The sequence below is a fragment of the Magnolia sinica genome, chromosome 16, assembly GCF_029962835.1.
Source record: "Magnolia sinica isolate HGM2019 chromosome 16, MsV1, whole genome shotgun sequence".
Taxonomy (NCBI): domain Eukaryota; kingdom Viridiplantae; phylum Streptophyta; class Magnoliopsida; order Magnoliales; family Magnoliaceae; genus Magnolia; species Magnolia sinica.
In genome coordinates, this window is record NC_080588.1 from 16,719,944 (window position 1) to 16,864,122 (window position 144,179).

Genomic DNA, 144,179 nt, shown 5'->3' on the forward strand with positions numbered 1-144,179 from the left:
TGAAGGCTCGTGCCCATGGGGGCAATGATTTTCTGTCATGGGAACGAGCTGGTGAGTTCTCGTTTGTTGATGCTTGTGGCTGACATCACCTTCCCTATGTCATACAATTGGAACATGGCTCTCCTTGCTCATTTGTACGAGGGGTTGGACAAAGTCAGTCGCTGCCTTAGCAGGTCTTTGACTAGTTTCTATCCGGTCATAAAGGTATGATCAAGTCCTTTTGCCTCTTTGCTCCCCTTGAGATGTTTGCCTGTAGTTTCTGATTGAGGACCCGTGCAGGTCTGCTTTTTTGACCATTTTCCGCATCTAGCGCCCACTTTGATCTACCGTTCCCCTCCCTTTCCACGTATGATGCTGTGGTATAAAGATAACCACAATAGCATGCGTAGCTTCCCTGACCTTGCATGGAGGTTGAGCATTGACGCCCTCATTCCTGATGATGTAAGCTATTGTTCCATCCCCTTGTTAGTTGCTCTTACTTGTTTTGCTTTTTATTTCTGACTTTTCAGTTTTCTGCAATTTCATACCAGGTCATATCTTCGATTGAATGGGGCACTAACTCCCGCAGCTCAGGAGGCTTTTCAGGCCTCACAACGGCGTCGCATCCTGTAAGATCCTAGCGTGACAAAATGGTATCTGGGGGAGAGGCTCTTTTAGCAGTTGACAGGCAGTCTCTTAGTTCTGCTTAGCCCTCCGATGGGTCCGTCGGATTAGAGAGCGGTGCCTAAGCGGGAGTTGACTGCTGCTTTAGAAGGGTTTGATGCCAGTGCCTTTGTTGATCCGGCAAGGGAGTACAGCTTATGGTGTGAGCAATACGGCATTAGCCCGATCTTACAGCCTGCCTATGCTCCGGGCAATGGTGCGCCTTTTCCTGGAGGGGGACTTTTGGGGCCGCATGTTCGTCGGAAGGATACAGACAACTATGTACCTGACGATGATTAGTTCCATTGTATCATGTGATCATGTATCACTAGCTGTATAGTCTTTCGTATATATGAAATTTTAGTTGCTTGATGTTGCTTCTCGGATTGTCCTTAATCATTTTGTAATCCCTTTTTGTCTTTCGGGCAGACATTTCACGGTCTAGGGCCCCTGAAGTGGACCTCACCTTGATTTCACCGAAAAGTGGGCCCGGGCAGTAGTCTGACTACTACTGCTGATTTTTTTACTCTTCGTTCAGTCTATCAGCGATGCAGAGATGTCGGCGTCTGACGGCAGTACTCGGATTACCACTGGTAGTAATTAGATTACCGCCTCCGTCCATCTTTTCTTCCAGCAAACTCCCTTCTTCTCTGTCTGCTTCCAGCCCTTTTCCTGTTTATTCTCTCCCTGTTCAGACCATCCAATCATTCTCCCTTTTGTCTCCTTCCCTTCCATTTGTCTCCTTTCTTTGTCCTCTTCTTCTTTATCATTTTTTTCTTTTATCCTCATTATGGCTGGATTTGGTGGATCCCACATCAATGGTGATGGTGTGGTAGGTGGGGACTCATTTATGGGTGTCGAAGGTGGTTGGATAGAGGTTAATGGTGGAATAGTGGACCCTCTTGAGGATTTATGGCATTGCTCCTCCCACCATTAATGGTGAAGATGGGATATGGTTAGGAGGATTTGATGGGTTGGATGGGCTTGGTGGATCTACGCCAAGTGGGCCACCAGGGTTTGTGGATGTTGGTGGGATGAAGATGGATGGGTTTGTTGGGCTTGGTGGATCTACGCCAAGTGGGACACCAGGGTTTGTGGATGTTAGTGGGAAGAGGATGGACAGGTTTGATGGTATGGATGATGCGATGATGGTGATGGATGGTTCAATTGGTGGGCCCACGGGAGTGATGGGTATAGATGGTATGGTGATGGTGGATGGTATGGATGTGATGGATTGGGCTCAGATGGTTGGTGGGTCACATTTGGATGGTTTAGATTTGGCGAGTGATGGACCTCCTGCAGCTAGCTTAGGGCAGATATTGGGCGTGGATTTTGAGGCAATGATGGGACATACTGTTGTTGTCAGGGATCAGGGTACCAGTCCAGTCAGCTACTGGGGTACTTTGGGTGTTGCAGCTCCTGGGGCGTGTACTTTTCAGACTGCTCCTGATGTGGCGGTCATTGGAGGCTCGGGCCCACTTATTGCAGCTTTTCAAGATACGCTTCAGGACGCATTGGGCGAGTCAGGATTTTTTTATCACCATGAGATAGATTTGCTGGATGAGGGCATGCCCATTTTCGACGATTCACCTATGGATCCATGGTTCTAGATTGTAGAGTTGTACCCGTTCAGACTTGTCAGTTGCAGCCACACGGCACCTGTACTAAGCAGTTGCATATCTAGATTGAGAGTCTGACCGAGTCTGAGATCTTTGAGTTGGGCTCCATGGGCTTCTGAGAGGTTCTTCATTTCCACCGAGTTCGCCTAGACTGGCGACTGTTGAGTGCGGCTTCATATAATTGGGTCTCAGCATTGAACCTATTTTCGTTCAATGATTTAGAGTTGGGCCCATCTTTGGAGGAGTTTGCGCACCTATCTGGTCTTCCTCTTATCTGAGAGCCTTATGTTCCTTCATCTGAGTGTGTTCATCCTGCTGATCTGACCTCCTGGTTTGGATTTTCAGATGTTTTTCCTACTGCAGAGGTAGGGCCGATGAGCTATCGCTCGAGCTTCTGTATGATCGTTGTTCTATTGCTCGAGGGGGCCTTGGATCCGATCGCCAGCTTCAGTGCTTGAATGCACTGATATTTTGTGTCCTGGCAGAGCTACTCTTTTCGGGTTGGCGACAATCTACTTTGGCAGTTTTACTGGATGTATTCCGCCGCGTTCTGTTCCGTAGGGGTATCGTTTCTGTAGTGCTGGAGAAGCTCTTTTTTAGCCTGACCGAGTGCTCTCTTGGTTATACTCGTATCCTCCAGGGCTGCTGCTCATTCCTCTAGGTATTCTTTGCTCTTATCCTCTTTCCTTTCCTTTGCTTTGTTATTTGCTTAAACTCGAAGCTCGACTCGTACCTTTCTCCGGGTATGGCTATGGAAGCACCTTTATATGACACCTCCCCCCACTTGTGTGGCCTGTCTCCCACCGTGATGACATGCTATCTCTGTTGCTTGATGGCCTTCCTCTTGGTGCGGAGGCCACTGAGTCATTATACCATCGTATGCTCTCTCAGCTCTGAGGATGGGAGATTAGCTGGGAAGCTCCATGGCTCTGTCGTACAGTGCAGCTCACACTCCCTTACTGTTACTGGGTCTCTGAGGGTACTGATCCTATCATCCTACTCATTTTCTCCGGTAGTTTGCTTCTGGCAAGACGTTCCCCGACTTCACCTTTTCTGGATTTGGACATGCTCCTCTTCCTTCTGGCTCGTTCGCTTTATATTGACGGATCTAAATTTTCTAGCAGGGCTATTTTGATGTGGCGACTTTGGAGGTCGAGTCTTGGGCTCCACCTTGGCGACAGTGCCATACCAGCAATGGGTGGTAGAGCAGTCGCTTTATTATCAGGTCCCTGGTTGGCTCTTGACAGACGAAACTGATGATCGAGACATGGTTGGCGATACTGCTTCATCCTCCTCATGTGTCGATGATTCGTTGGAGGCGTTCAAGGAGCGGTCGTTCATTGATCCGTCATTTCTGCTCATGACACATGGCTATCTCATATCTGAGAATGTCGTTCATCGTCACTCGTGCTAGGATATAGTCAGTCGGCTGGCGGTGGGATGGAGGTACGATGTGTAAGGCCCGTATCCTACTCCGTACCATTCCATCGGTTCCCGCGATCCTCCCGATCGAATTCCAGCAACCTTCGACCCTTATCCAACGCTTGCACGCGATCCTAAGTCGAGTCCTGCAAACCAAAGTCGGCTCAACCTGAGACTTATACCCTAGTGACCGTGCCGTCGCCGCGATTCTAATGTCGTGTCTCGCACGTCAAGATGATACCCAGGCCAGGAGATGTGGGCCCGCGTTCAGTTCGAGAAAACACCGCGCATTTACAAACCCAAGAAAGATTTCAAATCATGTCCCATCAATCCCATCAATCACACCTCATGTCAAGTACACATCACCCCATCCCCAAGCAACCCCTAAAGTCAACACTCTCTTACACAAAGTACACCCATCACTCACCTTTTCACCCATCACACCCATCTCTCTCTCTCTTACACCTCTCTCTCTCATCTCTCTCTCTCTCTCATTTTTCCTCCCAAGCAACCCACGTCTATGGCTCTCTATGGGAGAAGCTTTGTGTGGCCCACTTCTATCTCCCATCTCTACCATCCAAGTTTGATCCCAACCGTTGAAATTGTTCATTGGAGCTCTAGCATGCATTGGCGGAAGAAGGAAGAAGAGATCTAAGGTGGGCAATCTTGGATTTACATTGTTATCATTTTTATTTTATTTATTTTATTTTTTATTTTTTATTTTTTTATGATAGAATGTGGCCCACCTGATCTTAAGCATCTATGTGATGGGCCCCACCTCACTGCTCGTCCAAAAGGGCCTGGATGAAAGAAAAATGCAAATATCAGCTGATCCAAGGCTTTGGTGGGCCACCATGTGGACCCACCTTGATGTATGTGTGAGAGCCACACTGTCCAGATGACTGGACGTGTGGGGCCTGCTTGATGAGGTGTGGTGTCCTCACCGTCCGACAAAGACGGTGGGACCCACCAGATGCATGCATCCGCTGTCCATGCTGGACAAGGACCCACCTCAATCTATTCACACCGTCCATCCAGCAGCAGGTAGCTGCTGGACTGACATTAGCAACCCTGTAGAGCCCACATGATGCATGTGCTATTTCCAACTGTCCATTGTATGGACGTCAGCACTTGGGTCTGACCATGAGGTATTTGTTATATCCTAACCATCCTTTCACAGATACGTGGCCCCACCATGACAGCGTGTGGGGCCCACCTTGATTTAATGTAATCCATCGTCACCATCCAAATCTTGGATGGTGGGAGTGGATTGACTAGTGTACCTCACGCCAGCAGTTTTACTGTTGTACTTGCAGCAGTAGCAAGCCCCCTAGGCCATGCCTTGATGTATATGTGTGGATCCACGTCGTCCACTTGTTTTTGGACCACCTGATGAAAGTGGTTTATCCACCATCCTTCTGATAGGGTGTGGAGCCCCCCCCCCCCCCCCCCCCCCACACGTGTGGTCCCACTAATGAAATCCACACCGTCCAGACCATGGACGGTGGGTCTCATGCTACCCTCTCATTTGCTGAGTTGACGTCAGGAAGTTATGTGGGCACATGATACGTGCAGGTGTTGCAACCATACCGACCATCCATTTCAGATTGTGGGACCCACCCCACACATGTTGATGTATGCATTATGTAGCCACACCGTCCGTCTGTGTTGAAATGGGACGTGGACCCATAAGAACTGATCAGATGGTGGGCCACCGTGGGGTGCGATCTTTCCCCAGCCGTCCATCTGGACGATCTAGGTGGAGTACCCTGTGATATATATTTATAAATATATATATAATATTATATTATCCTGAGATGGTGGGCCCCACGTGGGACCCACCTATAAGGAGCGGATTAGCTAATGTACGTGTATCGCAGCTATAGAGCTGCTGTACTGACATTGCCCAACCACAAGGGACCCACCTTAATATGTGTTGTATATTTCCACCGTTCATGGCCTGGGACAGTGGGTCTAATCATGGGGTGTGTGTTATATACACATCGTCCATTGATTTAGATCCAAGTCGTCCATCTGCCAAGTGGTGGGACCCACCTGCTGATTAATGTCAGCAAGTTCTGTGGGCCCCACGTGATTTATATACACATCCAAGCCGTTCAGATGGTGGGATCCACTGCCTATTAACCACAGCAAGTTCTGTGGGTCCCACATGTGGCGGTGTTCTATCCAAACTGTCCAACCATTGGCAAGCCCATTTGAAGGCATGAGGCTAGCTGAGGCAGACTCAAATCTCTAGTGGGCCACCACGTGGACACCACTATGATGTATTACTTCATCCACACCATCTAAGTTATGCTGGACGGTGCTAGACAACGTTTGGACGATGCTGTCCAATGTTTGGATGGTACGGATTTGCATAGGCAATGTTTGGATGGTGTTGATCATCATTAATGGGCCATGTACCCCATGGTATGATAGTGTACAGTGATACACATTTTTCACCTACAACTATTGATATAATTTTTGGTGTAGTCCAAGCCCACTTGAGGACCATTGGTGCGGCCCATCCATGAGGCCCATCAGGATGCATTTTGGCCCATGGGCGGGGACTACCTGTTTGTATTGTTAGGCCCAGATGCATGGCCTACATGTTATACATGAGGCCCACGTATGGGGCCCATGGTGATGCATTTACGGCCCATTGCTGCGGCCCACTTAATATATATGATAGCCCATTAGTGCGGCCCATTTACATAGCCCTTTTGATGCATTTGAGGCTCATGGGTCGTGGCCCTTGGTAATGTATATTTGGCCCATGTATGCGGTCTGCCGTGATGTGTGTATTGTATATCTATGACGTCCATTCAGGCGGCCCGCCGTGTTATATGCATTGTACATCCATGCTGTCCATTTGTGTGGCCCGTAATGATGTATTTGCAGCCCATATGATGGGGCCCAATGTGGTATATTTATGACGCATCCATGAGGCCCATCATGATGTATCTTTGGCCTATGAGCGGGGCCCACCTATTGTGTATTTATGGCTCATTGATATGGCTCATTTGATGTATTCGAGGCCCAGATATGTCGCCCATTTGATGCATATGAGACCCATGTGCAGGGCCTGCCTGTTGATGTAATTGAGGCCCATGATGATGTATATTAGGCCCTTGTGCTAGGCCATGGGCCCCTATCCGATTGGCCCTATGAGCGTCATTCCTTAGGAGCAATGCTGGTTAAATGACCACATTGATGGGCAATGATAGTTGAATGTCCTCATTGTGACCTTTTCTTAGGCCAATTTCAGATTGACGTGACTGATTTACTGATTTCGGTTATCGATTCCAATTATCGATCGATCCCGATTGCCGTGACCGATTTGCCGATTTCGATTATCGATCGAGGCCGTTTATCATGACTGATTGCCGATTCCGATTGACGTGACCGATTTACTGATCCTGATTATTGACCGGTTCCGATTATTGTGGCCGATTCTGATTTGTCAAGGTCGATTGTTGAGGCCGACCTCGATTGTCGAGGCCGATTTCGATTAACGAGGCCGATTGTCGTTACCTATATGATGTACATGCGACCCGTAGTTGAGGCTCATTGTGATATGTATTAGGCCCATGAGCAAGGTCCACCTGTTGTGTATATGTGGCCCTTGAGTAAGACCCATCGTGTTGTATATTAGGCCGTTGTATGAGGCCATGGGCCCATTATATGTTTGGCTCTATGTGGTCATTCCATGGGGGCAATGTTAGTTAAATGTCCACATTGTCGAGGCCGATTGTTGATGTTGGTTATTGATACCGATTATGAGTACGTGACAGCATAGCATCATAATACAGGCCCATACGTATCATCTATATGTTTGTTATGAGATGTGATTAACCATTGCATATATCATATGGCAGGTTGTTTATAGGGCTCCCTGATAGGCGGAGTTGCCCCACATGAGAGAATAACAAACACACGGTTGATGCATGATTGACTGTGTGACTCATGCATCTTGCATTTATGTGACATGACCACTATACGCCCTAGCGACATCAGCGCCATAGCCTCCACAAGTATTTCGTGGATGGCCATATGGGACACCAAAAATCTGTTCTACATGGGGTGCTATAGATATCCTTGGGTGAAAGTTCCAGAACCCTCTTGGTTCCAGAGGTTGCTCCAACATCTAAACCGAGTAGATGCATGAGCCTATGAGGGCCGTATACCGTTAGGCCGCGTCTCCCACTGTGTCGTGGTCGGTTGGAAGGGGGTACGGCCTTACCTGCCTGAGAGGAGGGGACAATGCTAGGCTGAGTCTGACCAGCTCGAGGAATAGGTCTGCTATCGGCGAGCCGGGCTCGATATTGCAGGTAAATAGTGAGGTCTCTTCCACTCACCTTATTGCGCGCGATGGGGCGGCAATCTGGTTTGGAGTGTAATAGACCCCAGTGATTTTTCAGAGAGGAACTGTACTAATATGTGGACTTATTGAGTAGGAGTTACACACTCATGCATTCATTTCATTCACTATCCACTCAGGGCAGGGGTGCGCAACTAATTGTTGTGTACCTTCGCATGGTCAGGATTTCGGTTGGGCGTGCGACTAACCTGAGACCAGGAGTTTACCACATTGAGTCTATCTATCCAAATTTAGGTATGGGACTAGTTTGGATAAAAGTCCCTTGTGATGGACCCCGTAGCCTGCGATACTACGTACTATCATCCCGACTTCACTCCAGCTTGGTCATTTCATTCGCACCGCATATTGCATTATATCCGCAACATTTAGCATTTTGAGTTACTATATTTCTAAATTTATATGACCTAGATAAGGCTGATGGTATTAGTAACTCTTCTGAATTGCATAGTGTATTGCATCCTCGATATCTGATATTTGGTTCATTATGTTTTCGCATTATATAGCCGATTTACATTACTTTCTCGGTATATAACATTGGCTTGTTATGTCTTTTCATCGCATATTCTGGATGAGGTTGATGATATTTTTATGGACTTGCAGTATTTCCACTTACTCTGATATCGTATTATTCATGCCAGTAATTATGATATTATATGATTAAGGCATTGTGTTGAATACTTGGCGCTTATCTTGTGCACACACTTACACCACCCTCTAAGCTTTCTATAAGCTTATGCACGATAGATGCATGCAGGTGACGATAGGACGCAGTCGAGCTGGGGCAGGCACGTGTGGTAGAGTTTCTGAAGATTTTATTATATGCATGTATTTCCTTTTCAGTATTGTACTCAAATGCTTATATTAGTGGATATGTGGTGATGATGTTGTTCTTATGATTTAGGTATACTCGTGGTTATGTTTCTTATGAGACAAATTTATGTTGAAAATCCTCCTTATAGGATCCAAGGATCGGGACCTGGCATATGGGCGCTAGGAGCCGAGAATGGGATACTACGGAGGCTGTCGGCACCGAATTCAGCGATCAGGATTCCTGTGAATCCAATTTCCAGGTTTGGGGGGTGACAGAAGTTGGTATCATAGCATAACTTGGGAATACCTGAAGATAACATCACATATCTGCTGATAGCTACCCTGCACTCTATGGTTGTTGGAGAACTTAGAATGGTTAGATCCCCGCTCGAATAACTTAGAGAGTTTCTAATATAGCTCCCTACCGTTTAGATTATGAGGCTGCATAGTATTCCCGTTTCGATCGTTTCTGATCCGGGATCCGAGGATTAGTATGGTTCACCATTCTGTTAAGGAGGCGTCTTGGGAGCACAAAGCTAAGATTAAAGAGTGCTATCTTCATCCTTTTATAGATTGATTGAGCCTTCTCATATATACTTGATGATATTTCCTCTTCCCTTGTCTATTCTGTAAATTTTGAGGACGAAATTTTTATTAGGTGGGGAGAGCTGTAAGGCTCGTATCCTACTCCATACCATTTCGTAGGTTCCCGCGATCCTCCCCATCAAATTCCAGCAACCTTCGACCCTTATCCGACATTTGTGCGCGATCCTAAGCCAAGTCCTACAAACCAGAGTTGGCTCAACCTGAGACTTGTACCCTGGCGACTGCGCCGTCGCCACGGTTCCAATGCCGTGTCTCGAACGTCGAGGGGATACCCAGGCCAGGAGATGTGGGCCCACTTTCAATTCAAGAAAATACCGCGCATTTGCAAACCTAAGAAAGATTTCAAATCATGTCCCATCAATCACACCTCATTTCAAGTACACATCACCCCATCCCCAAGCAACCCCTAAAGTCAACACTCTCTTACACAAAGTACAACCATCAATCACCTTTTCACCCATCACACCCATCTCTCTCTCTCTCTCTTACACCTCTCTCTCTCTCATTTTTCCTCCCAAGCAACCCACGTCCATGGCTCTCCATGGGAGAAGCTTTGTGTGGCCCACTTGTATCTCCCATCTCCACCGTCCAAGTTTGATCCCAACCGTTGAAATTGTTCACTTGGAGCTCTAACATGTATTGGCAGAAGAAGGAAGAAGAGATCTAAGGTGGGTAATCTTGGATCTACATTGTTATCATTTTTATTTTATTTATTTTATTTTTTATTTTTTTATGGTAGAATGTGTCCCACCTGATCTTGGGCGTCCATGTGATGGGCCCCACTTCACTGCCCGTCTGAAAGGGCCTGGATGAAAGAAAAATGCAAATATCAGCCGATCTAAGGCTTCGATGGGCCACCACATGGACCCACCTTGATGTATGTATGAGAGCCACACTGTCCAGATGACTGGACGTGTGGGGCCTGCTTGATGAGGTGTGGTGTCCTCACCATCCAGCAAAGACGGTGGGACCCACCAGATACATGCATCCACTGTCCACGCTGGACAGGGACCCTCCACAATCTATTCACACCGTCCATCCAGCAGTAGGTAGCTGTTGGACTGACATTAGCAACCCTGTAGAGCCCACATGATGTATGTGCTATTTCGAACCGTCCATTATATGGACGTCAGCACTTGGGTCTGACCATGAGTTATTTGTTATATCCTAACCATCCTTTCACAGATACGTGGCCCCACCATGGCAGCACGTGGGGCCCACCTTGATTTAATGTAATCTATCCTCACCGTCCAGATCTTGGATGGTGAGAGTGGATTGACTAGTGTACAGCAAGCCCCCTGGGCCATGCCTTGATGTATATGTGTGCATCCACGCCATCCACTTGTTTTGGGACCACCCGATGAAAGTGGTTTATCCACTGTCCTTTTGATGGGGTGTGGACCCCCCCCCCCCCCCCCACGTGTGGTCCCACTGATGAAATCCACACTATCCAGACCATAGACGGTGGGTCTCAATCTACCCTCTCATTTGTTGAGTTAACGTCAGCAAGTTATGTGGGCACATGATGCGTGCAAGTGCTGCATCCATACTGACCATCCATTTCAGATTGTGGGACCCACCCCACACGTGTTGATGTATGCATTATGTAGCCACACCGTCCGTCCGTGTTGAAATGGGACGTGGACCCATAAGAGCTGATCAGATGGTGGGCCACCGTGGGGTGTGATCTTTCCCTAGCCGTTCATCTAGACGATCTGGGTGGAGTACCCTGTGATATATATTGATAAATATATATATATATATATATATAATATTATATTATACTGAGATGGTGGGCCCTACGTGGGATCCACCTATGAGGAGCAGATTAACTAATGTACGTGTAAAGCAGCTGTAGAGCTGCTGTATTGACGTTGCCCAACCACAAGGGACCCACCTTAATATATGTTGTATATTTCCACCGTCCATGGCCTGGGACGGTGGGTCTGATCATGGGGTGTGTGTTATATACACACCGTCCATTGATTTAGATCCAAGCCGTCCATCTGCCAAGTGGTGGGACCCACCTGCTGATTAATGTCAGCAAGTTTTGTGGGCCCCACGTGATGTATATACACATCCAAGCCGTTCAGATGGTGGGATCCACTGCCTATTAGCCATAGCAAGATCTGTGGGTCCCACGTGTGGCGGTGTTCTATCCAAATCGTCCAACCATTGGCGAGCTCATTTGAAGGCATGAGGCTAGTTGAGGCAGACTCAAATCTCTAGTGGGCCACCACGTGGACACCACCATGATGTATTACTTCATCCACACCATCCAGATTATGCTGGACGATGCTAGACAACGTTTGGACGGTGTTGTCCAATGTTTGGATGGTACGGATTTGTAGGCAATGTTTGGATGGTGTTGATCATCATTAATGGGCCATGTACCCCATGGTATGATAGTGTACAGCGATACACATTTTTCACCTATAATTATTGATATGATTTTTGGTGTAGTCCAAGCCCACTTGAGGCCCATTGGTGCAGCCCATCCATGAGGCCCATCAGGATGCATTTTGGCCCATGGGCGGGGACTACCTGTTTGTATTATTAGGCCTAGATGCGTGGCCCACATGTTGTACATGAGGCCCACATATGGGGCCCATGGTGATGCATTTACGACCCGTTGGTGCGGCCCGTTGGTGCGGCCCACTTGATATATATGATAACTCATTACTGCGACCCCTTGACGTAGCCCTTTTGATGCATTTGAGGCTCATGGGTCGTGGCCCTTGGTAATGTATATTGGGCCAGTGTATGCAATCCGCCGTGATGTGTGTATTGGATATCTATGACATCCATTCAGGTAGCCCGCCGTGTTGTATGCATTGTACATCCATGCCGTCCATTTGTGAGGCCCGTAATGATGTATTTGCAGCCCATATGATGGGGCCCAATGTGGTATATTTGTGACCCATCCATGAGGCCCATCGTGATGTATCTTTGGCCCATGAGCGGAGCCCACCTATTGCGTATTTATGGCTCATTGATACGGCTCATTGATGTATTTGAGGCCCAGATATGTAGCCCATTTGATGCATATGAGACCCATGTGCAGGGCCCGCCTGTTGATGTATATTAGGCCCTTGTGCTAGGCCGTGGGCCCCTATCTGATTGGCCCTGTGAGTGTTATTCCTTAGGAGTAATGTTGGTTAAATGACCACATTGATGGGCAATGATGGTTGAATGTCCTTATTGTGACCTTTCCTTAGGCCGATTTTCGATTGACGTGACTGATTTGCCAATTCCAGTTATCGATTCCGATTATCGATCAATCCCGATTGCCGTGGCCGATTGCCGATTTCGATTGCTGTGATCGATTTGTCGATTCTGATTATCGATCGAGGCTGTTTATCATGACCGATTACCGATTTCGATTGACATGACCAATTTGCTGATCCCGATTATTGACCGGTCCCGATTGTCATGGCCGATTCTGATTTGTCAAGGCTGATTGTCGAGGCCGACCTCGATTGTCGAGGCCGATTTCGATTGCCAAGGTTGATTGTCGTGACCTATATTATGTACATGCGATCCGTAGTTAAGGCCCATTGTGATATGTATTAAGCCCACGAGTAGGGTCCACCTGTTGTGTATATGTGGCCCTTAAGTAAGGCCCATTATGTTGTATATTAGGCCTTTGTGTGAGGCCATGGGCCCATTATATGTTTGGCTCTATGTAGCTATTCCTTGGGGGCAATGTTGGTTAAATGTGCACATTATCGAGGCCGATTGTTGATGCTAGTTATTAATACCGATTATAAGTATGTGACAGTATAGTATCATAATATATGCCCATACGCATCATCTGTATGTTTGTTATGAGATGTGATTGACTATTGCATATGTCATAGGGCAGGTTGTTCATAGGGCTCCCTGATAGGCGGAGTTGCCCTACATGAGAGCATAACATGCACACGGTTGATGCATGATTAACTGTGTGACTCATGCATCTCGCATTTATGTAACATGACCACCATATACCCTAGTGACATCAGGGTCGTAGCCTCTACAGGTATTTCGTGGATGACCAAATGGGATACTAGAAATCTGTCCTACGTGGGGTGCTATAGATATCCTTGGGTGAAAGTCCCAGAACCCTCTTGGTTCCAGAGGTTGCTCCAATGTCTAGACCGAGTGGATGCATGAGCGCATGAGGGTCGTATACCATTAGGCCGCATCTCTCAATGTGTCATGGTCGGTTGGAAGGGGGTACAACCTTACTTGCCCGAGAGGTGAGGGCAATGTTAGGCTGAGTCTGACCAGCTCGAGGAATCGGTTAGCTATCGGCAAGCCGGGCCCGATATTGGCAAGCGGATAGTGAGGTCTCTTCCACTCACCTTGTTGTGCGTGATAGGGCGATAATCTAGTTTGGAGTGTAATAGACCCAGGTGATTTTTCAGAGAGGAACTGTACTGATATGTGGACTTATTGAGTAGGAGTTGCACACTCATGCATTCATTTCATTCATTATCCACTCGAGGCGGTGGTGCGCAACTAATTATTGTGTACCTTCGCATGGCCAGGATTTCGGTTGGGCGCGCGACTAACTTGAGACCAGGAGTTTACCACATTGAGTCTATCTATCCAAATTTAGGTATGGGACTGGTTTGAATAAAAGTCCCTTATGATGGACCCCGTAGCCTGTGATACTACGTACTATCATCCCGACTTCACTCCAACTTGGTCATTTCATCGCACCGCATATTGCATTACATCCACAACATTTAGCATTTTGAGTTACTATATTTCTAAATTTATATGACCTAGATAAGGCTGATGGTATTAGTAACTCTTCTGAATTGGATAGTGTATTGCATCCTTGATATCTGATATCTGGTTCATTATGTTTCCGCATTACATAGCCGATTTACATTACTTTCTCGGTATATGACATTGGCTTGTTATGTCTTTTCATCGCATATTCTGGATGAGGTTGATGATATTTTTATGGACTTGTAGTATTTTCGCTTACTCTGATATCGTATTATTCATGCCAGTAATTCTGATATTATATGATTAAGGCATTGTGTTGAATACTTGGCACTTATCTTGTGCACACACTTACACCACCCTCTAAGCTTTCTATAAGCTTATGCACGATAGATGCGTGCAGGTGACGATAGGACGCAGTCGAGCTGGGGCAGGAGCGTGTGGCAGAGCTTCTGGAGATTTTATTATATGCATGTATTTCCTTTTCAGTATTGTACTCAAATGATTATATTAGTGGATATGTGGTGATGATGTTGTTCTTATGATTTGGGTATACTTATGGTTATGCTTCTTATGAGACAAATTCACATTGAAAATCCTCCTTATAGGATTCCAGGATCGAGACCTATCATATGGGCACTGGGAGCCGAGAATGGGGTACTACGGAGGCTGTCGGCACCGGATTTGGTGATTGGGATTCCTGTGAATCCAATTTCCGGGTTTAGGGCGTGACACGATGAGAGCATACTTGCTACGCATCGCCTGGAGAGGGACCAGGTCTTCTACCTGCGCATAGAGGTGAAGCGACTTGGGCAGAGATTGTCGATGTACGAGGGATAGGATGGAGGCTTACCTGGGATCCCTAACTTGATCGGCCGCTTGTCCTGCATTGATGGATATTATGTTTTTTTGGTTTTTTTTTTGTTTTTGTAAGTAAAAAGACAAGTGATGTTAAAGATTTTTTATAAGAAAGAATATTTTTATATGTGCCAAAACTTATGAATGCTAGTTCAGGTTTAGATTTACCCTTTGAATGATTGGGATCAGAATATTGGGCTCAGCCCACATTGAGTGCAATAATCATGATTGTGTACTAGAGATCTTGGTTCCTTGAGAGTGTGTCCAGGATCGTGTCCTTTGGTTTTGAGCAGAATCTGATAGAATACTGATCCGGAGTTGGTCCTTTCCTTGTATCTCTTTGTTGCGCTCATTGCGTTGGCTTCTTCTGTTCCCGCACTTTTATTTTTTATTTTTATTTGTTAGCCATTTTTACCCGTAGAGCCCTTTTGTGTTTTCACTATGACTGCTTTTCCATCATTTTTGTCCATAGCGTCCTTTCGAATTTTCATTACATCTCGGGTTTTTGGTCTTACCTGCCCCTTGGCAGCTGTGCTGTTTTTACCCTAGGTGCCCTTTCAGGTTTTCACCAAGTCCGCTCCATGCCCACTATTTTTACTCGAGCCGCCCTTTCGTATTTTCAAGTCGCCCTTTTACTTGGGCATGTTTTCTCTCTTTTTTTGTTCTTTTTTTTTTTTGCTTTTTTGAAGTACCGGAAGAGACGGTGAGGCTTCCTTCATGGCCGGCTGAATGGTTACCCTCCTATCCTTGTCTTTGATCATAATCATAAGCTATTTTATGTCGATCGGGGAATTTGGGGATGGGGATGACCTTATTTTCTTCTCCTTTTTGTCCTTTTTTTTGGGGGGGGGGGATTTTCTGTCTTTTCCTCTTTTTCTCTTTTTCTTCTCTCCTTCTTTTTCTTTGTTTCTTCTTCTTTTTGTGTTGCTTTTTTTATGGGAGAAATGGCAGATGTATATTTATTATCATTTTTTTTGGGAGAAGTGATGGATATTCTTTGGCTTTAGCGGAAGAAGGGTGCTTTTTCTGTTCTTGTTTTTTTGGAAGTGATGGGTACAGCTTTGCGATTGTAATCATTGACAAGGTTAGGTATGGTTACCCGTGATAGATCTTCACATTGTCGGCGTTGATTGGCTCGGGAAGATCTTCTCCTCTCAGACTGGTGAGCCGAAGAGCGCCTCCTGTAAGTACCTCTTGAATGATCGGTGGTCTGTCCCACAAGGGTTTGAATTTTCCTTTAGGATCTGGTAAGTGTGGCTATAAGATATGCTTTATGACTATGTCGCCGATTTTGAAACTTCTTTTTCGGACCCTCTTATTGTAGGCCCGGGCGATCCTTCTTTGGTAGCATTACGAGTGACTTAGCGCACACATGCGCTTTTCATCTGCCAGGTGCAGTTGATCATATCTTGCTTGTTGCCACTCACCTTCCTCGACTTCGCTCTCCAGTAATACTCGGAGTGATGGGATTTCAATTTTAACTAATAGCACTGCTTTCATTCCATATGCGAGTTCGTGTGGAGTTGCGCATGTAACAGACTGTACAGACATCCGCTAAGCCCAGAGTGCGTATGGGAACATTTTCGACCAGTCGCAATATGTTTTGACTATTTTCTCCAATATACGGATGATAGTCTTGTTTGTTGCTTCGACCCCACCATTCATTTAAGGGAGGTAGGAGCTGGATCGATGACGTTGAATTTTAAATTTGTCGAGGAAATCGCCCATCCTTTTATTGACAAATGGAGTCCCGTTGTCTGTAATAATGGCATGAGGGACCCCATACCGGCTGATGTTATTGTTCTTCATAAACTTGATTACATGAGACGCTGCGATGGTGGTGTAGGATGCTACCTCTATCCATTTGGTGAAGTAATCTACCACCACCAGGATGTACTCATGCCTGTTTAAAGCTTTGGGGTTGAACTTGCCGATGATGTCAAGTCCCCATATAGACAAGGGCCATGGTGTCGTAAAGTTGTAGAGTTTGAAAGCAGGCACATAGATCTGATTCGTGTGCTCCTGACATTTGAAGCATTTCCTGACGTGTTTGCAGGAATCTATCTCCATCATTAGCCAATAGTAATCGAGCCCTAGGATCTTCTTTGCCTTCATATGTTCATTCATGTGTGGGTCACATAGTCCTTCGTGGATTTCTATCATGTTCTGTGCCGCTTCTGTTTCATCCACGCAATGGAGAAGGACTTGATCAAATGATCTCTTATAGAGGATGCCCTCGTTGATCGTGAATTGGGCCGCTAGCCGTTGGATAATGCGACGATTGGTTGACGTTGCTCCTTTTAGGTATTTTTTATGCTCGAGATATTCCTTGATGTCTGTGTAGCACGGTTGATCGTTCGGAGAGGTTTCGGCTTCGTTGATCTGTAGGCAAAACGCGGGTTCTTCCTAGAGTTCGACGGTAAGTTCCCATTCAACTACTCCTTTTGGAATTTCCAGCATCGAGGCAAGGGTAGCCAGAGCGTCTGCAAATTGGTTCTTGGCTCGGGGCATATAAGAGAATGTGATCTCCTCAAACTCTTCAGTCAGATTCTCCAGATAGACGTGATACGGGATTAGCTTTTCATCCTTGGTCCTCCAGTCGCCATTCGTTTGATTGATGATGATTTATGAGTCTCCGAAGACTCGTAACTTCTTCACGTTAAGGATTATGGCTTCTCTTAGACCAGCGATACATGCTTCATATTCAGCCACGTTGTTGGTGCATTGGAACACCAATCGTCTGAAGATGGGAATTGGGACGTCATCGGGAGAGTAGAGTATTGCTCCTACCCCACTCCCTTTTGAATTTGTAGCTTCGTTAAAGAAGAGTGTCCACTCTCCTGCCTTTCTTCTTCTTCCTCGATTAGGAGGATATCCTCGTCAAGGAAGAAGGTCTTCAGTGGTTGGTAATCTGGCAAAGAGTGTGGTGCTAAATGGTCTGCCAGTGCTTTCCCCTTGATTGCTTTTTGAGTGACATAGGTGATGTCGAACTCAGAAAGCAGCAGTCACCATTTCATGATCTTGCCCGTTAGTGTCAGTTTCTCGAACAACTACTTTAACGGGTCTATGCTAGCGAGCAAAAGGATCGGGTGAGTGATCATGTATTGTTGTAACCATTGCATTGCCCAGACTAGGGCGATGCACGTTTTCTCTAAGCTGGAGTATTTGGCTTCTTAGCTCGTGAACCATCGGCTTAGATAGTAGATCGCTTGCTCCTTTCTTCCTGTGTCGTCGTGTTGGCCGAGGACGCATCCGATTGCTTCCATTGCGACAGAGATGTACATCAGTAGGGGCCTACTTGGGATAGGTGGCATGAGCACTGGAGGATTTAACAGGTAAATCTTGATCTTGTCGAAAGCCACTTGACAGTCATCATTCCATTCCTTTGGCGAATTCTTCCTTAAAAGCTTGAATATGGGCTCACAGATGGGCGTAAGCTGTGTGATGAATCAGCTGATGTACTGGATCCTTCTGAGGAAACCCCAAATCTCTTTTTCGGTACTAGGTGTCGGCATCTCAATGATTGCTTTGGTTTTGGTCTTGTCCACTTGGATGTCATCTTCACTAACGATGAAGCCTAACAGCTTGCCTCCGGTTGCGCTGAAGACACATTTTTGTGAGTTGAGGCGGAGCTTGAACTTTTCTAGTCTATCGAAGAGCTTTTTAAGGTCTTCAAAATGTCCTTTGATCGTGCGAGATTTGACGATCATGTCGTCTACATAGACTTCCATTTCCTTGTTTATCATGTCGTGGAACAAGGCAGTTATGGCTTGCTAATATGTAGCTCCTACATTCTTCAACCTGAATGGCATAACCCGATAGCAGAAAGTTCCCCATGGTGTGATGAAAGAGATTTTCTTACGATCTTTGACGGCCATCTTGATTTGATTGTAGCCAGAGAAACCGTCCATGAATGAGAAGATCTTATGTCTAGCGGTATTATCTACCAGTGTATCGATGTGAGGCAAAGGAAAATCGTCTTTAAGACTTACTTTGTTGAGGTCCCTAAAGTCAATGCACATCCTGACTTTGTCGTCCTTCTTTGGAACTGGTACAATATTTATGAGTCATTCCGAATAGTTGGAGACTACCAGGAATCCTGCATTGTATTGCTTGATGACTTCATCACAGACCTTCAGGGCCCATTCTGGCTTCATTCTCCGTAGCTTCTGTTTGATAGGCTTCATGTTTGGCATTGTTGGCAAATGGTGTACCACCAAATCTTCATCGAGCCTTGGCATATCTTCGTAAGAGAAGGTAAAGTTGAACAACCTCGGTTTTAAGAATTCCATCATCCCTTGCTTGTATTTCGAAGATAGTGATCGTCCGATGTGCACCTCTCTAGGGAGTTCCTGTGATCTCAAATATACAACTTCGAAATCGTCTACCACAACGTTGGCCTTTATTTCGAACCTTTCGAGGGAATCCTCGAGTTCGAGAGCTGTATCATCATTTCCCTCATCTTGGGCTTCATCCAAACCCATGAGCTCGAAATCCAACTCTAGATCGAAATCATATGAGTCGACTTCGAACTTTGGAGCTTCATGTGGAGTGTTTGGCATAATGATTTTTGAAAGCTTTTCCGATGTTTTTTTATTTTTGAAGATTTTCTAAAGTTTTGTGATTTTGAGAAATTTTTGATGTTTTTATGATTTTTGGAAAATCTGTTGTTTTTGTGTTTTGAATTTTTTCTAATTTTTTTATGTTGCCAAGAGATCCCAAACAGGAAGGTGTTGCAAACCATGATTGATCCTGTCCTGATTCGAGGTACCAACTACTATTTACATTGGCCTTTTTTTACGCCAACATTCGTGGGTGGCTCACCGGCTGATTCGATCATGAGGGGGATGGTTGTCCAGCTTGGTTCTTCCCCCTTTTCAATCCTGTTATTCTGCTACGTTTGTACCTGTGGGTCATCCGTCCTAATGACCATGATGTCTGCTAGGCTAGGCTCATAGTCGGAGTCCGATTCGATCTCTTTGCTTGGAAGTTGGAGCTCCTCGAGCTCGTCAGGTCCATCTTGCGGTGGGACCCTGATGTCGGTCTAATCAAGAGAGGGCAATTTCCCTTTCTTGATCCAACGAATGGGCCGTTTCTGCCCCTCATGTTGCTGAGTTGTTGGTGAGGGTGTTTCCCCTTAACTGTTGATGGGGATGGTGCATCCCCGCTTTTGCCTGGGTGACTTGTAACGGACACTTCTGGTCCTGGGTCCTCGGATGGCCCTGTTTCCATGCCCCTGGCTTCATGTGATGGATCTAGGGGTTCTGCCCCTAGCATTGGGTGTACTTTTGATGCTTTGAGGATCTTATCCCAACGTATTGGCGGCCAAATGGATTCCTGGCTAGAATATTCTGTTAGTTTGAGCCGCTGGAGGTGATCCTCAAGAGAGATCATCGTATCACTACAGATGGTTCCGGCCTTAACAAACTCGATGGGTGTGCACTTAAACAGTTGCCTCTTTTTTGACCTTGTGGTCTAATCTTCCGGTGTTGGTTGATATCTCAGTTTCTGCCTTTGCATGTTGGCATGAGCTGGCTTTACTACCATATCTTTCTCATGGAACTCAGTGCCGTAGTTCAAGATTAGCCGTTTAGCAAGAGGGATGACATATTCGACTGTGAGGGGGTATGGGTTGACAATGGAGTTCACAATTTCGAACTCGAAACTATGATATGATATGTCGCCCTCTGCATGCTGGACGTCAATCACTAGAATGTCAGTTTCTGGGGTATTGATTGCCATCGGTAGGATGGTTTCTAGTTTGGCCAGCACTAAGATGATCCGATTTCCCGAAGGAAATTTCACCCTTTGATGGAGGGTGGATGCGATGGATCCAATGACATGAAGCCATAGCCGTCCTAACAGAAGGTTAAATGAGGTAGGAATGTCAATGATCAGAAATGTGACAAGAGTCATGTCTGGTCCGATTTGTAACTCAATGTCTATTTCTGCCTCTACTTGCCTTTGGGAGTTATCAAAGGCTCTGACACTTATGGTACTAGACCTGAAAGAAGATGGTTCGATCTTCAAACGTTCGGCAGTCCTTAAAGGGTAAACATTTAGGCTTGATCTGTTAACAATGAGTATGAGTGGTACTTTGAAATTCTTGTTACGGACGGCTATATTAAGTGAGCGCCCATGTTTGCGACCTTCAGGTGGCAATTCATCATCAGAGAAAGTGATAGCTCGTGGTGAGAGGAGCTATTCGATCATGCTCGCCACCATTTCGAGAGGTACGTCAGGAGAGATATGTGCATCGTTCAGGGTTTTCGCAAAGATTTCTTGATGTGATCTGGACGTACACAAGAGTTCCCATATGAAAATTTGTGCATGAATGGATTTGAGCTAAGCTGCTATGCCGTAGGCAGCATCAGCCTTATGGGTTGTTCTTGACAAAGTTCCCCTAGTTTCTTTCAGATTCTGATTATCTCCCCTGAAATACCTACCATTGTTGCTCACTTTAGCGCACTCTGGATATTGTCATAGGACTGCCTTTGTGTTATAAGAGGGAACCATCCTCCCTTCCAGGTATATCATCGGCTTTGGAGATTGAGTGGTTGTTACCGAAACTATTTGTGGTGGACTTAATGATGTGACTAAATCCTAGTGGGTTTTGTCGATGGGATCTTCCTTCTCCTCTTGATGTGTACTTTGTGAAGGAGGGATCCTCTGAGCATGTGCTAGCTGGTGAGGCATTAGGAAACTTCGGGATTGGACCGGGGGTGCCCCTTGCAAGATTAGCGGGGCTAGATCAGGGAGGCCTATCGGAAGAATAAAGGGTTCAGAATTCGACCTATTTGGATATGCTGGGGATGGGGCTGGACATGCCCCTTGGAGAGAGAGAGAGAGAGAGCCTGATAATGTGACCTGATGGGCGCTGTTGATGCCCTTTGAAGGATGAGAGGTAGTGTTGTCAGTGCCGCTTCAAGGATGAGAGGTGGTGCTGTTGGTGCTACTTCAAGGATGAGAGGTGGTGCTATCGGTGCTGCCTCGAGGAATATCCGTGGCCCAGGCGGAGGCGCCTGTTGGTATCCCCATGTATGATTTGTTGTATCGAGCATGATTGCTTGTATGGAGTGATGTGGGGGAGAAGTACGTGGGACGCTCTTTCTCAATGCTGTTGACAGTAGAGGTATCAGATGTGTTAGGTCCTGCTGAATGCGATGGGAGGGGATTTTGGAGAATGTTGGCTTGAGTGGTACTGCCAGCCTGTGGGGTGATCGCAATCTTTTGGCTCTCGATTAAATCTTGGACCGCATGTTTCAAGGCAAAACAGTGGTCTGTTAGATGACTAGGAGTCTGGTAATATGCGCAATATTGGTTTTCATGGTAACCTACTGGCAGAGGATTTGGCGGAAGTCGAGGTTGGAGTGGTGCCAGGAGTTACTTTTGCATTAACATTGTCAAGACCTAACTCTACGTTTGTGCCAACGAGATGAACTTCCTGCCTAGCATTGCCTGTTTATACGGGTTTTGCATGTTTTCCCTAGGCTGTTGCTATTGTTGTTGAGGCAGTTGTGCCTGATATCCCTGTTGGGCTTGCTGTGGTTGGTATTGCCTATTCGGTTGCGGCTGGTACTACTTGTCTTGTTGTGGCTCTCGTGGTAGAGCGTGCTAGTTGCCTTGAGCATTGGTGACGATATTATTAACCTCTGTAGCACGCTGCGCGGGAGTAGTACTATTTCCATTCCCATATCCGACAGGTTCCCCTTGACTTTGTTTCTTTTGATTGAGGGGGCCTGATGTGGCCATGGGGAAATGGTCCCGGCTCTGATCCCGGCTTCCACCTGTTCTCCAGCTCGAATGAGCTGAGAGAAATTCACATATGGGTACGAGATCAGATATTCTAAAATGTTTGGGTTTGCTGAATGGACAATCATGGATATTTACTCTTCATCGTCGATGGGGTTTCTCATTCAAGTCGCCATGGCCCGCCATTGTCCCACGTATATTGATAATGATTTGTCACTTTTTGTCTCAAGGCAGTCAGATTTGCCCTTTTCAGGGCCATGTTCAGATTATATGAAAATCTGTCGATGAATGCCTAGGAGAGTCTCTCCCAAGTCCTGATCTGATGGCATCCAGCGATGTATACCAAGCCAAAGCATCGCCCTTAAGAGATTTCTGAAAGAGCCATATCAAAGCTCCATCGTTCCCTGCTATCCCATTGAGTTCTCCACAAAATGTTTTTAAATGTGCAGTGGAGCACCCACTACCGTAACATCTTTTAAATTTGGGTACCTCAAAGTTTGGAGGCACTCGAGCATCTGGAAGGGGACATAAGTACGTGAATTTGGTGGGTGGATGATCCACTCTTTGCTGCCTTTGCAGTTGATTTTGCACCATCTGCAGCTGCTTCTGTAACTCCCCGATTTCTAACTTGCTGTGTTGCAGATACCTTGTCCCTTGTTGTAGAGCTTGCGCTGCTTCTTCCTCATAAGGATCGACTTCTTCGACCCTTTGGTTTCCGAGAATGTGGGGTTGCTGAAAAGAGAATGGGCTCCTGGTGGCGGGAGGTAGCTAGAATTGAACGTCGTTCCCTTTTGGAGGAGGGTGTGATGTTCGGAAATGGCTCCCGCCTGAGGTATCTACCAATTCCGAAATGTTGCTCCTGTTAAGGAGAGTGAGCTGGACTCGAAACTGACCCCCTTCATGGGCATCCGCCAGTTCTTGTCTGTGATTCCCGTTAGGGGGAACCTGTGCTATGAGTTGATTGTTGTGATGTGCTGAGTATTGATGTGCGGGAGGGTTACTCACATTTGTCGGTTGTTGTTGATCTTGTGCTGACTAATCTGGAAGAGGGAGGACAAGATTTGCTGGACGTATGAGGGAGAAAGTGAAAGGAGTTTGAGGGAGTAAGCTGTTTTACACACTAGGCTATGTTGCTTTTGTGTTTGGTGCGGCATTTGGCACTAGGTGAAGCAATATCTCTTGCAATGCTCGGAAACTTTGGGCCATTTCAATCAAGGTTACATTATCTGAAGGGTTTATTGGAATTGTCGGAGGTGTAGGCACTGGTGCCAGTGCTAGTGCCAGCGTTGGTGTTTCAGGACCTGGCTTAACCGCTGGCTCTTCTTCATGGGTGGCTTAAGAAGTCATGGCTGCCCGGGATCGAATGGTGATGATTCGAATTTATACCTAAGTAAGTGTAAGCCAATGACTAGCGAATTTTATACACACACACACACACACACACACACACATATATATATATATATATATATATATATATCTGAATGTAGTGATGAATGTCCCTTGAGATTGGAATACCGCCCACTTTCGAGTCGGGTCTCATCTAGTGCGATCTAGCAACTCCCCAGTGGAGTCGCCATTCTGTAGACACTGGAAATTGGCGCCCACACTGATTTAAATGGTATTTGGATTATGAAAGGTGGAAGTAGTCTGATTTGTAAATGTTGGAGTCGTCACTAGCCAATTAATCTCAGAATCCAGCAGTAGGTTAGAACCCGCGAAATATGTAAGATTGGAGAAGTCTGAAGATTCTCTTACCTTAGATGGACTCCTGGTCTACGATCCGAGATTTCGGGTAAGGGACCTCAATTACAAAGAGGGAAGGTGTTAGTCACCCTCTTTGCCCGTACGAATGTACAGTCTCTACTTGGTGTAGCAAAATAATCTCAAGGGATGATGTATGCCCTGGTTGAGATGAGACTAGGCACACATGCGGATTTCTAATGTAGTAAGATCCAATATTTTGGCAAGCCACGGAGCATACGTCCAACGGTGTGTCTAGAAGGTGGATGTGAAGATGCTTATGCAAAGGGGTAAAGAAAATTGGACTAGATCGTTAGGAATTTCTGATGTAACAGGATCCGGTATACTGCAACTCACAGAGCATACGTTCACTAAAAATCTAGAGAAGCAGGGGGGTAGAAGGGAATAAATGTCATGATGAATGCTTGGGCATGAGATGAATGGATCTTTAGCTTGAACTAGAGTTAGCTAGAACATGAGTTGCACCATGATCAATCCGGGCTACACTTGGGCTTGAGAAGATTAGGAGGAGGCAAGAGATGGATAGAAAAATCTGATCTTGGAGGCTTGGGAGCTCCTTCTCACCCTCACTCTCACTCTCTTCTTCTCTTCCTCTCTCTCTCTCTCACTTGGAAAGTGGAAGCTATTGTTGTAAATGTGAAGAGGAGAGGGTTATTTATAGCCTTCTCCAATGGTCTTATGGTAAATGTGGGGTTTAGGAGGGGTAAAATCTGATGTGGCAAGTTATGAGTGGTTAGGGAGAGATAAACGTCACGTGGCGCACTCCCATTGGCTATTGGGTTTGGTAAAATAGTAAATAAGGTCGAATGGGGGGTTAAAGTTAATTTTCAAGCGCTAAGACAACTGTTGCTCGGAGGACACACGCGTCCCACGAGCAGTGGTAATCGGAATACCGTCGACGACAGTTAAACTCCACTCGGGCCTGGTTCGAGCGTGTGGGCCTCGTTTGGTGCACTGGTTCGTCCGATAATCTTCTTTCGGGCTTTTAGGTTCGAATATGTGGGTTTTCATGCTAATCTATCTCTGATGGGTTTTAGGTTTGGAATTTCTGGTTGGTTAGTAAGGTTTTAAGGGTTCGGATTTGGGCTTTGGGTTCGGGTTAGGGTTTGGATCATGGTTTGGGGTTTGGTTTATTGATCATGGTTCGGATTTGTCCTTGCCTTTTAGCCTGGGTGGGGTGTCTACAACATCACATTGGGCCTCACCAAATGGGCCTCTCATACATCATAATGGGCCTCACACAAGGGCCTCACATACATCTCAATGGGCCACAACCCATGGGCCTCAAATACATCACGATGGGCCACAACCCATGGGCCTCAAATACATCACGATGGGCCTCATATGTGGGCCTCAAATACATCACAATGGACCCTACATCACAAGGGCCACATGGATGGACGACCTGAATGAAACAGATACATCAGTGGGTGCCACGTCCGACCTTTGGACGACGTGGATATAACACATACATTATGTGCGTCCAACACCGTCCCAAACGGCTGGATGGTGTGGATGAAATATATAAATCATAGTGGGGTCTACGTCCAATGGACTGGACGATGGATAAAACACCACATTAAGGTGTGGTCCACATCCAATGGACTGGACGGTGGATAAAACACCACATCAAGGTGGGGTCCACGTCTAATGGACTGGACGATTTGGATAGAACACATACCTCATGATTAGACCCATATAGATTGCTGACGTCAATGCAGTAGCTATGTAACTGGGGTGGCCACAGATGGACGGTTTGGATATAACACATACCCATGATCGGACCCACATAGCTTGTTGACATCAATACAACAGCTATGTAACTGGGGTAGCCACAGATGGACGGTTTGGATATAACACATACCCATGATCAGGCCCACAGAACCTGCTGACGTCAAATACAACAGTTGAATTGTTGGTGGGGTCCACATAGATGGACGGTGTTTGATAGAACACATGCATTATGGTTGGCCCCATAACACCGTCCAGGAACGAACGGTGTGGATACAAAATACATACATTATGGTGGGCCCCACCCCACACGTGCAGCACGTGTAGGTGGGCCCCACGTCCAACCAGATGGACGGACAGCTGGGATAAAACCCATACATCATGAATAGGGTCCACACGTCCCAAAAATGGACGGACAGTATGGATATACAGATACATCACGGTGGAGTCCCACCGTCCCAATCATCTGGATGGTCGGGATGAGACCATACATTAAGGTGGGTCTACATGTGTAGGATCCACCAGTTTTGGGATAAAGCTGATATTTATGTTTTCTCTTTGTCAAGGTTTACCAGACGGTACCAGCAGTGCTTGACGTCGGCAAGGTGGACCCCACGGGAGGCCAGCATAGACAAAATACATACAACATGGTGGGGCGCAAACAGGGGAGAGAGAGAGAGAGAGACATGCGATGGAGGGACCCCGCCACTATGGGCCCTCCCTTCCATGCATTACAAAACATACATCAAAATGGGTCCCACCACAAGTGGGCTCTCAAATAGAAATCAATCGTGGAAAATCCTAATGTCACTCATCGATTTCACTCCTTTGTGGCTCCTTGGAATGTTAAGCTCTTTGGCTTCCTCTTTAAGGGTGGATGATGAAGATTAAAGGGCTAGGATGAGAGATAAGGGGGTAGGAAAGTTAGCCTTGATCTTGGGTTCTCTTTTCTCTCCTTAGTCTTTTTCTCTCTTGGTTGCTTGGAAATGGTAGAGAATGAGATGGGATGGAGTGATGGATGGGAGAGAGGGATGGTGGTGTAGGAGAGAGATGGGTGTATGTTTAAGAAAGGGATGGGTGAGTGTAAGAAAGGGATAGGTGGAGAGAGAGAGAGAGAGTTGACTTTGGGGATGGCTTGTGTAAAAGAGGGATGGGTTGTGTACTTGAGTTGTGATTGATTGATTGATGTTATAGATTTGGTAGAGATTCTCTTGGGATTTGCAACGCGCGGCGTTTTCTTCAAAATAAACACAGGCCCATAACTCCTGGCATGGGTATCGTATCGATGCACGAGTTGCAGCGTTGAAACTGCGGCGACGGCGTAGTCGCAATAGTATAAGTCTCAGTTCGAGTCGACTTAGATATACGAGATGCGACTTAGGGTCATGCACAAACGCCGATTACAGGTCGCGGGTTATCGAAATTCGATGGGGAGGATCGCAGGGGTCTAAGGAATGATAAGGACTAGGATACGGGCCTTACAGCTCTCCCCTCCTAATAAAAATTTCATCCTCGAAATTTACCATCATGCAGAACAAAGCAAGGGAAGAGAAAGCATTATCACACACACACATATATATATAATAATCAATGCAATACAAGCATAATCAATATACAAACAAATAGGGATAGTGCTCTCTAATCTCAGCCTTGCGCTCACAAGATGCCTCCTCAACAGAATGGTGACCCCACTACAACTTCACCAGAGGAATGACCTTAGTCTGAAGGACCTGCTCCTTCCGATCAAGGATGCAAATCGGCTGATCAATGTAAGAAGCATCGTCACGGACCTCAAGAGGCTGCTAATCAATCACAGGAACGGTGTCTGACCCATACTTCTACAGCATCGAAACATGAAAAACGTTGTGGATATCAGATAACTGAGAAGGTAAGGCAAACCTATAGGTCATGGCGCCAATGCGCCCAGTGATCTCGAAAAGTACAATAAATCTCTGGGCAAGCTTGCCCTTTACTCCAAATCGAACTACACCCTTCATGGGTGAGACCTTGAGATACACTGTCCCCAATAGCGAACTCCAAGGGACTACGCCGGCAATCACCAAAACTCTTCTGCCGGATCTGAGTTATGTGCATCCTCTGCCTGATGATGTCGATAACCTCTAATGTCTGTTGCACAAGCTCGGGGCCTAGGAGACGATGCTCTCCAGCCTCGGCCCAACAATTGGGGGATCTACACGGCCTGCCATACAAAGCTTCGAAGGGAGTCATACCAATAGTCGTCTGATAGCTGTTATTATATACAAACTCAGCCAGGTGCAAATGCTTATCCAAACTACTCGAGAAGTTGATCACCCAAGCTCTAAGCATATCCTCAAGAATCTGGTTGACCCTCTTGGTCTGCCCATTGGTATGTGGATGATACACAGTGCTGAACTGCAAGGCAGACCCCATAACCTTCTGAAAGCTCCTCTAAAATTGAGACTTGAACCTCAGGTCTCGGTAAAAAATGATCGAAATTGAAACACCGTGCAGTCTCACAATCTCATCAACAAACAAATTGGCAAGTCAGTCCAAAGGCCAAGTCGCACGGATCCCAAGAACATGTGCCGACTTCGTCAAGCTATCGATGTCAACCCAAATGGCGTCATGACTGCGGTGAGTCCTCGGCAAGCCCATAATGAAATCTGTGGATACGTGATCTCACTTCCACATCGGGACACTCAACGACTATAATGGACTCGGGGGTCTCTGATGATCAGCCTTGACACGCTAGCAAGTGTCACACTCGGCCACAAAACTGGCTATCTGGCGCTTCATCCCTGCCTAAAAATACTGCCTCTTCATATCACGATACATCTTCGTCGAGTTAGGGTGGATAGAAAATCGCGATCGATGTGCAACGGTCATAAGATCTCTGCCCAACTCTAAAACAGTCGGGACACATAACCGACCTCTGAAGCGAAGTCCACATTAAAACCAATCTGCCAATCTGACTGACTCTCAGATGCTGCCTCTGCCCGATAAATTTGTAATAATTCATCTACCTGTTGAGCCTTGATCCCCTTGCGACAAAGAGAGGGTTGAATCGATAACTGCACAATAGAAGACTGCAAGCCGATCTCGAAGTCAAACGCTGACACATCCTCAAGCATCTTTCACTCCTGAATCTTATGTGTGTCACCAGGCCTTGTGGCTTACGGCTAAGGGCATCCGCCGCCACGTTCGCTTTGTCTGAGTGGTATTAAAGATCAATGGAGGTATAATTGTATAAATTTCTTAGTATTGAACTATTTTACATGTTTTCAATGTTTGTGGGTAACATTTCTGGAAACTCTCACGAGACTATAACTCGTTCATTTGGAGAAACCTAGGGGTTTAAAGACTTGTTTCATACGCTAAATGCAATCGAGATTAGCTGCAGAAGTGGTGTAGTTAGAATTTTTTCATTTTAATTTTATTTCTAGAATTAGTTTTTATTCTTATTTTTATTTTTCTTCACTTATTTTGCTCAGAACTAGTAAAATGCTAGTTGGAGGGTATGTTGGTACTCAAATAATGCATTTTTCCATTTATATCTTGGTTTTATGAACATGAATCAGCTTAATGTTTTATTTTATTCATGTTTGTGTTGAAAGGTGAATTTAAGAGCTTGGATTGAAAAGGGTATTGAAAGGATGAATTTGATGCTCAAGAATCACCAAGGCAAGGGATGGATCTTAGGAGACAAAGATTGAAGAATTCACATGCCAAAGATCCAAGACAACCAAGTGAGGAATGAAAGAAAATTAAATGTTTGAAGTGAAGAATCTTGAAATCGTCCTAAAAAAGCGTATTCTAAACTCTGAAGTCTATTTTAGAAAACTGTGCAACGAGAAGTCTATTTTAGCAAACTGCGTAAATTTAAGGCGGTTTCTAGAGTTTTCCAACTTGGTGCGAAAGTTGGAGTTCCCCACTTATAAATAGGGCTTCCCAGGGCATTCCTAAGCATCATTTAAAGCATCCCAAAGCAAGATTTAAGGTTTTTAGAGAGTTTTATCTAGGGTTTTAAAAAAAATTTATAGTTTTAATTTATTTTTCTTTAAAAGCTTTTAAATATTTACTCTTTCTTATTGCTTTCTTTTTTCTAGTTATGTTTTTCTAATTTCCTTTAGCCCAAGCTAGAAGGGAAGCATGTTGGTTTAATGTTTTCATAGTTATGATGATTGATTATTTTAATGATGAGAAGAATGGTATATGCATGTTATCTATTGTTAATGTTTAGTTTTTTATCCTCATGTGAGACCTATATGTTTCCATCATATGAGATCCACGTCGATGGATAGGCTTACCCTGGATTAATTAGATTTCCTAGATATGAAAGGTTCTCAACCTGCTATATTTCTTTGATATTCATTATCTCATTGATATTGAATTCCTAAAATCATTGGCGCCTGAAAATATATATCAATAATGCAAATCCATGATTTTATAATCTTTTATATCATTTATAAAAATATTTAAACTATTTTATTTTCCTATTAAGTTGACCATAGTACTCAGATCCTAGTTGTGTTATCCAAGTCATCATAATTTTGGAACATTAACCTATGTGTGGAACTTTGAAGCTTAAGTGTTGTTTTAATTCAATTGAATTACATCCATTCAAAACTCCTAAAATCAAATCATCGGTTTAGTTTTTTTTATTACTTAGTTTGTTTTGCATTTGATTTTCTCATTCTCGCAATTAATCTCCCTGTGGGATCGACCCTGTATTCGCGAGATACTACTTACGAACCTCTACATTTAGAGGCAAGCAATCAGTCGGCAAGGGTAGTCGAGGGGTTCTTACCAACAGAGAAAATGAACTTTCCTTGTTTAAGGTCGACTACCATGGCAGTCAGAGCTACTTGCACAGAGTAATTGTTGACTTGCACTGCTTCTGCGTTGAATCGAATGATATAATTATTTAACAGCTCGTCCTCCCTTTGTGCGATTATGAGAAGATGAGTTGATGGTTTTCTTTTATCTTTCTCACCGATAAATTGTGTGATGAAGGTTTTGTTAAGTTGAGTGAATGTGCTAAAGAACTTCGGCTTTAATTGGCCATACCATTTTCGTGCATTCCTCGACAAAGTCAGGGAAAATGCTCTGCATATCATGAACTCAAAAAATGCCGTGAAGTTCCATCCAAGCTTTGAAGGATTCCAGGTGTTCGACCGGGTCCTCGAATCTAGAGTATGGGGTGATCTAGGGCATTCAGAACCTAGATAATAACTGATATCCCATGATTTCCTCAGTAAATGGGGGCTCGACTTCCTCGAGCAATTCTTCGACGGAGGCCAGAGCTTTTGTTCAGCCAGCCTGCTGGATGTCGCCAGGTTAATCTCGGATCTCTTATAGCTCTGCCTCCCGCGGGATTCTGCTCTCTGCTACGGTCTTAGGAGTCTTCCCACGCCTCCTATTCTCTAGAGTGTGGCGCAGGTTGGACTCGACGATCTCGCTTGTTCCCATTGTTTACGTGAGGACTCGCATGCATCGCTTTGGTCGATCTTTTACTGCAAAAGAACTGTGAGGTACCTGTGGAGGTGGAGATTGCTTGGTTGTTGCCTCCACTTTCATGTCTTAGTTGGGAAACGGTTGATGTCTTTCCAACATCCGCATTATTCGATCCACGTTGTTGGTCAGGGCTTCGACTTGATTCTCTAGGGAGATGAGTCGACCAACTCTGTTGCGGGCCTACTTGAGGCAACCACTAGAACGGGGTTGATATGATATTTCGAAGGCGATTCCTCAGGCTGCTCATCTAGTGCGGGGATTGGCGCAGTAATGGCAGCCAATGCCCGTTTTATTCCTTTAGCCATGATTGAGCAGATAAAAGGCTAATGATTCTTTTAATGCAAATGAAACTTTTAGGGTGGCTTTGCTGCCATTCCCATAGACGGCGTAAAACTGTTGATGTTGAAATCTGGTATCCTTGTTAGCTTGCCTTCCACCTACAATTTAATGGAAAACAATAGAAGTCTTACCTTACCTCTTGTGAGCCGCTAAGTATCTGCAAATTAATGGAGGTATCAGAAAATACAATGGGGGTGTTGGTTAAGGCTGGGGACCCTCTGGTGCTTAAATCAGGCATATAGACTCACAATAGGCATGGTAGAATCGGGATAATTGTCTGTACCTTTTACCCATGGCAAGAGATGTATTTATAGGCTTTCTAGGCAGTCTGCGTAACTGAGTTAATTTGCTGAAGGGGTTGTATTGGATTTAGACTCTAATTTCAAGAATATATCCGACTTTACCTCGATGGACATGATTTTCGGGGAGATCTTAGGAGATAATCCCACCCGTGTATAGAGAGGATTCTTCTCTCTATTTCGAGGTTGAAGTTGGTTTCCGATGCCGAAGTTAGTATCCGAGGCTAAACTCCGAGGTCGATGTCTATGGTCGAGGATGGTCCTCGAAGCTGACGGTCGAGGTTGTCCTTTGAGACTGAGATCAGTACCTAAGGTACCTGAGATTGATGTCATCTTTTGAGATCGGCAAACAAGGCCAACTTTCAAAGTCATTGGTTGACACTAAAGGTTAGAGTGATTTTCCATCCCTCAAGCAATGCATAGTCATCGAATCTCGTTGTTCGGCTCATTTGTCTTGTACATTTATTTAGCTCAATTTTACCAATAATACTTATTACCTGGTGTGGTTTACTTGATTGTTGGATTTGCATATTTTTGTGCTTGTACCTTAAAATGACCTAAGAGAAGGTATGGACGGCGTAGATAAGCAGATTCGTCACGGTGGGCCGGCCCCCATAACTTCCCGTTCGTGGCCAGAGACGGCCGGCAATAGGACGCAATCCGCGTCCGTGGGGTACACCAGCTAATCTGCTTCCCTTCGGTCCCACCCACATCGATGGTTCGGGGTCGCAGCCGAGTCGCGATCTTCTTTTCTCATATATCATGAATCCTATGCCACGTGGCACATGGTCAGCGGTAGGTATTTAGCGCGAGTTACCAAAACGCAGGTCGATAACATGGCTCTAGGTCGATGACATGGCTCTCTCTCGCTCTCTGTCTCTCTCTCTCTCTCTCTCATAAGATCATATCCCATCTATACCAAACCAAACAAGCATTAGAAATAGCCTAAGAAGAAGGCATGACAGAGGACAGAGATCCACAATCACAATCAATGGGCCCCACTCCATCAACACCTCCTGATTCAGCAGCAGGTGCTGCAAGGCAAAGGTACCTCTCTCTCTCTCTCTATCCCCACAGGAAGGAAACCCTAATTCCGTTTTGATGAGAGTTCTTACCTTCCTGATCTGAAATCTTTTATCTTTCCGTCTCTCTATCTGATCATCCGATGACAATCATGGTTTTCGTGTTTGATCATTACTTTGGATTGAGAACTATTGTTTTTCTCGATCGGAATCGGAGAAGCAGTGAACTGATAATTTCCTTATATATATATATATATTTGCTTTAGATTGAGAATTTGTGGGTTAGAATTGTGAACGGAGCTTCCTCTGTTTTTGTTTCAAGTGAAATGAAATCGAAAGATTTTCAGTGTTTTTTTTTGGCTTGGGATTATAAGGATATGAGTATCCCCAAAAGTTTTACGTTGTGCTAGTGACGCCCATGATTGAAAAAAACAGTTATGCCAGTTATCCAGTTATGCAGTCGGATTCAAAGTACGGAAACTAAACACTAAAATAGAGGTTTACGTACCAGATTGAATGATCAAACACTCATGAACAGCACATGCAAAGATTCAAGAGGCAACACATGCCACCATTGCAATTCATGCAATGAGTAAACCTCGCAAGTTTTCTTATTATTCAAGCTCCAAAAAGTGGCATGTCCCATAAGCTACTTTTTAAAACCTCGTAACAACTAAAACCCTGATAAAATGAAAAGACTAAAATACCCCTACCTAAGTATTAGTCCAATAAGCCCTTGAGTGAGTGTAGTTTAGACTTTTTGTGGTTAAGTCATAAATTTGAAACAAAATAAACACACACTTGTTCATGTGGAATCCATGTTGGGCTTGCAATTACATGTGACCATGTGGGACCCACACTTGTGATCCAGTGTGTACAAACGTGGGGCCTGAGGTGTACTTGCATGAGTTTCCCTGTTTTCAAAAGAATTCATCATTGAGTTGTAGGAACAAGAGGGAACTTCTAGCATGTTGCCTTGTCATCATGATTCTACTTCCTTGACTCTAGCCACTATTGATAGGCCCTTGGTTGGTGGTATGCTTTTAAAATTTGGAAATTCTCTCACTTCTTCTTTTTTGCATCATTGAATTTAAACCGGTTCTTGATGGTCAACCTTCTTCGCTGGAAGTTGCGCCTTCCTTTTTGCTCACATTTCTTGGGTCAAGCGATCGATCCTTGCCTTCTTGCTCGACACATCTTTTGCCAGCTTAGCTTGTGCCACCTTACCGGTGCTTAGAATCCCCTTGGTCATCACAAAGATGACGTCGTTCTTTTGAGGAATATCACTTTTCATTGGCTTGAGAGATTTCTTTCCCATCATGAATAAGACTATAGGCGTTAGTAAGCCCACAATACTGCAACAAATACCAGACGTCCACAGACGGCCAAGTAGGAGATGACAAGCTCTTATTAGGATGAAGTTACACCATACCAACTTGGTTTAATATTGCCCTAAAGAGTAAGCCACTATGGAGTGATGGGTTACTCGCATGATCTCACTGCTTGTTTTGGCAACTCGGTGGGGATTTGGGTACTCTTTTGCAAGTAGCTGCAAGTGATCAACCATTTTCCCTGAAATGAGGTTCAAATTATTGTTATTACCCGTCACGGTTTGGGCGAATGGCTTGGGCTGTGGGTTTGCTCCTCATAGACACGTGTTCGATTCCCCTCTCCGTGGATTACTCGATGCACATGGTTGGTGGGTGATTGCGTGAATCTGCAGGCAATAGCCTTGGCTCAAAAGGGGGGTGAGGACACCCCGTCGTCATTAAAAAAGTATTGTTGTTGTCAATGATGACCTTGATGGCTTTTCCTCACATATTCCCTATGTGTGGAAGACATTGGTATGCAACCGGTCTTCATTAGTGGTCATTTGGATGCCTGTAATTGAGAAGTGACTTACAGGTGGTGTTTGGGGGAGGAAATTCACTAGTTCAAATCTGAACAGTTTTGGTCCCCACTGGAAGCCTAAAAAGCTCAAATTTGAACGATTTTGGTCCTTAGTTCTCCTCATCTACTTCCAGGACAATTGGACAGTGGTCGGAGACTGTTCTCGGAGGACCCCTCTGCATAACCAACGGGAAGTGCTCCACCCAATTAGAAGAGACCAAAAAGCTGTCGAGCTTGGACATAGGAGCTCATTCCTGCCCATTTGTCTAGATGAATCTCTCATCTCCTATAGGAATGTTTGCCAGTTTGTTCTCATCCACAGAATTGGAGAAGCCCCACATGCTCTAAGTGAACTCCCCCCCCCCCCCGGAATTCAACTTCTTGAACAAAAATCTTAAGTACATTGAAATCTCTCCCTAAGCACCACGAACTTGCCACCTGCACCTAATGAAGTTTGGTTCCTCCCAGAAGTAAAGCATTGAATTGTGTGGTTAGGACCCTAGATTGCCCAAGAAGACCCACCACTGAAAACCCAATGTTGAATCCCTTGAGAGCACGAAGATAGAGTAATTTTTGCTCCACTAGTTCTTCCAAACCTTCGAGTCCCAAATGACCATCGTGCCCCAACACTACCGACTGCATTTGGCGACACCCACTCCTTATCCTTCCCCAAAGAGAGTTGGTCATTGCCAGATGCACCAATTGAAGCTTAGTCTCCTACAACACAATTAGTTGCGGTTTGGAGCGACAACATATATCTTTAATATGGATCCTTTTATCCCGACACCTTAAGCACCTCATGTTCAAGCATGGAAGCTTCATTGGACCACTAGAGTTGCTCCTTTCCCTTTCTTCGCACCTCTGGATGATGCACTTGAGTAATAGTTAATTGACAACTTGAGTCTTGCTAGTTCTCTTCTCCCCTTCACAATCTTTTGGGTCTTCCCTTAGTTCCCCTTTCAAGACTTTAGAGCTCTTCTTTCTTGTACAAATTGGAACAAAGCTATGTAGTCTTCATCGCAGTCACCAAACGATATGCTAACCATTCTGTTGAACTATCATATTCCTTCCTTTATCCATTTCTCCACCTTGCAAGCCAAGATATGGTCCATTTCCTCCTTAGCAAGCAACACTTATCGCTTTCAAGACATCTCTTGCTGGTGCTCGGGTCCGTTATGAGGCATCTCACTTCTTTAAGGGGAGAGATGTTCAACACATCCAGGAACATCCTTTCCTCAATCTGAATAACAATTCCCATTGCTCCCTCGCTGTTGGGGGCACACGGGGGACATCATTCACAAGCACCAAAGCCAACTCTCGCCCTACATGAGTCTCCTCCCCCAAAGAGATGTTGACCGAAGACCTGCTCTGAAGAGTGTTGATCCTTAGAAAGGATAAGAGAGGAACCCTTGTTGCCACTCGATAAGCTTCACGAGAGAGGGGGGGCCTTAAGCTTTGGCACACCTCTGGAATCACGAGCACACCCTTCCGCTGTTATGAGAGTTTGAGGATCAAAAGACACTTAAAATAAGATAATTCTCCTCGAATGTGAGAGCAGGCGCAACATGTGTTGTCTCGAGAGACCTTTGTAGGTCTCTAGTGCTGCTGGTGTAGCCCCTACCCTACATGTGCTCTCCAACACTTCCAACCTCCCTAAACTCCACTTGTCTCTTAAGCTACCGTCAACGCTTTATGCATGCTCTGAGCCATATCCCTCTCCACTGACACCGAGCCACCCCCTATCCACGACATGTCGAAGGCATGCTCCCTCTCCACCACTTGACATTGTCCCATCAGTTTGACAGCAATCTTCTAATGCCAACTCCCCCAAAATAATAATAATAATAATAATAAATAAATATATATATATATATATATATATATATATATATAAATAAAATAAAATAAATGTATCGCCATCTTTGCCTCCATGTATCCACCTACCACTACTACATTGCTCGATCAAGGGCACATAGTAGACCCCTCTTTCAGTAGTTTGCCGGAACACTCACTGCATGCTCCATCATCCCTCTTCACCTCTCCCAAGCTTGCTATTGACAGAGCGCATTTACCGACCCCCCATTTGTGCTCCATGGATTTGCCCACCTCGTCCCCTTTCTCCTCCTAAATTATACTGATTTAAGTGTTCACATCCCCGGCTTCGATATCAATTCTCTCTGGGTTTGTGATTGATTTCGTCTTCCAAACATGGATCTTGCCACCCTTAAAGCCTCCTAGGCTTCCATCGCCGGATTAATAGCCACCAGCTCTCCAATGCTAAGCCAACCACCATCAGAGCTTCCCGAACCAGGGCTCTAGAGTTAGCTCCCATAGTTGAATCCAAAGATTTTTTCGTGCCGAATGACGACCAATCCCTTCGCTAGCAAATAGACCCACCATGTTGTCGTTGATTAGCGCCCTTGTTATGATGACTCTATCCAAGTTCCTGTCCGGCCTCATGGTGATTGCACTTCCTTGTCGCTCAAAGGCCCGAGGATGCAGCCTTCCTTCTCGATGCTACTGCTTGATGCAAGCCATTCTCCCATCTTCGGTGTCAAGTGACCTCTCTTAAAGGTTGCAGCCAGGCTCCATTGGAGGGCCAATCAAGCATTCTCCACCACACAAGGATGGATACCTACCTATTGCCAATGTTCGAAAGATCGGTATTGCGCAATGTATCGCACCCTTGGGATACAAATACGTATCGGTTATCACACGGGATATATCATTGGTATTGCGTAATTTATCGCATTTTTTGGGAAACATTGGGAAAATGGTTGAATTTTTCAATGAAACTTCAGGAATTATTAAAAAAGACCTTAATACACATTTTTAAATCATAAAATCTCACAAAAGAAGTGCATATAATAGGTTTTCTTTGCATAGGGTCCAAAGCTATGTGTTGTTCGATTGAACTAGGACAACTATATTGAAATATGATGCATAATGGACAACTAATATGCCCTGAAAAAAATGGATGGACAGAGTGGATTTCTCACAAACATCATGGTGGGCCCCACCACGAGCCCCACAGGACCATGAGGGAGATTCAGATCTCATGTGGACCAAACCACAGGAAACAATGGTTCTTGAACGCCCACCACTAAAAACTTCTAGGGTCGCAACGAGGGTGGACCCTAACTATGGGCGCTGCCATGATGTATGGATTGTATCCATACCATCCATCCATTTTAAGAGATCATTTTAGAGCATGAGCCAGAGAACGATGTGCGTGGGACCCTGATTGTGGCCCCACGCATTATGTATGTGTTGTATCTACACCATCCATCCATTTGGAGAGACTATTTTAGGGCCCGAGCCAAAGAATGAGGCCGATCCAATACTCAAGTGGACCCTACCACAGAAAACAGTGGGGACAATGATGCCCACCGTTGAAACTTTAAACCACTTTTGTGGGGCCCACCATGATGTTTATTTGAGATCTAACCTATTCGAAGGGAACACACAAATATCAACTTGATCGAAAACTGCTGCAGCCCTCACAAAGTTTTTAATGGTAGGTGTTCAATCCCCATTGTTTTGTGTGGTGGGGTCCACTTGAGCTTGGGATTTGACACATTATTTGTCTCATGATCTAAAATAATCTCTCCCAATGGATGGACAATACATACATCAATGCGGGTCCCACCGTAAGGGCTGCACCATCTTAAGTGCAGCCAATCACATAGAATCCACACTCCTTATGGGCGCAGGTTAGGTGGTTACATGGGTAACAACTTAGTGGGTGTTACCCTTACTGTAGGGCCCACCATGATGATATGTTGTATATCCACTTCTTCCATTCATTTTTTCAACCCATTTTCGGACGTTGTTCCAAACATTAAGTACAGCCAAATTTTAGGTGGACCACAACACATGAAACAGTGATGATTGAACGTTCACTATTAAAGGCATATGAAGGCCCACTTTAAGTAGATTGCTAATGTTTATTTGTCATCCAACCCGTTGATAAGATCAACCAGAAGTGGATGAAGGGAATATACAAAGATGAGCTTAACCCAAAACTTTCGTGGCCTATAAAATGCTTTTAATGGTCATTCACCAATTTTTCTGGTGTGGTCCACCTGAGATTGGGATCTACTGAAGTTTTGGCATAATGTCCTTAAATGACATAAAAAACCGGATGGACGGCCTGGATAAAACATATAGATCAAGGTGGACCCCACAGAGCCCGTTTGTAAAGGAAGCGAATTAGCTGTTGTACCGCACACTAGCGACCTCGCTGGTGTATGTACGTACGAATGATAGAAAGAGGATCAAAGCTCTGTGGGCCCCACCATGATGTATTTATTATATCTACATCGACCATCCATTTGGCGAGATCATTTTAGGGCATGTAATAAAAAATGAGTCATATACAAAGCTCAAGTGGACCACATTACAAATAGCAGCAGGATAATGATTCCCACCGTTAAAACATTCGTAGGGCCCACTGTAATGTTTTCTCCATCCAATCTATTCATAAGGCCACACAAACATGGATGAAGAGAAAAAATAAATATCAGATTGATTGAAAACTTCTGCGACCCCAAGAACGTTTTAATGGTAAACGTTCAATCTTCCACTACTTTCTGCGGTGTGGTCCACTTGATCTTTGGATCTGTCTTATTTTTGGGCTCAAACCTTGGAACGATCTCGCAAAATGGACGAACGGTTTGGATATAACACGTACCTCATGGTGGGGCCCACAGAACTTGTCATCATTAAGAATCCATTTAAATCCAGCAAAACCCAGGGTGTAGATGAAGACAATGCACCTCGAATCCCAGAAAGGGTTCCGGTCCTTCCGGAACCCTAAATCCCAAATCCCCACGATTTTGGCAGATTTTTGGTCGAAATCTCCATTCTGCAAAAAATCTCTTCCCCATTCGATGAAAAAACAGAAAAATTGAGGTTTTTTCGCACTTACGGTGCACCACTACCTCTCAATCAAGTGGCCCACCAAATTCAGCTTCCAATCACACTCGCATCTTCTGCGGGTACCGAAATCCTCCCCTCTTACATGGATTGAAAGCTTTTCCCTCCTTTTTTTGGATTTTTTTTTTCAATTTTTCGGTAATATTGCAAACCTGACATTCCTGGTTTTTTATCGTCGAAATTCTCCTCAAATGGTTGTTAGCTTTGTAATGTGCGATAGTATCGCTAATATCGGGGATTTCACAAAAAATCGTGCGATATATCGCATGATACAAATTTATTTATTTATTTTTTTTCCTGGGACTTCTGATGAGTTTCGTCTCGCTGGCCAGCGATAACGATAATATCGGCCGATATTATTGATATTGCGAACACTGCCTGCTGCTCCCTTATTGATGTGCCCTTTTAGACAATGTTTCTCCTCTATAGAAGTTCCCCTTCCTCCAGGATTGACTCTGCTTATTTTGCCTTTGCCCTCTCAATCGATTTTTGCAACACCACAACCCGGTAAGAATGGGGTCCTCCCTCGCCTTGCGCCTTGCTGATGTTATCCCTCCCCCTTTTCTCACCCCTTCCTTGATCTTCACCACTCCTCGACTGGTCATGTTCGTCCTCCTTTGGGCTGTTCAATTCATAACACTAGTGCAATAATGAGCCCTTTGCTGAAATTCTCCTACCCTCGAAACTTTTGCCGTCTAGCGCAACCACGACACGGCTAACCTCACATGTCCTCTCCATGCACACAAATGTGAAACCCCTGATTGTCCACAACCCCTTAGATTGAGGGATGACTACCTTCTGGACCCCTTCATGTCTGAACACCCTAGCAAACTGAGTCGATGCCCTATCTTTTAAGTTCTCCACGAACATGGTTGGGGTCACTTTTAAGGAAGCCGACCCTTGAAACCCTCCCCCCCTCTACTTTGGCTTCTCCTTTTCCCTTGCAGTCTACTCTACCCCTTTCCTCCCTCTCACACACAACCTCTCTTGCCTTTCCTCTTCCCTTAGCTATAGCCACCCTCACTAGTGCTCCTCACTCCCCTATTGAATCTGCCGGACACCTTCCTCTCCCTACCCCCTCTCACCCTTACACCTACCTCTCACCAAACCTCCCCTCCCTTTCGCCTCTCGCTTCCTCTTCCCCTTGCCTATCTCGATGCACCTCTTGAGACCCGACCTACTTCACTCCCCCCACCGCCCTCATCTCATCTCCTGCCTCTTGACTCCCTAGCTCTTCCTCTTCTCGTGCTGCTTCTCCCCCTCCTGTGCACCTCTTGCGTCGCCTCTCGTATCACCTCTCACATCACGTTGCCTTGATCCATCATCTGTTTGGATTGAGATAAGAGAGAAGAAGACAATGCTGTGATCGACAACTCTTTTTCTCTCTCTGTTTTCATTCTTCGGATCACTTTGAAGAGGCCTTCTTTTGAGATTAATTAATTAGCAAAAAAAGAATGCTTTGGGGAAGGTGACTTTTGTTTTGGGCATCCTTTCTTTTTCAGGTAATGAACTGAATTTTTTGATGATTTGCAAAAAAAATTAACCCAACAAAAGAACCAAACAAAGCCTGCAAGGCTACTAGTTACAGACCCCAAAACATGCAACAACATTAACCTAGATTATGGGAAAATTACATCAGTTCCCAATCCAATTATCAGCAACTATTAAACAGTCCTTACTAACACGTTTCTTAGCTATGTTTTCTGCTCTAGAGTTGGTTGACTGGTAAACATGATGGGAGAAACCAAAAGGAACATGTTTAACTCAATGGCCTCTTCTAATGTATTGAATAATCTTCATGGATGCTCACTATCTCTAAGCCACTTATTAGAGCTGCTGGAGTCACCATCTATAACAATAGGACTGAAATTATGAGTTACTTCCAATTTCACACTTTGGAGAAGGGTCACAGCCTTTTCGCAACTCAAATACCTCACGTCAATGGCGCTTGAAAATTCCATCACAACCACCCCGACATTGTTATGAACCATGCCTCCTATGGTAGCTTGGCCTTGGTTGCTGATTGAACTTCCGTTGAAGTTAAAACTTAAAATTGCCAAGGGGTCTCTATTGTGCTATGGCTTTAGGAGGCCCCCTGCATCAGCAAATCAGCTCTTCTCATTTTTTTGGAAGCTGAATCTGAGTAACACTCGAACTCAGTCTTACGAGCCTACTCAGCCATAGGGTCAAATTTTTTCTATGAGATCACTTCCACACAGCTCACTTTTCCTGCTCTTTTCTCTCCAACTAGATGTGCTGCTGTGCTGCCTTGATTGTAATCTTCCCAAGCATATTTCTGAACAAGCTTCACAGAGTGCACCCCCAACTTGAAATGAAATTGCCTACTGCCTGAAGAATGACTCGAGAGATCCTGAATCTGGAGAAAATTCCCAACGATATCTTCCAGGGGAAATAACAATGGAGAAACACGTGGGTAACGGTCTCCTCTGCTTCGCAACACACGCTTCATCTGTTCAGTGTTTCCATTCCTCTTGCATACAAGTGATTAACTGTCAAAACTCTATCAAGACAACAATTCAACCAAAAGTGTTAACCTTTGCCAGAATAATGCAAGACCAGACCATTTGAATCCAATAGCAAGGGGTGCTTGGAGGCATTAGTGGCAGATATCTTGAATGGAGCGAATTGAAAAAACCCCCATTCAGCATCCAAAACCCAAATTCTATGATCATGACTTTTTAGAAAATGATATACCTCATTCAGTATTTACATCAGTTGAGATAATTGGTGGATTTCCTTGTCTTTAAGGCTATGCTCTGAATCTCGGAGCCCACACTACCCTCCCAGCCAGTTGAAAGAAGCATTCAACAGCTCTCCCTTTGTCTGGGTATAGTGTATGAAGATTCAAAATAAAGAAACAGAGGTTCCTCTGAGCACCAAAGGTCTTCCCAGAATCTCACCTTGGACCTGACCCCGATTCTGAATCTAGTGTGCTTTGAGAGCAGAAAACAGAAGAGATCCCTCTCCATTCACAGAGACTTCTCACCCTGTGACTGCATTAATATTCCAGCCTTTAGCTGAGACTCTGTATTTAACTACTTTCTAAATGCTTTCCAGGATAGGAATTTTGCCATTTCCAATGCACCACCACCCTTTTGCCGATATAGGTTCCTTAACCACCTGAATTGGTTTTAATGCCTAGAAGCTAGAACTCCTGCCTTAAAGGGCTTGCAGACAACATTCCGGGGCACTAGATGAAATTCGAAGTTGCCCTTTTCTTGTGATTCCTGAGAAATCTCTTCTGAATGGACTTCAGTGCACCCTCAGCTTGACACGAAATTGCCCACTGCCTTAGGAATGACTCAATAGATCCCAAATCTGGAGAAAATTCTCGACCATATCTTCCAGACGAGACAGCAATGAGAAACAAGTGGGTAACTGTCTCCTCCGCTATGCAGAACATTCTGCATCTCTTCAGCTTTGCCATTCCTCCTTGTGCTTACAGAGAAATCTCCACTGAATGGATTCTCACTTGGTGGCAACCTTTGCAGGACTTTTAAACAGAGAGTAGAAGTGTATTGGAATGTTTGCAAGAACCACATTTAGGTTTTTTTTTTGGGGGAATCCGATTGTAGAACTTCAACCAATCTACCATTCAAAAGAAAACCCCAAATCGCTCATGATGATGACAACGATGAGGATGAGAAGGGCTAAAACTATGGCGATGCCGACGATGATGTAAGAACTTATATTATTAGACACGCCTTCTAACTCTTAAAATTTAGAACTTTTTGTACTCTTAATTTGTATCTATTTTGAATAGCTCATAGCAAACTACTCGGTTTATTTCTTTCTATCCCATGCACGACCTTTTTCCCCTGGTGGGAAGAAGATACCTCTACTGTTTCTTTAACATTTATGGATATAGATAAATGTCTTCAAGTTCTACCGTTTCTTTCAAAGCCCCTCCCAGGTTACCATTTCCTTACATCTTTCAAAAGGAAAAAAAAAAACACTACCAGTACATAAATAGCTATTGTAACCTTGTATAACTTGTACTTGCTCCACATCAAATTGATTTTACTAGCTCTTTATATGCATGTATGAGTTCTAGCCATGTTGATCATTTTGAAGGACTAACTTCTGGCACCTGTCAACAGAAAAAAGAGAAAGTGGGATCAGCCTGCAGAATCCTTGATATCAGCTGGAATTGGATTTCCTGGAGTCCTTCCACTGGGTGTTGGAAATATTGTTGGAATTTCTCTTCCGGCTATTGCTCCTCTTTCTGGTGCAGTTGTGACAAATCCAGTTGCAGCTACTGGTGCATCTGTCCCTCAGATATTTCAAGTGCCCACAATCCAGCAGAATACAGCAACAATTGTCCAGAAGTTGAATCAAGTGAGCCGTCTATGAAGATTTTATGTACTCATTATTTCTTCACAATATTTATGCTGCCTTTTGCTCTTTGCATCACAAACTATAACGTACACATGGACAGGTTTGATGTGAGGGTATTTGGTGTCAGACACAGTAACACAAATACACAATTACTTGATTATGTTACGAAGCTGTATTATTGTATAGGAGAAATGATGTCGTGCTTATAGTGCTCGAGTCATACAGCTCCTAGTTGGAAAGGTACACCTTGGTAGCCTATTTCCTATCATTTGACCTTGATGGTCCGTTAGTTCCAATTTGCAACCCATACTTTTTTTTTTTGAAAGGTAACAGTAATTTTATTAAAAAGGAGTGCTGAGCTGGCGCAAAACACTACAAAGGAAAGGGAGACCACTCACTCTCATTACCACCCAACCTAGAGTGTGGTTCATATTTAGAAAGCACCTCCCATTCCTCTCTACCCAAACCCCCTTGTAGGCCCGCCAACAAGCACAATCGCCAAATTGCCCTAAGATCCTTCCCAACCTCCACGCCGTGCCAACCCACAAGGAATTGCCTAAAGGAGCTTGGCAAAGTCCGAGAAACATTAAACTGGATAAGAAGCCATTGCACATCATAGCGGTAAACGAGCAATGAAGGAAGAGGTGATCAATCAAGTCAAAGCTAGCCATGCACATCAAGCAAATGTTTGAAAAAACCATCCCCCGTTTTTGGAGATCACTCACTGTCAACATCCTTCCCCTACCAACAAGGCAAGCGAAAGTTGTGATCTTCTGGGGCACACTGTAGGATCAAACATGCTTAGTCTTTTTTTGGAGTCCCCGCTCGTCCCTTGCTTATGAAGCATCTTGTAAAGTGATTGCATGGAGGAGCACCCAAATTTATCCCTAGGCAATATCATCCTGCCCCTTAACCCACTAACCGGGCAACATAAGTGAATGTGATTTAGTAGTGATGCCAATTCTACCACCTCATCATCTGAAAGAAATAGACGACAAGGAGGGGACCACACTATAGAGTCACCGCATAATGAGAAACAACAGGCTGCCAAAATATTTCAGTCCACAGATATACGAGTCATTCTCGGGAATAGCGATTGCAAAGAGTCCTCCCCAATCCACACATCTTTCCAAAATCGAATCTTCTCCCCGTACCTAGGCACAAAACCAACCCCATTGCTAAAGCATGGTTTTACAGAAACAATCCTTTTCCAAATAGCCAAGGCCCCTATACAATGAGTCCTTAGTGCACAATTTACTTACATTACAAGTTTGCAGCCATATTTTGATGCGGACATCACGCGCACACGCACGCCCCCTACGCACGTACGCAAGGAGGAGGGCCCCACCATCGATATGGATCGATGACGACGTCCAGGAAGGGCCTCTTAGTTATAGGACTGCGTTTTGGTTCGTTGGAGTGACCCCGATAGTCATGTGAATCCCACCATGGGTTCTCATGATCGTGGCCCACTATTTTAATTAATCTAATACTTTGGGTTTTGCTTATTATTGTTATTAGGAGTATCATGGACGGTTTAGAATTAGATTGCTTTGATTAGTTGTTATTTATTATTATTTCGTCGCTAAGTAATAGGTTGCGCACATGCCGCGAGTTTTGAGGTATAGGGTTTTATCATAAATAGGCACCCTTTATAGTCTTTTTCATTTAATGAAGATTAATAAAATTGCTGCGTTTTTCTGCTCCTTTAAATTTCTGAGTTGTGGAGATTCAATTGGGTGTGAAACCCTCCCTTCCTCGAAGGGCTGACTACCGTGGTGCGAAGCCACACCTATCTAGATTTGCCCCCACCTTCTTCCATCCATATTTTTCCTCTTACAATCATCTACGCTTCAAATCCATCCTCTATTGTAGCCGTTTTTCTCTTTACAACAGATTTCCAGAATCTGGCCTTGCGGGAGGGCTGAAACTTCGGCGGAGCACCACGCACAAACCGTGCATCGGATCAAGCCGAGATTTGGGGGTTTTGGAGTCCATCCCTGGCCAACCAGGGCCAAGGTGGCCTTTTTCTGAATAGCGGGCCCCCACGCACGTGCGGCCGGGATCACACGCACATGCGTCTGGGCTATTGCTGCTGTGCACACGTGCAGTACTTCTCTGGTTCGTCTCTCCTCTTTCACCCAAAATCTATAAACCTAACCCTAAATTACTCAAATCCCCAATTTTATGCCATTTCTTCAACTTTAGGGTTCCTCGAATTGAAATTTTTGAATCCCTTGGATTGGGGGAATTATTTCTGTGCATGTGTGGATGAATTTACCCTCCTTTGATTCTTGTTTGGTTTATAATTTTGATTGATCTAGCCCTAGCATGTGTAGGCCTGGACCCGCATAAGATTCCCCTTGATTGAGTGTTTGAACTTTTGTGTGGGATGTGGAATTTTGTGTAATTGTTTCTGAACTAGTGTGATCTAAAGCCTAAAATCTTACACATCATACTTGAATTTCATGTCCTGCATCATATTTGCTAGCAACTGTATCCCTCCATAATGCGCCTTCCTCTATTCCAAATCTCCATAGCTACTTACCAAGCAACGCCCTATTCATCGCCCCCAAATTTCTAATTATAGCCCCTCCATCATAAGCTTTACACACCTCCCCCCACCTTAACAAATGAAACTTATTTGTTCCTTCTGCCCCTTGCGACAAAAAGTCATGCCTCAGCGTTTCAAGTATCACCGGAACTAACTTTGGGCATCAAAATAAAGACAGTAAATGGGCAAGTTTGATAGAGCTGTTGTAATGAGAGTTATGCAGCCCCCAAGAGATAGATACCTGCTCTTCCACCTAGATAATTGCCTTCCCACCCTTTCCACTACTACATCTCACAAGTGTTTTGCTGGTTTGCCAATACAAAGAGGCAAACCAAGATAAGTGGATGGAAAATCACCCGCCTCACAACCAAACAAGGGAACCAACACCAATAGCTCATCCCTTCGCATACAGACACCCAACATCATGCTCTTAGCAATATTTTCCCTCAATCCCAACACAACTACAAAACACTAGATAACCATCCTCAACTTTTCCACCATACCCTCATTAGTGTCACAGAATAGAAGTGTATCATCGGCGAATTGAAGGTGGGATATCGGAGAGCTCATCCTATTGACACAAAAGCCACGGAAAAGACTCAACTTCTTACTCGTGTTCTAGCAATTTGCCTAAAGCTTCCGCTATCACCACGAATAGAAGCGGAGAGAGAGGAACTCTTTGCCTAATCATTCTCGAATGTTAGAAGAACCCTTTTGGCGACCCATTTATCAATACCGAAAACCCGATGGAACTAATGTACTCCTTTACCTATCCCATCCACTTCACCCCACAGCCAATCCTCCCAAACATGTAGTCCAAAAAACCCCAATCCACGTGATCATAGGCTTTCTCAATATCTAACTTGCAAACCATGCCTCCCAAGCCTTTCCTTGATCCTAGAATGGATTTACTCATGAGCTATTAAAGCACTATTGAGAATTTGCCTACCCTCAATAAAAGCCCCTTAACTTGGAGATTACATTGTCATATAAAAATCACATAGATGGGGTGATTCTAACTATTTGATTCTGGTCAATGGCCCATAAAATAGATGGTGAGGATTGTAAATGAAACAATAGGTTCAATCAACAATTTGAACTATCTATTTGGTGGATCTCATCATGGATTCTTATGGCGTTAAAGAATCACATTGGTTAGTCGGATGAACATAATAATCCAACCATGGCTTGGAAAACGGATTGTTATAGGAAAAAAAAATCTAACCATTGGATGGATAGGATTATCCAATTAGTGTCTTCATTGTGTTCCTTGAAGTGTGGGCTGTACCTAGCAGACAGTCCATAAATAAATTTATTTTTTGAATGATGACTGGGGTTGTATTAAACAAAAAAGCCGAAAACATAAACAAAGAGCCCCCTTTGTAACTGTTCAGATCGATTCATTGAAGTATCCATGTATCCCTTCGCAACTAGGTGTATCCATGCTGATTACTGTTAAAAAAAAAAGAAAGAAAGAAAAAAAGGAAAAAATTATAGTGCTGATTATTTCTTAATGCAAAAACTTACTAGTATACAAGTTACATCAAATTTTTTTTTTTTTTTCATTAATAAAACACGACAAAAAAATATTGATGCTACCAATAAACAATAGGCACTTTAAACGATGTTCTGTTTTCCCTTCTAGCGATGTTGGCATGTTCAAACACTTCAAAACTTTTAGAGCATCATTGTAGAATAGCTCTCAAATGTCAACTTCTTGTGGAAACCTTATGCAGTTTTTTCTTCATTGTTTCTTATTCTTCTGAATATTTTCTTTTCGAAGATCTTTTTTTTCTGGATATGTTTGCATCTCATAATAAATATGTTCCTAAAGTTTCATGGGCCATTCCCTGCGTTTATATATTACCAAATAACAGTTGTTTGATGTGGTGTCTTTCTTCTTCTTCTTTTTCCAAGATCAGGATTTCTATTAAGTAAAAAGTCGATTTCAAGTTTACAACAGTGGAAAGGAGTCTTCAATCACAAGCTGCTGGATAATGGAGCATGGTATTCAAAAATGGTTATTTTATGACCGCAATGGTCTTTACATAACAGTAACGGTGGTGCCTATTATGCGATATGGGGGCATGCCCAATTTGAGAAAAAAAAGGGCTTGTAAAGGGCCCATAATGGTCAATATGGGGCTGTAACGAACTGCTATGGCCTTGTAACAGATTGATACATTTTTTTCCTTTGAAAATTTTTTTGACCGTTAGAGGGTAGCCATTGCAGTCCATATCTAAGCAGCCAATACAGCCCATATCTAAACAGCCATAAGGTTGGTCGTCACAGCCACCGTTACCGTTATTGAATACCTTAGAATGGAATCCCTCTTCTCTGGACCATCAGCAACATAGTTCACCTCTCTACACATGGGAGAGAAGGGGACCGAGATGGTTTCATTTATCTGTCTAATCTCCTCCAATCATCAAGAATCAAGATAACTGTCGCGGAATAAAGCGGGGTATGGTGGTTGAATAGAATAAAGCTCCTTCATTCCCCGCCGAAGAGCCCAAACCTCAAGCCTCCTTAGACTCAGTGGTCCAGATTGGTCTTGCATATGCTCTAAACTAGTTTTGAACAAGTGAAAATAATTTATTTGTTGGAAATAAGAAAAACTTATTCTATAGCGTAGCTTAGCGTTAACTCCATGTAGCTCATGGAAATAGCTTAAAGTCACTTGTAGCCTATGCTACATGCTAATTTTGCATAAGTTTCATGTTACATGCCTTACATTCACTGATCAAAGTATCCTTGATATTATTGAAATGTGCCCAATATTATTTGTATCACTAGCTTGGCGATACTGATAACATTGGCAGTATTAGAAATTCTAGAAATTGATGATGTATCACCAAGTGACCAATGTATCGTCAATATGTTTTATTGTGTAAATTCCAAGTGTCATTTATATTGCCAATGTATCGATATCGCCAATTTTTTTTGACTATGTAAATTCCAAGTGTCGCTTGTATCACCGGTTTATTGGTGATATTTCGATAATATTGCCAACGATTCGTTTCTTAAAAAGAATTCATTTCAATTTTTTTATAGGCGCATGGTTGTATTCAAATTGTCGACAATAATATCGATAATATCACAATATTATCATTATCGCAACATGGGCAATATCGAGACCATAGTCTTTCGTTTCCTTTCCAATTGTCATGATTTCTTGGGGAAATATCGTGTTATTGATTTTCTGATGAAATATCTATAGATGTTTGGATGGAAGGTTGGATGGTTGGATGGATAGATGGGATTGATAGGATGCTTGAACTGATTTCTTATGGCAACACATGCTTTTAAGCCCGCATTAAATGGAAACTTATTATTTATGCATTTATTTTTATTTTTTTTGCAATTTTTTGATTCCTAAATATGCAGATGTGTGTATTTTAGCATCTCCGCAAGTTTCGCTGAAAAATTCCAACGTTTTCCCCATCCTTCCTCGCATTTTTTATTATCATGAGATTATTGGTGACATCGATATTGTTTTCATATCCTCGGCCAGCGAAACTTGTAGCAATATTGATACTTAGAACACTACTTACACTACAAGTTATTTTCGCTAAAACGTTAAAATCAATTAATAGTTTTGATTATATTTTCATTTTTAAATAAAAGTTAGTTAATCTTTTCAATGATTTTAGTTAAATATAATAAAAGTAATAATATTAAAACAATTAGGTTGCTTTTTCTTTGCCTTTATACTTAAATCTTTGCCTATTTCTCCTATTTTTTTAGGTTGTGTTTGGTTGCATCAAATATCATTTAATTTTAATTATTAATTGGACTAATTTGGTACAAAATATCATAATATTTCATTATGTTTGGTGCAACCAAGCACTATCTTAATTAAAAACCTTTGAGTAGCTACAGTACATGCAATGTGGCTTATGCCTCACTCTTCAGAGGGGTGAATGTTATGCTAGAGATTATTTGCTATTTAAAACATTGATTTAATTATAAACAAGATAAGCGATACACAATGTTCGCAACCTTGGGATACAGATATGTATCGGTTATCGCACGGGACATCGTTTGTATTGGGTAATTTATTGCACTTTTTGGGAAACATGGGAAAACATTGGGAAAATGATTGAATTTTCCAATGAAACTTCTTTGATTGTTAAAAAAAACCTTAATACACACTTTCAAATTATAATATCTCAAAAAAGAAGTGCACATAATAGGTTTCCTTTGTATATGGTCCTAAGCTATGCGTTGTCTAACTGAACTAATGCAACTATATTCAAATTGAATGCATAACATTTAAAGTGTATGTGATGATCATTTCATCAAACACTCCTAAATACTTCGAAATTAGTCTCAATTAACAACTGGTTGAAGGGAAATTTTGGAAAACAAAATTAATATTTTATTTTATTTTATTATTAATTTTTAATTAAAAAATGATTTTTATTTTTCGAAAATTGACAAGGAATTAACAAATCAATAGATCAGCCCTCATACATGATTTCATGTTTGGAGTGCAACATTGCAAGCAATTTGGTAGAAACTGGGAAAATTTTAAAATTTCCCCAAATTGGACCACCTACTCTCAAATTTTGAAAATTTGGTAGGAAGAGGTTAGCTTTGCCAACACAGTCCGCACGCAACGCCACGCCAGTTTAGAATGAGATGATAAGGGTTGACGGCTCCCCCCTCCCTTTCCCCCTGACCGTGCCACACTTCAGAAAGGCCCTAGGCGATCCTGAACTTGTGTGAGCCTACGCCTTCCCCCCCCACTCCCCCCCTTCCAAGGGGGCCTCTGCTTGCTCCTCTGCTTGCTGCTTCAAAAGAAGGGCTAGCGCGCTACGGCTTCAAAGAAGCGCTGAAAAACGCAATAGCGCGTGTACTCTTTTGTGCGACTCCACCACATTGGAAAACAAATCATCAAATCACTAAGGAATGATGTCATACAACTACAGACTGAAAATCACATTCTCAATGAGAAATTATCTCAGAAGGAAAAGAGAGATTGCCGAGAGATACAAAGAGATGAAATCACAGTTTGATGCTCAGAAGAATACAGATAAAAGGATTCACACTCAATCCACTACAGAGATACAGACTCATCTGACTGAAGACAGAACGCTATTAGATAAAGAAGAAGAAGCTTTTCGGCTAGACCAGCTTCAAAGCCGTCGCGCGCTAAAGCCTTTACTTTATAGAGTGAGATCGAGACCTGTATCTAGTCCCGGATCCTTCAACAGCATCACAACTAGCAGACCCACTTCCATTCGTATGAGATCTAGAAGCACTTCTGCAACATTCTCTCTATCTTTTGATTTTTCCTTGCACTTAGTTGGAAGCTGAGAATGAAGGCCTTCCTTAGAAGTTGTCGCTCGATCAAAAGGATATAACACATAGGAAACCGTCAGCTTTGCTGACTTTCTGAGGTATAACCTTCACCACAACATTAGTGGCTTAGCTCTTCGCACTTCCTGCAAGAACGTGCGGATAGCGAAATGTTGGCTCTACGATCGACATGTGGACTTACGGACCGGGCCAGTGCCTTTCTGTGCGTGAAGGGCACAGGGGCAGACCCCAACCTCTTGATTTCGGTCATTCGTTTAGGGCGAGTCATTCACTTTTGTTTGATCAAACAATGGCTATAATGACCTTTGCGAATTGCTGACGTCAATCGAGATCGATTGGATTGAAGCTCTAGCATCTAACTGGAATTGGTGTATGGATTTTATTCCGTATCAACTGACGCTCTCGGCCAAAGTTATACGTTCTCCAATAGTAGTAGATTCCTCATGTTGGTTGGCAACTATTGCACAGGTTCACGCCGATATTTTAGCTTTTTCGCTAATTTCCAAAAATTGCCAATAAATAAGCGAATGATCAGATGAAATGTTGTGTAAATACCTAAAAAATTTGAAAAAAATAAAAGGAAAAAAATCCATGTAATAGAGTCGATACCTGTAGAAGAGGATTATCATTGGTGGGCCGATTAGTCCATCGTGTGCCGTTGAAAAAAAAATCTCAAATTTCCCCCTTTTTTTTCTCCTTCGAATAGAGGATAAATTTTTGTCGATTTCGATGAAGAATATGCTGATTTTGGAGATTTGGAGACGATTGGAGGGATTTTAGGGTTTTGAGGAACCCCTTCCGAAACCCTCTTTCTGTCAAAAATGGCTTCTGAAGCCCCTTTTTACCGGTGCAGATTGGGTACTACACTAGGACCTATTTAGAGACAGATGGTCCTGTCAGCGGCTTTGTGGGGCCCACAATGATGTATGTGCTTTATCCACGCTGTCCATTCATTTTGACAGATCATTTTGGGGTATGAGTCCAAAAATAAGGTAGATCTAATGCTCAAGTGGACCACACAACAAGAAGCAGTGGGGATTGAAAGCCTACCTTTAAAAACTTCTCGGGGCCCGCAGAAATTCCAGATCAAGCTGATATTTATAATATCCTTGTACATGTTTATGTGACCGTATGAACAAGTTGGATGGCAAAAAACATCATGGTAAGTCCTACGAAGTTTTCAATGGTAGGAGTTCAATCACCACTGCTTCTTGTAGTGTCATCCACTTGAGCCTTTGATCCGCCTCTTTATTGGTTCTTGCCCTAAAATGATCTTTCAAATTAGATTGAAGGCGCAGATAAAGCATATACATCATGGTGGGCCTCACAGATCCCTTGACATGACCGTCCGTCTTTAGCAAGGTCTTGGTGGGGGTAGTGAGCGCGACTTGGTTATGACCCTGGAACTAGTGACGTGGTTGCAACCCTTGTCGTAGGGCCCACCTCGATGTATGCAATGTATATCCACGCCGTCCATCTGTTTTTTCTAGATTATTTTATGGCATGATAAAAAAAAGTGAAGTAGGTACAAATTTCAGGTGGACCGCATCACAGGAAACAATGGTCATTGAACGCCCACCATTAATAACTTTTAAGGGTACACTGTAATGTTTTGGACCATCCAACCTATTGATAAGGTCACACAGACCCAGTGTTCGAAATATCGATACTATCGGCCGATATATCGGCCGATATTATCGGTATCGCACCACGGCGAGACGAAACACCCCCGATAACACCCGAAAGATACAAAAAATCCAAAACTTAAGATATCGTACGATATTATCGTCGATATCGTGCGATATATCGTCGATATCGTACGATACATTGTCGACATCGCCGATACAACCCACCCCGATTTAGATATCGCGGTATTTCCGCCTCCATTATTGTCGGAAATCGACAAATAGAGTCACGGACAGTCACGGGTGCGTTTGCAGGGGACTCACAAGTCCCACTGTAGCCAACAACCCCCGACGATAAAAAGCCGATGCCGTAGGTGGTGGAGAATAAAAAAAAAAAATTGAATTAGGAAAAAAAAAAGAGGGAGAGAGAAATCGGAGACATACCTGTAGCCGGAGGTTGTAGCAGTGATCGGAGGTGGGCCATTCGACAGGTAAGTAGCCTTCTTCCTCTTTCTTCGAATTTTTCTTGATATTTTCTTCAATTTCTCGGTTCCTTCGCTGATTGGAGCATGCCTGTGCGGATTTCTCGGCGATTCGGCGAGAAATCAGGCCGGATTTGAGGAAACGGAAGAGAAATCCTCTCCGGAACCCTCGCCGCGTGAAGGAGAGGGAAGGCTCTCGCGACGGACGGGGAAAATGAAGGAGACGTGCGGGACGGGTGAAACAGGGATCGGTGCATCCCGTGGTTTACTGAGCACGTTCTTATCGTACTCAGTAAACTCAGTTGGGCCCACCTGTAAAGTATGTGGTCTATCCACGCCGTCCATCTGTTTTCCCATTTAAATTTAGGGGTTTATCCCAAAACTTAGAGAGGGGCAGTGGATCATACCACATGAAACAGTGGAGGTGTTTTAACGGTGGATGTTCAATTCAACTGTTTTGTAATTTGTGGCCCATTTAAACATTATATATGGTTTATTTTTGGGATAAAGCCCTGAAATTATCTAGTAAAATGGATGGACGGAGCCGATAATATACATAAATCGTGGTGGACCTCAAGAAATTTTTAATGGTGAATGTCACTCTCTCCACTGTTTTCTGTGGTGGGGTCCACTCGAGCGCTGGATTTGACTTATTTTTTGGCTCACGCCCTAAAATGATCTGTTGAAATGGATGGACAGTGTGGATAGCAAAAATACATCATGGTGGGACCCACGTAACTTGGTGGCGTCACTTGAAATCGGATTGCGTACTGAGTTACTCAGTACGCTTTTATCGTACGGAGTAAACTCAGTTGGGCCCACTGTTAATGTATATGGTTTATCCACACCGTCCATCCATTTTTACTGATAATTTTAGGGGTTAATACCAAAATTGAAGTGAATCCAAAGCTCAAGGGGACCATTACAAGGGAAACAGTGTGGAATAATGATTTCCACCGTTGAAATCTTCCTAGGGTCCAAATTAATTTTCATTTGTCATACAACCTGTTCATTAGATCTCAAAGACATGGATGAAGAGAAAACACAAACATCAGCTTCATCCAAAACTTCTTTGGCCTCCAAAAAATTTCCAATGGTAGAGGTTCAATCAAACTGTTTCCTGTAATGTGGTCCACTTGAGATTTTAATTTGCTTCATTTTTGTGCTCTAGCTCTAAAATTATCTGCTAATATGAATTAACGGAGTGGATAAATTAAATAAATAACAGTGGACCCCACACAGTTTACTCAGTACGCTAAGGGTATTGAGTTACTCAGTACGCAATCCGCTTCGGACGCGGATTTCCTGCGAAAGGGCGCTGGAAAACTGGGTGGGGCCCAACGTGATGTTTTTAACAAATCCACCCCGTACATCAGTTTTCTGAGCTCATTTTAGTACTAAAGACCAAAAATGAGAAGGATCCAAAACTCAAGTGGGCCGCACTAGAGTAAAAGGTGGGTAGGAAAATTCCTACCGTTGAAAACTTTCTGGAGTAGTTTGTGATGTTTAAATGATTATGTAGACCGTTAAAAACGTCAATACTACTTGGATAAACTTAAAACACAAATATTAGCCTGATTCAAAACTTCTGTGGCCCACAATTATTTCAACTGTGTACCTTCAATAATCACATTTTAGGTCCACTTAAGTATTGGATACGGTTCATTTTTGGCCTATCATCCTAAAAATATCTCGGAAAATGGATGGCCGGGGTGGATTTCTCAAAAACATCACGTTGGGCCCCACCCAGGTTTCCAGAGGCTTTCGCAGGAAATCCGCGTCCATCCGGTTCCGCGCAGGACGGGAACGGATTGGCTACTCCCCTTGACACCAGCCCCGTGGCTGGTGTTCGGTGGTATGTGGGCCCCACCATGATGTATGTGTTTCATCCATTCCGTTCATACATTTTAAAAGATCATTTTAGCCCTTCATGCTAAAAATAAGAGTGATATAAATCTTAGTGGACCACACCACATGAAAACAATAGTGATTGGATATCCAACATTTAAATCCTCCTAAGGCCCAATGTACTGTTTATCTGAAATCCAATCTGTTGATTAGGTCATAAAGACCCAGATGAAGGGAAAAAACAAAGATCAGCTTGATCCAATACTTTTAATGCCCCAAAAGGTTTTTAATGGTCAAAATTCATTCAACACTGTTTCTGGTGGTGTGGTCCAATTGAGGTTTGGATATACTTAATTTTTTGGCTAAAGCCCTAACATTATCAGGTAAAATGGATGGACGGAGTGGATAAAATACATAAATCAAAGTGGACCCCACAGATTTTACTCAGTATGCTAAGTTAGCGTACTGAGTTACGCAGTACGCAATCCGCTTCCTGCTGTAAAAGGGGAGCACTGATGCTCCTCGAGCTCCAGCTGTACGAACGGTTCAAAGGAGATCAAAGTTACATTCATTTATTTATCAGGGCCCACTGTGGATTGCTTTGGTTAGGCAATCCTAACCATTGCATGTATGGCTTAGTCAAAGGATGGCTACCAAAAAGTGATGGGGATGGGTACCATCTTGCCTGATTGACGCTCAGGATAGGCAGGGGCTCTGAGGGCCCCACCATGATGTATGGGTTTTATCCACACCGTTCATCCATTTTGTCGTATCAAAATAGGCAGATCCAAGGCTCAAGTGGACCACACTAATGGAAGAAACGGTGATGATGAAGCAAGCAGTGGAAACCAGATTAGGGAAAACCATATTAGATTTCGAGCATCCATAGGTGGTGAAATTCCAATAGCGTGAGTGTGTGGGGTTGTGTCTGTGCGTGTGTTAAAAAAAAGAAAAAAGCAAAAAAAAAAAGCTCTAAGGCTCCCAATAAGCTTTTAACGGTGTGCGTTCAAACACCACGGTGTGGTCCACTTCATCGTGGGATCTGCCTTGTTTTGGGCTTATACGCTGAAAATGATATGGAAAAATGGATGGATAGTGTGGATAAAATCCATACATCAAGGTGGCCCCACAGAGGCCCTGCTTGTGCTGAGCTTTTGAGATACGTGGGGTAGTACCCAATCTACGTCCACAAGATATAAGACCCAAAAAAAAATGAATTAGATCTTGGTATGATTTTCACTGGGTAGTCTAGCAAATATGTTCTAGACTTGATGGACAGTTCAGATTGATTGATGGAACTGTCAAAATGCCCCACTTCAACTAGAGGCACGCTAGGTTATGTTGCTATGAGCCCAGCGCAGCATTTCTAAACACAGTAATAAAAAGGTAACGTGAACGCATGGCCAAGCTAAAAAAAGAAAACAAGTTTTTCCCATCTATTTTGAAAAAAATGCTCCAGCGCCTTCGGGGTACTGTAAGTTATAGTATTTCTAGTTGCACCATGATACTTGAATAGTCCAATCTATTGATCTGTACCGTCCATTAGATGCACAATACATGTCATGGAGAACCATGTAAAAATCACACCAATCGGGCAAATCTAAGCGTCCAATGCCATGTACATGTGGATGGTGCTCTATGGACTATTCCTTAAAATAATCTAACAAAATGGATGAGTGTCATGGATATACAGCACATGCCCCAAGGTGGGCCCTAACAAGTACTAATATAATATTATTTTACAGATAAAATATGTCGGGAGGAAGAGGAGGTAGGCAACCTGATATAGGGTGGACGTACGGTCGGCCCATTCCTGATAATCGATTCGGGAGTATATGTAATTTGTGTGGTCATGTATCGAGGAGTGGTGGGGTAACCCGCTTAAAGGAGCATTTAGCGGGAGGGTATCGCAATGTTGTGGATTGCCCGAAGTGCCCACAGGATGTGCGAGAACAGATGAGGACCATATTGAAAAAAATGTGAAGACAAGATGAACGACATGCACGGGAGAGGGAGATTAGGGAGGAGTTGGGGCGGCCACCATATGTAGGTGAGGATGATGTAGTGGATCTCAATAATGATGATGATCCCGAATACAAACATGCAATGCAAGAGTTCATACGGGATCAGTGGGAGAGGGATCAGGATAGGAGGTGAGACACAAGTAGGCCTAGATTTGAGGGGTCTATTCATGAGCGTGGTGGGGGGAGTGGAGCAGGGGGGAATGGAGCAAGGGAGAATGTTAAGGGTGGATCAGGGGAGGGTAGTAGGCGGGGAGGAATATGGGGCATGGGCAGGAGCAGTAGCATGCGGGTGCCAGATCTACCTTCAAATCCGAGGATGTACAAAGAGGCAGGAGGGACACAAAAGAAAATAAAAGAGATGTTTAGTGGAGGGGATGTGAGGAAAAAAGTTGGAAAATTTATAGCAAAATTTTTTATATATGATCAAATCCCCGCAAATGCCGCAGCAAGCCCGCACTTTAAAAATATGATAAGTGAAGTGCAGCGTGGGGGTGAGGGTGTGCAGCCTCCCACACCCGCCCAGATCATGGGGAAATACTTGGATGATGAACATGCAGAAATGAAGACATACGTTGATTCGTATCGGCAGTCATGGGAGATGTATGGCTGCACCGTCATGTGTGACGGTTGGACCGGACCGACGAAGATGTCGATTATAAATTTTATGGTCTATTCCAGGGGACGGGCGGTGTTCCTAAAGAGTATAGATGCGAGTAGTAAGATCAAGGATTTTAACTACATTTACAAACTAATACACAACGTCATGCAAGATGTTGGGAGGAGAAATATTGTGCAGTTTGTTACGGATAATGGGAGTGCATTTGTTAAGGCGGGGAAGGATATTTAGAGCAAGTATCATATGTATTGGACCCCCTGCGCAGCCCATTGCATCGATCTCATGTTGGAGGCAATCGGGGATAGGCCATCGGTGAAGACTATAATTACTGATGCACGGCTCATCACAAACTTTATATACAACCACAGCTGGTTATTAGCCGCAATGCGCGAGAGGTGTGGTGGGGATATAGTGCGCCCCGGAGCGACGCGGTTCGCCACAAATTATATTGCCTTAAGTAGCCTTCTCAAACACAAACAAGGGTTACGAGAGCTTTTCGCCTCTCATGATTATGTAGAATGGAAAAAGAGGTTGACAAAAGTAACCTATAGAATTGAAGAGTTGGTGCTGGGAAATTCATTTTGGGATAAAGTGCGTGGTGTTGTGGGTATCATAGAGCCTATTTATGTGGTGTTGAGGATGGTGGATAATGAGACAAATCCGTCGATGGGGTCGTTGTATCCGTCTATACAGCTGATGAAAGAGGCTATCATGGTTAAAGCTCCCAATGCATATAAGTGGGTGCATGCAATAATAGACGATCGTTGGGAAAGAACGCTTTCTCACCCACTACATCAGGCCGGTAAGTACCTATATGGATTTTTTTTTCCATATGCAATAATAAATGAGGGTTGTATTGATGTGTATATGTTGGTTTTCAGCATATTTCCTAAATCCCAAATACCACTACAGTCGGAACCTCTTCGATGATAATTCATTAAAAAGGGCTGTGCATGAGGTGTACGATCACTTATTCCCCGACTGTCCAGGGAAAGGCACATTTGGTAGTGAGGTAAATATGTTCCGCACTTACATTCTCCTTATCTTCATCTCAATCATTAAACACTTATTCTAATTGCTATACACCATCAACAGATTGTTAAATTCCGCGATGCAGTTGGGATGTTTGGATGTCACCCTGCAGTGAAGTCAAGGAACGCCATGATGCCATGTGAGTCACTGTAGTAAACTTAACTTTTATATTATTTTGAAAAATCTAGGATAATGAAAGAATCTTATGATATGCAGGCGAATGGTGGTCCATGTATGGGACTGACTGTGAGGTTTTACAACGACTGGCTGTCCGTGTGCTTGCACAGACGGTGTCCTCGTCACCCTGTGAAAGGAATTGGAGTACATTCTCCCTCATACATACAAATAAACGTAATAGAATAGGGTATGAGAGGCTTCAGAAGCTAGTGTATTGTCACTACAATATGAAGTTACGAGAGAGGTTGCTCCGCTCGGAAAGAAGAAGAAAAGCACAGGAAGACCCACTGGACCTGATGACGGTCGGACAGCATGCATATGCTGAGGATGCGGAGGATGACCTAGTTTACCAGTGGGTTAGGTCGGATGACTTAGATACCTCGGATGGGCGACCAGAGCCACATATTGCGGCAGAAGCAGAGACACAAGGGATTAATGTTGACAAACATGTGGAGCAGCAGAGGTCTCCTGATGAAGCATTCGACCCATTAACGAGGAGTCCGGAGGGCAGCCCGAGGCAGTCACTATCACGCGGGACACGTGGCGGGGAAACATTATCTGACACCGAGACTGAGTCAGAGAGTGATGCAGGAAATGAGTCCGGTGATGATGATGGCGGCAATAAGGGTGACGATGACTCTGATGACAGTAAGGATGATGATGATGATGATGGTGGTGGCAACGGGGATGGTGGCGACACGGGTGGGAGTCAGGATAAGAGGCCTCTTAGCCCTTTTACCGGGGAGGAGAATTTCGATCATTCCACGCAGGACCCTGACCACGGTTCTCGTCCAGGAGAACCACGACCTCGTCTTGTTTACAATAAAACATACACGCGTCAAAAGCTACTGCGTCAAAAGCTACTGCAGAAAAAGAAGACTCATAAACTTTCAGATTTTGAGGAGGAACTGCTAGCAAAATGCATGAGGGACACAAGCGTTCGTGGCAAGCGAGGTGGCTCTAGATTTGGATCACGGACGAGGGAGGGGAGCTCGAGTTACAGGCCACAACATGAATCTGGATCACAAACACTGGAGAGTAGCTCGAGTTCTGTGCCACAGTATGGGCATGGATATGGACCTAGTGGATATGCGACGAGTGACTCCAGCAGTTACGGCACATCATTTTTCAACCCTGGTCAGGAGTTCACTTCTACATATGGGCAAGGATATGAGCAGCAGTATGGATATGACCAACAATATGGATACCAAGGAGCTTCATATGTGCCCTTCCCAGATCCATATCAGTTACAGACTGTGACGATTACACAGTACCCACGAATGGGCGTATTGATTCAGTTTGGAGAGGATGAGTACCAGCGTTATGTAAGGGAGTATCTTAACTGGTACCACTCTACTATGACTTGGGCACAATATTGTCGAATTGTGGAGCAGCAGTACTATGCCCAGCCTCGTCGAGATGGAGATGATGATTACGAGCCACCACGCAACTCTATGTGGGTCTAGACCACAACTAGTCCCCATCATTGATATGTATATTTATCAAATTTTACTTCTTCAGTTCTTATTTTGCTTTTCAATGAATTGGTTGTGTTTTCATACATGACTATGATATATTTATAAATATCATTCATTCAATTTAAATATAGTTGCATTAGTTCAGTTAAACACCGCATAACTTAGGACCCTATACAAAGGAAATTTATTATGTGCATCTTTTTTTTGAGATGTTATGATTTAAAAGTGTGTATTAAGGGCCTTTTTAACAATCCCCAAAGTTCCATTAAAAAATTCAACCATTTTCCCAATGTTTCCCCATGTTTCCCAAAAAGTGCGATAAACTATGCAATACAAACGATATATCCCGTGCGATAACCGATACGTATCTGTATCTCAAGGGTGCGATACATTGTGCGATACCGATATTTCGAACACTGCACAGACCTAAATGAAAGGAAAAAGCAAATATCAGCTTGATCAGAAAAAAAATTGGCCCATAAAGTGTTTTTAATGGTCAATAACCACCGTTTCCTGTGATGAGGTCCACCTAAAAAATTTATCTGCTTCATTTTTGGGAGCAAAACAGATGAACGTCTTGTATTTACGCTTCATACATCAAGGTGGGCCCTGCGGTTTGGGTCGCAGCCAAGTCGCGCTCCTTTTTATTGGCCGATTTCCCCGACTTCATGTGAGACATGTAGCCGTGAGTTGTGGATGCTCTATGAGCTCCACTATGATATCATGTGTTTTATACATGCCGTCCATCTATTTTGGATTACCATTTTAGGGCCTAAGCCGAAAAATGAGTCAGAGCCACATTTTACGTGGACCACATTAAAGAAAACAGTGGTGATTTAACACTTACCATTAGAAACTTATTTGGTCCATTGTGATGTTTTCTTGCCATTCAACCATTTGTTAGGGCTCACCGTTCCATCACATAAGATCTAGATGACCCCACCATGATTTTTGTGTTATGTGGACGTCACCAAGTTCCATTTACCCCACCATGATTTATGTATTATATCCACAAGGTCCATCCATTTGGAGAGATCATTTTAGGTCATGACCCAAAAAATTAGGAAGATACAAAGCTCAAGTGGATCACACCACAAAAAGCAGTGGGGATAATGATTCTTACTGTTGAAACCTTCCTAAGACCCACCATGATGTTTATTTGTCATCCAAGCCATTCATGAGGTCACACAGAGCTGGGTGAAGGGAAAAAACAAATATCATATTGATCCAAAACTTTTGTGGCCCCCAAGAAGTTTTCCTTGGTAGACATTCAATCCCTACTACTTTCTATGGCGTTGTCCACTTGAGCTTCAAATCTGCCTCATTTTTGCCCCATGCCCTATGATTGTCTCATAAAATGGATGGACGGTATAAAAATATCACATACATTATGGTGGGGCCCACATATTAAAATCCACCTTGTCACTCCATGTAGGGATGAAGTATGACTAGAAAGGTGTGCCTTTTGAGTTCATTTACTTTTACATGTCTTAATTATTGTATGTCAGCTGCATTTGTATTACATAAACTCATTTTGGTTACCATTGGAGTGATTTCTTACAGCAACGTATGCTTTTTGGGTTCCATTAAATGAAGACCTATTATGTAATGCATTTTTTTTATTTTTTATTTTGTTTTACAATTTTTTTCATTCCTAAATCTATAAATATTTGCATTTAGGCATTTCTTGAAGTTTCACTGAAAAATTCCACCGTTTTCCCCATGTTTCCCTCTTTTCCCCCTCATTTCCGGTTATCGGCGATAATGATATTATCAGCATTAAGGACCTCGACAATTTTGTCTTTATCTCCCCCACTTGTTTTGGATGTGGTTTTGGCCTACATCCCACTATGAATCTAGAACAAATTGCCGAGGTCCTTAATGCTCTCAACAATCTTCTAACAGTTATTGAAGTCCACAATAGGACCGCCGCAACTCAATTGACCATGACCAATGCGCGTGTTAATCAGCTTGAAGCCTCCCTTCAGGCGAACCCCGACATTGGGGAAGATGTCCAATCATAAGTCAGTGATCAAATTGAAGGAGTTAAGACTGTGCTACATGCAATTGTTAGCCGCGCCTTAAGCCAGATTGTAGAAAGTGATGATCGGCACAAGAATTCAATTTTCCACACTTATGCTAAGTGTGGTGGCAAAAACTACGAGATGATCATTGATAGTGGCAGTTGCATTAATGTGGTCTCTGCTAGCACCATGGATTGCTTAGGTATGCGAGTTGTTCCTCACCCTTAGCCCTATCGAGTCTCATGGGTTGATGCATCTTCGATTTCGATTTCTCAGCATTGTCCTGTTCCCTTACAGTTCAGTTCTTATACGGACACACTGTGGTGTGATGTTTTGCCTATGGATATAGGCCACATCATTTTAGGCAGGCCTTGGTTGTATGACAGGGACGCAACACTATTCGGTCACTCGAATACATGTTCGTTTCTATATGAAGGCAAAATGATTGTCTTGAAGCCTCTCATGCCCAAAAGCATCTCGAAAAAGGAGGATGTTAAGAAACGTGGTCATGAAGATGTGACAAAACTCCAACTTGAGTCTCTTCCTATAGTCAATGCCAAAGAGTCTGAAAGAGAGACAAACTGATTTGACGTTGTATGCCCACGTGGCAAGTGAGGTTTATTATGGAGATGCCACTAGAGGTTACGCCCGAGGGTAGTGTAGAGTTACCATTTGAGGTGAGTTCCGTATTGGAGAAGTCCAATGTTGTTATTCCAAAGGACATACCGGATGAGCTTACACCCGTGCGGGACATTCATGCATTGACTCTACCAAACCTTCATCATGATCAAATGAGTCCCAAGGAGGAAGTGGATTTGGAAAGACTAGTAGATGAGCCTAGGACCCCTATAGATTGCATACCCATGTCAGTGTTCCATAGGCCTTCAGAGTCTGCACATGCATCTACACAACATATGCATAACTTGCATGTGGAGATTAGAAAAAGAATGAATATGTCCAAAAAGGTTTCCACAAGGAACCATAAAAAAATTATAAGCCCATAGCACTAGACCATATAAAATCTTGAAAAGATTGGGTTCAAATGCTTACTTGATAGATATTCCACTTATCATGGGTATCAATTCCACGTTTAATATGGAATATCTTGTACCGTTTCATGAACCTTCCCCTAACCCTCACATGAACTTTGATGATAATGCCACTAACCTGTTCCATAACCCATGGCCATTACCTGACCCATCTTCTTAACCTTTACCACCCGTACCATTCATACCTACGAGAAGAGAGGTGATAGAGGATATCTTAGATGAAGACGTGGTTTCCACATGACATGGAGGTTACCAGGAGTACCTTGTCAAGTGGAAGGCAGACCAAAGTCAGAAGTACGTGGATCACAGAGGCAGAGCTGCAGCGACGAAACTCATATCTCAATCATCACTGCAGCTTTATTTCGCCAAAGGTGAAATCTCCTCAGCCGAGGGGAATTGATGAGGACATTCGAGCACCAAATCAGAGGCGGAAGGTTGAGTTAGTCTCCTTATGGCTAGATGACCATTACATGGGGCCCACTTGGCCCAACTCACATTCCTAGCCACATTGAAGACCCTACGTGCATGTTCATGCATCTTTGAAGACCCCACACTGAGAAGATGCATGTGGGTTGCATATAGGAGCTTGATGGACATAATGATCGGGCCATTGGATCATCATATTGGACACCTTGATCGTGGACCCCCATGGGCCACGAAATAGTTTAGTTATTTAGATTGTTTACATGCTTTGTTATTTTTGGTATAACTTATATTTATGTTAAGATTAGAGAGTTAGGAACAACTTTTAATTTATTAAGCGTCTTTATGTTGAGAATCTTATCTGAGAGCCTTTTTTTTGTAAAAGGTCTTTTCTAAGACTATAAAAGAGAAAGATGGGTGTATGAAGCCCTAATGTCATTATTTTGGGAAAAAAAAGCCGTGTTTTATCTTCTTAATGTGATTTGAAGAATACTATGTGATTTGGAGCTTGAGTGTGGTGTGATTTCATTCCTCATTCAACGGATGTGCGAAACTTCCATCTATCATCTTCCTTCTATCTTCCTTTCTATCCAAAAGGGGTATTTTCTCAAAAAAAAAATAAAAAAAAAAAAATAAAATAAAATAAAAAAACACACACACACTCCATCTCTCTTCTTCCCTTCTTATCCAAGACCATCCAAATCATATTTTTCTTTAACTTTTCATCATCTAACTTCAACATCAACCGAAATTAACCATCAAGGACCCCAAAATCCTAGATCCTCAATTTCTAAAAATCCTAATTCCAAAATCTCCAATTCCCATGAACCTTAATTTTTCAAATTTCAAAATTTCCCCTTCCCAACCCAACTCATAAAACCTATAAGTTAGTCCCTTGAGTGTGGAACGTGCCTATGCTAAATTGGAAGTTTTATTCTTCCATCGGGCCTAGTTTTAAGTAAATCAGATTTATGCTAAAGATTTATGTGATTTCTTAGCATGAGAGCATGTGATTTAGGTTAAATCAGATTTTATTTCCTATTGTTTACTCTTAATTACTTGGTGGGTTGGCATCTTTTGTTAACTGAATTACTTTATACTCTTTCATAATCTCCATGTTGCAGGCTAGCATTAAATCATATGTCCTGCATCAAAAGACCTTTTAGAATTTGGCTCAATGTGGTGAGAGGGGATGTCAAGGCGTGTAGATTACCGAGGATAGGGCCTTTGATAGGATTAGTCAACGAAACTGGATTTGTAAAGCTGGCCCCAATTTGCTGGGATGAACTTGCTGCTGCTGCCGATGATGATGATGATGATGCATGCATGTTACATCATTCTTTGGTTTCATGGCAAAGATCTGTTTTGGAGTGGTTGATACGAAAAAATATGAACAACACACAATATGAATGACACTGTAATGTATTGTTCTAATACTTTGTTTTTTTTTTTTTTTTCTTGCCTAAATGTGTAAGTATCATTAATTGCTCAGGCAAAAACCAACAGGTGTTGGACAATATGATATGTATCATCTTGCATCAAAAGATTCAAACCATTGTCACAAGTCACAGCATTATACGGTTGTTTCTTTTATTCCATGTTCATGGGAAGAGAGGAAAAAAAAGAACGAAGAAGCCTGCGTCAGAACTTATGATATTGATGAGGACATCGTGCACACGCACGCATGCACACCACCACCCCTACGCACGTACGTATGCAATAGGAGGACCCCACTATCGATCTAGCTAGATGACGACGTCCAGGGAGGGCCTCCTAGCTATAAGACAAGTTTTGGTTTAAAAAAAAAGTGGGCCCGATAGTCAAGAAAAGCTCATCATGGGATCTCATTATCGTGGGCCATTCGTCGGATTGATTTCATATTTTAGGTTTTGCTTATTGTTACTATTTAGAACATAGTGAATGCTTTAGATTTCTTTGCTTGGTTTTTATTTTAGTTTATTTCATCGCCAAGTAATAGGTTGCGCACATGGTGCGAGTTTTTGGGGTATAGGGTTTTCCCTATAAAGAGGCACCCCTTGTAGTTCTTTTCATTCATTCAAGTGTAATAAAAATTTCTGCTTTATTTTTCTGCTCTCTTCGTGAGTCGTGAAAGAATTCAAAAGTGAGTGCGAAGCCCTCCCTTCTTCGAAGGGCTAACTATCGTGGTACGAAGCCACATTTATTCCCATCCGCCCTTACCCTCTTCCATCCATATCTCTCATCTTCTATCATCATTATTGCTTTGAATTTCCCAGCTTTTGCGGCTATTCATCCCCCTACAACTAGTTTCCAAAATCTGGACCTGTAGGAGTGCTGAAACTTTGGCGGAGCACTACGCCTCGACCTTACATCGAATCGTTGTCAAATTTGGAGGGATTGGAGGTCTCTCCTGGCCGACCAAGGCCTAGGTGTCACTTTGGGGAGACGGGCTTCCATCACACATGCGGCCAGCCCACCTGCGCACGTGTGTTAGCCTCGGGTCACCATTTGCATGCAAGAGCTTTCTCCGAGTCAGGTTTTCCTCTTTTCATTCATATTTCCTAAACCCTAGCCTTAGTTTGCATTAGTCCTAATTTATGTCCCTTTTTTTCACCCTAGGGTTTCTTGAATTGAAATTAGGGAATCCTTTGGATTAGGGACTGATTTTTATGCATGTATGGTTGATTTCTATTTCCCTTTGACATTGTTTGATTTATAATTTTTATTGGTCCAGTCATGGCCCGTGTCGGCCTGGACTCGCATAGATTCCACTTTTTAATTGAATGATTTGGATTGTCATGTGGGATGTGGAATTTGTGTAACTATTTCAGAATTGGTATGATCTAAGCCTGCATTCTTACATCTCATACTTAAATTTCATATCTTGCATCAAATTTGGTATCAAAGCCTAGGGTTCTTGTAGGGGAATTCACCACATATTTAGGGTTTAGTTTGTTTAAGCCCTTCATGCATTCAGTCCATCATATATAGCTGAATTTTAGTAACGGTGTGTAGTCTCCTTCATATAGAGTCCCGTAGGGTTATTTAGTTTTTAGACGCATATAGTTGCCGTAGCAGGTCCTTAGGTTGAGTAAGTCAGTGTATGCCCACACACACGGGTCGTGGTTTCGGTTTGCACCCCACACTAAACAAGGCGCAACTGCAAGAAACAGTGGCCAAGTTAGCCTAGCAGGGTTGAGTCCTTGAATAAGCACTTGGAACAATGCATAGATAAATGCCTTGAAGAAATAGAGGCCTCCTTTAGGGCAAACCTCACCACTGGGGAGGATGCCCAATCTCAGGCAATTGGTTAGGAGGTTAGACCAAGGAATGGAGGGGGCAAAGGAGTTGGTCATGGGCGCATACCTGTGCACCCAACCCGTGAGGGACATCATGATCAATATGATTCAGATGCACAACTCCTCAAGGGAGTTAGGGTAGATGCCCCTACATTTGATGACCACTTGGACCCTAAAGCCTTTCTAGATTGGCTGGCGGATATGGACCACTTTGTTGAGTGGTATGATATGTTGGATGCTTAATGAGTCTGATTCACCAAGATGAAGCTTGTGGGTTAAGCAAAGAGGTTTTGGGCAACGGTTGAGCGAAAGAAAGAAAGAGCGAGGGAACTCCCAATAGTTCATTGGGTAGAGATGAAAGAAACGCTTAAAGAAAAGTACCTCCCTTTCTCTTATCGCTTACGAATGATTGTGGAGTGGCAGTCTCTTCGACAGGGTTCCATGAGTGTTGCGGACTATATCGAGAAGTTTGAAGAATACTTGACCCGCTGTGAGGTTGATGAGGACCCGGTACTTACCCTTGCTCGTTTCAAAACGGGCCTCCGTCCTGACATCAGTAGAGAATTGCTCACCAAAGATATAGACACTATTGAACAATTATACCAAGTAGTGTTAGATGTTGAGCAATACCTTAAAGCATCTGTAGGAAGACAGTTTGACTTTCGCGAATGTGATGCTAAGGCCAACCCCTCTGGGGCTAGACCTAATATGGGATTCTAAAACAAACCTTCTCCTAATGTTCAGCTCAGACCTAAGGATGATAAGGGTAAAGAGATTGTCGGGTCTAGTTTACGTGGAAGTGGGGCCACTAGGTGTTTTAGGTGTCAGGGGTTTGGTCATTTTGCTCACCAGTGTGGCACGAGAGAGGGCATCAAAGTACTCTTTATTAATGGGCAAGTAAAAGTAGTGCCCCCAGAGAGTGATAGTGAGGAGGAATATGAGCCAGTCGAAACCCCTAGTGATAAGGAAAAGGGAGCACAAGAGTCTGTGACCCTCGCAATTGTGCGTTGCACCCTGGCTCAAGCCAAGAATGCTGATGATTGGCGCTGTAAGATGTGGGGAAAAGAGTTGTAAGAAGATCGTGGATAGTGGTAGTTTTGCCAACGTGGCATCGACTAGCACTGTGAGTCACTTGAGCTTGAAGTTGGAAGCCCATCCTCAGCCCTATAGAGTTTCCTGGGTTGATGAAACATCTATTCCAGTCTCGCACCGTTGTCTTGTCCCTATTTTGTTCGGATCATATAAAGACAATTTGGTGTGATGTTGTTCCTATGGATGTGGGTCATATCATTCTGGGTAGGCCGTGGCTCTATGACAGGGATGTTACCATAGTTGGTCATTCAAATGTGTATACATTCTGGTTTGAGGGCAAAAAGGTCAAGCTAAATCCTCTGCCACCCAAGAATACAACTGGAAAACAGTTCACTACACAGTGGTGTGAGCGGCCCAAAAGAAGTAAAGGAGTCGAAGTCCAAGTCCAAACTGCTCCATATTTTGAATGCCAAAGACTTTGAGTGAGAGACGGAGGCGGACTCAATGATATACGCCCTTGTGGCTAGGGAGAGTGTATCAGAGACTAGCGTAGAGTTACCCACTGAGGCCATTCATTTAGTACATGAGTTTGGTGATGTCTTTCCTGATGATTTACCGAATGAGCTTCCCCCTATGAGGGATATACAACACGCCATTGATTTAATCCCTGGGGCGACTCTACCAAACCTCCCGCATTACAGAATGAACCTAAAGGAGCACGTTGAGTTGAAGAGGCAGATTGATGAACTCCTAAAGAGAGGTTTCATTCGAGAGAGCATGAGTCCGTGTGCCATGCCCACCCTTCTTACACCTAAGAAGGATGGCACATGGAAGATGTGTGTTGATAGTAGGGCCATCAACAAAATCACAGTCAAGTATCGGTTTCCCATACCGCGCGTCTTGATGACATGCTAGATATGATGGCCAATGCTACTATCTTCTTAAAAATTGACCTTAAAAGTGGGTATCACCAAATCCGTATACGCCCTGGTGATGAGTGGAAGACAGCCTTCAAGACGAAGGATGGGCTATGTGAGTGGCTAGTTATGCCTTTTAGGTTAACTAATGTCCCAAGCACTTTCATGCGTGTGATGACCCAAGTGTTGAGACCCTTCATGGGGAAGTTCCTGGTCGTATACTTTGATGATATCTTGATTTATAGCATGACTAAGGAGCAGCACCTCAACCATTTGAGGTAGGTTTGTGGGATCCTTAGGGCTGAAAAGTTGTATGCCAACCTAAAGAAGTGCGCGTTCTTGTCTAGTAGTGTGAGCTTCTTAGGTTTTATTATGTAGGCTGAGAGCGTATCGGCGGATCCCGAGAAGGTCAAGGCCATCGTTAATGGGCCTGAATCCCGCAATATTCATGAGGTGCGTAGATTTCATGGCTTGGCCACTTTTTATAGGCGGTTCATTTGAGGCTTCAGTTCCATTGTGGCTCCCATCACGGACTGCATAAAAAAAAGGAGAGTTTCAATGGACAAAGGTCGCCTCGAAGGCCTTCAAGGACATAAAGGTCAAGATGACCAAAGCTACAGTCACGTGACTTTCAGATTTTTCAAAAGCTTTTGAAGTCGCATGTGACGCGTCAGGAGTCGGCATAGGAGGAGTACTTAGCCAGGAAGGGCACCCTGTTGCCATTTTTAGTGAGAAACTGAATAAGGCGAAATAAAGATATTCCACCTATGACAAGGAATTCTACGCGGTAGTGCAATCACTACGCCATTGGCAACATTACTTGTTACCTCAAGAATTCGTCTTGTTCTTAGATCATGAGGCCTTGAGATACTTGAACTCTCAGAAGAAATTAAGCCCTAGGCACGCCAAGTGGGTTCAATTCCTTCAAGAGTAAACTTTTGTGCTTAAGCACAAGGCTCGTATAGAAAATAAGCCTGCTGACGCGTTGAGTCGTTGAGTCGCATTACTCAACTTCATGAATGTTAAAGTTACGGGCCTTGAGCGCATCAAAGAAGAGTATTCTGAGTGTCCAGATTTTGGGGTTGTGTATGCGTCTTTATTAGAGAGTCTGTCAGGAGCTAACAGTAAGTATTTGATTTTGGATGGATATTTTTTTAGGAGTGACTACTTGTGCATACCACACACCTCCCTTCGCGATTTTCTTGTCTGGGAGTTACATTCAGGAGGGGTCGTGGGTCATTTCGGTCGTGACAAGACCATTGCCCTAGTGGAGGATAAATTTCATTGGCCAACCCTCAAGCGGGACGTGGCCAAAATTATAGGGCAATGCCGTACTTGTCAACTGGCAAAGCAAATGAAACAGAATACAGGATTATATACACCTTTGCCAGTCTCATTCATCCCTCGGCAGGACATCAGTATGGACTTCGTGCTTGGACTTCCCAAGACTATTCGGAAGCATGACCCCATATTTGTTGTTGTGGATCGTTTATCTAAAATGGCCTACTTCATTCCTTATTCTAAGACCTCTGATGCCTCTCATGTTGCCTAGCTGTTCTTTAGTGAGGTCGTCAAACTGCATGGGTTACCAAAAACCATAGTGTCTGACTGTGAAGTGAGATTCATGAGTTACTTTTGGAAGACACTATGGCACATAATGAATACTAGGCTCCAATTTTCTTCTGCCTACCACCCTCAGACTGATGTGGTTAACAGGAGCCTAGGGAGTTTACTTCGATATTTAGTGGGGAAGCATACCGGGACATGGGACGCCGTACTACCCATAGCCGAGTTTGCACACAATAGTTCCGTCAACAGGTCCACAGGTCTAAGTCCTTTTAAAGTCGTTACTGGTTACAAGCCTAGGAAACCTATTGATCTTATCCCCATGTCATTGTCCCATAGGCCATCAAAGGCTGCGAAGTCTTTTGCGCATCACATACATTCATTGCATCAAGAAATCAGGCGAAAGATCACTACTAGTAATGAACATTACAAATTTTCTGCAAACCAACATAGACGTTTCAAAGAGTTCAATATTGAAAACTTTGTGATGGTTTGCATCAGGCCCGAGCGGTACCCTCCAGGGGCCATTCATAAGTTACACGCGCGTAGCGCTGGGCCCTTCAAAATTATAAAGCGAAACGATTTCAATGTGTATGAGGTAGATCTTCCACCTTCAATGGGAATTAGTTGCACATTAAATGTGAAGGATCTAGTTGCTTTTCAGGGACCCACTGATATTTTGTCCGACCCTTCGCCCATCCATCCAAATTTCCCAGATTTACCCTTTGATCCATGGCCTCTTCTCGACCTTTTATTCCAGCCTCTGCCTCCCATACATAGCCTTCACACACTCAGAGAGGAAACAGAGGATATCCTGAACCATGAGATAGTTTCCACGTCGGATGGTAGGTTTTAGAAGTACTTAGTTAAATGGAAGTCACGCCCAGCTTCAGACAGCACGTGGCTCATTGAGGATGAGCTTCAGAGACTTGATCCTGACATCCTAAAGCAGTTCAGGAGTTTTATTTCGCCAGTGGCGAAATCTTCACAGCCGGGGAGAGTTAATGAGGACATCGTGCACACGTACGCCCGCACACTACCACCCCTACGCATGTACGTACGCAGAAGGAGGATCCCACCATAAATCTGGCTCGATGACGACGTCCAGGGAGGGCCTCCTAGCTAGAAGACAAGTTTTGGTCTACCACCCTTACGCACATACGTACACAGGAGGACCCCACCATCAATCTGGCTCGATGACGACTTCCAGAGAGGGCCTCCTAGCTAGAAGACAAGTTTGGTTCAAAAAAAGTGGGCCCAATAGTCAAGAAAAGCCCAACATGGGATCTCATGATCGTGAGCCACTCGTTGGATTGATTTCATATTTTAGGTTTTGCTTATTGTTATTATTTAGAACATCGTGAACGCTTTAGATTTCTTTGCTTGGTTTTTATTTTAGTTTACTTCATCGCCAAGTAATAGGTTGCACACATAGTGCGAGTTTTTAGGGTAAAGAGTTCCTTATAAATAGGCACCCCTTGTAGTTCTTTTCATTCATTTAAGTTTAATAAAAATTTCTACTTTATTTTTCTGCTCCCTTCGTGAGTTGTGGAAGAATTCAAAAGTGGGTGCGAAACTCTCCCTTCTTCGAAGGGCTAACTACCGTGGTGCGAAGCCACATCTATCCCCATCTGCCCCTACTCTCTTCCATCCATATCTCTCATCTTCTACCATCATTATTGCTTTGAATTTCCCAGCTTTTGTAGCTATTCATTCCCCTACAGTCAGTTTCCAAAATTTGGACCTGTGGGAGGGCTGAAACTTTGGCAGAGCGCTACGCCTCAACCTTACGTTGGATCGTCGTCAAATTTGGAGGGATTGGAGGTTTCCCCTATCCGACAAAGGCTTAGGTGTCACTTTGGGGAGGCGAGCTTCCATCACACGTGCGGCCAACCCACCCGCGCACGTGCGTCAGCCCCGGGTCACCATCTGCATGCAAGAGCTTTCTCCGAGTCAAGTTTTCTTCTTTTCATTCATATTTCCTAAACCCCTGCCTTAGTTTGTATTAGCCACAATTTATTTGCCCATTTTTTTCACCCTAGGGTTCCTTGAATTGAAATTGGGGAATCCCTTGGATTATGGACTGATTTTTATGCATGTGTGGTTGATTTCTATTTCCCTTTGACATCGTTTGATTTATAATTTTTATTGGTCTAGTCCTAGCCTGTGTCTGCCTGTACCCGCATAGATTTCCCTTTTTAATTGAATGATTTGGATGGTCATGTGGGATGTGGAATTTGTGTAACTGATTCTGAATTGGTATGATCTAAGCCTGCATTCTTGCGTCTCATACTTAAATTTCATGTCCTGCATTAGATATTTTACATCCAAAATTTCAAGCTCTCTTCAAGTTTACAAATGGAGGGGGATAACAATGACATGCTCGTTGTTTGTGTCCTTTCAGTTCCGTAGTATTTAGAGTTTTCTTAGTAAAAAACTTTGGTAATAAAGATAAAAAAGGAAACAAAATGCTCAAGGAGAGGAAAGTGGTGAGTCTCTGTGTGTTCCTTGGGGAAACCCTCTTCCTGAAGCAATGTCTCGAGTCTTGAGACGTAATTGTTAGGTAGCCAGTTGGCCAAATATGCATAAAACTTGGAGAGTTTGCTGTCACATGCACAATAAAGGACAACTCCACGGTCAAATTCTTTTGTGAACACACATCTATAAATGGTCTTGTGATCTTGTTAAGCAGTTTGCTGTGGTTTGGTAAAGCTTTATTGGCATCTCTTCTGATGACACCCTTTTGATTTGTGACACATTTGAGCATGCTTTTGTTCTACAATAGTTTGATAAATGCTTACTGTTTCAGCCAAAGATTCAAGATGAACTAATAGCACGAGAAATTGTCATAAATGATTCTGAACCTACAATCCGGTACAAGCTTACAAAACGGCAAACACAGGAAGAGGTGAATCAGTGAACTGAACTTTGTTTAATTTTCATTTTCAGATGCTTGGTTCTTCATCATTTTATATTTAGAGGTGATTTGTATTAAGGACTTTGCTGTCTTGCAGATCCAGAAATGCACAGGTGCTGTGGTCATAACGAGGTAAGTTAATGGCTTCTAGTAATAACCATTCTAGCGGTCATATTCATTATTTTTACATTGACTCAATTCCATAGGGGCAAGTACCGGCCTCCAAATGGACCACCTGATAGTGAAAAGCCATTGTACCTTCACATTTCTGCTGGTGCTCATGTAAGTGATGATTTGTCTTGGTTATATTTTAATCCCCAATCAATGAAATCTCTAACAGTTTACTTGAAACAAGTCCTGTAATTGTCTGTTTTACTATGCAGCCTTTTTAATTGTATGGTAGCGTGTTGCGTAGCATTCAACCCTTTGTAGCATGTAGCATAAGCTACATGATACTTCAATTTTAAAAATTAAAACTAAAAAATAGAAAAATTATGATAAATAGTAAGAATATACACACACACACACACATACACACACACGCACACACACACTACCATTTACACAAAAAATAGAAGCAAACCACTTTAATTAATAATATCTAATTAAAACCACAAGTCACAAGTATCAAAAGAAATTAAATCCCACAGGTTGACAGTATTAAGTAGAAAATACAAAATACAATTACCATTTATACAAAAAAAAAAAAGAAGAGTAACGTACGCTACATATGCTACCTGTATGCTACGCATAAGCTACGACCCCTGTAGCGTTACACTATTTCCTAACGTTATGTAGTGCCGAAGCTATGCTACGGGCACTATTCAAAACACTGATTGTATCAAATGCTTTAAATAACTCAGCATGCCATATAAACTTGTCTATTTTGTTTTTTTTGGTTTACATTTTGAATCATGCGATAGTCAATTACATGGAAACAAAAATGTTAAGGTACCATCTGTTGTGAAGGGTGCAGTAACTTCGTATACTTGTCACAGAGGTGAAATACTTTTTGTTTATCAGGAACCTCTAACTTGTTTTAGAGTTTTAGTTAGTGATGCATTACATGTACGTGTGAGAGTTCTGATGAGTATCATCCCAGGGAGTTTAATGTTTTGGTGGCAAACCATTGTTTTGATGGAATTTCACGAGGGAAGAGGACATGTCATGATAGTGCACAAGCGGATTTTTCTTAATTTGAAGAAAAGAGAGGGGATCAGATTCAACGTACTGGTGCTCTTGTTCAATTGCAGTGTTAGTCTTCAAGAAAATCCAATGAAAAGGGAATGGAGAAGCTAAATTGAAGGGGCTTTAAGCCTTTAACAACCTTCTAAGGGCATCATACCTCTGGGTAGAAAATTAGAAGAATCGATCGTCCATTGCCAGTTCCATGTCCCAACAAAGGAGGCTTGCATCAGGGGTTAAGATTTGGTCACAACTTTTTCTCATGAATCCTGACAATCTGACATTTTCTCATGATGACTCTTCTAGAAAAAGAGACTCAAGTGCCTGAAGATAAATTCTGAAATTTTATTCAGGAAACAAAACACACACAAATGCCTAATCTATAATATGCATGGACCTGTATTGTAGCCAAAGATACATTTCTTGCTTTCCTACCATGAACCAGTTTTGTAATTTAAATTGTACACAGATAAACACTGAGAAAGGAGCAAATCCTACTAATCAAAGGAAATCTACTTCTATAGAAAACTAGATAATTGATAGAAGAATCATTCATCAAAACCTGTGCATGTATACGGCAGTGCACACGTGCATGGTCCATAATCTGATTGACCACCTTTGGGGCCTGCAATCTGATACAATTCCTTGTGTATCCCACATATCTGATCTGATCTAATTTAACCACTAGTGCAGTGCACCCCTTTTATTTGAGATGCAGTTGCAGGGCCGATTTCATCAATTTCCTTAGCTTGAAGAAACTAACCCTCAAAATTTTGCTTGTCCACTAGTTGTCCTTGTGTTGGGTTCTTGTTGGCTTTTCTTAACAGGTGTGTAGATCCACTTATTGGACTGACACCATGGATTTAAATAGCAGTTTTGAAGTGCGAGTTGCTTGGGGAATGAAACAGGTACAACTCGCACAGACTCATCTGTTACACACTGTATCAGTCAGTTTTGCTTCCATTTCGGTGCCATATTGGTCTGGTAACTTGTTTCGTTGTCTGATTCATACTGGATGAAAATTTAAACCGTGACTTGTACAACCCTCATTGGGCTCCATTGAGGATCATGTCTTGTCTTCTTGCACTTTGCATACGCTGAATCTGTTGTTGAATCCTTCAATTTTCTCCTCGATCTTGAAACATTTGCTCCAGCTTGTGTAATGAGCAATATGTCCATATGCTTGATATGTACCTTGTTGGGTTCTACCTATTTGTCTGTCAGTTCAAGTGTTGGCTGGACCGTCTATCAAACTGCTGTTCCAAAAATCCGATGATGCATCGTTCTATCCATCAGTGGATTCTTCAGTCAATCCATCCGTCAATTTAATCATCACTTCTGTCTGTGGATTTAAGTGGTGGTTTTGGTGTTTGACTCACCTGGGAACTGAAATCAGTATGGCTCACCCTGACTTGGTCCTGTTGTGGTCGCATGTCTGTGTGGTGATTTGTTTTGTTTCAGACCGAAACCAATATGACTTGGACAACACCAAGAGTATTGGACGTTTTTCAAACCATAGATTCCTCTATTGATCCTTCTGTGGTTTCATTCATCAACTTCTTCACTGATTCCACAGATCCCTCTATTAAACCTTCTTCTGATGCCCCCCGTCGGTTCTCCTGTCGGTTCCTCTTCAGATGCCCCCCGTCAGTTTTCCTGTCCATTGATAAGCTGAGATGCGATTTTCTGTGGTGCGGGAAGGACAATCAGAAGAAATTGCACCTTCTAGATTGGCACGAGGTCTACAAACATTTCCAGGAAGGTGGAGCTAGCATCAAAAACCTAAAGATTATGAACCAGGCTCTCCTTGGCAAGTGGATCTGGAGATTGGGTACCGAGGGTGGTGCTCTTTGGAACATCCTCATTAAAGGCAAGTATGGGGTCTCCCCAGGAGGATGGTGGACACTTCTCCCTTATGGAAGGGGATTTTACCTCAACAACATCAGTGTTGAGCTAGGGAATGGTCTATGTAGTCGGTTTTGGGAAGATCAGTGGATGGGTGAAGTGCCGCTGAAATTCCAATTCCCGAACATCTATCGTCTGGCCCCAGATAAGAACGCAACTGTCGCTAGCCGCTTCTCTATTTCTGCTGCAAATACTGTGTGGGATGTGAAGTGCTCCAGAAACCTTCACGACTGGGAGATATCTGAGTTTGTGGATCTTCTCGACCACATCTCTAAATCTCTGCCTGATCCGACCTCCTCAGATAAACTCATATGGTTTCGAGACAAAACTAGTATGTTCACGGTCAGATCTCTATACTCTCATCTCGCCCCTACTCTTAATCCAGCGGTCCCCTCCTCCCCTTTTATCTGGAAGTACGCTGCCCCCCCTAAATATATTTGTTTTGGCTGGCTGGTGGGTAAAAACAGAATCCTTACAATAGACAATCTGAAGAAAAGGGGTATGCAGTTAGTCAATATCTGTCTCTGCTGCATGAAAGAAGAAGAAACGGTGGACCACCTCCTGGTCCACTGTTCGTTTATAACCCAAGTTTGGTCTGAGTTCTGCATGCGGTTCAAAATCAGCTGGTGTATTCTGAATTCTTCCTGCAATCTGCTGGCGTCTTGGCACGGGTTCAGATTAGGAATACTTAGAACGCATATTTGGAGACTGGCGATCCTCGCCATTTGGTGGTCAGTCTGGGAGGAAAGAAATGACAGATGCTTCAACGACAGGTCTTCTTCAGTTCAGGCCGTGTGTTCCAGGGCCAAAAATCTGATTTTTGAATGGGCGGTCAATGTAAATAGTCTCAACGATTATGACATGATATTCCTAGGCTGTTAAGTTTCTGCTACCTCAGCAGATCTTGTTTTCTTTCTTGTACCCCTTTATTTTATTTATAAAATCCCAGTTATCCTTTAAAAAAAATAATAATAAAAAATAAAAAAAACCTGCTTCTGATCAATTCTTGAATCCATCAGCAGATCCATCTTAGATCCGCCAGTGGATCCATGAAGAATTCATCAATATGCCGATGATATGCTCCTTTGGTGAGAATTCATCAAAAGTATGGACTTTCATCATCTAAGCCTTATCCAAATTAATTGGGGTCGGGTACATGAATCCTGTTCCGCCACTCCACTCTATCAAGGGGCAGACATTCAGTTAGATCATAGGTCATCAAGTCTTCTGTTACTACCTCCATCCACTTCCTTTTGGGCCTTCGCCTTGCCCTTTTCAGAGATATTTTGCTGTGTTTCAAGATTGTTATCAAGGCTCAGAATAAGCCCTTCCAGAAGCAGTCTGGCAGAAATTAATGTTGGGGCAGATAGATGCTGTCTTCTTGTTGCTGAATTCAGTTGCAATGTCTCAAATCTCCCCCTAAAGCATCTTGGGGCGCCTGTTACAGGTTGAAGTCCCGCTGCCGAGTGTTTGGGTAGCATTGTGGAAGGGGAAATTGCAATCCTTTGGTGGTAGAATAACCTCTCCTTAGATCTGTCGTTTCCTCGATGCCGGTTTTTCTTTTATTCACCCTTCTATGTCCTGTGAAGGCTGCTGCCTCTACTGAATCCCTTACGAAACAGTTCTTGTGGAATGGCAAAGAAAATGCTCACAATTTCCATGTTGTATCATGGAAGGATGTTTGTAGACCAATTGCCAAAGGGGTCCTGGGGTTATCAGGGCTTTGGATATTGTGTTTCTATCTAAATGGTGGCGGCGAGCCGGTGATGGATCTACATCACTGTCTTTTTAGGTGCTATCATTGAAATATGGGTCTGCCTCAAACAACTGGGAGATCAATGCAGCTTTGAGAAGGTCGGGATCTTTTATGTGGAGGGAAGTATCATGGGCTGCTGAATTTTGTTCGAACTTTATTGTATTGCATGTTGGCAATAGTGAAAAAACCTGCTTCTGGTGATGTTCCTATTTGCAAAAACTTTGAAAGGTTGTATCAGCAGGTGGAGAAAAAAGTGGCTCCAGTCAGTTCTTGTTTTCAGAGGAGCGGTAGGCAGACTGTTTGGCTTCTGAACTTTGACCAGAACATGAGGAATGATGAAACTAAAGAGCTTACCTGATTGCTTGTAGATCTGGATGGTGTTTACATGCCACAATCTGGTGATGATATGCATATATGGTCTGTTGAAACTATGGATAGGTTCTCAGTTAGCCCTGTCATACTATTCACACGTTTGGAAGGTGTTTACATGCCACTTCCACAAACTGGTGAGGATATGCGTATATGCTACTTCGACACCATTGATAGGTTCTCAGTTAGCCCTATCATGTTGTTTGCTAGACGAGGATGATCGGCTGGATGGTCCTTTCTATAAAATATGGTCAGCTAGGAGTCTGATGAAAGTCCATACTTTTGTTTGGAGTCTTTGGACTGCTTGCCTGGATAAGATCTTTACCATTGATCGCTTGCAAAGCTTGGGGCATGCAGATTCCTAACTGGTGCAGTATGTGTAAGGGGAACGCTTCTCAAATCAGTCAATCATTTGTTCATCCACTATCCATATGCTTATAGAATTTGGCATGCGACCTTGTCCTGATTTGGGATATCTTGGGTTTTTCTGATTCAGATAAAGATCTTCGATATGGATTGTCTTCCATGGCGTGGAGTGAAATGGGTAGAACCTTGTGGAGGAATGTGGTTCAAGTGGTCATCTGGTCAATCTAGTTAGAACACAATGCCAGGATCTTTGAAGGTAAAGATTGTTGGAGCAGTGGTCTGGTCAGGAAAAAAAATAAAAATCAATCTTCCCCTTCTCTGGTCAGGAAAAATAATAATTCAATCTTCTCCTCCTCTGGTCAGGAAAAAAAATAAAATCAATCTTCTCCTTCTCTAGTCAAAAAGGGTTGATAGATTTGGAGGTATTCCCAGCCCCTATTTTCAGTCAAACTAGGTGGAACTCCTTTCTTCTTGGTCTCCTCTCCTAGCCAGCGCAATGGGTATTCATTGGGGAATCCAGGTCTGGCTGGTCTTGGTGGGATTGGTCGCGACCGTAGAGGGAACACTGTTGCTTTTTTCTCTCTGTTTTTTTTTCCCGGGTGGAGTTGGTTCCGGTTCCAGCTATGCGGAGGCTGCTGGTCTCCTTTAGGCAGTAGGATTCTCAATCAAGCTTCAGATGTTTCCACTCATGATGGAAGGGAATTCTGTGCATGCAATTAAGTGGGCATCATCCAATATTTTCCCCTTGAAATTGGTAGATCTGTTGTTTGAAGTGAATGAGCTGTGCAGAAATCATCAAATATCTCTCTAAAGTTCCACTCGAGGCAAATGCACTGCAGATGATATTAATTGTCTCCTTCAATCATTTTTCTTTGGCTAAGAGCCTTTTTGTCTGTACTTCAGTAATTTCACTTTGCAAGATTGCTTGCCAAGTATCTGAGTATTCTCTGTCAGTGGAGCTAGCGCTCGGTATTAATGCATTAAGGTTACATAATAATCCTCATCCACTGCCACCTCTGTTGTATTTCTCACCACGACATGAGATGCCTTTGATTTCACTATTCTTCCAAAATTTTGCTACCATCAGGCTCAAGTGATTCAAAATATATTGTTTGAAATGGATAAGAAAGCTTGAAATTTTCTTTTGAATGGTAGATATGTATTAGAAAAGAAAGAAAAGGAACAATATCAAGTGAGAGGTAAGAAAGGCTGATAATGAGTGACCCTCTCATCATTCCTTCTTTCTCAAGCATATCAGCCACGTGGTTAGCTCCTCTCAGAACATTTGAAAGCCCAACCACCACCCTCCCAAAACAATAAATAAATAAATAAATGCAATCTTTCCAACATTAAAATAGTAAGTTTTTCAATTAAGTTTCTGAAATACAAATAAACACGACCTATGCTATAATCAATGCTGTCAAAATCGCTATCGTATTGCAAATCGTTATAGGGGGTTGAATCGCATCGAATTGCAAATCGTATCATAAGATTTCTTTAAAAAAAATTTAAAAAACATTTGAAAAAATATAAGTAAATCGGAAAAGATTAATAACTCATCAATCATCCATTTCCCATCAACGTGTAACAGAAAAGTAATACATATCATGATAATATCAATCGAGAAAATGTATATGTGATTCATATCATGATAGTAAAGGATTCTTATAGTTTTCCTGTGTTCTTTTGTTGTCTTTCAAAAAATTTACCTTAAAAACATACAAGAGTCCTTTAATAATTTTGTTCCTTTGTACCTGCATGAATGTGGAATCATGTTAGAAAAAGTAGCATTCAATTCCATTGTGAATAAAATGATATCTTGATTCCTTCATTTTGAGTTTTTGAATATCAAAATCCTCAAATCTTTCAAAAAAAAAAAATGAAAAAGAAAAAGAAAAAAGAAACCCCAAATCTCCTCTTTCCTCTCTCAATTTTTTTTTTAATTTTTAAATGAGGATATTTCTAATAGGGGAGTGCATTTTTCATGTTTTATAAGCAAGAGGGTATAAAGAAAGAAGGAAAAAAAAATAAAGATTTTTAAGTAAATTTTGGGACCATTTATGCAGTCTACCAGTCTACAATTATCGTATGATTCGTATGCTTACGTAGGATTTGCGATTTGGGTGTACAATTTGAATCGTACACCCATACGATACAATATGATATCATGGATCTTACGATTTTGATAACACTGGCTATAATATCAGTTTATTGATGAAGTTTCTTCTTTGCCATGCTTCAAGTCGGCATCCACTGAATTATATTACAATTGTTGGGTTGATTTGGGAGTGCTTCTGCAGTTGAAGGACACTGCTGAGCGAATCATAGCAGTTGACTGTGCAGCAGCAATGGTTGAGGAAATACTGAAGCAAGGACAAATTTCAAAGCCAGCCTCTACTCCTTTTCTTTCTGTTGTGAACATCAGCGGGCAGGTATAATTTTAGTGCATGGCATGCTGTTAAAGCTGCGGCATTTTGAGGACAAGCGTTGATGAACAATACTAATGCTTTATTGGCTTGATAATGGACACAGGCTACTCAGTCCTTGAGCACATGTCTGTTCTTGGGATTCGACACTGACCCGTCATTAAATATTGCAGCTCGCATCCGAGGACCAAATGTAAGAATTTTTTTATTTTTTATTTTTTAGTCTTCTGGTTCTAGGAATTTTGTTGTACTTTGTTAAAATAGTTTAGTTTTGTTCTGGTTTATTTCAATCGGTTTACGCTTGAAACTTAACAGACTGCTGATCTCACCTTTTGATTTTGAAGATGCTTTACATGCTATCCATCCCCTTTTCCTGAACTTTCTCATTCTTCTTTTGTCCATAGTTTCATTTTCACCTTTGTTCCTACACCAAATGTTTTACTTTTGATCCTTTTTTCCGGTTCAAGTTATGCTGTTTGGTCAATTGAAAATTTTCATTACATATGCTGAAGATAAGAGATTCTAATGTTTTGAAGCTTTCTCTGACATCTCCATACGATTGGGAGAGATTCTTTTTGTGCTGCTCGTGGTTGGGATTTGTACATGCAGGACCAGTATATAAATCACATTATGAATGAAACAGGAGCAAGTGTCATACTGAGGGGGCGGGGTTCAGGAAATCTTGAAAGTCCACATGGTGAAGGCAAGTATCTTGTAAAATATGAATGCGGCACACAACTCTAGTTTAGGCAATATTTGGATTTTTTGTCAGCCCGTTAATTACTTAGTCCTCATGCTTCCAGAAATACAGCAAACTCTGCATTTATATTTGTCGAGTACTAATCCAAAGAGTCTTGAAGATGCAAAGCTCCTAGCCGAAAATCTTTTAGACACAATCAGTGTAGAATGTGGGGCTTCCAGGTCAGTAGCCATGAACTCATTTTTTTTGGGTTGTAGCAATTTCATGAGTTTGTGGTCTTCCAGGTTAGACGAATACTTTGAGTGCTTGACAGCCATGAATTCAGGTCTTTGACCCACATCCCATTCATTGGGGGTATCGTGTGAATTTGAAATAACTGCCTTGCTCTGGATGGTCAAACATAATAGAGAATGATCTTTGTGGCACACTAGTGTGAAATGTGCTCCATTCATTTGCTGGGCCTGCACCTTGAATTTTCCCTTGCCCAAAAGTCATGCTGATATGCTTGGGGCACACCTGTATGATAAATGTGGAAATTTATAGAAAAAAAAAATGGATTGTCTCAAATATAAACTGATCATCCTATTTTTGGGCCAGTGCATGTTTACCGCAGGGCTTGCCAGATGAGCGTCTTGGATCTCGCAACTCAATGCCACACTTGAATGTGTGCCACCTGGACCATTCTCGATTGTATTTGCATGGAAAGCTTGTTTTTTCCCAACTCCGTCCATGCTCGAATGGGCCTGAAAAGTCTGATCCACCACCCAAATCATTGACATCTTTCCTTAATTTAAAATATCATCCTATATGACTCCATTTCGGCCAAGCTATATCAGTTTCGATTGGAATTAGTCTGAGTTGTATGCTGCTACAAGAAATATTCCCAACTCATTCCCAACTTGATCCAACTTGTCCCATATCAGGATGAGTCTCACCAAGTTTGCTGAAGGGAGAGTTGCTCCAATCATGGGAGGGAGGGAGTCGTCCAGTAGCCGGTCTGGTTTTGGACGTGGAGAAGTCATGCATTGAATTCAAGTGTGCTAAAGGGAGAGTTGCTCTGACAACTCAATCAACTCGTCCTGATTCCTAACACGCCAAAAACCAGCAGGATCTGGATGAGTCTCATGCAGGTCCAGGTCCAGGTCCAGGTCCAAAACCGGCAGGTACTAGCAACCATACGAGTCCTTCCCTCCCTTCAGCTGTCATTTTGGATCCTGGATAAGTCGCACTCTGAACCGAATATTTTAAGTTGGTTTGATCCTTGCATCTTACATTATCTAGCATGAATTCCTGCCTCAAGGTTATATCCTCGTTTAGGGGACTGGTTTCTTACCATGTCAAACTCGATACATTGATACTTGTACAATACAGGTTTGAACTCTTATTCTATTTGATTGTTATTTTGTACATTACTTGCAAGTTTAATGCATCAGATGGGATCATGATTCTGAATTGGTATTGGAAGATGTACCAACCCGGCTGAAAGCTGATATGACCGTATCAGCCAATATCAAACCATATATCTCACAAAAATTTAAAACCAAATATATATATATATATATATATATATATATATATATATATATATATATATATATATATATATATATTACTATGAAAGTATTGGGAAATGGGGAAAAAGAGATTTAAATGTCTGTAATTTTTCTTTTGTGTTTTAGACATGTATATAAAGGTTATCAGATCATTCTTTGTTAAGAATGTTGTCTGTCTACTTGATCTGCTGAAAGTCAATCAAATGGGTCCTAATAGAACATAAATAAAGCTTGATTTTCTCAACTAAGGCCCATTTTATTAAAATACAACAAAATAAAGATGAAAACATGAAAAAAATGATGGTTTACCCTTTTTTATCTTAATTTGTGAAATCCTACTAAAATCTTTTTGTTTTGATCTCCAAAAATGCGCCTAGATCTAGTCCAAAACTGCTTTTTAATTGTCCTCCATGGTAGAAATAAAGAAGAAGAAGAAGATAAATGAGAAAATATGAAAAGGAAAAAAAAAAAAGTCCTTAATAGTTGTATTGGCCCATAGTGGCTGCATTGGGTCTTGTCAGCCCTATATCGATGCTGATATGGCCTATATCAGCAATACAAGCCTTCTTCTTCTTCTTTTTTTTGTTGGACAAGCCGATGCATAGCGATGTCACGTATCGTATCAGGTTGATAAGGAAATGATATGGGTGTGTCAGCCAATATGATACGGATGTTCTGAACCATGGATGGGATGTTTGTATCCACATTCATGTCTTATATTTATGGTAAATAGGTGTATTCCCTCTTTGTATCCATGTCCTTTTGGAGGCATCATTTGCAACGTTACACCAGATGCTGTTTGACTTTTCATGAATAATTCATGTGAGCAAATTTCTCTTCTCTATTTATCATTTTATAGCCTTACTGTATCCAGAATACCAGATTGCGGTGAAGTTAGCTGTGGCTTTCATATCTTATATAGTTTTTTGCCCCTAAATTTTGTAATCCAATTTTAGCACATAATTGTGGTGAACTCTTCTTTTGAACAGGGTATCCTCATGTAACGTTTATAACGCTGTGCCTCCTCCTCAGCAGTTAAGCGGGATTCAAAGCTCTACATTGGTGCAAAATGTAATTGCAAGTCCAGTTGCAAGTACAGCATGCTCAACCATTGCTTCGGCATCTGTAGTTCCTTTTGTCACAACAACCATAGCACCAATTTCCTCAACTACCTCTGTTGTCTCCAGTGCCTGTCCTCAAGGGACAGTACCACAATCTGGGGTTGTGTTCAATTATGGACAGCCACAAGCAAATAGAATTTCCTATCCTCAGCCTTCAGTGCCTGGGGGAACAAGCTATATTGGATATGGTGGGATCTATCCACAAGCCACGCCATTGCAGCAAGTTGCTCTAGCACTGAGACAGGCGCCTTCTCCAATGACTTCTGTGATTGCTCCCACAACTTCAGCCGTCAGCACACTGCCAAAGATGAGTTCGAGCTCCACCACTGAAACTGATAAACGGCCTCCACAGAAGCGGAAGTTTCAGGAGTTACCAATTGCTTCAAAAGAACCTGCTAGCCTTCACCAGGTATGGCATGCATTTTAAAGTTCTAGTTAATGTCATAGGGTCATTCATGGCTTTTCCTGGGTGAGATTTGGCAATTGGTGTTGCTATTAGGGATAATTTCATGTGGCCATTTACACAGATCCACACATGAGGAATCATTTGTCCCGTTTAGTGTAAATGTATTTTACGAAATGCCAATACATTCATCCCTTATGATCTTCTACCAAGAGAAACTCCTTTTTCTGTTCATCCCAAACAGGGACTCAATTTTCAGTAATCTAATCATTCATAAAAAAAACAAGCAAAAAAAAAAAAGAAAAAAAAAAAAGAAAAGAAAGAAAGAAAAAGGAAGAAGAAGACAAACAATCAAACAAAGTAGCCTAAGCCATTGGGATTTAAGAAAGAAAGTAGCCTACCATGGGGATTGTTGGCCCCATCATTGTCATGGCCCCAATATCTTGCCAGTGTGAAATTCCTAGCTATCTGATGAAAGTATGCAGTTATAACCAAGGTATTCCAAAGTAGAACGACCATTATGTAATGGTAATGGTGGTAATCGTTACGCGTTATGGGGTTGTAATGGCCGTAATGGCCATTACAGAAAAATTGACACATAATGGCCCTGTAACAGCCCATGATGGGGCCGAAATAGGTCTTTTTTTGTTTTTTTCAAAAAATAATATGTAATGGCTGTTGCGACCCGTATCATAACGGTAATAGCGGTAGCTGTTAAGGCCAGTCGGCCACCGTTACTATTATGGAATACCTTGGTTATAACTAATTGTTTTCATAGCGTGGTCCCCATCTATGGGGCCCAGTAAAATGTATGTGTTACATCCACCCTGTCCATCCATGTACCAGATCAGTTTAGGGTGTCGACCCCATGGTAAGAACTACACTATTAAAAAACAAAAAGAAAATAAAAATAAAAATCCCCAAGTCACATCCCAAGAGCGGAGTCAGGGGCCCGGGCTCCATTTTCAGGACATGACAGAGTCATCTTCCATCCACCATGTGGTGCTCCATACAAACAATTTGTGTCACCAAATTGTTGACCCCATGCATAAAGTTTGCTGGACAAGTTAAAGCTACATTGTATATCTCCACTTTTTCTTTAAGGAGAATTGCTAGTAGGTTCAAGAACCCCTTCAGAGATGGAGGAATTCATGTCTCCAAAATCTTGAGTGTGCACATGATACACTTTTAGGACAAGTGGAACCATTGATTTGTGTTAGCAGACTAGAAAGGTCTATAATTACTCTTGAGAAAAAGAAAAAGAAGAAATTTTTTTGAAGGAGTGTATGGATAAAAAATCACATTGTCTAGACTACCTAGCCATTGTTATAGTCCAAATGTGACTGTGATGCAGGACAATTAACCACTTGCTCTAAAAGCTCGAACTAATAGAGCATGGCGAATTAATCCCTTTATCTCATAGCCCAGGGCCCACATCACATGAGTTAAAACCCCAGCCAAACCCCCCTCGTGGGCCCCACATCACACAGGTACCGCCTCACATGGGTGGGGCCCGCCTCACACAAGCCACCCACATCACACGGGCCACCCACCCTGAGTGTCCCCGCATCCCATAGGCTACCCCACTCAAGCCCAGTGTGAAAATGCCCCTGCATTAGACTGTTAAGAAAAACTGATCAAAACAATGAGCAATGGTTGACATTCTATGGCCCGAAAATCATCAATTGGATGGATAAGTTGGCCTAATCACCATAGTTTAAGGCTATGGGCCAATCCTTATGGTGGTGCAGCAGAACTGTTCGGACATCCAACAGCCCTTTGATGTCCCACATGTATGGTGGATATGCCTGGAACAAGGAAGCCTCCCATCTCCAATGAGGCTTGTTGGCTTGCTTTTGTCTAAGTCTTAGTTTATCTTATCCCCAGAGTAATATTTTCTCGGCCAATTTGACAAAAAGTTTGAGCCATCTTCAGTGCTAGCATTTGTAGCTTTACGGAGATGGCCCAAGTTATAATTAGGTTTCAGAACCCTGTAAACAAAGAAGTCATCAAAAAGCTTCTCTCGTTAACCTCTCATGGGTATTGGTCAGCTTATTTTCATTTTCCATCCTCTCTTTCTAAAAGAAAGTGCAAGGGTTTCGGGAGAAGGCAACAAGCAACATGCTTGAGGATATATGTATCTCCTCTCTTTGGAATTTTTTATCATGAAATTCTGTTTTCAGTTTTAATTTTTCTCAAGATGAAATTGGGATTTATGGTGATTTTGCAGTCTGATATGAAGTGAATGATTGGGTTTTTTTTTTTTTGTATTTATTTTCTCTCGTGTACATTCCTATTTCTTCATTCATCCTTTGTTTCCATGTGTCACATGGGTTCTGGACTAGTAAGTTATTATAGAGTTAATAGGTAGAGTGGTTTTTTGGTTCTTTGCATTAATTAGTTAGTCCAGCAAATTACTTGTCTGGGGCTTATGCACTTCACTCTAAGTTGGAATTGGAGGTCTAGGTTGACTCAAAGTAATGACCTTTATTTATCTTGTGACCTCTGGTCATTAAACATGAGTTGATTCATTCTTTCAGTTACAGAGGTTTGCTAGTCCCTCATGCACCTAAATGCATATCTAGGTGCAGTCCCAAGTGCCAATATGTGCTAGGCTGCAAGGTGCAATCCTTTTCATAACGAGTGCCTAGCTGTACCATGTAAATCACATGGCCCAAAAATTAGGCTGTGTGGTCCATTCTTTTGCAAGCTCTGCACGTATGGAAAAAATGGTTGTCAAAAGAAAAGGACCAAGGTCCGTATTCAATGTACGTGAATGGGCTTACATGATGAGTTGAGGCACCTGATTTTTTGTGCTAGGTCATTGATGAGCTATGTGGGTAGTCACATGTGTGGATTACGTTCACATGTGCACTTGTGCATAGGTGCAGGTGCAGTGGTGCATTTGGGATTAGCGAACCTATCAGCTATATATGTTTTTCTTTTTTATCAAATGTTGATTGTAGTTAATGCTGATTTTCACTACCTATTATTCCAGGTATTTTCTCTGACCTTCTATGAAGCTGACAGGCCGGTACTGGACCTGTCCGTTGGATCATTGGTTTGCATTTTTCACAGGATTTTCAGATCTGGAGTTGCTATAACATGGGAGTGCATGCTGATTGGCAGCTTTGATCACAGGCCCATCCCAGAATGGTTACCTTTGATGTCATGTTTCAAAATAAAATATATTCTACATGAAATATCTTGCCTGCATCTTCACTATATATGTCGCTACCAAGAGAATGTGATGGCTACTCATTAGAGTAGATTTGGGATCATATTTCCCACATGTACAATTATGGTCCACTCATCAGCAGGCATTCATATACAATGGCCCAAAAATCAGGCTGGTCAGTCATCTGGTCAGCTAAATGTGTACTTGAATATGGAATTATTCTCGGGGATCCTTTATAAAAAATGGGACATATCTGATGACCTGACCAACCTGAAATTCATGCTATGCCACATACATGGTCAATCCCATCTCTGATTAACTGCTCAGATATTGAGCACACATGAGTATGTGTGGGGAGAGTAGGATTCAGTGTTCTAGTGAGTAATCCTGGTAATGCACCTGTTACCTTCCCTGAAATCTTTCTCAGCTTTCAGTAGCAAACAGTCAACAGTCAACAGTCACAGCCTTGTTTTCTATCCTTTGCAATCAGCTGACAACTCATTTGCCCCAGTCACTTCTGATTGTGTTCTCCTTCCCATCTTTGCTTCATCTTCCATCTGTTGAAAACACCTACTGTCTGATCCTGAGAATCCTAGTTTCTCAAGCACCAGCTAACTTTGGGTCTTCATTTTTGTACGTGTGTAGCTACTGTCTGATTGTGGGAAGGATGTTATTATGTTTTTTTCTTTTTTCTTTTTTTGAATTTATATAAAATGCTATGGAGTGGATGTGAAAGGTTGGATTTGGTTTTCCAGAACTCACGACAAGGATCAGAATTTCTTAAGCCAGGTGTCCCTTATGAGGATTTCAGCTTGAGGAATGTTTCAACTATGCCACCTCCAAAGAAGTTGATCCAGTCGACATCCAATGGGATGCCGCCACCACCTCCTCCGAGGGCCATGCCCCCACCACCACCTAAGTCCCCATCTTCGCCATCACCCCCGCCTATTCAAGAGGCAGATAGCGAGAACATCCCAAAGGGACTGACAACTGACACACTCTCAGGTAGTTTTCTGGATTCATAGCTTAGAATATCTGCTTGAGAAATGCTAATATGTAGCTTGCAATTTGCATCATAGAAGTTCTATGCAGCTCTTCTCATGCTAGACAAGGCAGACATGAGTTGTTATTGGGGACGTTAATCTAGTGGGCCATATTACAGAAACAAGGTGGGATTGAACTGTGGCAGCCACTGCCATTTGACCAGTGGCCCGCAAGAGGAGTGGTTTGCTGAAAACTGAGCATCGTTCCCTATTCAACCGCCCGAACTCACAACCGGATGATCAGTTGTTGGACTGCTTGGATTTCTGTAGTTACCCAATAAGGGGCCAACTGGATCAACAATCCAGTCACTGCACACTCACATTCCAGTTTGATTCAGATCTATTTCTGAAATAGAAAAAGGGGGCTCAACAAAAACAGTGAGTTGGTAGGGCGAAACACACAATCCTCCAGTCAAACAACTACTTCCCATGCTGCGATGTAGGTTGCAAGGCAGCAATTCATTGTTACCTGCCGACTTGAATGGAAATTGCGGCTCAAATAAATCCTGACTGATCGGCAAAGCCGAACCAATGGAGCAGTGCTACGTGTATTGGGGAGCTGCATAGAACTTAAAGAGATGCATGAGCATTGCTCTATCTTCTTCCTTACTAGAAAAAATTTATATATATTTTACAGCTTTAGCACATCTCTTTATTTCAGATACTCTGGTCAAGCTAGTGGAGTATGGAGAGGAGGACGACGATGCTGAGGTGACTGGCGAAGAATACCCAAGAAGCAATTTGGGGCTAGCGACAGCTGCTAAGCCATTCTGGGCTGTATGAATCACAAGGGAGTTGCAACTTTTTCTTTGCAGACTAAAAATCGTTATCTATAGAGCTCAACTGAAGGTTTTCTCCCACATGCAAACTCTCATTGCACTTGAGCAGGCCAATCAAAAGCTCCAGAGATGATGCAGATCAGCGTGTGGTGTCCCTTGTCAAAAGATAACTTTTGCTGGCTTGGTTTCAGATATTCCAAATGGCTCCGCAGAGGCCTGATATTTAAAAGTTGGCAGATGCGGGTCTGCACTTTTGCTGGTAGTGATCTTTCATGGAGAGCAACGAATCATCACCCTTTCATTGGGTTTGAAGGTGAGTTGACAGGCATGGTTTGTAAAGTAGAGTTCGGCATTTTGTTTAATTACTCATATAGGTTAGGGTTTCTGTGTCCTTCCCTATGTAGGCCTTTTGGGCATTTCTAACAGAAAATTGTGCATTTTTTGAAGGATAGAAAATTATGCATGTAGTATGTGAAATCTGTGTGATGAGCATTTGCTCTCCGAATGTATTGCAAGCTTTTGGGCATTTCTAACAGAAAATTATGCATTTTTTTAAGTATAAAAAATTATGCATGTGGTATATGAAATCTGTGTGATGGCCATTTGCTCTCCGAATGTATTGCAAGCTTACTAAATTTAAGGTGGATATGAATCCTTTTCCTTTCATCTTTTCCTTTGTCCATAGGGATTAGATGTTTCTCGGCCTTTGATTTCTTCATCTTTCCCATCTCATATGGAGTATATGCACGGTGTAGTTTGCTTTTCAGTCTGTTCAGCCAGGATCATGGTTTACCAATCGAGACGTTTTCTGGTTGCATACATTCTGGATGGACCATGGCCCCTAGAAATCTCCTAGAGTGGAAGATCCTAGCCACCCATCTTGTGCATTTAGTTGAATGTGGATTGTTGTATAGCTATTCATAATTGTCTATCTGCGTCTATCTGCAGCCCACAAATTGAAAGAATATAAATTGTTTTATAGAGGAGGATTTTGGGGCATGGTTCATCTGTGGCAGAACTCAACAGAACAATGATCTTGATCACTAAATGATGGCCCCCATTACAAACCATAAAACTGATGATATTGTGCATTTCCTAGAGTTTCATGCTATAACTCGTCTAGAAGACGTGCTTGTGAGATTTCTTTTCAGTATTTTGGAAGACTGGTGATCCCTCACCACCATTACTGAAATATCTCTATGACTATTACCTGCGTAGCGCACGGAAGAATCCCATAATTTATAAAGTTCTATTAACGTTTCCATGTGCATGAAGTATCTTAGCCATCACTGATCCTCATTAATCAGGATTTGTTATTGTCTTCTTGTACTATTTCTGCTGTTTGAAGTGACTCGTCTTCATGACAAGTCATCCTGGACTCGTTTTGCAACCTCAGAAAGGATGAGGCTAAGTGAATTCCATGTTTTGTGAAAAGGAGGAAATGAATTCCATGGTGCCCAAACCCTCCTCCCACCTGTTCATTAGAACTCCCGTGTGTCTCGGATAGGTCATTCCCCAAAACCAACACTAGTCAGATAGTTATAATGTGATCTTTTTTATTCTTGCAGTTGATGGGCACTTTAGGCTTTGTTTCGTGGTGTCGTTCCAATCAAAATCGATCTTGGACAATGGGTTGGTTATCCATGTGTGTGGGAGGGTGATTCTGATGAATGGCCTGGATCAATTAGCAACTTAACAATGAGCATTTATCAAAGCTAGTGATATTTATGTATGTAGTAAAGGTTGACAAAACCTATTGGTTGTTTGAATGTTTAGTAAAATCTCACTTATTTAAGGTCTTTACACAGATAAAGAGTTTCAATCTGTTTTGTATGGGTGCTGGTAAAAGTCAAAACAGTTTCTTATACTGAGTTACTGATAAAAGCCTGTTAAGAAATAAAACGTGGGTATTCACAGCAGACAGCTTTAGGTGGGAAATCGCTTTACCATGATAGTATGCATTTGGGATCTAAGACATTCATTAGGTTGTATACATTGTGATGAATCCGTGACCCAAAAAATAGTTTAAGGCACTTATCTTGTGGCAAACAAAAGTGGGCCCACCAATTCATGTGTTTGGTGTGGGTTCAAGGAGAGTAGTTGTAAATAGGGAGATATAGAAAGGATGTGTCCCTTTAAATAGGGATTTCAAAGTTATAGGTATTGCAAAATATTTTTTAGAGAGAGAGAGAGAGAGAGTACATGTAGATTGCAAAATAGGTATTTGATGAGAAACGGATCATCTTTTTTTTTTTTTTTCTTGGAAATCTCTTTACAAAGTTTTAGAAAAGCAAACTACAAATCCACGCATCCATGGAGTATCTATTATAATGGTGAAGCATTTATTGGAAGGAAATAACCTCTTCTAGAAGAGTCTTTACATAGTTTAAAGCATTTTAACTATACAAAGGGATACCCAAACACTGAAGTTAAAAGTCCTTGCATGGGTAGAGACTTGAGCCATCTAGGATTTATAGTTGATGGAAATAAGGCCATGTTTGGGATTAAGGAAATGAGAATGAATTTGGTAAATCCATGAACTAATCAAATTCATGGATTTGGACCTGGATGGAAAATTCAAAAGCTCATTGTTTGGAAAGCAAATTACAAATCCACAGGGAGCATTTATTGCAAGGAAATAATTTTTTTTCCACTTTGCGTGTCTCATTTTGAGGATTTTCAAAGGCTTTAATGCTGGTTAAATGTGCTGGTGGAGACAGTGTAGTGTGTGTGAGCGATCTAGGGTTCAAACTTTGGCATTGTTATCTTTCCAGAATATATATATATAAAGGAGGAATTAGTAGCAGGTTATCAAACCGAATATTCAGGTATCAAATCTGGTTTATTTTATGTCGCTTCTTATTCCATTCCGTACATATTCATTATATATATATAAAAGAAAGAAAGAAAAAAGAAAAAAGATTTGCTTCAAATCATTTGTGGAGGCATGGATTGGGCAAACCATAACCATGCATGCATTGGAAAACTGAAACTATGCTAAGACCTCACCTTGGGGCTCCCAGCCTCCCACTCTTTCTTCTTTGATCCTCCTTGCTCCCATTTTCTGATCTTTGAACCTCTAGTCCTTTGCCAGGGATTGGAGAAAGATTTTTCCCTTAGCTTAGAAAACTCTCTTGAGGTTATGAGGTGTGTAGGAATGAGAGGCGACGTTTTGTTTGTTTTTTTTTTCTCTTAATAGGATGTAGGAGGATGTTTTGGAGGTTTTGAGGCGTGGGACTAGAGAATGACTTAAGACGCAGTGGAAGTGACGTCTTTCATTAGTTGTTGACCATGAAACTGAGTCCGATGAATTGGATAATCATGTGATACTCAGATTCATGTATTTCGTCACTGTGGCTTTTCACAGTTTGGGATGGATCCAGATACTTCAGGACATCTTTCCTTCAGGACATCTTAACCTGTCGGTTGATAACGACAAGAGGAAGCATGCCATCAATTGCCATTTAGTTACGGGTCCTTACTCTTGCTCCGGTGGTAGACTTTTAGTAGTTTTGACACCTGGTCAAGCGTGAGTACCCATAGGTGGTGAAATCCCACTACGGCCTAAGTGTGTGGCGGTGTGTGTGCGTGTGTTAAATTATTATTATTATTATTATTATTTTATAAAGTTATGGGTCTGAAGGCCACAACAATCAATTGACTTTCCTGCTGCTAATAATCTTATCATCTACATGTTAAGGATACAGAGTATGCACTCTCAGACTGGAGGTATGGTCTATGACTCATACAAGGTGTACTTAAATCAATGAGTCACTTTGTTCAACTAAATGCATAGAATTATTTATATTCTAAGTTTCCTGTCCCTCCACTATTCACATATGTTAACCATTACTAGAATTTATAAACTTTCAACCCACGTCTTTAATTTTCACAAAGTATTAATTACTATACTACAACCCACTCATTGGAGCTTTATTAAATCGTTAGCCAACCAAATACTTCAGAACATCTGCAACTCTATGTTTCTGAATAATAATAAACTCTAAAGCATAAATAAAGCAAATAATGCGAGTACCATTCCAACATACTACTTATTTAATGCATTTAGCTCATCCTCCTCTAGATAAGGTCATTGTCCTTATGATCATCCACCGGTTCAGTCTCCTATCCTGGTACTTGAGTAATTGTTTAGCTTCAATGACATCTGCACGATTTTTCTTGTCAATTCAACGTTAGCTAGCCAGGCCCAGTGAGTAAATCCATCATAGTTTGTACTTGTTATAATTAAAATAGGAAATGCATGGATGTTATGCAATGCAGTGTGAATGCATCAAGTAGGTTTATCTATCCACTTGCTTGAATTAGATTCCATCAACCCGCATCTTGCCTCCTGGGATAATCTTTCACATATTGTGGGTATCCAATGATGGTCCCCTAAGTCACCTGGTACCGTATGTACCTATAGGTTATCTAGGGCATGCCCTTAGGAATCAGTACATGAGCGTTATGCATGACACGATGATATGAGAATAATCTACGCATTATATTTGCAATGTGTCACCATATTTCAGTAATAACATTTCAACTTAAACAAATTCTAGTAAAGCAATCAATACAATAAATACACTCAACATAGTAATCAAATGGCTACTTTAATCATAACGGATAAGAAACGTGATGGGATCACGCACATGTATTTTGGTATTTTTTTTTTTTTTTAATCATATAGACAGATCTAAACCATCCATTGACTCCCACATTCTCAAAATAGGGGTGGGTCAATAGATCGCTTAGATCTAAACCGTCCATGATCTTAATCTCTAAATCAGTACATTGCTTTATGCAATTACTTCCATTTATCCTTATGGCCCACTAGACGGTTAGATGCTTCTTAAATTCTGGGTATCGCCATAGAATGATCAATTCTTTATATAGACGATTTAGATTGAATCTAACACGCATGATGGCTCACCATATGATTTAATACATGAATTTATATCTACGATTAAATCTAATTTTGTGGTCCATTTGATGATCAGATCAATTTCGAATTTAGGTCCTTTGTATATTTTGGCCTTAAGGATCATATGATCTGTCCAGATCTGATTTAGAATCATCAGATGACACTAAACTGATTTCTAAAACAAAAGACTACCGTTTAAATCTAAATCAATCTGAATCTTTCCACATACCAATGTAATGAACAAGTGGCCAATCGACACCGTCCATTGCATAGATCGAGCAAAAAGATATTTTGTGCGTATAAAAATTAATAAAAAGAGAGTTGTTATTTACCGGATCTAAGCTCTCCTCAGCCTGTTTCTTTTCTTTTCTTTTAGGTTTTCTGCAAGAGACCTCTCTCGAATCCTTCTTAAAGGAGTTAGAAAATTTGAATTTTCTCCGAGTTGCAAAAGGTTATTATTCTCTTTACAAATATCCATCCTCTGACCTCGCGTGCAACTGACAGTCACAACAGCATGAATCGATGCTTCAACCTCTCTCTTAACCAAGAGTGTCTCTCACAAAAAGTGATTTGTTTTTGTTCATAATCCAAAAATTAAATTTATAACCTATTCACTAAGGTTTTTAGGGGCACCAAAATTCAGGGTCGTTACACATGTTATAGTTCAAAGATCATGGTTTGTCTATTCTGTTTTGCCATGTTATCTTGTAGGGAGGTTTCGTTGTGTTTCATTGATTCTATGTCAATGATATAAGCTCATTTCATCGTTAAATCAGACTCCTTTGTATCAATTCTACCCATGTCTAGTTGTAGACATCGTGTTGTTATGCACTCAATGGTTTTATGTTTCCATCGGGTATCCTATTTCCAACATTAAACCTACTTATTGACAAGCTTTCCAATGATTGGGGCTTACTTCTTGGCAAGCTTTCCAATGGCTAGGGTTGGGGCCCAAACTGACTCAAAAAGGGTGCATGATCAGGGGCGTGCTCTACCACTGAGCTAATAGCTCTTGCGGGCCTCTCATGGGGAGGCCTACTATGCCAAAAGTGAGAGAGCAATGGTATTCTGCTTAAATACTAGATACAGGTGATGAATAAAAGAATACTAAAGATTCAAGCCATATAATTTCTCAATTCTGACACACCGAGCACCCTATTTCCATCATTAAACCTACTTCCTAACAAGCTTTTCAATGGTTGCGGATTACTTTTTGGCAAGCTTTCTAATGGCTAGGGTTGGTGCCCAAACTGACTCAGAAAGGGTGCACGAGACATGTAGCAGCAGAAATTACATTACATGAATTGAACTGATTTTTTTTTTTTTTTGTTAGCTTGTTAGTACACCCCACTGTCAGTTCACACTTCACTGTTAGCCACCCCCACTAGGGAATCGATACCGCACTGGACTGACTTGTACCGCATTGGACTCGTGCTCTCTCAAATTGATACTTTTATATGCCTAGAATAATTTATGAAAATATAGGGTTGTGAATGCAGAGGGTTTAGAACCAATTGAGATGCGAAAAACATGTAAATTTAGGGATCAATAGTAATGAAATTTGATAAAACAAGCATACTATAATAAGCAGCATTCATTTTTATCTTAATAGGATGCCAAAATTGTCGAATGTTGTAGCAAGCTAAGTGCATTGAGTTGATCACTGACACCGAAAGGCATTTATCTTACAGTTCCTCAACATCAAAAACAACTTCACAACTGATGTGTACTTGAGCAATACATCAAGGTTGTCATGGTATTAGATGTCGGCTTAGTAGTGTTTGGTTAAGTCATGACCAGTTAGAGACTGGTGTGTAGAGATATCTAGATGCATTGCATTGTGTTATATATAGTAGTAGTATTAACACAATGATTATTCCTTGCAGTAGCTGTTTGGAAATACCATTGTATTTTGACCATCAAATCTTATATTTGGGATAGAATTCTTCCTATGGGAAAACATTGTATTATGTGAAACCAACACTTGGTGGATGCTAGAATTATAGTCAACGGACCAGATTTCACATGTGATGCTTGTCGCCTATGGGCCCGTTTGGACGGATGGATTAAAAGGGAGTAATCGGTACTCTATGGGATTCGCGAGTCCACTCCACCAATGTAGGGGTGACGGCGTGTTTGGTTTGACGAGGAGATAAGGCGGATGGCAGTAACAGCGATTTTCTGCTGGATTCGGCAGTCCATCCATCTCCTCCTCTCTCTCTCTGGATGGCACCTCGAGCCCATTCCAATCCCATCGGCAGTCCTGCGTTCAGACGTGGACCCGCCGGTATGGATACAACACCGGTATGGACGGTGTCAAAGGGAGCACCCGCCGGTATGGATACAACACATGCATCATGGTGACGCCACGTTAGTAGTCAGTAGCAATTTGGCTACTCGAACAGGAAACGGATTGGCTACTCCCCCTGCCACCAGCCCAGTGGCTGATGTTCGGTGCTCTGTGGACCCCACTATGATGTATGTGTTTCATCCACTATGTTCATCCATTTTTTACCAATCATTTTAGGGTTAATGCCAAAAATTAGGGGGATATAATTCTGATGTTGACCACACTAGACGAAAATAATAGTGATTGGATATCCACTATTAAAATCTTCTTAAGGCCCAATGTACTGTTTATTTGACATCCAATTTATTGATTAGGTCATACAGACCCAAATGAAGGGGAAAGAAAAAAAAAAACAAAGATCAGCTTGATCCGAAACTTTTATGACCCCTAAAAAGTTTTAATGGTTGACATTCATTCAACACTGTTTCCTGTAACGTGCTCCACATGAGATTTGGATATACCTCATTTTTTCTCTCATAACATAAAATGATCTTTTAAAAAAATGAATGGACGGCATGGATGAAACACATACATCATGGTGGGGCCCACATAGCACCGACCACCAGCCATTAGCTGGTGGCAGGGGGAGTAGCCAATCCGTTTCCACTCAAAGTCTTGATTCCGCGTGCTTTAATCCCCGCCCACCTGACGCAGGCTTCCCTTACATGCCATCCGTACACAGTAGTTGGGATAGCTTTTCAATTCCATGCCTGTCCAAACAGGACAACTGAAATGAATCCAGACGGCCCTTCCCAAACGGGCCACCTAATCGGACTCTGGATTTGTAATTACAAGTGGATTGCAGACAATCCACTGACAACACATTAATTGCATTGATAGCTGTGCAATCCAATTGGATCCCATCCACTACACTTCAATCCGCCCGTCCAAACGGGCCCTATATTCATATGCAAGTCAAATGTCACGTAAAAAGGGTAAATGGATGGAGAGGCTGGATAAAACAGTGATATCCACGTGGGGTCTACATGTAATGGATTTCAAAATCCACAAAAAATTATGACATCTCTCCTATGAGGACTGGAAGATCAAATACCTAGATCAATTCAATCCCCATCCATTGATTCCAAGATGCTGGATGGAATTTATCTTCCACCAAAATGCAATTCAATCCATTGAAATTCTGCCTACCAAACATGCCCTCAAGTTCTTCCCTAGGATGACTTTGATATGCACCAAGGCCTAACAAAAGGTAATGGCAAATTCATCAGGTTATCCTACTGGAAAACTGTGCATACCCATATTCTCCTAATTGGGACACAATAGCCCCTCCTATATCATGGAAGGACACCATTTGCAATCAGCCAACGGCAGCACGACATAAAGGATGTTTTTCAAAATAGTCCAAAAGCCTTTATGAAAGTGAGAATTGAAGAAAGAAACACGGCGTATATATATGTTGTAAAGGATGGTTTGTGCAATGTCACAAGTCCCACCAACATGCAGCATGGTTTGATCTCATCACATGGGGGCCCATTTTTTAGTAGCTCTTGGAGCATCCTTGCTTGGGCGCTTTTACAGTAGAAGAATCATCAATGTCGGCATCATCATATCTAAGCATTATACCAATTAATTGGGGTCAGCTAAGTGAATCATGTCCTGTCATTTCACTCTATCAAGATGAATACATTTAGTTAAGACCCCTTAGGTCATGATTTAAAAAGAAAAAAAAAAAAAAAGGGAAAAGTAAGAAGATGGTTTCTTTATCATGCAAAACGTACAAAGGGTTGAGATTATTTTGGAGTTTTTTCTTAGTAAATATCTTGGGTTGATCAGCATGTTAGTTTGATAGTCATTGTAAAAATATCGCAATTCTTTTCTATCTAAGACTTCATGGAGGAGGAGTGTAAAAATGGCTGCTCTAGTATCCATGAAATATATATATCTCAAGGTATTCGTGTTTTGGGGCTATGATCGAAAGGGAATATCTTTCAATTTTGCGAGTTTTTTGTATTATGGTTTTTATCAACTACTAAGCTTCGAACCATATATAACATGTTTGGGAAGAGCACAAAAGCCTAGAATCATGTGAGTTGTGGAAATCGCAATTCAGGACTGCCGGTAGATATCCCAACATGTATTTCAAAATGAATATTTCAAAAGCCCATTTCGATTTTCGTATTGGATACCTGTCTACCATCTTTGGATAGTGAGAGAGACATGTTTGTCAGCTCCATATACAGTGCACAAAGTCTCTTCCCTCGAAATCTATTGACCCTGTTTTAATAATGGTCATTTTGTAGAAGGGTAGTGATTCATCTTCCTCACATGTGGCACTCAGCTCCAGACCATTCAAATTGTGGGTCCCATTGTGGAGCATGTCTCAAGAATCATAATGATCAAGCAATCTTGATCATCCATTTAATGGCAATAAAATGGATGGTTAGAAGTAAAATAGGGAGTGATCCAAATTTTGAAAGAAGAATCAGACTGTTAATATCATCTCTTCAGTGCAATTCTTTGATTATGCTCCATCCACAGTTGGGTCAGCTCCAACCACTTTTCTTGGTGCAAAGCCAATCCCTTTAATCATATAAATTCTTAATTTGTTGTCCACGTCTGCACAAAAATTAATCTATAACATTTAATTCTTTATTCATTTAGAAAAATTCAAAGCAAGGCTTTCTTTTGGGCAATCAATCTAGAGCCTGACTGAGCCAATCGGTAATGGGCTCTGCTACATCACCAAAAGGTGGGCCCACCTTATATAGCATCTCAACTTTAAAAAAAAAAAACCCTCATGTGGAATCGAATGGGACATGCCCATAGCAAATCTTTAATGTGGAGAGATCTTATTCCCATCCACCTTCCCATGCTACAGCTAGACAGTTAAGAGATGTAAAGTGACTTTCCACATCTAACTGAAAATAGCCAGAATACTTGGGGCTTGGGATCTTTTCCAACCAGGGATGGCAATGGGTCAGATTTGGGCTAGGTAGGGTTCAGCCCAACTGATGTAGAGCGGGTCGCAGGCACTTTCATGTCCAAGATGGACCAGAGAAGGCCCAATCGGAGGCGGAAGTGATCAGGATCGTCAGAACCCTCAAACAGGTATATCTCGCAAACCAGAATGAGTTATTCGACATACCATATACGATTTTAGAGCAGGAGAAGCTACTTTAGCCACCCAACCCTGCTAGGCTGGGTTGCCCACGCCGAATTTGCAAGATTCCATTAGATCGACGGATGAAAATCCTTTTAATTTCGTTTTTACTATCTATAGTTAAGTTTTAGTTCGATCATAACTCTTCATTATTTGAGCTTCAACATGAAAAGGGCTTAGAAATTTTAGGAGAATAACGTGGTTAGGTCAAATAGGACACTTACTATTTTTAGCCGAAAACCATGAACTCTAGTACAAATCATGATCGTCTATAAATAGTATGTTTACTGTTTATAGTAAGTCACAAATTTTAGGGAGTTTGAATTGAAGTTTGATTCTGAAACTTTTTAATAAGTTTGGTATCACTATTTAAAGGGTTATAAATTTGTTTTTATTATCAATCAATTAATTTTTGAATTTCTTAGAATTTATTTCTATTTTCTTATTTTCCCTCGTGGATTCGAGAAATCTCTGTGAGGAATCCATAGAAGCTTTGTGGATTCAGAGTAATTATCCCTTTGAGGAAGATGGTGATCGACCTTATCACGTTCATCCATGTGTCACCAAGCCTGCATCATTTGTTAAACGGGCCAAAAAGTTCTTGCCCAAAGCTGATCTACAATGCATCATCTCACAGGCCCGACCCACTTAAAATTGATGAAAACCGACACGACCCCTTTAGATGTAAATGGGTCAGGCTCAATTGACCAGACCCAACTACCATGGCCCAACCCGGGTTTAAGAATGGAATATGGCATGAAGCTATACACAACCTAGCACAGTCAATGGACACATACATAAATATAAAATTCATATATACTTGTCTTTTTTATTTTGGTTCGGGTTTGGGGTTTTGTCAGGTCGGGTCAAGTCATCTAGCCCAAGCCATGGATAACCAGTACAGGCGGGGTAGAGTGGATTCAACCCAAGCCCATCCCATTTACTTCAACAAGTTGCATTTCTAGTCCGAGCCTGACCCACTACTCATCTAGTTTGGCCTGAGGATTGAGTCATCCAGCCCAAGCCACTGATAACCTATATGGGCAAACGGGCTACATTTCTAGCCCAAGCCCAAGCTGTTATCCATCTAGCTTGGCCTGAACCTGCCTCACAAGTGGGTCGGGCCGGTTAACCAGCGTGTGGACCCCACCCATCATTACCCTACTTCTAATTTAGAAGATATCTGGAGCATGGCCAATTCGATTCCTGAGTATGAATTATGGGCCACGGGCTTAAATTTTTCTGTGAAATCTAATGGTTGGAGGATTTCTTATATTTATCATGGTGGATCCTATAAAAATCAGGGGTAGATGTCTCTCCTAGCTTCTTTGTTTTTTTTAGCCAACCCTAATCACAGGTCAGCCTAAATTTTGTTTCTGAGCCTAATATAGGACTAAATATCTAATGATTGGAGTAGATCTTACATAAAAATCAGTGGACCTGTTAAAGAGTGAAGTCTCATACCATTCTGTTTTATCTAAATAATCTCTCCATACAATTAAAGAGGGTTGTGGGGACTTTTTTAAGGGGGCCACTATAACATGTATGCCAAATCCACTCCAACCATTAGATGCATAATCACCATTTAAACCCAAAGCCAAAAAATCAAGCTGGCTTGGATTAAGGTAGGCTACACCAAGGAAAATATTTTAAAGAGAGATGTTTACCCTTGATTTTTACAAGGCCCACCATGATGATTTGTGAACGTCGCCCACCCACGAAGTGGGGTGGAGCCCACAATACTTGGCTCCTTTGGCTCATGATCCTTGGTTCCTTAGCCCACGTATTGAAGAGAGATGGACTGGAGAGAGATTTAAAATAAACTTGAGGATTTAGGTCCATTTAATCGTGTGTGACTACCTGAAAATGTTTAGTTCTTCTCTCTCTCTCTCTCTCTCTCTCTCTCTCTCTCTCTCTCTCTCTCTCTCTAGCCAACTAAAAACAAGCCCCAATTGAAATTATTTTGTGATATATATCATATGGAGGAGACTAAAAGGGTTTATGCTCTTCCCATGGAATGAAAGAGAATTTTGTAGTATTTTTCATATGGGCATTTTCATCGTTTTTAAAGTTAGCAAATGGAAGTTATAAAAAAGCACAGGCAGAATGTAAGTATCAGTAACAACGGTGAATTAAATAATTACCTAATATTAAGGTTTATTCTCTTGGCACTCATATGAGTTGGGGGTGAGTTGGCCCAGCTCGCCGGAGTCAGGGGTGATGTGTCTGGGTGATTATTGTATCAAATTGGATCAGGTTCAACTGTGTCAACTTGACTCTAGCGAGTAAAATGAGACTGATCAATCGAGTCCAAAAAAGATGTTTTGAAAAGTTTTGAATATACGAACATGCCCATCATTCATGTATCCCCCATCCAAGCTATCAAATAGTAGGGACCCACACTAGGGATCATTAATAATTGTCCTGTTGATGACCAACAAATGAACCATTGAAATGATGCAGCCCACAGTCGAAATTCATAAACCATCTACCAAATTTCCATTTAATCATTCACGCCCTATATCTAAAATGAGATATCAATCATCGAATCTTTATTCTTGGGCTTCCTCCCATGGTATTAAGAGAATTTTATCCATACAATAATTTACCATTAAAGATATTAAAAACAGGCTGAGAATTCACACCCAAGCCCGTCTCATTCACTTACCAATCTGATCCTCCTTCCCAAACCTTGACACCCGGACAACGGACATCAAAGGTAGGGATGGCTATAGGTTGGGTTGCCCACCCAGCTTTGACATATAACTTGGTCCATGGACCGAGCTTGGGCCCCAATCATATTTCAGGTCAGTCTTGGGCTCACGTCATTTTAGCCCAGCCTGGACAAACACAACACTGTGTCATGTAAATATGTCATTTCATCCACCTTGAATATATATCATCCACCATCCTGTATGTAGACTGCAAGTTTCACTCCTCATAAAATATTTATTTCTTTGGGCACGTGTGGCCCACTTGAACAACATATGGATTAGGAACATTCATCTGGGAAAACGGGATTTTATTTGTATTCCGCTTAGGCCATATCAAGTCCACTCGGCCCAAGCCCAACCAATTTTTCGAGGTTGGTTCAGGCTAGGGTCTTACGGGTAGCCTGGACCAACCCAAAGTCTGTCCATAGCCAACCCTAATCATAGTGACAGATGTCAGCAATGTCTTCGCCATTAAGGTTTTCAAATTAAGATTTTTCTTAGGATATTACAGGAAAATCTTGCAACAACTAGCTCAACAGTTGAAATTAGCCAATCCTAATCTATGAATACTATTTAAAAAATATTGCATATACATAAATAATATTAATATTGCACATACTAAATTAATAAAGATTTTACACATTGCTTTATATAGAAATTCTACTATTTCACTACGTGTTTTTTTTAAATCATTAAATCTAGTCATTATTTCAAAATAATATTAATAAAATGGAGTAAGATACTTAGTAAAATAAGTTCGGCTATAACCAAAATGATTACAATGACTAACATGATTCAAATCATTAACACAACAAATCTAAGAAACCTTGGGTAAGGCCCTGAGGGTCAACCAAGAAGATAGGTATCAATGATACTATTAGAATAAATCCATAGTCAGCCGATTGCTCGAATTTTCTCAGACAGGCTCGTTGATTTTTTATTTTTTATTTTAAATTAAAGCTATGTTGAAAAGATAACATAAACTTAAAATAACGAGAATGATTGTCACGCCCCAGACTCGGTAACCGGACTCATAAGGAACCCGATAGCCGGTTTTGGCTGCAACAACCTCCGTAGTATCCCATTTTCGGCTCCTGAGGCAGGTTCCGATCCTGGGATCCTACAAGGAGGATTTCCATAACTATATATTCATTTCCCAAGTGAGCATACCCAAGATCACAGCAAATAAATCTTGAAAATAACAAAGGGACACATTACAAAATCCACTATAAATTTGGACTTTACAAGTACATAATTGAAAGGAAATACATCCGTTAACAAAATGAGAAGGAAGAAGATCAACAACACTGGGGGTCTTCGGCTCAACACCTATCCAAGCTCAGCTGCTACGATGCCGACCTAGGATTTCCTGCACGCACCAATCGTACATAAGCTTATAGAAACTTAAAGGGTGGTGGAAGTGTGTGACAATGGTGCGCAGAAGAATAATAGGAGGTATAGGAAGGGTCATGAATACAAATGAGTACAGGGCATCATACCAAGGTGATGCATAAATGGGCTTATATAGCCGATGCAAATGCAATGTGAAGTGATGCTAGTCCTCATATCTAATCCACATATCAAATACATTTCCATCATAAGGAAATTACCAGAGTCAATTACACTACTGGATGACTGCCGCTCTCCAGATCCGCAAAGTCAAACGAGCGTAAGAGACCTCACTACTCGCCTGTAAATAACCAATCACCAACAAGGCTCGACGGCAGGGGACCCATTTACGAGTTGGTCAGACTCAGCCTAGTAATGCCTTCTTACATCAGGCGGGTAAGGCCACACCCTTACCCAACCGACTACACGACAGTGGAAATTGCAGCCTAACGGTATAAGGCCATCGTGCACTCATAGTTTCCACTCGATCACGGCATTGGGCCAGATCTTTGGTACCATGAAAGTTTTGAAAATTTCACGCATGGGCATCCTATGCACCCTATATACTCAAGTAACATTTTCGGTGTCCACACATACGGCCATCCACGATTGTCCCTATGGAGGCAAGGCCCTGATGAAGCAAGGGCGGTATTATCATGAAATGCGATGCCAATGCATGAGTCACACATATAGATCATGCACTAGCTCTAAGTACTCAATGTGCACAAGGGGAGAAACTTCATCCCTCTATCATATCAACCCAATGACCACACCAATCAATCCATTCACACAAATGATGCATATGAGTTATAAGTGTGTAAGTACACTATTTGGTGATGATGACGTGGAACATACTCCTCCTTCCCAAGGAGGGACAAGGTCTAGATACATACACAGGTACTCTAAGTAGAAATCCTCTAGTGGGGGCCCAATACTTTGGGATAGCCCATAAGCTAAAATAGTCATTAAAGCCCAAGGAAGAAGCGGTCCTAACAAGGGTTCAAGGTGGGCCTTCAACCACCTATAACAACCCTATGAGCCTACCTTAGGGCCACCAAGGAGGACATCCAACCTCAATTGGGTCCCAAAAGGTAACCCGCCACTATACGAATATGAAACAAGGCCCAAGGCCTAAGTAATCCATGGGCCTAAGGGCAATACACATGGCCCAATTTAGTAGGCAACATAGTGGGCCCCTAAGCAAGGGTCGGGCCCAACCATAAAGATTACAACCCATACATTGTGGTGGGCCTAATGTGCAGCCCGATATTCCAACCATATGGACAATTCTTATGTTTGAAACAAGTGAGTTGGGCCTCACATCTTGGCCCAAGTATGGGGTTAATTTAATGGACAACCAAGGGCCCAACTACTTAAGTATTTTGGCCCATAAAACCCATTACAATAGCATATTAAATATAGGTCCAAAGGTCCAATAGGCCTATCTAAAAAGTTTCAGCCCTAAAAGGGTTAAATAGACCAACAATTAACTAGAAATATGGACCCAATAAAACCCATTTGGCATGGGCCTCAAATGTGCACTAATTAAGCCCAAAACCTGATTAAAAATAGGGCAAGATATGCATAATAATATCCCCAAAATCTGGTGGGTCATGTTCTCCCAAAACATGCATTTATGGGCAGTAACTTTGGGCCAATTGTTGAAATTCCAGCCCACCCACTATCTGGGCTTGTTGAAAATTCAATAATAATTAATTTATATAATCATTTTAATCCCTGGTGACTCACACATGTCACAGAGGGTCCCACCAGATGAAAGGAGTGGATAAAACACATAAATCAAGTGGGCCAGATGTTGGACTGGACGTCCAACAGCAGCCCATAGGCTAGGCATCCCTGGTGGACGGTCCAAGGGGCTGGGACGGCTCCCCCTTAAACACATCAAAGTGGGTCCCACATGTGGACGTCCAACATGGGAGATGGGCCACACACATGGGGTCCACAATGTGGAGGATGGCATGGATAAAACATACATCATAGTGGCCCTTAGGACGGTGGACGGCCAGCCCATGGCTGGACGCCAACCCTGCTGGAACGTCCAACTATGGACTGCCATTCCAGCAACCATACATCATTTTTTTGAGATGAAAGTGGTAGGCCACACCCCCAAGATGGGTCCCTACATGGTGGGCCACAAGATGGGCTATTAGAGAAGTCATAAACCCAAGCAAATCATGAAGAAATTTTATGGAAAGCAAGGTAGGAAATAAAATTCTGCTGGATAAAAATATTGTTGTCCTAACAATGTTCACCCAATAAGGTGGGCCCAAACTTTATCTAGGAGGGAAGGGATGAATGGTTAATATTTTTTCCATAAAATACAGCAAGGTGGGGTCCACAAAAGTGGCCCACCACTTAAAGAATCAAGTTAATTTTTGTGTTTTCCCTCCATTCATTAAGGCTGGACGATCCAGCAAGGTGGACCGCCCACCCCTATGGGCCTCCTTTTTAGGTGTCATTGCATGGACAAATCTGAGGTGTGGTCCATCACACTTTAAGGTGGGGTCCACTCCTTCAAAAGGCACCCCTCAACAAGAAGAAAAAGAGTGAAAATCATGGACCAATCCCATGCCAAACATCAACTACAACAGTCCATGCAAACAGTCCAAAATTCTGGATAGCCATATATGGTTGGACATACCAGCCCATAACTAGATAAATACAGCAAATAAAGAGAGGTGTGACCTTCCTTAATGGGCCCCACAAATGTCCAGATCAAGGCCTCAAGCCAAAACACTTGCATGCATCAAATAAGGTAGTAAATAGGACACCCAAAATCATGAAATGGGTGGTAGGGGCATCCCACCATTGCTGAATTTTCTGGACGTCCCAGGCCCACCTAGTGGGCCACACCATACCATCAGAGAAAATAAGAGAAAAGGGAAGGTAGGAGGTCAATCCAGCCATAGGGAAAGGGCTCCACCACTAATGAGCCCTCCCAAGAACAATTACACCCATACATCTTCATTGGCTTGTCATTACAACATGAATCTAACACATGCATGGCCTATAATCACAATGGATGGTTGGAATGTCATCCTAGCATGATGTTAAAGTCTAGATGACCTTAGAATGGTTTAGATCATGAGATACATCATGATAGGGTCCTTGGAGAATGGCTCATCATGGAATAATGCATGCATGTAGGATGGGCCAAGGGCCACATCCAAGGGATCAAATGGGATCCCCACCATGAATTGGTGGGTCCCACATGTTCCATTCATGAAGAAATAAGAGGATCAAGAGATAAAAAAGAAATCAGCAAGTTGTAGGCACCCACCTTCAAACCAAGCTCTCAGTCCTCCACACAAGGTAGAACTTGGACCAAGGAAGAAGGTTTAATTGCTAGGATGAGTTTCTAAGGGTGGGATTAAGGGATTTTGGAGCTTCAAGGGGTTAGAGAAATGGAGGAATATGGGACGTTGGGGAGAGGAGTTGCTAGCATGGAGAGAATGAGAAGGAGGGAGAGAGATAAGGAGAGAGAGAGAGAGAGAGAGAGAGAGAGATAGCAATAATTTGTTTGTAAGAAAAAGAAATGATTACCTTAGGGAGGAGAAATCGAAGTTGTAGGGTAGAGTACATTTGGGTGGTGTGTGTATGGTGGGTAGTGTAAGCTATGAAAATTTAGGTGGTGTGTGTAGTGTGTGTTAGAACTTGTGTAAAAGGAGTGATGGTCCACATGCACTACACTTAAGTGGGCCACATGATCAAGGGTCATTCAATGAAACATACATAACTTATGATCTATACATCGGATAGATGCACAAGACGCATCACCGGAATCACAACGATGATGCGAACAAGATGGCATAGGTTTTGGGTCGATCCGAGTCAGGTCAACGTGACCAGACTTAAGGATGACCACAAATACAATCCGAGGGTCGCGGGTCGCCGGAATTCGACCGGTAAGACTGCGGGACCAAGAAAAACGAAATGCATACCTACACACACATGCACATATAGGAACTCGGGTTGGGTCTTATAATGATACAGCCAATAATGGCGATAATATCGTAAAAATGTAATGACATAATAGAAATATGATATCTTTATTAAACTATTTGATAAAACTTACAAATATTCTTGAAAATCGTCTTGAAAATCATAAACATGATTGAGAATTTTGTTTTACAAGGAAGGGTTTCTTGAGGAGGTTAGTTGAGAACTAAAATTCCACTCTGCCTAGTGAAGAGGCGGAATGTCTATTTATAGATGAGATATTGATGATGGACTTGAATCTTGAATATGGAGTCTATTCGAGAAAAATGCGAGGCAGCTTAGTCCATTGTCATTTACCGAAATATTCAAGATCTGATGTGCTTCTTTTCTGATAATGGATATAGTGCTAGCTGAGGTGAAAGATTCATATAGTAATTATGATAATGGTGATTGATGTCATGGATGATGTAAGGTGGCTTCTAGATTGCTGATGTTACATTATCATTACTGTTGGTGCAGATAGTCGTCTAAACAATAATTTGTTTCTTCATTAGCTTGTAGATAATGTGTTGATGAAACTTTGTCTGATGCTTCTGATGAAATTAGCTGTGATGATGCTTCCCGGAGTAATCTTAATCATTCTTCTTTAGAATTTGTTGCTACTAACTTGGCTTGAAATAATGATTTATGAACTAAGAATTCTTAAGTTTTAACTGGCTATTTGTCTTCCTTGGAGAGATGTGTATGAGTTTTAAAAATTTGTTGGAGAGTGGGTCTGGTAACGCGATCGAATTCGAATGGTTTCCACCATTTACTTTTAAATCGTCGTACCAAATACGGTATTGGTGCTAATGGTATTGATTCTACTTAATATTCTGATGCTGAGATCCATTCTAATGAAGATTGAGAAAAGAATGCTATTGATTTGTTCTTATTTTGGGTTGAATTTGAAATGTTCTAAAAAAAATTGAGTTGCCTTCATGAGCTTCAGGTGAAAGGATTCTGAGATCAGGACCAAAGTATTTTCAAAATTTATAGAACCAAAATGGAAAATCTAGTTTTAGCTTTTGAGGAAAAAAAAAAACCATGAATGACTACCATACCGATTTTGCAAAAAGAAAGTATTTAGCCATGCATTTTGATAATCATAATAGGTGAAACATTGTGGTTGAAAATGTTGAAAAAAAAATTCTTTTTGTTAGGATTATCCCATTCTTTTTTGTGAAACAACTTTAATAATTTGACATTTCGAATAAGCATATTGAGAGGGGTCAGTTGAGCTTTTATGATGAGTAAATTGTGCTGATTTGGTATCTACTAAAATAAATTCATAATAGTTTTGAATTTTTGATCCTATAGTGGCTAGCCAATGCCACTTTTTAAAAAACTATTTTGGAGTATTTAACTGATAGATAATTTTTGAAATTTATATTCCATGGGTAAGATAGGCAAGATATCAGTTTTATAAACATAAGTATGTTCTAGAGTGGGTATACCTTGAGAAGGTGACGATGGTGGTGATGAAATCCTGGGGAATAATTAGAAAGTTAGTTGGTCTATAAGGCCAGGGTTTGTGTCTATTATCTTGCTGGCATAAGTTTAGACTTTTTGGGGTGAAGGAGACTGTAATGAACTTAATGAATTAGGACTAAGAGGAATTGACGGTCTAAGCCTATGAGTGATTGTTGCACCTAAGGGTCCGACTATAGGACTAATAATAGGATGTCTGACTTTAATTGATGATGAGGAAGCGAATTGTAATGTTGGTGCTAGCGACTTGATTACTAAAGGAGTAAGAGCATAATTTGATTTAGATGTGGATTTTGGCTTTTCGGCCATGTTGTCCTTGCAAATACTCTCTGGAGAGGAAATCAATTAAAGCATTAGACTCACCTTTTATAAATTTGATTTTGAAATCAAAACTCGATAAAATAGTTTGCCATTTAACAAAATTTTGTTTATGTGCTAAATTTTTAACATCTTGTTCTAAAATATACTTAGCTAATTTGCAATCGATATGTAATAAATTCTTGATTTAAAAGATCGCTTCGAAATTTTGAAATACATAAAAGAATAGCTAATATTTCTTTTTTAATAGTACTATAATTTTTTTCCACCTAATTCCATAATCCTGATACAAATCTCACTAATTATTCTTGATTAGTCGTCTTTTGTTTAAGAATTCCTCCATAATCTATATTTGATGCATCGGTTTCTACTATTTTATAAAATAATGGATTGGGAATGTGAAATAATGGTAATTGTTTAACATGGAGTTTCTCCTGTTTAACTATTTTGGTATATTCAAGAGTCTATTGCGGGGGATTTTTCTTAAGTCTATCGTATAGTGGTTTACATAATTGATGTAAGTTTTATATAAATCTCATATATAGTTTAAACTTCGTAAGAATCTTTGTAATTGATTTTTTTTTCTTTAATTTCATTTGAAAATTTTTCTGCAAATTCTAAAACTCTTTCTATTAGAATTATTGTTCCTTGATGAATATGATGTCCTAAAAAGCTAATCCTTGTTTAAAATAATTTTATTTTTGATGCAAAGACTACTAAGCCACTGGTCTTAATAATATGTAGAAATATTCTTAAATGTTTCCAATGCTTTTCTATTATTTCTGAATAAACTAAAACACCATCTATATAGACGATTGTAAAGTTGGAGTACGGATTAAAATATCATTCATAATATTTTAAAATTTTGATGGTGCATTTTTTAGGCCAAATGGCATTACATTCAATTCGTATTGTTCAAAAGGTACATTAAATGCTATTTTATACCTATCTTCTTTTGCTATTTGAATTTGTCAAAATCGTGATTTCATGTCAAATTTAGAGAAAATTTGTGCTAGGTTATACCTAGCTAATAAATCTTTTTTTATTAGAGATGGGATATCTAATCCATTGTAAGACTTTATTTAGTGGTTTGTAATTAATAACTAACACTAGTACTCCTCTTTCTAATTCAACTGCTTTATTAACATAAAATGTGAAGCAACTCCATTGTGATTTACTAGGTCTAATTAAACTTTTATCTAATAATATTTTTATTTTTGTCTGACAATACTTCAAAAATTCTTTAGGCATCTGAATAGTGGTTGCCTTTGTTGGAATTTTAGATTCATAAAAATCCTTTTCATATATTAATGTAATAATATTTTTTCCTATTCCAAAATAACATAGGATAATTTTGAACATACTTCTTGCTTTAATTGTTCTTTAAAATTCCTTCTTCAGATATGAATGAGGGGTTCTGTAATTCATTTTCTATTTTAATATTAAAAATTTGTCTTTTGATTGTTCTAATATTTTGTTGTTTTGAAGAAATGAGATTTATGGATTTAATGATAAGTGTTGCTTTTAATTGGTTGATATCTCTTACTTGTGGTGGATTAATGAATTAGAAAACTATTTCTTAGTCTAATAATGCCATTCTTATTTATATGTTGGCTACCCTAAAGGGTTCTATCAATTTAAAAAGGGTGTTCCTAGTATTACTGATTTGATTAAATCTTTAACTAGTAAAAATGGAGTTTGTAAACATATTCATTTATTGTAGTCTTGTGCATTTAATAGTTTATGTTTTAGATACATTTGTGATCCACTTGTAAGATCCGACCCTAGTTTACATGTGTGCATGCGTGTATGTGAGTATGTATTCTGACCATTTTGGCCCCACGGTCCTACCGGTCAAATTCCGGCGACCCGCAACCCTCGAATTGTGTTTGCTGTCATCCTTGAGTCCGGTCACGTAGACCCGACTCGGATCGACCCTACACCTATGCCATCTAGATCGTATTGTCGTTGCGGTTCCAATGACGTTTCTTGTGGTCCATCCGACCTACGGATCAAAAGTTATGAACATTTCATCATATGGCCCACTTTTTATACATGGGCCATCTCCATGGCACAATTTCCCATGCACACCACACACACAATACACAATTGCATGGATTGAACACCACCCACTCTAAACACCACCAAGCCTAGTCTAAGCCTAGCAACTTTGTTATTTTCACCATAAGTTATGATTGCTTTCTCTAACCAAGGAGGGAGAGTAATGATGACTCTCCTACAAACCCTTCATCTCTCTCTCTCCCCTCTCATTTCTCTCATTCCACCTCTCCTCTATATTCCAACAACTCCAGCCCATTTTCTCTAAAAAAAACCTCCCAATCTAACCATTGAAAAGTGATCTCAACCATAGATCTATAACCCTTGGAGCTTAAGGAGCTTGGAGATAGAAGAATCTTGAAGATCCATTAAGACGGGTGCACTTAACTTAGGATTTCTAATTCTCTTGTGGTAAATTTCTCTTCATCTCATCCTTAGGAACTTGTGGGGCCCATCAAGTGATGATGGAGGTCCCCCATGTTTCCATGATTGAGGCCAATGGCCCATTCCTTTGCATGCAAGTTCCATGGATGGGGCCATTCTCCATGGACCTCATCATGGCATTTTTTCTTTGATGCATGTCTTTTAGGGGTCATCTAGACCGTAGATTTTGGTGGGAAAGGCATCCCCACCTTTAGATTGAATCCTAACTCCATGCATGTACTAGATCTAGATTGTATATGATCTAATGGATGATATGAATGTGTTGTGATGAAGGGAGGGCCTCAATAGTGGTGGAGATCCTCTCTTATGGCCGAACCTTCATTTTTTCCTTATTCTATCTTTAATTTCTAATGTGTGTGGCCCACTTAGGGGCCTTGGAATATCCAGACCGTCCAAGCAAGATAGAAGCCCATGACTGTCCATTCCTTGGACGTTGGCACCCTACTTGCTCCATATCAGATGCATGCAATGGGTTTTATGAAGGGAAATTGGTCTAGATGTTTGTGGGGCCCACTGAAGTGGACCAAAACACTGATTTCATGGGGTGATTTCTCCTTATTTTGGTTCCCATGCTCAGTTCATTTCAGATATATGTTGTTGTCCAAAAATTTTCTGGACAGATGTTAGATAGTTTTTGGGTCAGGATTATGGACTGATAAGAGGAATATTTCACCCCCATTGATAGATGATTCTTCAAGGTATGGACCCCACCTTGATGTGTGTTAAATCCCACCTCTATCCGCCCTTGATTGATCACCCAAAAAGGTGAGCCAAGAAGGTTGGTCAGTCCAGATTTTCTGGACTATCCAGCCACTCTGCATGTTGTAAAAACATAAATGTCAGCTTATTTCTGAAATGGTGGGCCACCTTTGTTGACCCCATATTGTTGTATACTTATGAAGGGATGTTGAACCTATATTTTCTCAAATTTTGGCAGATCTGGGCCTACTCTAATGGGGTGTACAAGTCAGGGGCAACAGCATTGTTTCAGTAGGAATTATTTATGGAACTTGTTGTCCATAATTTGTATGAATTAAATAAAATACTTATACTACTTTAAAAATTCTAAAATTTTGTAAGGGGATGTCCCATCTATATGAGGACACACCTAAAACATTTCAGGGCCAATGGACACCTGTACACACCATGGCAATAGCTGAACCGGCCCACTATATTGTGGTGTCCAGAACAGACAAAATCTTAGGACAGATTGTTTTCTTAAAATGAATTAAAATATTTCTAGTTGTCCAAAATTTCTGAAATGTTTTAGAGAGGTGACCCACTCATGGTAGGACCTACCTTCAAATTTTTGGGGCCAATGGACCCCTGTGCACCTTGGCAAGGGCCGGACTGGCCCACCACGTTGGGACGTCCAGGTCAGTCCGATTTTCTGGACAAATTGTCTTATTTGAATTAATTAAAATATTTTTAAATGTCCAAAAATCTTAAAATTTTGTAAGGGATGTGGCCCACCCATGGAAGTGTCACCCTGCAAAATTTCAGACCCAACGGACATTTGAGCTGACCATGGTGCTGCCGAAAGTGGCCCACCAGGCAGGGACACCCAGGCTGAGGGTTCAGCCTGCTTTGTGGGCTCACCTTGATGTGTTGTATATCCCACCATCCATCCATGTGGGGTCCTTAGGAAATTTATTATCCTCCCCTTTTTTTTGGTATTCAATTAGGGCCCATTGGGTAGATTCTTGGGCCAGATACCCCAGGCCCATAGAGCTGCCTACACATGGGACATCCCTGCCTTAGGCTACTACTGGGCCTGCATTCCAACGGCCTGGCCCACCTGATATATGTGTTGTATATCCTCTCTCATATGGTGGGGCCCACAATGATGTGTGTGGGCCATCAGGGATTAAATATACTAAAAAATACTTTTATTGTTGGACTCCAACCAACCCAAGAATTTAAGTGGGCCGAAATTTAGCAATGGACCCAATGTTGTCACCCATAAATGAATTGGGGCAGCATGGCCCACCAGATGTGAGGAGGACTTAGATTAGTTATCTTACCCTTTCTCTATAGCATTTGGGGTGTGATTAGGTCCCAACTGAGGCCCACCCAAGTTGAGTTTTATTGGAATGTTGTGTGTGATTAGTTAACTAATTCCTTAGGCCTTGTGAACTAGATCCTTTTAGTATGCCCATTGACCTTTGGGCCTATACTCTTCTACCTATTGTGATGGATTTAAGGCTACGGTATGCAAGTAATTGGGCCTTTTGACTACCCACTAAATTGACCCTATACTTGAGCTAGGATGTGAGGCTCAACTCGCTTGTGTTAAGTGCAAAATGGCCCATGTGAATGAACTACTGGGCTGCCCATGAGGCCCACCACAATATGTGGACTTATGATAGTTAGGCCCAAACCTTGCTTGAGGGCCTACCATACTGTTTATGAGTTGGGCTCGTGTATAGCCCATCAGGCCACGTATTGCTTGGGCCTTAGACCTTATTTTATATGCATAGCAGGTTACCTTTTGGGACTCAGTTGAGGTTGGATGTCCTCCTTGGTGGCCCTAAGGTAGGCCCATAAGGCCCTTATAGGTAGTTGAAGGCCCACCTTGAACCTTGTTAGGCCCGTCTCCTCCTTGAGGTTTTATGATTCTCCTAGCTTGTGGGTTATCCTAGACTACTGGGCCCCCACTAGAGGACTTCGCTTCTCCTTAGTACCTGTATATGTACCTAGACCTTGTCCCTCCTTAGGACGGAGGAATACATTCTACAGGTAGCACACTTACATCATTATGACCCATATACATCATCTGTATGAATTAATTGCATTGTATGGTGATCATTGAGGGATGGAGTTTTTCCTCTTGTGCACATTAAGTGCGTGAATCTTATGCGTGATTTGTATACATGACTCTTGCATTGGCATCGCATTTCATGATGATACCGCTCTTGCTTCATCAGGGCCTTGCCTCTACATGGACATTCGTAAATGGCCGTATGTGTGGACACCGAAAATATTACTTGAGCATACCAGGTGCATAGGATGCCCATGGATGAAATTCTCAAAACTTTCATGGTACCAAGGGACTGCCCCAATGTCATGACCGAGTAAAACTATGAGCGCACGAGAGCCTTATACCGTTAGGTCGCGACTCCCACTATCGCGTAGTCGGTTGGGTAGGGATGTGGCCTTATCCGCCTGTGAGGGAGGGCAGTATTAGGCTGAGTCTAACCAGCTCATGAAATGGGTCCGCTACCGTTGAGCCTCGTTGGTGATTGGTTGTCCACAGGCAGGTAGTGAGGTCTCTTACGCTCATTTGACTGTGCGGGTCTATAGAGCGGCAGTCATTTTGTAGTGTAATGGACCCCGGTGATTTTCTTATGATTGAAAATGTATTTGACATGTGGTTTGGATATGAGCACTGACATTACTTGCATCGTATTAGCATTGGCTCTATAAGCCCCTTCATGCATTGCCTTGGTATGGTGCCCAGTACTTATTGTATCATATTCATGATAAGCCTTGATAAGGCTAGTGATATTCTCATTGAGCATGTTTCTCTCCTTGTACCTCTTATCATTCTTCTGTGCACCATTGTCACACATTTACACCACCCTCTAAGCTTCTATAAGCTTATGCACGATTGATGCGTACAAGTGATCCTAGGCAGGTGTCGTAGAGCGGCAGAGCATGGATTGGAGCTGAGCCTGAGGACCCAGTGTTGCAGACTTTCCTTTCCTTCTTCTATTATCTTATGTATATCCTTTTAGACCTTATGGATATTTATAAAAGTTCAAATTCATAGTGAATTTTATGATGTGTATCTTTGTTATTCTCATATATACTGTGATCTTAGGTATGCTTGTATTGAAAATGATTATATTGTTATGAAAATCCTCCTTGTAGGATCCCATGATCAAAACCTGCCTCAGAAGCCGAGAATGGGGTACTACAAAGGCTGTTTTGGCCAGAACCGGCCATCGGGTTCCTTGTGAGTCCGGTTACCAAGTCTGGGGCATGACACCACTAGTTGTTGTTAATTGTTCATTTGTTATCTCAAAATATTTTTTATCAACTAATCTTTCTTGGATACAATTAATGCCTACGCCTAAATCTATTAAAGCTATCGTGTTAAGATGAAATTTATTATTAATTACTATAGTTATGTTGACATGCCATTTTTGGTCATCAATACTTGCTAATAATTGTGAAGTATCAATTGTATCTATTTGGGTTAGTTATTGTAATGATTCAATGTCTTCTGAATAGTTTTAATGCTTAATTGAAATATTTGATCATGAAGGAAAGTTTGGTTGTTTTAACGACTTGATTTGTGCTTTTAATTATTATATTTCAGTTTTGGTTTCTCTAATTTCTTTTTGTAATTCAGTGATTCCTATAAGCCTAGTATCTGGTTCTTGAAATATATTCAAGATTTCTTTTATGTCGTAGGATTTTATGTCTAAGTTTTGTTTGGTTATTAATTCTCTTAGATTTGTTAAATATGTTTCTTTTAATTTTGGATCTTAAATTTTTTCAGTGAATTCTAATAGTATTTCTTGACCCTTTGTTAATGTACAGATAGATGGTCTTACAAGTACATGCTAAACATGCTTTTATCTTTTGTAGATTTTCTTTTATTGTGTCATTATACTCGATATTACTTTGATTATCAGAACTTAAAAATTCTATATTACTCATATCTTCATTTATATTCAATATTTCATTATTGGAGGATTCTTTATCAGAGTTACTAGTATCTGATGGTTCTCGGTTGGAATATTCTTTTAAAATATTATAAAAACTTAATTTTAATTTTTCATCTAATTCTATACTATTAAATTTATTTTTTAGTTGGCAATTCTTTGCATAGTGACTTATTTTTTCACATTTATAACAAGTTTCTTTTGAAAATAATTACTAAATGTAGGTTTTTTGCTTAACTGGAATGGTCTTTTATATGTTTTCTTTCTAGGATTTGTATATTATTGTTTCAAAAATAAGCCTGAGTAAAATTTCTTTAAATCTTTGCATTTTAAATTTCTTGGCAGTCCGTCTTTTGTGGGCAAAGGGGACTATAATAGGTTGATATCCAAATTATTCACAAAAGCTACCTAATTATTAGCGACTTAATTTTCTTTCTTTCTTCATTTTCACTTGTAACCTAAGTTCAGTACATAAGGCTAAACATTCATTAGTGATAAAAGAGATTAAATCTCCATAAGTAATTTGATCATATGGTATGTTACTTGTCCTATATACTTGTCTTATTTTTTGTCTTATTGTATCTACGAATAATTTTGATAATCCTGTAATGAATCTTTCTTTCTAATAGGGCATATTACAGTCTTGTCTAAGCATAAATTTGGAAAGAAAAGTGTCTCTATATTATCTAAAATCGTCCAATTTAAGGCATCTAAGATTATTTAAAATTTCACTAGCACGTTGTCTAATTAAATTTAGGTCTCCTACAAAATGTTTAATAATATTATAAAGTACTTACAGCATCTTGAATAGGTTATCATGTTGCGAGGTCTAAGATTGGTTGGCCTGTGGATTCAATTTTAATTGCATTGAGAATATGATGGCGTGTATTATCATCTATGTAGTTATCCCACCAGCCCTTTAGTTGGCCAGTAAAGCCGGAAACAATAAGTTGAGCGTTTGCAAAATCGTCAATTTGGCGATTACATTTATAGATAGTGACAACCATAGTCATTTCATATGCTAGATTAAGAATATTATATTCAGTTAAGCCATCAAGATTTCATTCATATATAGAGCCACTAGAGTAAGCACTTTGGGTCCAAAAATTTTGTTCTTCAAATTGGATATCAATAGGTATGGGTCTAGGGTAATAATTACGAGTATGGGGTAATGTTGTGGAAGTGGAAGCTTTATAGTGTTTTATTTCATTAAGCCCATTAGTTATGGTTGAAATTTCCTTCTTTTTTTTCCTTTGGATGAGGTTCCTGTTGATCTTGGAATTGTTACTTAAGCTTTTTAGTGATTTCTTCTAACATTTCTTCAATAGAATCTTTAAGTTGAAATTTCATATTAAATGGAATTTCATATGGTTTAAAGACGAGCTTATCTATTGTTTCTTCTAAAAGTGTAGTAATCATCTCACGGGGTTTCATATTGTATATTTGTTGAGTAGTTTTATTAATTTGATTGGTTACTAATTCAAGACAGTTCGTCTGTTACCTAATGTTTGTAAGAATTGGTTTATATACTTATTTTAGTTAATTATTATTTTAAAGCATTTCATAGTTACTTATTGTCCCAAAGTTGAAAAGTCTGTTGGTGTTAGACTTCTAAAAGGTGTAGCTTATAGTTCAATTTCTTTTACCTGGATATATAGTTGTTCTCATGGAGAGTGGTGGCTGTAATTTTTTGACTATCTAGTGTTTTCCATTCTATAGATAACTTGGAGGTTGTATTTATTTCTTGTTGTTTTTCTTGTTGAAGAATATTTTGTCGAATAATTTTTATCCATTGGTTGAAACTGATGTTTTGATGTTGGGCCCTACAATAGTCATAATATTTAATTATAGCATAGGCTTGTAATTGTTTATGGGGAAAGTATTTCGAACAGTATGTATTACATTCTTTATCTAAATATTTCATATAAAGAGTTAATGGTTTTCTTATCATAAATAATTCTGAGTTGGTATTCATTTGTGATGCAGTCGGTGACATGTTTTGTGGTTCATCTTGATAAATTGGTTGTGTAATATTATAGGTATTTGTCCAAATTCCTTGTATTGATAGCCTTGTGATGTAGAGCAGGTCGCGGACAGTTTCATGGCCAAGATGGATCAGAAAAGGCCCGATCGACGACAGAAGTGATCCAGACCATCAAACCTTAGATCGAGCGTATCTCGCAATCCAGAATGAGTTATCAGGCCTAAAATATATGATTTTGAGGTAGAACGAGCTACTTTAGCCACCCAACCTGCTACGCTGGGTTGCGCAAGCTGGATTTGTGAAATACCCCTAGATCAACGGTCGTTTCCCTATTTTAATTCCGTTTTTACTATAAATAGTAAGTTTTAGTTTGATTATAACTCTTCATCCGTTGGGCTTTAGGAGTTGCGCCCAATGCGAAAAGAGCTTAAAATAATTAGGAGAACAGCTTGGCGAAGCCAAATAGGACACTTACAATTTTTGGCCAAAAACCTTGTGCACTAGTAAATATCATGACCGTCTATAAATATTAAGTTTACTATTTATAGTAAGTTGAGAATTCTAGGAGTTTTAGTTGTAGTTTGCTTCTGATTTCTCTCCTATTGTTTGGTATCCCTATTTAAAGGGTTGTGAACTCATTTATTTCATTCATCAATTAAAGTTTGTATTTATTAGAATTTATTTCTATTTTCTTGCTCTCTTTTCTCGTGGATTCGAGAAGTCTCTATGAGGAGTCCAAAGAAGCTCCACGGATTCAGAGTAGTTATCCTTGAGGAAGACGGTGATTGACCTCATCATGTTCATCCCTACATCACCTTGGTTCAGATATCCTAGGTTCTTCAAATAATCTATATGATACAGATCTAGGGATACTAGAGGAGGGACTTTTTGTTTGAGGAAAATTGTCTACTTTAATGCTTATTCTTCTTGCAGATGTAAAATTAATATCGACAGTTCCATCCAGATGTAAGATTATTTGATGTACATTTCTATTTTCTATAGGTTGAGGTCTTTTGTGCTTAAGATAGCTGCCAGTTATCTGGTAGGGTGATATTTTCCCACCTAATCATTTGTGGTATGACCATATTGGATCTTTTAAGATCTGTTTGTAATAATAATATTTATCCTCTAATACTTTCTTTTAAACATCTTGGTACTAATTGAGTGTTAATAATTTTATAATAGAGCTTATGCATGATCATCTATGGAAAATTTCCTGCCATTACTCCATTACCGGAAGTTTTTATATTTAATGTTAGAGTATGTAATATGTTGGAGTCTTCTAATGCTACTAGATAATTAGGGTAACAATCAAAATATATGGGTCCTTGACATAAACTAGTCTCTACTATATCTAATAATGAATTAGTGAAATTTAATAATCTACAATCTCTAAGGGCTAATACGACGCTTGAATTAAGACCTTGTCTGGTTAATAGTTTTACTTTGATTTGTACTAATCCTATATGTAAATAATGAAATCCCTTTTTTAAATGGTTATCTATCATATCTTGTCTTAATAATTATATAGTTTTATGATTATCTTGAATTCTAATGTTTTGTTCTACAGTTTTAATTATAAAGTCAGTTTGAAGGAAATCTAAATTACATTTTTTATATACTTGATCTACTGGTACTTTAGGAATAGCCCACTTATACAAATCTCACTATAAGAAATTGTTCTTTTACTAATGACATAATGCATCATTATTTTATCTTTTTTTGTTGGTATTGATTATTACCGACAAAATCTGTCATCGAAAAGATCGTTGCAATAAGACCGTGGCTAAAGGCTTTTCCCGACGAAATATAACTTCGTCGGTAATGATAAAATAAATACTGACGACTAAAATCGTTGGCAAAACACGTTACTTTTAGTAGAAAAAATAATATATTTTGTCGGTAAACAAGGTTATACCGACGAATATCTCCGTCTGTAAAACTGTGGATTAACGACATTACCGACGAGTACGTTCGTCGGTAAAATAATAAAACCGACGAGTATGTTCATCGACATAAGCCACTATTACTGACGAAATAATTCGTCGGTATATGTAAGACCTGACCTGAGTTCATATGTGTGCATGTGTGTGTGTGAGTATGCATTTCATTCAACTTAGTCCCGCGGTCCAACCGGTCGAATTTTGGTGACCCATGACTTTCGGTTAGCATTTGCGGTCTTCCTCGAGTCCGATCACGTAGACCCAACCCAAATCGACCCGAATTTAGTGCCATAGCGACCGCATCGTCGCCGCGGTTCCATCACCGCGTCTCGTGCGGCAATCCGAGTTGTAGATCATGAGATGTGGGCCGTGCATAATTTAGGCTGTTGATCGTGATTGTGGGGCCCACCTAGGATTTGTTACAAACCCCTAAGCATAGATTTAATCTCCCTAGCCATCATTAGGGTAGGTAGCTTAGACTAGGTTGCTAGCCCCTACCTAGCTAGCTAGTGATGATGAGTTCTCTTATCAAGAGAGCTCCTTTTCTCTACCCCGTGCAAAAGTGCCTTTTCAGTCTTCCCCAATCAGAATTTTTCTGAAATTTCTCTTCTTTAGGGAGAGAGAGAGACCATCATATCCCTCTTTTCTAGAAAATGTAATCATCACTTTGAATAAAACTTCCTTTCTTGCTAGCAAATGCATCTCATTCTTCTCTCTTCCTCTCTTCTCCTCATCTCTCCCTCTCCCTCTCTACCCTTGGACATCCCACCTTACTCCCCATTTTTCAGCCCCTTTTCCCTCTAAAATCCCCTCATCTAACCATCCACCTTCAATTTCAACCTTAGATCTTGGAAGCTTGAAGCATAGGGAGTCCATTGGTAAAAATTTGGTGAAGATCCTTTGAGGTGGGTGCTTCTCTAGGATATAAATCTTATTTCTATAGTATATATCCTTTCTTTTCTTCATGAGAGAAGTGTAGAACCCACCAATCAATGGTAGAGATCCCACACATTCCCATAGGTGTGGCCAAATGGCCTACCTTATGCATGCATGTCCCATGCATGGGGTCTTCCTCTATGGACCCCCATCATGGTGGTTTTCTTTGATTTTATAACATGACAGGTCATGTAGACCTTAGATTCATGGTGGGAATGGTATCCCAACCATCCATTTTGATCATAAGCCATGCATGTGTTAGATCCATGTTGTAATAGTAATCAATGTATGATGTGTGATGTGATTGATGAAGAGGAGGGCCTCAAGGTGGCGGAGCCCCTCGTCTTGTAGCCGATCCTTTACTTTTCTTTGATATTAACATTTTGATCATGTGTGTGTGGCCCACCTTGTGGGCCAACAAAATCCAGACCATCCATGGAGGTTGGACGTCCATGGCGGTCCATCCTTAGATATGTGGCCCCAAAATCCACCTAAATGGGGCACATGCAAGTGATTTTTGATGATGGAGAAGGTCTGAATATTTGTGGGGCCTACTAGGGTGGTCCACAACATGATTTTTGGGGGTTAAATCCCTTCTTAAATGATGTTTATATTCAATTTCTTTCAAGTACATGTTGCTGTCCAAATCTGTCTAAACAGATTTTGGGCCAACTTGAGGCCGAAATTTGGGGCTTTGATGGGAAATTTTATAGCAAATAAAACATGATTTTTGAATATGTGTATCCCACCTATAAGCATACCAAATTTCAGCCCCAATTAACCTCATTTGGGTCCCCAAAAGGGTGGGCCAATATGGGTACTTGCTGAATTTTCTGTTGTAATTCCAGTAAGGTTGCAATTTGGAAATGTAAAATTATAAAATAGTTTCTGATCAGGTGGGACACTTTGGTGGACCCCACCTTTTACTATATATATGAGATAAGGTTTAAATTTAATTTTTCCAAATTTTTGGACATCCAGGGCCCACCTCATTTGGTGCTCAATCATGGTCTATCCAGAATTCTGCACTTAGCAGAATTTCTGGACAGATTATAATTCCGAATTTAATTAAAATATTTTTGAGTATCCAAAAATCACTAAGTTTTTTGCAGGTGTATTGCACCCATTTAGGACCCACCTATGAATTTTTGGGGCCAACGGACCCCTGTGCACACCGTGGCAAGGGTTGGACCGGCCCACCACGTTGGAACATCAAAGTCAGACAGATTTTCTGGAAAAACTGTTTTCTTTAAAGTAATTAAAATACTTCTACTTATCTAAAAATCGTAAAATTTTGTGAAGATTCGTCCCACCCATGGAAGTACTACTTTACAAATTTTCAGATCCATCAGGCTCAGTGGTGTGGCGTGGAGTGGCCCACCAGGCTGGGATGCCCAAGCTGGGGTGTCCAACCTTGGCTGACTTCCAGGCCACTTTGTGGGCCCACCTTAATGTATTTTATATCCCACCATTCATTCATATAGGGTCTATAGGGGATTTGATCATCCTCCCCTTCAGTAGCATCCAATTGGGGCCCATTGGATGAGTTTTTAGGCCAAATACCCAGGCCCATAAGACTGCCCACCATGGGATGCCCAGCCCATTGGGCTGGAGTCCAGCAGCATGGCCCATCTAATTTTTGTGTTCAATCTACTCCCTTCATCTAGTGGACTCCCCTGTGACATGTATAGGTCATCAGGAATTAAAATAAACATATAAATTAATTAATTTCTGAATTTTCAGCAATGTCAGATTGTGGGTGGGCTGGAATTTCAGCAGTAGGCCCAAAGTTGCTGCCTATAAATGAATGTTTTGGGGCAGCATGGTCCACCAAATTTTGAGATATTATTACACATATCTTGCCTTATTTTTAATTAGATTTTGGGTTTAATTAGTGCATATTTAAGGCCCATTCCAATTGGGATCTTATTGGACTAGTCTTCATAGTTATTTGTTGGGTTTTCTTAGGCCCATTGACTTGAAACTTTCTTGATAGGCCCCTGACCTTTGGGCCTATATTTAATACACTATTATGATGGGTTTTATGGGCCAAAATACTCAAGTAATGGGGCCCTTGCTTGCCCATTAAAATAAACTCATACTTGGGCCAAGATGTGAGGCCCAACTTACTTGTTTTAAATATAAGGATTACCCATATGTTGGAATAATGGGCTACCCATTAGGCCCACCATAATATGTGGGTTTATGATCTTTATGGTTGGGCCCAAACCTTGCCTATGGGCACACCATATTGCTTATGAGTTGGGCTTTGTATGTTTGCCCACTGACCCATGATTGGTTTAGGCCTTGGGCCTTGATCTGTATTTGGTTAGAAGCGGGCTACCTCTTGGGAACCAGTTGAGGTTGGATGTGCTCCTAGGTGATCCTAAGATAGGTCCATGGGTATCTCTATGGGTGGTTTAAGGCCCACCATAGACCATAGGTCATTTATTTGAGGCTCAATGTGGATGTACGTAGAGCCTACCTTAACATATGTTTGGTTCAGGCCATCCAAGCCTTGGATCGCCCGATCTTGGAGGCACTCTTTGCCTTGGGTTGCTGCTGGACTCAGTCCAGTAGCATGCCCACTTGATCTTTTTCATGATGTATACACGCCCTCCATCTGGTGGGGCCCCCTGTGAGTATTGTTGGCCTTCATGAGATCGTTCCCACATAGTTAACTAATTTATGGGCTTTAGCAGGTCCAGGAAGTTGAGTGAGCTGAAAGTTTATCAAAGGGCCTTAAATGTATATTGTTATGGCTGAAACTTTATTGGATGTAGGGCCCGCCATATTGAGAACTTGTGTACGTGTTGCATGCATATATTTTATAATCCTTGGGTTTAATTAGTGCATTCTTTTGGGTCACCTTTAGTGATCATATGCGAACCTCATCTTAAGATTAGAATTTTGGGACATCCAGTGGGCCCAGAGTGGGCAGGGACATCCCAGCTTGGCCCAGCCATACATTGGGCCGACGTCCACCACTTTGATGGACTTGTGGGCTGAGATAAGGATGGTATTGGGCCCTTTGTTGCCCGCTTAAATTGCTAGTTATTGGGCTGATGTAGCGGGGCCAATTTCATCCAAACTTAAACTTATTTTTTTGGACCATACATTGTGTACGCAGGCTGCCCACCAAGTCCAACTTAATATATGGAATTCTATGGCCATTGGGAATTGGGCCTTGGGCCTTAATTCCCCTCTTGGGGCCCATGTTGTTGAATGTAACATTAGACCCTTTTTTTCTTATGACCCATTATGAGGGATATATGTTTGTGGCCACCTATTTTTATCTTGATTATGGGCCTTGGGCCTTCTATTTATATAGTTCATGGTTGATATGTCTTTTAGAGAATGGTGGTTAAATGTCCCCATTATGGACCCCCCAGGCCCGGTAGTATCTAAGTGTGATTGAATGCCCATCTTAGACTCTTGTTAGGGCCATTTCTGCATTATTTAGTCTTGTAGCTTATATGCTTACTCTCGTGGACAACCCTCGGTAAATGGGCCTCCACTGGAGGTTGGTTCCTTATGGATATTGTCTAAATACTTAGTTTTGGTCCCTTCTTAGATATGAGGAATGTACCGCATTGTATATCGCCGCATAACGTGTCTAGATTCATCTTCATAGCCCCATGTGCATCATTATATGCTTGAATGATACTGTGTGTGGTTATGATTGTGTCATTGGGCATTGCATGATACCTTCCCCGAGGGACGTAGTATCCCCTCTTAAGCACGTTGGATGCTTAGAGTTGATGCATGGTTGATTGTGTGATTCATGCATCTGGCATTGCATAGCATATGAATATTATCGCCCTTACTTCATCAGGGCTGTAGCCTCCACAGATACATCGTGGATGGCCATGTTTGGACACCGAAAATGTTACTTGAGCATATAGGGTGCATAGGATGCCCAGGGGTGAAATTCTTAAAACTTTCATGGTACCAAGGATCTGCTCCAACACCATGACCAGGTGAAAATATGAGCGCACGAGGGCCTTATACCTTTAGGCCGCAACTCCCACTATCGTGTAATCGGTTGGATTGGGGTGTGGCCTTACGTGCCTGAGAGAAAGAGGGCAATAGCTAGGCTGAGTCTGACCAGCTCGTGAATGGGTCCATCAATACCTTTAGGCCGCTACCGTCAGGCCTTGCTGGTGATTGGCTATCCACAAGCAAGTAGTGAGGTCTCTTACGCTCGTTTGACTATGTGGGTCTTTAAAGTGACAGTCATTTAGCAGTGTACTGGACCTTGGTGATTTTCTTATGATGGAAATGTACTTGATATGTGGGTTGGATATGAGCACTGGCATTACTTCGCATTGCATTTGCATCGGCTGTATAAGCCTTATATTACATTGTCTTGGCATGGCGCTCAGTACTCATTGCATTACAGTACTCATTGTGTTATATAGCCTTGGTATGACTTCCTGCGTGATTGTACTGCCTTGGTATAGCTCCTTACGTTCATGACAGCCTTGGTAAGGTTAGTGGTATTGGTATTGATTATGACTCCCTCCTGCATTCTCCATCTTTTTCTGAGCACCATTGTCACACACTTCCACCACCCTCTAAGCTTTTACAAGTTTATGCACGATTGATACATGCAGGGGATCCTAGGTCGACGTCGTAGTAGCTGAGCTTGGATTAGAGTTACACCGAGGACCCCCAGTGTTGCAGATCTTCTTCCTACTTCCTTCGTTATCAAATGTATTTCTTTTCAACTATGTACTTATAAAAGTTCAAATTTATAGTGGATTTTGTAATGTGTCCTTTTGTTATTTCTGAAATTTACTTGCTATGATCTTGGGTATGCTCGTATTGAAAATGGTTATACGGTTATAAAAATCCTCCTTATGGGATCCCAGGATCGAAACCTGTCTCAGGAGCCGAGAATGGGGTACTACGGAGGCTGTTGCGTCCAGAACCGACTATCAGGTTCCTTGTGAGTCCGATTACCGAGTTTGGGGCGTGACAGTATATCTCATATAGATCGTTGGTATAAATTTTTGCATTAATTTTTACCTACAAAAGATTTCGTTTGTATAAGTTTTGGACTTACTATTACCAAGGAAATATTTCGTCAGTAATAGTCTGTTTCTTCCCGGTTTCATTTATTTTCAAAATTCAAGAAAAAATTCCTGATATACACCTGTAAATACACCTGTTATAATACATTTTCATCATATTCACATCCACATCCATCCAAACACAAACTACATCCATCCAAACACAAACCACATCCATCCATACACAAACAATCCTATCCACATCCACATACAACTCACATTCATCCACACACAAATACATATAAGTTTAACATTCATATATAAAATAAATCATTAAAAAAAATTTTAAATCACGAAGATGAAGGTGAAGGTGGTGGGGCATCGGCGGCAAAGCGTGCAACGAGAACCTGAAACATCTCTTGCATCCGTCGCTCATGCTCCACCCGCATCTCATTGATCCTCCTCTCCTGCTCCTCCCGTCGCCTCTCCTTCTCTTTCCGCCTCTGCTCCTCCTCCTCCCAACCCCTCTGCTCCTCGTCCCTCTGCCTCTCCAGCTGCTCTTTGATATCATCGATGACAACCCATAGCTACCGAACCTCTCTTTCTCTACGATATCAGCTCGGCGTAAGGTGCTCTCCCCAGCGACGGATCGGCTAGAGACAACTCTAGCGGATGTTAAGAGCTTGGCACCATGGCCAAGCCCACGCACATATTCAAAATGGGTGTTAAGCACCTCGCTCGGGATATCCGGATCACTCCGCTAACTACCATCGGGAGTGGGCTAACTGTGTATGGTGTCCATCGCCGCCTGTAATGAAAATATATGAATTTTTATAACGAATGAGATTATTATAATTCAATGCAATTAAATTTTACAGTGTAAGAATTTTTATCCAATTCTCGCTGGCTCTAGGATGAACCCAAGATCCCGTCGCCTGCCGACAGTGAGTCCCTCTGTAGAGGTCTACTGATCCAGGCTCCTAGCCGGTGATGAAATCTCATTGCACAATTGAAAGGACAATAAAGTTAATATAAATGCATGAAAAGAATATATCAACTTAATAATCACCAATAATTTATTGTCATGTCATAACGATATCATACAAATGACTTTGAACCAGCTACGTGATTCACTTGTAACTTTTCCCTATTCGCAGAATTTATTCTGCTCCTCTTCTGAACACATTATTCATAATACATTGTTATTAATTGTGAATTTAATTGTTACCTTAAGATATCGTAAATATGTAAATATTACATGAAAAGCCTCAGACGAAAATCTCTCGAAGAGTATCCGCCAGTCATCTATAGTCACGTGCGACGATACGGACAGTACGGCCTCATTGTGGATCCTGCACTGCTTATACCACTGGTGTAACTCTCCGCGATACTCCTTGAACTGTTCCCTGACCATGTCGTCAATGGCATAGGAAATGTAAGGAACACTCAAATCTAAGACAAATTTATCCTGCAATTTCATAAATAATAGACTAAGGCAATAAACTTATTAAGAAAATAACTTAACTGTAAATGAACTTTCACAAAAGAAAATTTAATTTACTAAAATTTACCTGAAGGCGCTGACGAATGAGCTGCCACACATCATTTGTCACATCTGCCCAAGGAGGGTGGTGGCGAGGATCAGAGATTGGCATAAGACACTGACCTCTGACGTAAACAACCTAGCATTGTCCTCAACAGGTCTAAGGCAGTCCTGTGGGAACTCTACCGTCACCCTACGCTTAAGTTACTCTCAAACTAACCCACGCGTGGGTCCACGTCTTCGTCGGCTGGTCGACGATGTTGTCGCAAAAGAAATATGTAAGTCTAAACATAAACAGAAGTCAATAAATATATGTTTAGACTTACATGCAGTACCCGGTGTATGCTCAACCAAGGGCTTAGACGCCTATGATGCAGCATGTGACGTCGATGCTGTCTCCATCGCATCACGGGTGGAAGGGGTAGATCTAGTGCACGAACGACCTGATCTTCCACTTGGTGCCATGACTAAATATGTGCAAACTACAAACTTATAAATTTAAACAATGTCAGTACAAGTGTATGAACATCAATATAAAAAATACATTAAACTTTACAGTGCAAGTGGAATATATTAAAACATTATACAAGTAGTGTTGATGATAGAATGAATTTGTGCTTATGCTTAGAGAGATGATTAAAATATGATTAGACTATTACACTATAATGCAAGCAAAATATAATAAAACCGTAAATATTCTAGTAAAATTTAGAAATTCCATTACACATTGTCATTCTATATTAAATACATGTATTTCATTGTAATACGAAACAACTTTGGATCAACTATCCAAAGTACTCCCTGCGTAAGTTATCGTACGCTGCAGAAGTATATATCAAGCTGTGTGAAGCACTCGACATTGTTACAGCCAACATGCCAGTCACAATAGGATAAATCTAGTCTCTCGGGAGTCCATTCATATGTGTAAGTGACAAAACCGCATCTTCCATATGAAGTTTCCAGCGGTTATATTCCTCCATCAGGTCCAAAATTTCTTTGATATTGTATAATCTTTCATCTGAGTCATCATCGATATTCCTCCCTACACTCATCGACCAGACCGGGTATCTCTTTGGCCCTACCAGAAGAAGATAGGGCCAGAAAGTCCATCCGTAACAGCTGATGAAGTATGCTTCGTGCTTCCACTACGCTCCGGTTTGAGGATGACATGATCAGAAATTGACTCAACTGCAAATGTGGATTATAAATAAGTCAATTAAAGAAATAAATCATGACTTGTAAAATATGTATACATGTAATAATCAAATTATTCGAATTGAAAAATGACATGTAAATCATGTGTACATTTAATAATCGCCGTCTGTATCACTATCGCTTATGACTATTTCTTCTTCACCATTACTATCACTGATCAGTATTTTCTCTTCATCGTCTGCAACGTCGTCATCAATGAAACTGCTATCATCTCTAACAATGTCATATATTATTGAGGCATCAATATGATCAGGTGGCACATCATCTCTATCCAATTGCACCACATCAATATCAACATTTGGATCAATCCTTCTATTCCCAGATGGCATGTCTTCTTGATATGCTTGTTCAACCCTAGATGTTTCATTTTCTCCGTCCTTGCTATCTTCAACGTCTGGTTCGAGAACGTCAAATACGTTCCTGGGCTTTATTTTCTGCACCACATGCCAAAATCCGCCTAACTTGGTATCAGCGAGGTAAAATACTTGTTTGACTTGGTTAGCGATGACAAATGGGTCGTCCTTAAACCAATTTCAAGATAAATTTATGCTCGTAAAGTAGTCATCAGTTTGTATTTTCAACTTCTTATTTTCAATGTCCCACCAATCACATTTAAATAAGTACACCCGCTTTCTCATACAATAACTTGGCTCAATAATATCCATCAAAACACCATAAAAGTCAATTTCTACATCCTCATGCATTCCCTTCACAACCACCCCACTATGTTGTGTGGTCCTATACTTCTCACGCTCTGGGACAAACCTGTTCTTAGCTTGCATCCAACTCTTATCCATCTCTACAATGAAAATATTAAAGTCAGTTTACAAAAATAGGTTTAAGATTAGGTTAGGGTTATTATAAGACTCGTATCCTAGCCCGTACTGTTCCGTAGGCTTCTATGGTCATTCCGGTAGAATTCCGGCGACCTGCGATCGGTTATCGGTGTTTGCGCGCGACCCTAAGATGTGTCATGTATATCTGAGACGGCTCGACCTGAGACTTGTACCAGTGCGACCGCATCGTCACCATGGTTCCGAAGCCGTGTCTTGCACGCCGATGCGGTACCCTGGCCAGGAGATGTGAGCCCGCGTTTAGTTCGAGAAACATGCCGCGCGCTGCAAATCCCGATATAATCCATCACATCAATCACCTCACTTATCAAAAGTACACCCATCACTCAACTCATTACTCTCCCCATTCCCATGTACAAAAGCAATCTCAAAAGTCAACTTTTCCATCACCTCACCATCCTCTCTCCCATCACTTCTCTTACACCTCTCTCTCTCATCTCTCTCTCTCATTTTTCAAACTCCATCTCTCTCCAAGCAACCCACATCCATGGCTTCCAAGGGGATAAGCTAGTGTGGCCCACCTTCCTAACTCTCATCTCCACCATCCATGATCCATCTCAACCATTGAAGTCCGTCCATTGGGGTTCTAACATGCATTGGCGGAAGAAGGGAAGATCTAACGGTGGGTGTTTCTTTCTCTCTCTCTCTCCTTCCTTTATTTTGTGGCCCACTTAATGAGTTATGTGATGTCCAACCGTTCATCAAAAGGACCTCACCTTGATGAGTGTCTTATGCACACCATTCAACCATTTGGTGGCCCACCCTGGTAGCACATCTGTGGGTGGGGCCCACCTTCAAAATATGCTACCCAAACCGTCCAGCATCCCTGGACGTTGGACGTAGCTACCTTGAAGTGTGAATTAACAGTGTAGTGTATTACATACACTGATACTTTTTAGAAACTCGGGTAGACCGCTCATATAGGCCCCACCTTGATGTATGTATTTAATCTAAGCCATCCATTCCATTCTCCAGATCATTTTAGGTGTTGAGCTGAAAAACGAAGTCAATCTGGTTTTCTGACAGGCCATAGTATAGAAAATAGTATTTTCTACCGTTAAAATCTACCTTGATGTTTCCGTACCCCAAAATATACAGAATATTGGGCTTGATGGGTCTGTCTTGAGTCCTGGAATCCAACGGCTGAGTCGGATTCCCCTGATGCGGGCCCCACCTAGGAAAAACCTCAGAAAAACCTATTTTTCAAAAAAAAATGTATGCAGCAGGCGTTGCTGTTGTCCAGAGGACGCGCAGCGTCCTACTGCGCTGGACGTGAAAAGAGGCTAGGACGTGGGTCGCAACCGCATGCCCCACCTTGATGTGGACCCCACATCACCACCGTGCATTTAATGGGCCCCCTTTAGGCAGTGGGACGCCCAAAAATCAGCAGTATACTTAGCTCACGTGGCCCAAACGACAGGAAACGGTGTGATTAAACGTCTGCCATTGAAACCCCTTTCTGGGTCCAGAAGTTTTGCATCAATTTGAAATTTGTTTTTCCTCTCCGTTGGGGTCTGTGTGATCTTATGAACAGTTTGGATGGCAGGTAAACGTTATGGTGGGCCCCACGTGGGACCCACTGATGTATGTATGTATACCCCCACCGTCATCCATTTGGTGGGAACCACCAACGATGTATGTGTTTTACCTCACCGTCCACACCTAAGGACAGTGGGACCCCTCCTTCCACACATATGATATCTAGGTCGTCCATCCATTGGACGCGCTCCTGGACTCCACCGTAATGGGTATGTTGTATCCCTACCACCCACCTGTGTGTGGATGTGGGGCCCATCTTGGTGACGTGCTGGGTGCAGCACGGTCCCACCATGATGTACATATTATATCTAAGCCGTCCTAGCTACTTGATTGAAGGTAGTAAATTCTGTGGGCCCCACTGAGATATGTGTTATATCTAAAACGTCCACCCATTTGGTAAACTGTCTTAAGGCTTGAGACAAAAATGAAACAGATCTAATATCATGTGGGCCACACTACAGAATGCAGTGAAGTGGAACGCCTACCATTGAAATCCCATTTTTTATTACAGAAGTTTTGAATTAATATGATATTTGTTTGTTCTCCCTGTCCAGGTCTTTGTGACCCTGGGAATAGACTGGATGGGAAAATAAACACTATGGCGGGCCCTTTAAATTTTAACAGTGTGAATCATTATCACCCTGCCATTTGTGGTATGGTCCAATTGATCCTTTAGATATGATTCATATTTAGTTCTTTAATGATTTCTAACAATGGATGAATGATTTTGAATCGGCCCATTGGTATAGCCCATTTAATGTATTTGGGGCCCACTTGATGAGGCAGATTTGATGTATTTGGGGCCCACTTGATGAAGCCCGATTCGATGTACTTGGGGGCCCATTTGACTTGGCTCATTTGATTTGGCCCATTTGTATCGGTCTATTTGATCGGCCCGCTTGTATCGGCCCATTTGATTGATTTAGCCCATATGATTGATTCGGCCCACTTTGATATATATGAGGCCCATGTGATTAGGCCCATCTTGATGTATTTGTGGCCTGTTGTTGAGGCCATATATGAGGCCCATGTTTTGAGGCCCACTTTGATATACTTGTGACCCATCTTAATGGGTATGTTATGAGTAGGCCCACTTGCTGCTTATGCAGGGCCCACCTGTTGTGTATGTAGCCCTTATATAAAGCCCATTGTGATATATATTAAACCCTTGTATAAGGTCGCGGGCCCACTATATGTTCAGCCCTATGTGGGCCACTCCTTGAAGCAATGTTGGTTGAATGTCCACATTGATGGGCAATGATGGTTAGATGTCCACATTGTGACCTTCCCTTAGGCCATGTTCGGCCGATCAACGATTCTAATTATCGATAGATTTTGATTGTCGTGACCGATTGCCAATTCCGATTGTCGTAACCGATTTGTCGATTCCGATTATCGATCGATTCCAAATATCGTCGCCGATTGTCGATTAGCGATCGAGGCCGATTACCATGACCGATTGTTGATTTCGATTGATGTGACCGATTTACTGATTCTGATTATCGATCGATTCCGATTATCGTGATCGATTGTCGATTAGCGATCGAGGCCGATTATCATGACCGATTTGCCGATTTCGATTATCGATTGATTCCGATTGCCATGACTGATTACCGATTCTGATTGATGTGACCGATTTACCGATTCCGATTATCGATCGATTCTGATTGCCATGACTGATTGCCAATTCCAATTGACGTGACCGATTTGTCGATTCCGATTATCGATCAATTCCGATTACCATGACTGATTACCGATTCCGATTGACGTGACCGATTTGCCGATTCCGATTATCGATCGATTCCGATTGTCGTGACCGATTGTCGATTCTGATTGTCATGACCGATTGTCGATTCCAATTGTCATGACCAATTTGTCGATTCTGATTTTTGATCGATTTCGATTATTGTGGCCGATTACCGATTAGCGATCGAGGCCGATTATCGTTACCGATTGCCAATTTCGATTAACGTGACCGATTTACCGATTACTATTATCGATCGATTCCGATCATCGTTGTGGCCAATTGCCGATTCCGATCATCGAGGCCGATGATTGATCGATTCCGATTGTTGTGGCCGATTGCCGATTCCGATTATCGAGGCCGATTATTGAGGCCCAATGTGATGTATATGCGGCCCATATTTGAGGCCCATTGTGATATACATTCGGCCTGTGTTTGAGGCCCAATGTGATGTATATGTGGCCTGTATTTAAGGCCTGTTGTGATGTGTATTCAGCCCGTGTTTAAGGCCCAATGTGATATATATGAGGCTTATGTGATGAGGCTCATTGTGATGCATTTGAGGTATAGGCAATAGAGCCCATTGTGTTGTATATTTGGCCCTTGTGTGAGGTCATGGGTCCACTGTATGTTAGGCTCTATATGGGTCATTCCTTGGGGGCGATGTAAGTTAAATGTCCACATTGTCGAGATCGATTGTCGATGTCGGTTATTTATACCGATTATGAGTATGTGACAGCATAGCATCATGATACATGCCCAAACGCATCATCTGCATGTTTGTTATGAGATGCGGTTGATCGTTACATATGTCATTAAACATGTTGTTATGAGACTCCCTGATAGGCGGAGACTATCTCACATGAAAGCACAGTATGCGCAGGATTGATGCATGACTGGATTGTATGACTCATGCACCTTGCATTATGATTACTATACGCCCTAGCGACATTAGGGCCGTAGCCTCCATAGGCATATCGTGGATGGCCAGACGGGACACCAAAAATTTATTCTAGCATCGGGCTGCCATAAATGGCCCTGGGTGAAAATTCATAAACCCTCTTAGTACCAGAGGACGCCCTAACGTAGAGACCGAGTGGATACATAGCACCGGAGTGTCGAATACAAGGAGGCCGCGTCTCCCACTGTGTCATGGTCGGTTGGGAGGGGGTGTGGCCTTACCTGCCCTAGAGTAGGGGGGTAATACTAGGCTGAGTTTGACTAGCTCGTGAATGGGTCCGCTATCGACGTGTCGGATAGGTATTGGCAAACTATTGGTCAAGCGGATAGTGAGGTTTCTTACGCTCACTTGGACTGTGCTGCTGGGAGAGGGGCAGTGCCATTTGGAGTGTACTAAACCCTGGTAATGATCCCAGAGATGAATTGCACTGATACGTGAAATTATTGAGTAAGAGTTGCATATTCATTCATTCATTCACTATTCACTCGACCTGGTGGTGCGCAACTATTTGTTACGTGTACATTCGCAATGGCCAGGATTTCGGTTGGGGCGCATGACTAACCTGAGATTAGGAGTTTACCACATTGAGACTAACTATCCAAATTAGGTATGGGACTAGTTTGGATAGAATTCCCTTGTGATGGGTCCCATAGCCTACGATACTACGTACTATCATACCGACATCACATTCTAACATGGTCACTCCATTCGCACCGCATATTGCATTATATCTGCGGCATATGGCAATTTGGGTTATTGTGTTTCTGCATTTATATGGTCTAAGTACGGCTGACGCTATTTATGGTACTCAACAGGAATGTATATTGCATTGCATCTTCTGCATCTAATATTTGGCGCCCTATGACTCCTCATTTGCATAGTTGATTCGTATTGCATATTCTAATATTGTATGACTTATGGACTTGTCAGTATTTTCGCTTACTCTGTTATCTTATGATTTGTGATCTTGTCAGTATTTCTGTTTACTCTGATAATTCCTGATCTTGTCAGTATTTCTGCTTACTCTGATAATTCATGATCTTGTCAGTATTTCTGCTTATTCTGACATTGTACGATTTATGGATTACTAGTATTTTCGGTATTGTATGACTATGGCATTGTATTGAATACTTGGCACTTACCTTGTGCACACACTTACACCACCCTCTAAGCTTTCTATAAGCTTATACACGATAGATGCGTGCAGGTAATGTTAGGTTGCAGCAGTGTTGAGCTTGGAGCGTACAGTGGTCTTCTGGAGCTTGATTTTCGATTTATGTATTTCTTTTTTAGCATTGTACTGAAATGATTATATTAGTGGATATGTGATAATGATGTTACCTTTGTGAATTGGGTAACCTTGTGGTTATGCTTATTATGAGTTAAATGTACAAAAAAAAAATCCTCCTTATAGGATCCCAGAATCAGAATCTAACATATGGATGCTAGGAACTGAAAATGGGGTACTACGGAGATTGTCGGCACCGGATTCGGCGATCGAGATTCCTGTGAATCCGATTTCCGGGTTTGGGGCGTGACAGTTATAGGTTTAGGATTATGTGTAGGTTTAGGTTTAGGTTTACGTTTAGGTTTAGGGATTCAGGTTCGGTTTCGGGTTCGGGATCGGGATCGGGTTTAGGATTAGGTTTTCAAGTTTAGGTTTAGGTTTAGGTTAGGGTTATAGGTTTAGGATTAGGTGTAGGTTTAGGTTTAGAGATTTGAGTTTAGGTTTAGGTTTAAATTTAGGTTTAGGAATTCGGGTTTGGTTTCAGGTTCGGGATCGGGTTTAGGTTTAGATTTTCAAGTTTAGGTTTAGGTTTAGGTTAGGTGTAGGTTTAAGTGAATTAAGTTTAGGTTTCGATTAAGGTTAAGGTTATAGGTTTAGGTTTAGGTTCAGGGATTTGAGAATAGGTTTAGGTTTAGGTTAGGGTTTTTGGTTTAGGTTTAGGTGTAGGTTTAGGTTTAGGAATTCGAGTTCGGGTTCGGGTTCAGGATCAAGTTTAGGTTTAGGTTTAGGTTTTCGAGTTTAGGTTTAGGTTTAGGTTATAGGTTTAGGTTTAGGTGTAGGTTTAGGGATTTGAGAATAGGTTTAGGTTTAGGTTTAGGCTTAGGGTTTAGGGATTCGGATTCGGGTTCAGGTTCAGGATCGGGTTTAGGTTTAGGTTTAGGTTAAGGAGTTAAGATTAGGATTAGGTGTAGGTTTAGGTTTAGGAATTCGGGTTCAGGTTCAGGTTCAAGATCGGGTATAAGTTTAGGTTTTCGAGTTTAGGTTTAGGTTTAGGTTAGGGTTATAGGTTTAGGTTTAGGTTTAGGAATTCGGATTCGAGTTTGGGTTTAGGTTTAGGTTTTCGAGTTTAGTTTTAGGTTTATATTAGGGATCTATTTGACCTTATCAACTTGTTAGATGCCAAATAAACATTATAGTGGGCCCGATGAAGTTTTTAACACTGGGCATTTAATCACCATTGCTTTCCTGTGGTGTGATCCACACTTGATCTTTGGATGTGCCTCAATTTGGGACATCCTCTAAAATGAGCTGTTGCAAATGCAGATGGACGACATAGATGTACAACACATAGATCGAGTTGGGTCCCACGGTCAAGGCCTAACCCACTAAGCTAGTTACGCCTGAAATCGGATTGCGTCCTGAGTTACTCAGTACGCTCAGTTGGGCCCACTGTAAATATATGTAGTTTATCTACATCGTCCATCTGCTTTTCGAGATCATTTAAGGGGTTGAAACTAAAATTGAATCATATCCAAAACTCAGGTGGACCATAACACAGGAAACAGTGGGTATAATGATTTCCATCATTGAAACGTTTCTAGGGCCTGTAGTGATGTTTATTTATCATCCAACCTGTTCACAAGATCACACAGACATTAATGAAGGGAAAAAATAAATATCAGCGGTTCCCGCCTTCCAGGGACCCCCGCTCAACATCCGGATAGCTCCGACGCACATCCAGGTCTGCTCCATCAATTTCGAACTAATACATAAACACGGGCCTGTCCAAATGGTCAGGCCACCCATATTGTTGCCCATAGGAAATGAACAGCTTCATCATGGTCATAACAGCGGTTCCCACCATCCAGGGACCCCCGCTCAACATCCGGATAGCTCCGGTTTAGGTTTTCGAGTTTAGGTTTAGGTTTAAGTTAGGGTTATAGGTTTAGGTTTAGGTGTAGGTTTAGGTTTAGGGATTTGAGAATAGGTTTAGGTTTAGGTGTAGGTTTAGGTTTAGGGATTTGAGAATAGGTGTAGGTTTAGGCTTAAGCTTAGGGTTTAGGGATTCGGATTCGGGTTCGGGTTCAAGATTGGGTTTCGGCTTAGGGTTTCGGGTTTAGATTTAAGTTTAGGTTAAGGTTATAGGTTTAGGTTTAGGTGTAGATTTAGGCTTAGGGATTTGAGATTAGTTTATAGGTTTAAATTTAGGGTTTAGGGATTCGGATTCGGGTTCGGGTTCGGGTTCGGGTTTAGGATCAGGATCGGGTTTCGGCTTAGGTTAGAGTTATAGGTTTTGGTTTAGGTGTAGGTTTAGGTTAAGTGAATTGAGTTTAGGTTTAGGGATATGTTTAGGAATTCAGGTTCAGGTTCGGGATCGGGTTTAGGTTTAGGTTTTCAAGTTTAGGTTTAGGTTTAGGTTAGGGTTAGGTTTAGGTTTAGGTGTAGGTTTAGGTTTCGGGTTCGGGTTCAGGTTATAAGTTTAGGTTTAGGCTATAGGTTTAGTTTATTGAGTTTAGGTTTAGGTGTAGGGTTAAAGGTTTAGGTTTAGGGTTAGGTTAAAGTGTAGGTTTAAGGTTAAGTTAAGGTGTAGGTCAGGGTCGCCACTGGCTGTATCCGGACGCGGATTAGCTACTAGTAAGTTGAGTGGCTATTGGCTATTGATGTGATGTCACCAACTTATGCAGGCCCCACCGTGATGTATGTGTTGTATCCACACCGTCTATACCTCCAAAACACACTTTATCTATACTCGGCAATATAGAAATCTCCAAATGGGCTAACCAATTGTATTGTACTACCATTCGTGGACAAAAAATAACTATTAATAATAAGCCACATACATCCACATACATCCACAGAAATCAACCACGGATAGCTCCGACGCACATCCGGGTCTGTTCTAACAATTCCAAATACACAAGCACAAGAAAATGGAAGAATCATCGAGATCATGAATCAAGTCTAATCAATTACCTAATTAGATGTTTGTAAACTTGAGAGACTATATTGTGAACAATTAAGTGTGGGGCTCACCATGATGTATTTTCCTTATATCCAAGCCCGTTTCAACAGCTCATTGTAGGTCATGGTTCCAAAAAAAATGAAGCATATCTAAATTTTAGGTGGACCACACCACAGGAACTAGTGGTGATTGAAAACTCGCCATTAAAAACTCCTTGGCATCCACAGGAATATTTATTTACCATCCAACCTATTGATACCTAGATGAAGGGACCAAACAAATATCATCTTGATCCAAAACTTTGGTGGCCCACAAGAAGTTTTTAATGGTCAATAACCTCTATTTTTTGTGGTATGTTACACTACCTAAGATGTGGATCTGCTTAAGTTTTGGGACCATGACCTAAAATGATTTGTCAAAATGGATGGACGAATTCGCGTTGTTTTGTGCACCCCATCATGGCTCATGCCCTGTAATGAGATGGTAAAGTGGATGGAAGGTCTACAACACATACTGTAATGCCCTGAAATTCGGGGGTCAAGCATAACTCAACTCCCGAGTTTCAAAACACCACTTATGCAACATATGCAATGATGGATGTATGTTGTCTGTATGAGTGCATAAAACATGGAGTAGATTAAGCCAAACTGCAAACATAATCTAGGGATAAGTAAAAGACACAAGCGGAAGACTTAAAGAAATATATGTGTAAGTCCATGTGATATGTATGCTCTGCCATGTCATAATTACAAGTGTTTGTTTCAAAATATAAGTATCAAAATGAAATCATCCATTACAAAAGAAACCCAGAATCCCCGTAGATCAGGACACGGCTCACATGAACCCGCCTGAGAACTGCATAAAAGAAAACGTGTCCTTGTCATCCTCATACTCCTACTCTGTCTCAGGGGTCACATCATCATCTGCATCTAAGACAGAGTCTGGTTGGTGTTAAAACACCATCCCAGAATGTGGGAGTGAGTGATCAACTCAGTGGAACTATACAGTAAAAGTTAACATATTATCAATTCAATCAAGCAGTAATGATAAGGCAATACAATCAAACACGTCCTAATTACTCTTGTTTATGCAAGGATGTATATAGAAATGATGCATGCTCTCGCCTGTACTCCCTCAGCGTCTTCATCTTACGGTACGCATGACAACCTCCCGCAGTGCTCCACGATGCCAAAGCACATACAATGCGGTGCATGAACATGATTACCAAGTTGTTATTAGTCCTTTTCATATAGCAGGATTGGGAAGCTAAGGTACCTTCCTCATATCAATTTCCAAATAGTGATCCATTCTATGGTCGTCAGTCCTAGACAATCTCATATGATCATATGGTTCTAGGTCGCTACAAAGGACTCGTCACCAATCAATGCATGCCTAATCATACCTTAGTTGCTACACTAAGGCTCGTCACCTCAATGCAGTATCAAGGTATGCTCGAGGTCACTACAAAGGGCTCGTCACCAATTAATGTAGGCCGACAGCGCGAATATAGTGTCCCATACCACCATAATCGGCTCACGAGTCTGGTGTGCTCACTAGTCACTACGGGGAGGCTCGTCGCCCCAGCGTAGGCCGACAACTCGACCACGGTGTCCCATACCACCATGCCCGGCTCATGAGTCTTAGCGGATTAAGGTACAATGGTTAACGGGATTGCATTGGTAAGTTTGGTACCCTAGATTCAAACAATAGCGTCCATACATGGTGCACATCTACCGGGACAATCGGGTTACTTAACGAGCTCAACTAGCACGAGTGCACATTGAGTTGAACGACATGAAGTGCGCAAACACTCCGTGTGGTCAAACCACTGCCGATAACCCTAATACGACTCGGTTTCGTCAAACACGTCCTACGTGGTGAAAACAACCTCGGCCACAAACTCAAGGTTTGTTACCGATTCCCTAGACTATTTCATAGTCCTAAACACATTCAAGTATAACAGATATTCATACCAGCAATTTAGAACAGTAATGGATCAACAATTCTAATCATACAGCATGTGAGCATTTGATGAATATCAACTTAACATGAATTTACACATAAGTAGCGTCTAAGTTAAACAGACAAAGAATGTAAATTGCATGTAGAAAATCATATACACCAATAAGATAGTTAAAAATCTTTTCTCAACGCCCGTAAACAGGATAATATATTACACACTTGATCATTCAGACATTTCTGAAAACACTTAGACTACACATTCCAACAGACATGACGTATGTTGGTGATAACACACATTTGAACAATTCCTTTCGCCAAGGAGTTGATACACATACAACTAGCACAAATACACGACGATTAATCATGGCAAACACATGTTCGTATTTCATACGTATACGATACTTTCTACCTATACATGGAATACACAAATCGCAATATAGCTTATATAAATCAGGAACGCAATATAAACATCGCATTTGGCATGTGAAATTGCACCCATAACAATAATAAACCATTAACCGACTTTGAAAGCCTTGAAAACCATAACTTATACGAATATAGTCCGCACCTTAAATCAGAAAGTGCGCAACAGATCTGATTCAAACGATAAGTCTTCGTCAACGGCGACTAGATAACCTAAGGCATAATTAAAATGAGCTACATCAACACTTAGACTATTCTAAGCTCTAAAACAGGCTAGGGTTTGATTGACTTGCCCAAGAATGAACTTAGAATCGTCGGAATAACGATTCAGATGCGATGATTTAGGTACGCAGAAAAACAGGGAAGAATCTCAAGATGATTCACCAACTTCTCTCTCACTCTCTCTCTTTTCCTCTCTCTCTTAGCTAGGGTTTAGAAAATTCATATGGAGTTGAGAGTGAGGGTTTTAAGGTCTTTATATAGGCCTAACATTGATGAAAATAGACCCAGGGCCAAGGTATACTTAGGTTATAACCAATTCGGGTATATTTCGGTGCAACGGAGCACTTCTGGAGGTCCTTTTTCCATGTG

General features: G+C 41.8%; 1 protein-coding gene and 2 long non-coding RNA genes across 7 annotated transcripts; all 3 read left to right on the top strand.

Annotated features, from left to right (window-relative positions):
• The first annotated feature begins 33,309 nt into the window (after positions 1 to 33,309).
• LOC131228550 (protein RIK) lies at positions 33,310 to 92,324 on the top strand. 4 transcript variants are annotated; one of them, XM_058224286.1, is made up of 12 exons: positions 33,317 to 33,485; positions 44,410 to 44,647; positions 74,907 to 75,005; positions 75,112 to 75,146; positions 75,221 to 75,296; positions 82,839 to 83,027; positions 83,128 to 83,214; positions 83,631 to 83,724; positions 83,825 to 83,942; positions 86,264 to 86,804; positions 90,732 to 90,981; positions 91,681 to 92,324. In XM_058224286.1, the coding sequence occupies exons 1-12, from the start codon at positions 33,397 to 33,399 to the stop codon at positions 91,800 to 91,802; spliced, it is 1,938 nt and encodes a 645-aa protein (XP_058080269.1). In that variant the 5' UTR covers positions 33,317 to 33,396; the 3' UTR covers positions 91,803 to 92,324. The 4 variants fall into 4 exon arrangements, with proteins under 4 accessions (XP_058080271.1, XP_058080269.1, XP_058080270.1 ...); XM_058224287.1 differs by having other exon boundaries at positions 33,318 to 33,485; positions 82,896 to 83,027; XM_058224288.1 differs by lacking the exon at positions 91,681 to 92,324 and having other exon boundaries at positions 33,310 to 33,485; positions 89,797 to 90,875.
• On the top strand, positions 41,788 to 43,987 carry LOC131228552 (uncharacterized). The gene is made up of 2 exons (XR_009163002.1): positions 41,788 to 43,679; positions 43,801 to 43,987. It is a non-coding gene; the product is annotated as an uncharacterized LOC131228552 (long non-coding RNA).
• Positions 76,397 to 81,057, top strand: LOC131228551 (uncharacterized). Of its 2 annotated transcripts, none has more exons than XR_009163001.1 (3): positions 76,397 to 77,107; positions 79,552 to 79,615; positions 79,694 to 81,057. It is a non-coding gene; the product is annotated as an uncharacterized LOC131228551 (long non-coding RNA). The 2 variants fall into 2 exon arrangements; XR_009163000.1 differs by lacking the exon at positions 76,397 to 77,107 and adding an exon at positions 79,226 to 79,460.
• Positions 92,325 to 144,179: the final 51,855 nt, after the last annotated feature.

Excerpts from the sequence above, each read along its gene's own strand:
- LOC131228550 (XM_058224286.1), top strand. The coding sequence starts at position 33,397 with ATGACAGAGGACAGAGATCCACAATCACAATCAATGGGCCCCACTCCA. Across the intron at positions 75,297-82,838 it reads ACATTTCTGCTGGTGCTCAT|TCGGCATCCACTGAATTATA; the intron begins GTAAGTGATGAT and ends CCATGCTTCAAG. Across the intron at positions 83,028-83,127 it reads TTGTGAACATCAGCGGGCAG|GCTACTCAGTCCTTGAGCAC; the intron begins GTATAATTTTAG and ends TAATGGACACAG.